Source organism: Diabrotica undecimpunctata, chromosome 6, assembly GCF_040954645.1.
Source record: "Diabrotica undecimpunctata isolate CICGRU chromosome 6, icDiaUnde3, whole genome shotgun sequence".
Classification (NCBI taxonomy): domain Eukaryota; kingdom Metazoa; phylum Arthropoda; class Insecta; order Coleoptera; family Chrysomelidae; genus Diabrotica; species Diabrotica undecimpunctata.
Genome location: NC_092808.1, coordinates 148812273 through 148956451, shown reverse-complemented (window position 1 = coordinate 148956451; position 144179 = coordinate 148812273). Strand labels below are relative to the sequence as shown.

Below are 144179 nucleotides of genomic sequence, written 5' to 3'. Positions count from 1 at the left end.
CCTACCCTGGATCGTTCCTTGTGTAATTATTTGAAGTATGTACGTCGTATCTCTCACCATGCACGTCATGCCCTAGGTGTATCAGCTTTCGTGTTTGATGGTTTTCAGTATTTTCATTATTTTGTTAAATTTTCTCACGAGTTCGTTGTTTGTTACATGCACAATCCATGATTTCTTTAGGATTCTTCTATATCTACAGTAAGAATACTTCTAGCTTCTTAGTAGTCTCTGCTTGAAGGGTCCACGATTTATCAAAAGTTGACATATATATTTTAGTTAACATCCAATCATCTCTGGATTAGAGCAGTCAATTTAAAGGGAGCTTCTTGGCTTTCTACACCTCTATAAAATCCCAATATGGTTCCTTCATTGTCCATATCAAGTTTTTGATAATTTGGTTTGTGAATGATCTTTAAGAGCATTTTAAGTGTGAGAGATACCAGACACCGATGTTCAAGAAAGGAGATAAAGAAGACCCCAACAATTATAGAGGTATAAATCTACTGAACACCGCAATTAAGCTTACCACCAAAGTCCCAACCAACAAAATCAATAAACTAACAACTTTATTAGATGAACAACAAGGATTCAGATCCGGAAGATCCTGCGGCCTGCTGACCCAGGGCTTTTTTGTTTCGTTTTTGTAAGTGACATACCTGGAATTTAAATTCTTCTTTCTTTTTCCTTTTTTAAGCAATTCTGCTTGTTTAACTCCAACTTTTGCGCGGTAGTCAGATACTTCTTCTGCCGGTTTATCTCTTGCTATTTTGTCGACTCGGGTCTTTTTCATTCTGCTTATATGGTTATTCTATTCCTTTTTTCTTTTAAAACATTCTTCTAAAAATTCTTTTAAAAAATTCAAATTTAAATTCTTGTAGTAAATTATATTGATAATTTTTAATTATTAGGCAATTCATCGCGTTTATATATCGAAATATGGCTCCTACAAATTAAACTTTTTTTAAAAGCTCTATAACATAATACTTACCCCGGTATATTTCTTATTGTTATACTGTGTATATGATAACTTTTTGTTTGTAAACTAAAATGTTTTTCCTCAAGTCAGATATCAAATATCATTCTTTTGTTAACTCCCTATACTTCCAAACCATCATTTCCCCCGATGAGAGAGCATCCCGCATTTCCCTAAAATTGAGCAGTTACTTGAGAATCCATACGCCGTCGAGGCGAAATTATCGTGGGACTTGTCACTCAACTGTAACTTTTCCAATATTATTGAATTATCCAGGAGGAGATGATTCAAAGGGATTCCCAGATAGTGCAATAATTGACTGGATCGTGGCTGTCAAGCTGTCGTCTAATTAGATCAGAAGTCATTTGGGTTTCGGGCGTGCATTTCTATTGAAGCTGTTGCGGCGGAAGCATGTGACTAGAATTGTCATCTTTTCGGGATGTATTACGATTCAAATAAAGTTCGTTTTTGGAAAACAAGTATATCTATAAACTAAATCTAATAGAATTATAAAACGCAAAACCATAGTTACAGCATAGAATACATGTAATTCAGAATGTAGTCAACAATAGTTATTTTTTTATTATACTAACAAATGACTTTCATAATATCAACTTTAATAATATCGTACATAATGACGAGCTCAGAACCTACTAAGGCAAATCGTGTACACGAACTGTGAAAAACTATATAACAAATTGAAAATGTGCCACTTTAAGCATTTTAGAAGAAAAGAAATAGCAACTGCCTGTAAAGACGTTTCTTAGAAAAAGTTAAAAATCGGTTGCCTGTAAAGTCGGTTTTAGGGCGAAGATTTTACGTGACAACGTCTTTTTCTCGGTAGAATATTTATTGATATGAATATTATTAAATTGCACAATAGTTGTTTGCAGTTGAAACGCGCTGTTTCTTCTCAATCGACTAAATTACGATTGATTGCAGAGTGATTTAAACTAATAATTTACTTAACACTATCAACATTTGTCAATAGTATGACATAGCCTATAAACTCAGTTTCTCAACTTTTGTGTCAATCTAACAATTAATCAATCAATCATAGTTTACGATAATGAAATATTAGTGTACAATTATTTACCTTTATTGTTGTAGTTGTTGTAAATGACGAATCTAAGCACTCCACATTTTCACTACAGACACAGCTGACGATACTTTAACCACACGTGTGAACTTGTATTATGACGCTTTCTCGGTTTTCCAACGCCAAGAACGCTCGAGAAAGACAGAGACACAAGCACGCACCGATTCAACGCGCCTAATTCTCTAGTGCTGCGCGCGCAGCGGACCGATCATGTTTGAGTGGAAGAGAGACGCAAGGCATTCGCCGGTCCGGCGGGCCTCTCTCTCGTTCGGTGACTCATCGTAACAGACGTGAGCGGGCGTTACACTTTTTCATGAGTGACTCCGAGCCACAACCTAATTTAAGACGTTGTCACGTCAAAAAAAATTTGGAGATTTCATCATCAGACTAGTGAGACAGTGAGTCACTGTTTGTAATCGCGAAACATTGCGATGTTCGCAATGCGAAATAATTTTTTGTCATTTGGACCAACTTCTACATTACCTATAGAGCATTGTCACCATTCTTTTTTGTACTGTAAAATCTACAGTGACGTGGTGTGTTATCAATTGGCATGTGATCAGCAGACGTCAATCTGGGTTCTTGTGGAACGCATTTTATTAATTTAATAGCAGGAGATTCCAAACTTATACTCTCTCTCTCTCGCTCTCTCCCCCCCCCCTCTCTCTCTCTCTCTTTCTTTCTTTTTTTTGACCAGTTTCGTCTCCAATTAGTTTCTGTAACACAGCTAACCTAAAATCTTTTAGTGAGAGCATAAACCTATGGGAATTCCCATTCCCTGCCAGTGGTTTTTCCAATTTTGAAGGGCTGCCTCAATATATAAATTCAACAGTAAGGGTGACATACAGCATCCATGTCTTAGTACTTTAGTTGCTTTTATTGGCGCTGATAATCTATTTCCGATTCTTCTTCTTCTGGGACACGTAATGAGGAGACAGCGATATGAACTGCTGAGGCTGTTAATACAGGGAAAGATAAGAGGAGGAAGGAGTATATAAAGAAGGAGAGTGTCATGGTTGAAGAATTTAAGGGACTGGCTTAAATGCAGTTCTATAGAACTCTTCAGAGCAGCAGTAGATAGAGTAAAGATAGTGATGATGATATCCAACTTCCGATCGGGAGACGGCACTTAAAGAAAAAGAAGAGTCGACATCTCATACTACCTCCGAGGTCCATAACCAGCCTTTAACTAAATTTCTTCTTACCTAAAATAAAATACACTGTGAGTCCTAGTCCCTTTAACCGAAGCTACATATATAAACCCCTCCGGGCAGACACTTTTAAAATAAAATTATTTCAACTCATGCAATATTTTTACTTAGTAAAATCTGTAATATAAATAACTTATTATTTACCAACCACGTAAAAAAGAACCATCCAACCAACCAACCAATTTATGCATCAACTTCTCTGTGACTGTTTGTTGATCCACGCTTCGTCAATGAAAAACAGGCGTGAATAGACTGTTGTTAAATTTCGTGTTTAATAGTTATGGGCAACACATTATCCCGGTAGATTTAATGTGGAACATTCGGGACGTTCAGTAAAAATTCGTTTATTGGTAGTTTTGCAGCGATAGCACTGGGATGCGAAGGTTTAATCGATGTTTAAATGAATAAATAATTTATTTTCACATAAACCTTGATTTGGAAAAGATCCCAATTTGAAATCTAATACAAAATGTTCTACGTGGATTAAAATTTTATTTGACTGGGCTATCAGTAATAATTTAAATGATAAAAAACAATATTTTCTACAAAATATCAACATTCAGAATTTGTTGAGTATTTGTTGAATTGTTGGTAGACAACCCGTATAAGTAATAAATGTATCGTATTGTTAGTATGAGAGAAATAGAGCAATTCGCATAACCGCCCCCAAGACATCAACTCAAAACAACCGTACAGCATACGTACGAGTAAAGTTCGAAACTATAATTGCCAACTGCCAGTTGTACGTCTCGTACAAATGAACTAATGATGAGATAAGCAACGAGAGTGGAGCGAAAGTGATCCTTCGTAGGAGCGTAACATCCGATTAATGAGTCCTGCCTATAAATCAGCACCTCCTGCTTGTAGCAGCCGTTAAACCGCTGAGCCATCTTGGCTGTCAAACACACGGCTGCCTATGATATGTAGCCGTTCGTGTCGGCGGGCCTTCTTGCGCCGTCTTAGATGCTAAATCTCAGTGATTCATACGGTGCCGTTATAATTACTGAGTCTTGTGAAGGTGACAACCGCTTTAAACTATGACGCAGGGGTGAAACGGAATACAATAAGGTGTTTTTATCTACACAAACTTTAATGAGTTGCTCTGATATATATCTCTATTACAACTTCAAACTACAGTAATATACTATTTACATTTTCACTTAAGCAAATGTTGGGGGGATAACTTAATTAACACGCACCCACTTGGTTTATGAAGCAGACATAATTGTTCTCGCTCATAAGTGTTTACAAGTTCGGCTCTTGAAAAATAACTCCAAATTAGTCCAATTATACGAACTTGTAAATTATTTGAATAGTAAATAGGACGTAATTGAAAATTAGAACATACCAACCTAAATAAATACTAAACATTTGAATTGTTCGAAAATTAACTACATATTTGTGTATTTTCTGTGAAATTATTATAATTATTCAAATTTATTCTTCTAATATCTCCACATTCAAATTAAAATAATATCATTTAGTTAAAATCAATTTTTACATAATTTAGCAAAAAATAAACAGAAGAATAAGGCTGGCGTGGTCATCATTCGAAAGACGGCCTTAGTTCTTTCTTCTCAGTCTGTTATCCTGCGTAAAGATATGATGCCATGTAACAATAAAACACTGAAAACTCTGTTTTCAAAACTTCCACAAAATTTATTTTAAATTCTTATCACTAAAGCTGTTTCGGCTGATTGCCTTTCTCAAGTGATCTGTTTTTGGCATGGGTTTACACTTTATAGTCTCTAATGAAATAGGTTGAGGAGGGGAGAACTGTTTGTCTCAAGCTGGTAATTCAGAATTATATCTGTGTTTTTTAATTTGTTGATTTTCATAGATTCTAACAAAGATAGCTTAAGGCCTTTATTTTGAATGTGTAGAATTTTAAATTCGTCATTAAAAGAATGATTATGATCTAGAAGGTGAAGTGCGTATGTAAAATCTTTCTATTATTGAAAGCCCTTTTATGTTCTGCTATTCGTTTATTAAAATTTCTACCTGTTTGACCAATGTAAGTTTTTAGGCAGTCGCCACATTTAAGTTTGTACACACCACTCTGTAAGTGTTTTTTATGTTGGCTCTTGTTGTTTTTAATATATTTGCCTAGGTTGTTATTTGTTCTGAAAGCTGGTGTTATTCCTTTCTTTTTTATGTGTTTGGCTATTTTTGTTGATATTTTGCCTGTATATGTAATCGAGCAGAAGGTACTGGGTTTTTTCTCTGGTGGTGGAAATACTAAGTTCAGGGCTTTCTTGTGTAGTTTTTGATTTAACATTTTATTAATTCTTTGTTCGTTGTATCCATTGTTTACTGCTATTTGCTTAATAATATTTAATTCTGTCTCAAAATTGTATTTTGACATAGGAATTGCTGTTAATCTATGTAACATACTATGATAGGCTGCCAGTTAATGTTGTGTGGGATGGGATGATGAATTGTGAATAGTCGTGTCAGTATGGGTAGGTTTATGAAATATGGAGAAGTCATGTTTGTTTTTAAGTCTGGTAATTTTTAAATCTAAAAAATTTATGGATTGATTTTGTTCTGCTTCTATTGTAAATTCAATATGACTATGAAGAGAATTAATATACGATAAAAATTGGTCGAGTTGCCTGTTAGTTCCTGTGAAACATACCACTACGTCGTCTACGTATCTCCACCAATCTAAAAACTGTTTGAATATGGGATGTTTTGAAATCTTTGTCTCTAGATGATCCATAAAAATATCTGATAGCAATGGGCTTAGAGGATTTCCCATTATAAGTCCTGCACTGTTATTTGTATATAATTCATTATTAAATTCAAAGTAGTCTTGGTTTATGCAAACTTCAAGAAGATGTAAAATTTCAGATGTAATGATTGGATTTGTATTATTTTGGTCTAAAAGGTTTTTTACTAGAATAAAAGTTTTTGTAGGATGGATACTAGGAAAAAGACTGTAAACAATGGATACAACGAACAAACAATTAATAAAATGTTAAATCAAAAACTACACAAGAAAGCCCTGAACTTAGTATTTCCATCACCAGAGAAAAAACCCAGTACCTTCTGCTCGATTACATATACAGGCAAAATATCAACAAAAATAGCCAAACACATAAAAAAGAAAGGAATAACACCAGCTTTCAGAACAAATAACAACCTAGGCAACAAATATATTAAAAACAACAAGAGCCAACATAAAAAACACTTACACAGTGGTGTGTACAAATTTAAATGTGGCGACTGCCCAAAAACTTACATTGGTCAAACAGGTAGAAATTTTAATAAACAAATAGCAGAACATAAAAGGGCTTTCAATAATAGAAAAACAGATTTAACATACGCACTTCACCTTCTAGATCATAATCATTCTTTTAATGACGAATTTAAAATTCTACACATTCAAACTAAAGGCCTTAAGCTATCTTTGTTAGAATCTATGGAAATCAACAAATTAAAAAACACAGATATAATTCTGAATGACCAGCTTGAGACAAACAGTTCTCCCCTCCTCAACCTATTTCATTAGAGACTATAAAGTGTAAACCCATGCCAAAAACAGATCACTTGAGAAAGGCAATCAGCCGAAACAGCTGTAGTGATAAGAATTTAAAATAAATTTTGTGGAAGTTTTGAAAACAGAGTTTTCAGTGTTTTATTGTTACATAAAATGAATTTCCATCAAGTAACGGTCGAGTCCATCAATTATATGATGCCATTATGATGTTTGATTGACTGTCATTAACCATTCAACTCCATTTTGAGTTTTATGAGATGCTTTCAAAGGGAGAGATCTGTGAATATTTTAATTTTATCGACCACTTTGAAGAAGATCTGCATCTTGGTCTTCTGTCTTTAACTCTACCTTCAACGATCAGCCTTTCCTTCAAGTGATGTGGCCAAAGTACCTCAGAGCATTTCTGTTAATTTTTGTAATGAGTCCTGTATTAATATTTATTTCTTGAAGGGCATATTTATTTGTACAATGTTCTATCCATAAAATTCGTAATTACCTCTTGTATTTCCATATCTCAAAAACATTGATTCTGTTTGCATCTTGATAAACCACGGTTCAGGGTATTTCCTAAATTCCTCGCGTGTTACAAATTACTACTACTACTACTACTAAGAATTCCCACAGTTTTCACTGTCTTCCTTCACTCAACCGTTTTCTCCAATTTTCCCTGTCATTCCAGTCTCCATCTCGCAGGGTTCTTTTCTCCATAGCCTCGTCGATTTCATCTCTGAATGACCTTCGGGGTCTTCCTCTCTTTCTTCTTCCAATCGGGCTCCATTCTGTGATTTTGTTTATCCAGCGTCCTCTGTCCGCTCTTCTGACGTGGCCGTACCAGGATAGTCTCTTCTCCTCTATATAGTCGATTATGTCTGATTGCACTCCCATTCTCCGCTTAATCTCTGCGTTTTCAATTCTGTCTCTTTTTGTAAGTCTACAGCTTCTCCTCAGGAACTCCATTTCTACTGCTCTTATTCTACCTCTATTTCTCTTGTTTATTGTCCAGTTTTCGGACCCATCTGTCAGGATACTTCTTGTCAGGGTGTTATATATTCTCTTTTTCGTCTTTATCGTAATGTTCTTATCCCACAACACTGAGTTTAGTTGTCTTATACAGTTTCTTGTTTGTCTCAGTCTGTTGTTTATATCTTCTTCTGTTGTTCCTTGGTTCGATATTATGGTTCCTAAATACTTGAATTTATCTGTTCCATTTATTTGTCTTCCCTCGTCTATCTCTAGGTTTCTCATATCCTTGTTTTCTGTTGTTAGGTATTCGGTTTTCTCTAAGTTTATTTCCATTCCGTTGTTTTTATATTCTTCTTCTAGTTTTCTGAGCATAAAGCTGAGATCTTCTTCATCTTGTGCGATGACTACTTGATCGTCGGCAAAACTTAAGGTGTATAGGTATTCGTCTTTTACTGGTATGCCCATTCCTTCGCACTTTCTCCTCCATGGTTTGAGTGTCTTTTCCAAGAATATTTTAAACAGAGTAGGGGACGTAGCACAGCCTTGTAGTAGTCCTTTTGTCGTCTTAAATGGATTGTAGGTTTTATTTCCACATTTAATAGCTACTGTGTTTTCTTTATATAGTGCTTTAACTGCTTTTATTAGTGTTTGTCGGATTCCGAGATCATTCATTGCTTCCCATAATTTGACTCTAGGTATTGAGTCATATGCTTTCTTGAGATCAACAAAGGCCAGATGGACCGATCTACCTTTTGCCATTTTCTTCTCTATCAGTTGTTCTAATGTGTACGTATGATCTAGGCATGATTTTCCTACTGTGAACCCTGCTTGGTCTTCTCCAATTTTTCCTATTATTTCAGTTTCTAGTTTTTCTTTAATAATTTTCCCGTAAAGTCTACCTACCGACGATATTATACTAATTCCTCTATAGTTTTCACATTTTTTCCTGTTTCCTTTCTTATGTATGGATGTGATGTATGCTTGTGTCCATTCCGCAGGTATTTCTTCTCCATTTTTTCCGCAGGTATTTCTTCTCTACAAATTACTAATATTTCGTATATCGCAGTATACTCGACATACTTTCGTATATTAGTGTCGTATATCCTCAAAAAGAAGAAAGTTGTATTGCTTGTTTCAAGTCTGCATTATGACCATACAGTTCAACATTATAATTCAAAAATTTTGACGTTGTATAACAATACAAAAGGTGGGGTTGGCTTCATCTGTGCTCCTCCTATGATGCTTCGCGAAAAACAAGACGTTGGCCCATGGTAATTTTTAAAACGATACTAACTTAAAACGATAACTATATCACACATTATTTCACTAGTGATTCGTACAAGTAATAACACTACTAAAAACAAAATCCTTAGCAGGACTATTCGTTTTCAAAAATTCCTAGGGACCACCAAGGGTTAAAAATAAAAAAAAAAGATAAAGAACAGCGAACCACACTAAAAACAACCAAAATCGATTACCTGGGTCACATCATGCTGAACAGCGAAATATATGGATTGCTGCAACTAATTTTACAGGAAAAAATAGAAGGAAAACGAGGACCAAGAATGCGAAGCATTTCCTGGCTGAAAAATGTATCTAAATATAAAAAGGTTCAATAAAAGTATACTCCCTGCCTTCACATATGGTGCTAAAATTTCGACATTTATAAAAGAAATTGTAAAAAAATAGCAAAAGAGAAAGATCTATGAAAAGAGAAAGGGGCGTTCTAACATAAGTAGCAGAAATTTATTGGAAATTTGCTAAATATACTCTTGGGACCAATAATGAGGTGATAATGAGATGCGATAGAAATAACTACCATCACATCGAAGACCTTAACTTCACAGATGAAATAGAAAGAGGAGCTAGAAAACTAAGGAAAAAAGGGGAGATTGGGCTTTGAAGAAGTGAAATGCAAAGAAAGCACCAGGACGAGACAGCATCACTAAAAGCCCTCAAAAAACTGCCGGCGAAAGCAATAGTGTACATCACAAACATACTCAACGGTATGCTATGCTTGAGATACTTCCCAGACACATGGAATAAGGCTCACGCCATAAAAATAAAAAAACCGGGGAAACTGGATCTTTTTCACAGAAATACAGGTCAATAAGCCGAATATCTTCAATAAGTAAGATCGCCGAGAGAGTCATCCTGACGAGACTTAAGGAACAATCAGAAGCAATAGCGACTATACCAGAAGCGCAGCTTGGGTTCAGAACAGACCATTATTGCAAACTACAGGTTCTACGGTTAGCTGAGCACATAACATAAGGGTTCAATGAAAAAATTTATACAGCTGTAGCCTTTCTAGATGTCAGCATGGACTTTGACCGAGTCTGGCGCAAAGGTCTGCTATATAAAATGCACGAGTATGGATACAGTGAAGCGATGACATGTCTTTCTGCCTTATACCTGGCCAACAGGAGGTTCAAGGTTCGCATAAGTTAGGCTCGCATAGGGTCTACCCTATCCAAAGTCGGAACCCTGGAAGCGGGAGTACCACAAGGAGCAGTGCCGGTTTATCTGTATACTATCTACACCGCAGATACACCGACTGAACCGAGATCGTTATTGAGTCTGTATTCTGACGATACTGTCATAGCAGCCAGCAGCAGAGATCTGGATATAGCCACCAATCATTTACAAAACGCTTTAAACACACTACAAAGATGGTGTGTAAAGTAGAAAATCGCATTAAACTCCGAGAAATCACAGGTTGTTATGTACCAGCAAAAAAAAATTAGACGAAACGGAGAGATAAGGATAGCTCAGACGCTAATAGAATGGACCAACCAGGCAAAATATGTTGAAGTGATACTAGACAAGACATCTATATTCACAGAACACGTAAAACAAACGGTCTATGGACGAAAAGGCAAACGAAATCTTTAACAGCCTAAGAAATCATCTGAATAGTAAAATAAGAGAGTTGACAAGCTACGACGAAAATGTAAGGACGGTACATAGACGGATAAAATACCAAATCGCAGGATATAAGGAAATATAGATAAACACAAAATATAGAATCAAGATAGGCACCCGGTAGTTATATACAATTTATATTAAGCAATATGGAAGGTACACCCAAAAGAATATACTCTGACAGTATACACGATCCTGGGCAGAGGAATGGTGATGCTCACCAAAATAAAAAAATATTACCTTCTGTCAAGACATTACCCATAACCCGTCAAGTGAATATTTGATTCTTTTGTGAGGCACTAAATTCATCAACAGAGTATAAAAGACTTATCAGGCCTTTTTTACAGACTCCTAAGGCAAATCGAAAAGACCTTAGTCGGGAAAACGCGAAAACTGAGCATCGAGGCTATGTGCGGTAAACCTGATGGATTAATAGCTCTCTGTTCGAAACACACACCTTTTTTTAGTGACTGAAGTCCCGTAGTCATGTTAGAGTAACTTCTGTAGAGCCAGTAAAGGAAATAGGGAGAAAAGCCGATATGTGTGCTACCCATACAGATAGGTGGTCTAACCACAGTCAAGAGAAACAGAGGGTGTTCCATTACCCAGGGCACCCGAAGTAACGTTCAGATCATAAGCCTCCCTACGTAGGGGTGGAGAAAATGCCTGGGGGTCAGATAGGTACCACTTCAATAACGAAGTGTGACCGGTTTGATCTTCAGACAAGTGAAAGCCATAGTACAATGGTATACACATGTTCCTTATGGACAGGATTGATCATTGTGTATGTGTATGACGAGATAGAATAACTTGAAGAACAATTTTTAATTGGACCAAGAAGTGTTTTTATAGCCAGTAATTATAGTTATAGTTGCAGTTATCTATTCATGTTAAAATACAATAAAGTACTTACATATGTCAAACAATAGTATAAAATATTGCTTCACAAATATCAGTAAAAAGTAACCTAATCCGTAACATATTATAGACATAAGGTATAATATAAAATATTGCATATATAAGTTAAGACAAACATTACACAAATATTACACTTTGGGTTCTCCGGTATAAGCACAATAGGATTCATCAAGTCCCAACCCAGTTACAAACATTATAGTTAAAATTTAAAAATGCATCTCTGCTGTAAAATGCCTGAGTGATAAGAAAATTCTTGATTGTTTTTTTTTTAATTGTAAATTTGGTGATTTATTAATTGCAAAAGGCAGCTTGTTGTAAATTATTATACCATAAGAAGGCAAACACGATATATACCTCTTATACACCATAAGAGTTTACATGAAGATGTACATATAAATGTACATCCTCATGTCTTTGATGACGATCTACATATCACATACATCAACGATAGTTGTGTCAATGGCAGCAAAAATATAATTTCACCTAAACACAAGAAAACTCAACTTTTGTACCAAATAGTTCAAGGAACATATAATTCGTGCAATGCACATTTAATACTTGCATTTTTGATATACCGAAAAGTAATTTTTGTATAATAAAATATTCTGTAACTTAAAAATCTATTTTTTCATATAAAAAAGTAATTTAGTAAAAAGTAATATTTTGTTATCTGTCAACAGAGATAAAATGTCAAATGTTTTTCCCGTCATAGAGGGGAATAAAAATAATTTTAAAACAAAAAGAGAAATCAAACGATTTCTACTTAGCGAAACCGAATTCAAATCTTAACCACTGTGTTTCCTAAAATTTGCGAAACAAAAATCTACTACCGTCATTTTGAAAAATAATTTTATTGAACACATAGGTAATTGCAGCTTTCAATTTTCTTTGAATATTATTTCTCCTTCCTTAAAAAAAACTAGCAAAAAACGCTTAATTTTCTGTTGCTCTAGTGTCCTCGCATTTTAAATTTTATGCTAGGTAATAAGGTTTATTACAGCTAAAGAACCTCCTTTATATAATTCGCAGGTGCTGTTCAATTTAAGTATCACACATTGCATAATTCATAGCAAATATACATGCAAATATCAAATTTCCATGAAGAGACATTAGCAATTCTCGATCTATCGTATTAGCTGACAGAACTACCAACTAATGACTATTAATTCCTACTAGGTGAGTGAAACGTAATGTTAACAATTACAATGAATAAATATTTATAGCAGCCATTAATACTGGGTAGGTCTCTTTCCGTTATTTCTTATGTTACAGACCAAAACGAATTTCGACCAAATTCGTTCAGGTAGTCTACAAGCTTATAAATAAAAAATGGGATTGTAGCAAGAATGTACGCAAAAAACAAATACAATATAATTAAATGCAATTAAAAACAACGGGTATAAAATATTTTAATATCTAGACAATATAGAAAAAAAATTATGCAACCTAATATTATGGCTTTGATGGAAAAAAGTGCCAGGAAAACGAATATATTCAACTGCAATATTCTGTAATAATAACTGACCGATATTTAACAATTATAATAGTTATTTATTGTACATGACGATAAAATTGTACTTTATCTTCGAGAGCGTTTTTTTAGCGTCGAGACGTCAGTCGAGACGCTAATTATGCTCGAGAAGATAATGCGATTTTATCGTCGTGTGCAATACAACATTTTTTTCTATAGCAAGACTTCAAGTTCAGGTGAAAACTAGAATTTCAAAGAAAATTGTAATTTTTAGCACAAAAATCGCAATTGTGTTGCTCCGTTGCTAGGGATATGAATTACTCTGTCAACTTCTTCTTCTTCTTCAGGTACCATCTCCGCTATGGAGGTTGGCAATCATCATAGCTATTTTAATTTTTGAGGCAGTAGCTCTAAAAAGTTGTTTTGAGCTGCATCCAAACCATTCTCTCAGGTTCTTGAGCCATGAAATTCGTCTTCTTCCGATGCTTCTTCTGCCATCTATCTTTCCTTGCATTATGAGTCGCAGGATGCCATACTTCTCGCCCCGCATCACATGTCCGAGATACTGTAGCTTTCTTTCTTTAATTGTAAGTTCAACTTCCTTCTCTTTACCTATTCTTCTCAGTACTTTATTATTCGTAACTCTATCTACCCAGGTTCTCTCGGCAGAACCTGTAACTCCTAGAGAGCGCGTCCCCAGGTGGCGGATAGGGGAATGCCCGACCCGGTTTACCGGTGGGTAAGAGGGAAATAAAATACCTCCCGTGGACCAACAGGTAATTCACCGAATGATTGCCGGTATAAGCAATCCCCTGCTTACCGACCAACGGCTTCGGGCAAATGAGTCGATAATTAGTAGGACACTCTTTTATCCTGGAGCTGAGAAATCGACTTCAAAGGCGGAAGAACCAATAAATTGGTCAACGGCAGAAGAATGCAGAAGGCAACGGGAAACCACTGCAATGAAGACTCATGGAGTATCCCTAGAAATCGTCATGGCTTATAGAAATGACTCTGTCAACAAATAATGTCAAACTAATGTTACGTTTTGGTTTTTGCGGAGAATATTGTTGGGTTTAATTTTAATTTGATCTAGTAAAAGTTAAACGTTTAGATGGATGGAAATCGCCATCTGTTGCAGAATCTTACATTGAAGAGTCAATAAGCAATAAGATTGCTGTATCCAAGTGTATACTTGGCGGACCAGAAAATCAATCCAGTACCTCGAATCAAGTGTTTAAGCAAACGAGTACAAGTTGTGATGCTCCAAAAATAGATATTTCTAATAATGTTAATGGTAAAATTTCAAATGTTTTTAATCGTTAATGTGTTTGAATTTGTAAATTTTATTGAATAAAAAAAAGTTAAAACATTTTATCTACTCTTGCTGTTAAAGTGTCACTTTATCTACCCTTGCGGTTAAAGTGATACTTTATCTACTCAAAACAGTTGTTACAGCAACACTTTAACATTAGCTATGGAAAAAAAAGTTTATTGTTACCATTTAAGCCAATACTATTTACAAAATAAAAAAAAAATTGGTGCTATGGTAACCACTTTTCCTGAGAAAACAGGACAATAATAAATAAAACGTGAACGCATATTAACTTCTAGTGACAGAATACAGGTAAAGAAACGTCTATAGCCGATTTATGTCAATAGATACTATAATATAACAAATGTTTCTTTCCTAAAAATATTGATAAAGCAATAGCAGTCGAGCAGAATCTTGACTGACTTATTTAACATAAAATATTATGTAAATGCTATTCGGTAGCTGCTAACATTGAGCCTGTAACTCAATCCAAATACATTGTATCCTTCGTATCTATACCATTTATATGTCGATCTAGAAACCTTTATATCAAATTAATGAACCTGACTTATGGTGTATCGATAGATCGTAGTCAAATTCGCTTTTTGTTATACAGGGTCTTCTGAATTTTGATAGTTGGTAGCGACCACATTGTTGAACCTAAATCCTCGAAATTTTTTAGTCTATTTTGACAGATTACTTTGGATAGGTACAGCGTTAAAAATTACGTGCAAATGATAACAGTCCTGTTACACACTATCACAGCGATACACCATTTCATTGGTCAAATTTAGCCTGATTTATGCACCACAGTATTGATTTTTTTTTATTTTAAACTTAAAGAGTTAACGAAAGAAGCGCTTAATTTAAAACTCTATATTAGAGCATGACAGGCCCATAAGTCTATTTTCACATATTTATAAACTATTTACAAAAATAATTACGAAACGACTAGAAAATAAATTGGAATTTTATCAGCCCATAGAACAGGCGGGTTTTAGAAAAGGCTATGGAACAAACGATCACCTACTGGTAATAAAAAATCTTATAGAAAAATGCACTGAATATAATAAACCACTAGCTTTAATATTTGTCGACTATGAAAAGGCATTCGACACCGTAAATCAACAAAAAATGTTGGAAGCCTTGACAGAATGCCGAATTGACTATCGGTATATAAATATAATTAAACATATATACCAAAACGCAACAGCCAGTGTTAGAGTGGGTGATCGTCAAACCCAGAAATTCCCGATACAACGTGGAGTACGCCAGGGGGACACCATATTCGCCGAAACTGTTCACTACGCTTTTGGAATATATATGTAAAAGGGCAAAACTGACCGACAAGGGCATAAACATAAACGGAGAAAAGCTAAGCCATCTAAGGTTTGCAGATGATATTGTACTAATAGCTGATAGGATAGATGAGGCCAAAGAACTTTTAAATCAGCTCTACCTTTCCTCGCTAGAAGGGGGATTGAAAATAAATATATCTAAAACCCAGATGATGACAAATCTTGTAGTCAGCGAAGATATATGCGTAGGAACAAGATCCATAGACCAGGTAATGGCCTATAAATACCTAGGTCATGAGATTCGCATAGGAAAAGATAACCAAACCGTTGAGCTTCTCCGTCGTATAAGACTGACTTGGCAGCCTTCGGCAAGCTGAACCATATTTTCAAATCGTCTGATATACCAATATGCCTTAAAAGAAAAACGTTTAATCAGTGTGTTTTGCCAGTGTTAACTTACGGTGCCGAAACGTTGACCATGACAAGGAGAACAGTTCAAAAGATCCGTGTGTGTCAAAGGGCGATGGAGCGTGCTATGTTGGGCGTTTCACTACGAGACAAGATCCCAAATCGCCAGCTACGACAAAGAACAGGAGTGGCTGATGCAGTAGAGAGAGTAGCAACACTGAAATGGAACTGGGCAGGTCACGTGGCTCGAATGACAGATAATAGATGGACAAAGCGGATACTGGAATGGAGACCAAGAGATGATGCCTACCGAAGCAGAGGTCGTCCACCAACACGTTGGACTGACGATCTAAAACGTTGTCATAGGAATTGGATGCAAGAGGCACAAGATCGAAATAGATGGAAAATTATGAGGGAGATCTATGTCCAGCAGCGGATAAGCGAAGATTGAATGATGATTAGAGCATGAGATTTACTTATAGACATGAATTTACTACATTTAAGATAAAATTAAATCAAAAATGTATTATGTTTACTGTTAAACTTATTAAATTTACTGAAAGAAAACAATATTGCCAATAGATTGGTCAAATGTAATAATTAATTGTACCAGTGTACAAAAACGGAAATACAAGAGATGTCAGAACTATAGAGGCAAATTCCTTTTATGTGTAGCAGTAAAAATATACGAAATAAGATTGGACAGAAAAATCAGAATAGAACATGGACTACAAGACGTACAAAGTGAATTTAAAAAAGGACATACCACACAAGACCCTATATTCACCATGCCATAGGTAATAGACAAAGCCTTAAAGAGGAAAACTAGGTGAAAGTAGTTGAAATTGTACCGGCGCCAATATTGTACCACCACATTTGTCGATTTTATTTTATCGAACTTTTTGTATTTTATAGTGTGTCAGTATAGTTTTATAGTTCAATACGAAAGGTTACAGCATCTGTAAAGGTATCTGCAAACCAGTTTGATTCATAAGTATAAGAAACGTATGTATTTAGGTGTATAAAACTAAGTTGTTTCCCTTTGCCGGACCATTTTTAGGTTAGGAATCGTAGTTTATTTACATAAAGTGCAGGTTTCCCATATTGTACCACGTTGAGTTTCCTATATTATACAGGTACAATTTTAAAAACCTTTGGTATTTAAGACCTACTTATTTTCAAAAATAAATAAACTTTTTGTATTTTATAGTGTGTCAGTATAGTTTTATAGTTCAATACGAAAGGTTACAGCATCTGTAAAGGTATCTGCAAACCAGTTTGATTCATAAATATAAGAAACGCATGTATGTAGGTGTATAAAACTAAGTTGTTTCCCTCTGCCGGACCATTTTTAGGTTAGGAATCGTAGTTTATTTACATAAAGTGCAGGTTTCCCATATTGTACCACGTTGAGTTTCCTATATTGTACAGGTACAATTTTAAAAACCTTTGGTATTTAAGACCTACTTATTTTCAAAAATAAATAAATAAATAATCAAAAAAGGAAAATATGGAACTTGGAATGTGGATGACATGAGCCGGACACTTCAAACCTTAAGGGGACTAATGTCAAAGCAAATGAAGAAACTAAGGCTTTTGACTGAGGCAGTCTGGTACCAACAGCAGTGGAGAAGAAGCTAGTTGATAACATTTTAAAATTGGAGACGTTGATGTTTGGCCTTACGACTAATGATATTCGACGGCGTGCATTTCAAATCGTCGAGAGAAATTAAATACCACACTATTTTAATAAAGAATCCCAAAAAGAAGTGATTTTATGCTTTCATAGCTCTTCATAACGACATAATCTCACCTAGAGAACCTCAAGCAACGTCCATGATTCGCGCAAACGGATTCAATAAAAGAAACGTTTACGTCTTCTTCGACCTTCTGACATTTAACATTGACAAAAGGGGTGTCAGCACTATGCAGAACAAATGTCAAAAGGTTCTCCACAAAAAGGTAAACGGCAAGTTGGATCAGTGTCCAGTGGAGAACGTGCAGTCAACACGGCAGTTATTTGCTGTTCGAGTACTTCAGAATTTTACGTTTCACCTAGGCTTATATGTAAGCGTATGCGAATGAAGAATGATTTGAGGAATGGTGCTCCACCAGAGAGTATGGTTAGTCCAACAGTAGAAAAAAAGTTCTTTTGGTATTGAATGGGTTGATAACGCACTCCAAGAATCTTAAAGCAATTTTACATGCTAGAGAGCACGGTCTAATAATGCTGTAATTTCCTGGGCATACCCACCCATCGCGTGCAGCCTTTGGATAGATCATCGTTTAAACCTTTCAAAGACTACTACACTTAAAGTTGAAAAGTGGCTTCCGAACTAGTGGATTATTAAGGCAGTAAAACTCGGGAAGACGGTGAAACTAAAGAGTCTAACGAGATAAACAAGGAAACACTTAGTTTTACAACAGGAGCTAATGTAGAGTACGAAATAATTTGGCCTGAACTACCTAATCCTAAAGAGAGTTTAGCTACCACTACTGCACCCACTAGGCCTACTAAAAAAACTCGTAAAGCAAGATTTTAATTTTGTTTTACAATGCCGAAGCCTCATCCAAAATCCAAGAATAGAACAGCACAAAAGGCAATGATTTTGATGGAAAGTCCCTAGAAATGTCTTATCCAAGAAACTAAGGTGCTCCAAAAATAAAACTAGGCAGTTCAAATCAACCTGACGTTGTTATAGAGATGTGTGTTTATGCGTGATTCTGTTCAGTTTACGAGGAAAAAAGAATTGAAGACATGATCCAATGCACCAAATGCCGTTCATGGAGCTACTAACTTTGTGCAGGAGTCCAACCTGGAACCCAAACTTTTCCTTACTTTGAATATAAATATTATGTAATTTCAAACTATATAATTTCTGATATTGAAAAATAAATTGTAATAAACAAAAATGTAATAAACATAAACTTATTATGCAAGGCAAAATCCGAGGAAAGCGAAATGTGGGAAGACGAAGAATATCCTGGCTTAAGAACTTAAGGAAATGGTTTGAATGCAGTAGTGCAGAACTTTTTAGAGCGGCAGTCAACAGAGTCCGCATAGCCATGATGATTTCTAATCTTCGATAGAAGATGGAACTTAAAGCAGAAGAAGAAGAAGAATAAACAAAACAGGATTAATGGTATTCACACTTAAATTTATTTTACTATATACTAATCCCTCTATATAGGTTACTACGGGTACAATTAAGGAAGCTCATGGTACAATAAAAGCAACTAGTTTTCTAAATTGACCACTTGCAACCTACCAGGAAAACATACTTTTTTAACAGTAAAATCAATGATATCAAGTTACAAAAATTATCATGGCTGTGTAAGTGTTTATTATTTATCCTAATACATCGCTCAGTTAAATATGACGTATATTATTCAAAATAAAATTAGAAATATGTTAAGTGGTACAATATTGCCAACTCTCCCCTACATGAGAGAGCCCGAAAAAGAAACAAGTAAGCAAAAAATTGAGAACGTTCACATAATGAGCAGAAGACTGTATTTTAATAAAAAAAACACCAGAGTAGGATACAAGCAGCAGAGATGAAATACCTTAGAATGATAGGGGCATAAATGGTATGACTCAGAAATAGAGAAATAAGAAACATACTTAAAATTAAACCATTGTTTAACAGAATAAATAAAAAAAAATAATAAGGTTCGGTTATATAACATAAACGGACAAGTGAAAAGGGTGTGACAGGGTAAACTAAAAGAAATAAACAGAAGGGGCAAACCCAGTGATATACTGGAACAGCGACATAGCAGAGATATTATAAAATAAGGGTAAATTTTGAACAAATGGTGAAGAACGAAAAAGAATATTAATTAAAAGCTAGCTCCTCTTTTGAAAGCTAACGGTAGAAGAGAAAACATTATGTATGTATGTGCTATTAAAAACAAACCGTAAAAAAATCGCAATTAAATAGCACATGTTTTTTACACTTGGACAAATTCAGAAAATTCAATCCAATTCTTACAACGACGCCGAAACCAGAACATCATACTCTAAGTCTTGAAGATAAGACCATCTTACTTAAGTAGAAAACTAAATAAAATTCTACACAAAGTCAATTTAGCTATAATTGGAAAAAGCAAACAATTATATAGGTTTATTTTATTTTCAATACGACAAGAAATTGTAGCTAGAATAAAAAGAAATTGTTTACCGTTTTACACACATCAAGAGAGGCTGTACAAAAGGTATCATCCCACCGTATTGTACCAGTATTTTAATTAGTTGGTGTAAATAAAGTGTAACTTTTTTGTACTAATTGAGTTTTAAGTACTTCCTTTATATTTTACGATTCGTCAAAATCTATAAAAAAATGTCCCACCTATTACCAATAATGTGAAGGATGATTCACCAAGAATGTACTAGATATGGGCGTTTTGAAAGTTGAAAAATGTTATTTTACTTTGTTTTATTACCGATTTACACACATTGCTAAATTTCAAGTACCAAAAGAAATCTATTGGAGAGGCGGTACTAAAGGTATCATCCCACTGTATTGTAACAGTATTCTAATTAGTTGGTGTAAAGAAAGTGGAACTTTTTTGTACTAATTGATTTTTAAGTACTTTCTTTATATCTATAAGGAATGTCCCACCTATTACCAATAATGTAAAGAATGATTTATCAAGAATGTAATCGATAAATTTGTATATTTGTACTTGTAATAATTATTTTTGAATTTGTAAAGGATATAAAAAGGCACGAATAAACCAACACTTTTTTAATTAATTTTTCCTTAGTTATAATTTTTAGTTTTAATAGCACTAGTCAACAGCCATTTTGTGTCTAATTTGAAAAACACATTTCCATATGTATTTTATTATGTAGAATCTGAAATATTCTTTTAGAAATGATGTGAGATATTTTGAGATATTAAAAAAAAACAGTTTTTAAATATATAATTTTCTTATTTTTTTTTCAATTTTTTATTCATGGAAAAATCTAGTGACAAGATATGGACAAGAATATATTGGATTTTAGGGCCGTGAGTCCAGGAGACGAAGCTTAAAATAGAACAAAACCTCGCAAATTTTTTGGAAAAGACGATTTGGTATAAAAATTTTGGGTCAAGTTGCACTTATCCTCTACTTCAAAACCTATATTGGACCATACTGGACCAAACTAAGAAAAAACAGAAACTAAATATTAAGCTACAAACGCTTTTGCAAACTAAAAACAACTAGAAAATTGACAAACTTCAACTTTTTTGACAAATAACCAATGGCGGAAGTTAGAATTTTATTAATTAAATGCCAAACTAGAATTTTAGTAATTGATGGATTCGACCGTTACTTGATGGAAATTCATTTTATGTAACAATAAAACACTGAAAACTTTGTTTTCAAAACTTCCACAATAAACCACACATAAAAAAGAAAGGAATAACACCAGCTTTCAGAACAAATAACAACCTAGGCAAATATATTAAAAACAACAAGACCCAACATAAAAAACACTTACACAGTGGTGTGTACAAACTTAAATGTGGCGAATGCCCAAAAACTTACATTGGTCAAACAGGTAGAAATTTTAATAAACGAATAGCAGAACATAAAAGGGATTTCAATAATAGAAAAACAGATTCTACCTACGCACTTCACCTTCTAGATCATAATCATTCTTTTAATGACGAATTTAAAATTCTCCACATTCAAAATAAAGGCCTTAAGCTATCTTTGTTAGAATCTATGGAAATCAACAAATTAAAAAACACAGATATAATTCTGAATGACCAGCTTGAGACAAACAGTTCTCCCCTCCTCAACCTATTCCATTAGAGACTATAACGTGTAAACCCATGCCAAAAACAGATCACTAGAGAAAGGCAATCAGCCGAAACAGCTGTAGTGATAAAAATTTAAAATAAATTTTGTGGAAGTTTTGAAAACAAAGTTTTCAGTGTTTTATTGTTACATAGAATTTTAGTATTTATTTAATTTATTCTTCAAAATCATCTTAAATCCAAACAAAATTAGTATGATTAAATAGGTAGGTATATTAAAATAATTGTAGATTCGCATTTAAAATATTCTAACTTTCGCCTCTGATTAATTGTCAAAAAAGGTGACGTTGACGTAAAACCATTAGAAAATTAAAAAACGTCAATTTTTTGACAAGTAACCAGAGGCGGAGGTTTTAATATTTATTAATTAAATGCGAAACTACAATTTTATTACTTAGGTATTTAATTTATCATCAAAATAAGCTTAAACTCAAACAAAATTATTGATTCAAACGAGGTATCACTTGCCATAAGGTTCCATTTAAAATTATCTGTCACAGTGGCGCTGTAACGTCACCTGTCAATATTACGTCATTTATTATGACTACTTGAGAAGCCTACATCTGTTTATTACCTCTTTCCAAATTTCACTATTATAACAATAAGCGTTTAAAAGATAAGAGGTGGAAATGGACTTTTAACTAGAACTGTATACAATATAATATGTAATTTTCGAAAAACAAATAGATACTTAATAAAGAAATTGTTTAATATAATAATTTAAAAATGTATAATGTATATGCATAAGAAACATGCAAGTGGTTGCGAAAACAATAAAAATCGTTGATTGAATATTATGGGAGAGATTCACTAATGCTCGCACAGTTGTTGTTTTTATGAAGCAGGATGACAGGGAAACAAATGTGACGAGAATGATTTCGTGTTTTTTGTATATTCTGCTGCCTTTTATTTCTAGCGGGCCATCACTCATTTCGATGCTATTGAGATTTTTGTTCATTATAATACACCCTCCTGGTCTCACCCCTATCTTTGTTCAGAGCCGTTTCGGCAACTATGAGTACTTATTTCTTTACGTGGATATTCTTAAAGTATAATCCATTTAGAAAATATCGAATATTTTATGTTATTTATTTAATTTATTTATTTTTGGTAACATTCCAAATAATGCATAAGATGTGTTTGTGCATAGTAGGTACAGCTACACCGTATGGACTCTTGAAAATATCTAGTATTGCAAGTGCAAGGAAACCAAAAACACAAATTCTTCAAGAACTAGGCTATGATGATCCAGACCGACGAATTGAGTTTTGTGAATTCATGAATGAAAGAATTCGCGTTGAATCGAGATTGTTAAAAAATATTTGTTTTGTAGTATTTTAAAATTTCTTGGTATATATTGAAATCCCCTCGTATTTGCTGAAATACCGAAGAATATGTTTAGTGTATTTCGTTTTCTATCGTATGTATTAAAACACCAAAGGTTCTTCAATCCTCTTTGCGTCGCCGAGTTGATATAAAAACATTTTAAGTTTGTTTATATCACGGACGAATATTCTTTAGGAATTTTCTTTGATCGAAAGCCACTCGATATTGCGATTCAAATAAACATCCATTTAGATCGCTGAGAAGGTTTTGCCGGAAAGATAATTGCGACATTCTCGTTGAGGCGTTGTCAACACGGTTGACTTCAGCGTTTGTCCAAATTTTACGTCAAATTTGTAATGTTTCTTGTTTTTCGTCACTTTTCATGGAAAATATGTAGTGTAGTGTGGCAGTTAATGGTTTAGTTACAGTATTAAGTGAGGTTTTTAAAGATATCCACATGTTTCAGTTTCCTGTTTTTTAAGAAGACCAGTTTAAAGTTTGTATCTAGTGGTCCAATTTCAACCGCAAATTTGTATGTCCCCAAGAAGCCATTTCAGAATATACCTTTTCATAGTATGGAGATGAATTTGTTCATGTGACAGAAAGTGTAAGCCCAGTTCTACCCCCAGAAATCCCACTGAAGTCTAGTTCTAACCTAACCCTTTCAGACGCAGTGGGAAATATAATTCCCACCATATAATATTAAGTCTACAGGCAGTGTACATTGATTTTCCCATCGTTTGAGGCTGCTGCCACCTAGTAGTGATATCAGTAAACCTATAAAAAATTACTTTAAAGCTGAGGTACAAATATTTGCATTACCGTTCATACTTATTTTTGAATGTACGCTGTTTTCACGATTTTATTACGGTTCTAGTTCTAGTGGTGAATAAATAATTGTTTATGAAAATTAAGGTGGGTGCTAAGAATTGAAATATTATTTTTCTATTCTTTTGACTTTTATACAGACATTCATATAAAAACAATGATAATTAAAACGATTTTAACGTATGCTAAATCTATAATTGTAAGTGGGTTATATGCTTCCTACGACCCATCCATTGTTCATTTGTATTGGGATCTAGATAAACCCAGAGAGGCTGAGGCTGCATTAGCTTATTTATATTATTTACCTGACAATGAGGAATATTCAGAAGAAGGAGCAAATGAAGGTGCTTTCGAAGAACTTGAAAATTTGGAAGACAAATGTTCAGATTCTTTTGGTGTAAATACAGCCTGTTTGGAATCTTGACATGCTCAATATTCAGGTAATTTTTCTCTCCCTACATCTCCGTTACATTTTCAATCACCTGTATCGGAAGATAGTGAAGATGAAGAAAATTAGGAGAAATGGGATCAAAATAAGATTTCTTTGACAGCCTTGCACTTGATTTTTCCCAAGATGTCAATTCTGCATACGATTTTAATATTGAACACAAAGAAATCGATTATTTCACCAAAATTTTTGATTTAGATATTCTTGATACGATAGTTTATCTGACTAATCTATATGAAAAGCAAAATTGGCCTAGAAGGGCTAATAAGACAAATCAACTCGGTTTATCTAATAATTGGAGTAATGATTATAATGGGAATACACTCACTTCCTCAGCTTTGAAGTTACTGGTCCACTGATTCATACTTAGGCGTATCAGCAGTTTCGCAAGTATTTAAATCTGAGATATACAAAAAACTAATTTAAAATTTACACCTAAACAACATCGAAAATGCAGTGCCAGAAAAACCTTGATATGACAAACTGCATAAGGTAAGACCACTTGTGGAAAAACTAAACAGTACAATCTAATCTACGTATAACCATTGTTATCTATACCTTACTTAGTTGTTAGCTACAATACACACCCATGAAACCTGTGAAACGAGGCTATAAAGTATGGTGTTTGGCAGACTCAATTACAGGCTGTATAAAAAAAATTCCATATTTACACTGGAAAGTCAGCAGACGTAGACGGAGCAAAAAACCTATGTAAAAAGGTTGTTATAAACCTTGCGAACTGTCTAAAAAACAATGGATGTTTGATACCCTTTCCTAAATTTCTTTACATCCTTTCCTCTTATGAAAAAGTCATTGAGTGATAAGGATAAGATTTATGCTGTTGTTAAGGTGAGATTACACAGAAAGGGATTACCAGATATGTATAAAAGTAAAACGAAGATGTGCCTTGGAGAATTTATGTTTAGTACAAAAAAAGGTAGCTATAAAGTGGATGGATAATAAACCAGTCAACATCTTGAGCAACTGTTTCTCTCCACGAGATACAGATTTTGTCAGTCGTGAAAATAAAGATGGTTCCACAACTGCTGCTACTAAGCAAAATGAGAAAAGTACTCGGTATATCTGCACCTTTTGTAATCTTCTATTATGCATAACACCCTGTTTTATAGTGTATTTTTATGTATGAGAGAGTAATAAAACAATAAATTATGTATGCAAATCCCTACACTGTTGATACGGGTGACTCAATGAAAAACAGATATTTTTGTCAACAAGTTTACAGAAGTATATAGGAAAACAATTTTAAATTGAGTATGACCACCAGGTATAAAGGTTGAAGCAGAATAGAATACAATAGTTGTGAGGGTTACTAATCCCTAAATAAGGTTGCCAGTGTCGGAGTGATGGAGGTTAACAGGTACTAATGAATTTGCAAGAAATGTAAGATGTTTATTTTATTGGTTATATATAACCAATAAAAGTTTAATAAGTACCTACCTATTTGCAAAATAAAGTTTAATTCTTTAGATAAAATAAAACGTTTTATTTTATCTGAAATGAGTGCATTCCACGAAGTAAGGGTTTCAACAATCAAACATTTAATTCTTTAATTCCAGAAATCTACGACAGTAATTGACTAGATAATTACCTTCTAAACTTATTCTACAGAAAATGTGATAGTGGGTTTTTCCATTTTGTATATAGGAAGGTCCAAGTGGCGTATTCAAAATTCTTAACAGTTCACTAAAAGTAGGTACTTCAGTTGCAAGGTGCAGTTTATTGTGTATACTAGTGTTATGGAAAATTTGGAAGTGCCGTGTAAACGCCGAAAAATTGGTCCTCTAACAGTTAATGAAAAAACATTGATATTTAATTGTTTTAAATCATTTACAGACAAACGTTTATGTGAAAGTGTTGATGAGACCGTTGAGTTAGTTAGCAGTACACTTGGTGTTGGGAAATCTACGATTTACAGAGTTATTAAAGAAGAGAAATGTGGTAGTTTTCAAATGCCACGTAATGCTCCAGGGAAACCAAAATTTCAAATAGAATATCATTTTAAAGAAGGACTTCGACGGAAAGTGCATGAATTCTTCTTTAGACAAGAATTTCCAACATTGGATAAAGTTCTTGTCTCAGTTCGAGATGATAAGGATTACCCAGAAATGAGTCGAAGTACGTTATGGAAACTTTTAAAAGAAATAGGCTTCCGCTGGAAAAAGAATCCCAGAAAGTCTATTTTATTAGAAAGAAGCGATAATTTCATATGGAGAAGACATTTTCTAAGAACCATAAAGGAAATGAGAAACCAAAAAAGAAAAATATTTTATCTTGATGAAACATGGATCAACGAGGGTCATACACCAAATAAATTTTGGCAGGATGAAACTGTTACAAGTCAAAGGCACGCTTTTGTAAATAACTTATCTACTGGTTTAAACCCACCATCAGGAAAGGGACGCAGGCTGATAATAGTACACATTGGCAGTTCAGACGGTTTTGTTGAAGGTGGTTTATTAACTTTTGAATCAACTCGTACCGGTGACTACCATGAAGACATGAACGCTGATGTCTTTCAAGAATGGTTCGAACAAATGATAGATCTTCTTCCTAAGAACTGTGTAATAGTAATGGATAATGCAAGTTATCACTCCAGACTTATAGAAGGACTGCCCACAACCAAGTGGTTAAAAAAAGACTTGCAGAATTGGCTGAGTTCAAAAAATATTACGTACCATCCCGGATCTATAAGAAAGGAACTTTATTCGTTGTGTGCCCTTCATAAAGAAAAATTTAAAAAATACGAAATTAATGAAATTGCCAAAAATCGTGGAATGACAGTACTTAGATCCCCACCATATCATTGTGAATTAAACCCGATTGAACTGGTATGGGCACAGATATAGAGTGAAGTTTCAAGAAAAAATACCACTTTTAAAATTCATGATGTTAAACAGTTGTTTTTGGAGGCCGTAAATAATGTAAAACCTGAAAACTGGGAAAAGGCAGTAAATCACACTATTAAAGAAGAGGAAAAAATGTGGAAGCTGGACAATATTACTGATAAAATGATCGAGCCAGTTATTATAAATCTTGGTTCTGAAAGTTCATCTTCTGAATCTGATTTGGATTTGTAACAAGTAGCTGTAAGTTTTATATTAATATTTTTATTCATCTATTTAATATACCTTAGACGGTTTTAAAAACTCTTTTTCTCTTTTGTAATTTTTAAAAATTAAAAAAAATGTGAATTTTTTAAAACCCTTTTTAATGTAGGCCAGTCAGTTCTAATATAGTGTGTGATAAAAGAGGTCACTTTTGTTTACATACACATAACACTTTATAACACTGAAATAATTCATTTATTTTTTACAATTATTCAAAGTAATTTTTCAATTAATCTTGAGCACACCCATGGAGTGGTCGGAGCTACCAGTTAAAATTATGCTAATTACTCTCTCGTTCATAAAAATAAATTATAAGAAGTTCTGAATAAAGTAAAATTAGTTTGAAATGTTTCTTTTTATGAATTTACATTTTTTGCGTATGGACACTGGGAAGTATTATTCCCACCACCCTAATAAAATAGGGGAAGTGGCAACATTTTTGTTGGTAGTAGTTATATAATTGTTAACCAGTCAAAGAAAATTGTTTAAAACTATTTAATTTGCTCACGCCCATGAAAGGGTTAAAAAAAGCCCACGGGGTCATAGGAAAATTCTTGTAGTTGTTGAAATAACTGATATTTTTATTATCTTTGCAGTTGGATATAGTCAAAAAATGAGTACATTCTAATTTTGCAGGATTAACCACTCACTAATTTATTATTGTCATAAAATATGTTCTACATCAAACCGAACAAACACCGGACCTGTCTCTCTCAGGATTGCATGAATACAAATGAATCCCTTTTTTGACCTACAATGCCAGGTTCGATATATCATTACTGGTATACATTATCACGAAATTTGGTTGTACGTGAGTTATAGAGGTAAATGGAGATGCAGGCAAAAAACGTGTAGATATGGAAATGTGGAAATATCCAACGTTAGTTATGAAATGAATTAGCCAGTGATTTATGTGTGGCCGAGATCACTCATTGTTCTTTGGTGGCCGCCCAAAAAACTTCTACTAGCTGATTTATCAGTTGAGTGTGTGGCAAATGTAAAAATGGGAAGTGTTTATGTGAATAACACTATATAAAAAGTCAAATTTATTGTTGTTTAGATCGAAAGCCATTACCAAAATAGCTTATGATAAGTATTAAACTTACGGCGAGAAAAATACCGAATTAATTGGTTTAGAGAAAATGCCAGAAAACTCTTTTTAGTTGCTGATCATTTCAATTCTAGAGTAAAATTTGAACCGTCCTGTAAAAATTTCGACATGTAGTAATATAACCTAACCTAATTTTCTTACCAATGAAAGTACATCGAAATGAACTTAATATAGTACAGTCGTCAGAGATGAAAATGCCATCGAACCTCTAAAAATCTTAGGAACAAGCTAAATTTTCAACCAATTACTACTTACAACAAAAAGATTCGCTAAAATTGCTAGGAGCTACTTTTGACAGAAAGTTGAATTGGAAAGAATATATCAATAATCTAACATGTAAATGTTACAGAAGATTAAATTTACTAAAAATTCTAGCACACAAGGTTCAGACAGGAGTACATTGTTAATTATATACAGAACTATTATACGATCACAGCTAGACTACGCGGCTATAGCTTACGATTCAGCATCAAAATCAGTACTTAAAAAGCTCGACACTATTCACAACAGTTCTTCCTCTTCTTCTTAGCCTTCTGTCGTCCATATTTGGACATAGGCCTCTCCCAACTACTTCCATCGGTCTTTATCCTGAGCAACATATTTGCAATTTGTTTCGGCTATTCTTTTAATATCATCAACCCATCTCATCTGTGGTCTTTCTCTTGGTCGTTTACTTTCGTAAGGTCTCCGATGTTGTATTGTAGTATTCCAACGTTGGTCTTTTTGTCTAGCAGTGTGGCCCGCGAAGCTAAATTTAAGTTTGACACTTTTTGTTGCTATGTCCTCTACTTTTGTTTTTGATCTTACCCAGTCGTTCCCCTTTTTATCTGACATAGGCATACCTAACATTGCTCTTTCCATTGTTCTTTCTATTGTGGCTAGTTTGTTCATGTTTGCCTTATCATTATTATTATTATATACAGCATGTCATTAGAATTGAAAAAGAAATGTGGATAGCTGACAACCTACAAGAAGATATCCTACCGGTGATTATCACAGCCAATACCGGCAGTTCCAGTGAGGACGATTTTTCCGAAATGGAGTAGAGACCAGACACTGTTATTGTAAGTCTTATCTTTATTCATTAGGGAGCGTTTCATCTTCTTCTTCCTATGCCGTCCCCATTAACGGAGGTTGGCGACCACATTTCTGCAAGCTTCTCTGTCTTTTGCAACGTGGAATAATTCGTCTACAGTCATGTTTGTCCAGTCTCGAATATTTTTGTTTAGGTAGTGTTTAGTTTAAATTTTTATTCTTTTATTAGCGTAATTTTATTCTTTGGTGTATACACACTTTTCTTTGTAATAATTTTTGAGACTGTTAATAGTAATAATTGATCCAAGTTAGTATATATCCTGTCGGTATATAAATTAACAATTTAAATTTGTAGCCACTACGGAGCTACGAATTTTTTTGTAGCAGTTTCCCTAGTTGACTCCGTTCTGTTGCTACACCCTGTATAATTTACTAAAAAAGAAAATTTCAAAGAAAATAGTTTTATTAAATTTTATGTAATTTGCAAAATCTTGAAGTTGTAAATAATGTTACATTTACTTCTAATAGGATTGCATGATTTAATGTTATCGTACAGGAGGGCCAACGCGGTCCTGTATCACACCTGCAGACTATGAACGTGTCTAGTGGCCTAAGCGGCAACGTCGCTTCTCATAAGCACTGTACTGAAATCCTCTCGTGAATTTGTCTGTAGATATTAGGTGATATTTATAATCAGTTTGTAGTTAACTTAATTTTTCTTGGAGAAAAACATAGATTATACCCTTACTTTACTACTAAATCCAACGGCATCACTGAAACAGACGACATTACTCTTTCACATTGCGTCGTCGCTATAAATCTAAGGTTAAACGGAACGGTTCTTAGCACGTACTCATTATTAAATAGGTTTATTATAGATTTTCGCGTGATTAATGTCCTTTTGGTCTTATCATTAATTTCACTTTCACCTTTTCCCGTTCGCTGTACGAGCGCACGGTTTAATTATTAAGTAACGTTTATTTTAGAGAGAATTTATTAACTTTCGGTTTGTTTGGCTGTGGGGATTTGCCGATAGAAAGTTATGAAAGATAAATATAATTTTGCTAACGAAAAAAGTTTTAATTCGTTCAGAACTGACGTTGAGTATTTGGTATTTCGATCGGGAAGGCATTTGGGTACTATATTTTTAAGTAGATATGAAATATGTATTTGAACGTTTGGAAAATATTTATTTATATATGTTTTATATACACACAAAGTATATCGTGTTTTCTCTATCGCCTGAGTTCTTCAGCGAAATTCCTATTTAAAGATGTGCTACACATGGTCTATTCCCTATTTAAAATTGTGGGTTTGTGGTACTGAACGGGAGGGTGCTGACAAATGATTGATGTCTACATCGTTAAGAGATGAATTTTTTAAAATAAAAGCTTTTAATGCTAACCTATTTCAGAATTTTCACAAAACGCAATAAATATTGCCAAATATCATAGTGGAACTTTTTGAGAGGCCAACCAATATATTATTGTAATTGAAATTTACTTTAGGTTTAAGTACAGTTTCTGTGCTGATTTTCTTAAATATAATAAAATTGAAAAAACAAATTAAATTACTTAATTTTATCAATCAAAACAATCAAATTAAATTATTGGGAGGCCTATCAAATCGGTAGCTCTTACATTTTTTGACTTTTCATTTTAGTCGGGTTCATGATACTAACACTTTTCGACGTTAGAAACACACCTATATTGTTTAGACAACAGTAAGTGCTTGTAATTTAATATTAACTTTATTGAATTGCAATAAAGTTTAAATTGACTCTACATTTAGTTAGAAAATATTTGTATGGAAAAAAGAAAAGGGCTGTTTTAGGGTTTTCCCGGAAATTTTTCGAATTTTTCTCGCCGTAAAAACCATCCTTAGACATCAAGGAACTTTACAAAAAAAAAGAATTGTTAAGATTGGTCCATGCGTTGTTGAGTTATGCGCTCACCAACACATTTTGCGATTCATTTTTATATTATAGATATAAATCAAACCGAATAAAAATTTTCTATCCTGACAAAACAACTTTATCAATTTAATTATTTTCTGTATCGTTTCAAAACTTTATGTCTCCGTAATATTGTTGTCAAATTTTAAAAAACCGTTTAACCAATTTCTTATATACAGGGATAAGTGCCTTAAGAACCGGCAAAATAACGCAAAAGATAGAAAACATAATACGTTGTGAAATAAAAAGAGATGCAAGTAGTAGAGGTGAGAAATTATCGATATAAACCTATAATTTACTTTACATTACATTAGATCTATCGAAAGTTTCCCACCTTTAGACGTTAGCTTATGAGCTGGTTGACTTCAGTCATAGTAATACGTATCACGTAATATAAGTAAAAACAGTTCAAGTACGAGTATGTTTTTATCCAAAATTAAAGTATTGATCAATAATAAACTGTGATTTGAGACGTCGCATACACTCTTCTCAATACAGAATTATCATAGCTTGTTATTCTGTATTTATCAAATTACTACTAATTAAACTGTTTACTTACATTTGCTTTATTGCCTTCAATCAGTTTTTACTTTATGCGAAATTTAAAAAATGTTAATGTTCGACGTCATACTTGTAATATTATGACTGTCATTATTAAGTCAACTAGCTCATAAGCCGTTATTTTTTGCCATTTTAAGCCATTTTGCGTTATTTTGCCGGTTCTTAAGGCACTCATCACTGTATATAACAAGCGAGTCTTCTACAGCTGGCGCCGCTTCTCGCATCCTAATTTCCAGCGTTTTCTGTCGAAGCAATCTTCAGTTGTTAGATCTCTGGCGGTCATTGCATCGTCGACATCGTTTATCCAGGATCGTCTTGCCGTTGGCGGAGTCCATTCTTCTACTACCAATTTCTTTTAATTCTAAAATTGACCTGGATACTCTCTCCGCCAATTCGCTAGCTAACTCCTTCCTTGGATCTGTTCCCAAAAAACGAATCTCGATCTTACTTCCTAACCAAAATTTTTATCTCCTTTGGATACTAAATTCTCTTAGCCCAAACTTCTTCCGATGCAATGATATTTTAATACTACTTACAAATGATGTTAATATTAACTCCTGCACTGCAGCTATTCAGCATACATCGAATTGCCACTGATACTTTTCAAAACACTTTTGAAAACAAAATTTACCTACTTTTAATTCACACAACTGAATTTTCTTCTGCCGTTTAAATTCACCGGCACTTTTCTTCAGATTTTTACGAACAGGAACACACTGTCTTTTTCTTTAATTTCAAAATTTCATCAAACGTACAACTTCTGGATTCAGTTGAATATATGTAAAATTTTGTTTATTGTTTGAAACAAATACAAAAAGACAGAAAAACACAATTTTTTTGTATATTGTTTGAAGGTTAAGTTTTCCAATTATTATAATTTATGTTACTTTTAAATACTAAAACATTTCCGTGCCTTTTATATACCAACAATTCATCTACCTCTATCAGAATTTTCAATTTCCTCTTAATTAGCCGATGTTTGCTCGGCTCTAAGCTAAAACCACAGTAATCAATGCTTATCGAGTGAATGAAATCATTAGTATGTATTATTCTCCGGACATGTAACAATGAGTAAGTGCTCGTAGGTACACCACTGAATTTTACTTGAAGTTGACGAACAGCGAGCGGTTTTGTCCGCTGTCTAAAGGATTAGGTTGTCAGTGGAAAGGAAGCAACCTTTAGTAGGGTTTTAGTGAAATCGGGTTACCATTAATTAAAGATTAAGCAAGTAATTCTGAGAAGGTTAATTTTACACAACGATCGATCGGAGCTATCGACAATGCAATCGTATTTTTCCAATCTGAAATGTATCGATTTAAGTTTTAAATAGTACATACAATTTTGCGAGTAGTAGACAAGTAGTTTAACAAAATAATTAAAAGAACACTAAAATAACGTATAAAAATTGGATTCTCTAAAAAAATTAATATTTTGACTACAAAAGCTCTAATATTAATAACCATATTCATGCATCTTGTATTATGACTTCCTTTCACGCTCTAGATAATTTTTTTGACAATTTTTAGGACAAGCTAAATGTAGAAGCTTTTGAAATATTAACGAATCGTGTTGTTTGCACTGGGTCTTCTTCTTCTTGATGTGCCTATCCGTTACGAATGTTGGCGATAATCATGGCAATCTTTATCTTATCTGCAGCAGCGCAGAAAAGCTGCACAGATGTTGTATTGAACCAGATTCTAAGGTTCTTTAACCAAGATGTTCTTCTTCTTCCTGGACCTCGTTTTCCAAATATTTTTCCTTGCAGGATGGCTTGAAGAAGAGCATATGTCCAAAGAACTGTAACTTTCGAGATTTGATAGTGGTCTTATTCATTCTTCTGAGGACCTCTGTCGGTTCATATTCATTCTTCTGAGGACCTCCTCGTTTGTGACTCGGTCAGTTCACGGAATCTTAAGCATTCTCTGATATAGCCACATCTCAAATGCTTCCAGTTTTCTGCACATATCTTCGTTCAAGGTCCACAATTCAACACAATAAAAAAGGACAGAGAAGACGTAGCATCGCAACATTCTTACTTTTGTATCAAGAGAGAGGTTGTGACTCTTGAAGAAGACCCCATCCGATTGAAGGTGGATCTAGCTTTTCCGATGCGTGCTCTAATCTCCTGTTTGTTGGTCCATTCTTCATTTATTATGGTGTCGAGGTAGTTGCAGTACGTCACTCTTTCTACAGGGGATTGGTTGAAGTAGAGTTGACCTTCTGTTATTCTTTTCTTGCTAATTATCATAAGCTTTGTCTTCTTAACGTTTATATTGAGTCCATATTGTTGACTGTAATACGTGATTTTGTTCATAAGAACTTGTAGGTCTTCTAAGTTGTCCGCAAATACTATGGTGTCATCTGCATATCTGATGTTGTTTAGCCGGTAACCATTTAGTAGAATACCTTTTTCAGTTTCGTGCAAAGCTTCGATAAATATTCTTTCAGAGTACAGATTGAAGATTAGAGGAGACAAAATACAGCCTTGCCTCACTTCACGCATGATTTTCACATAGTCAGTGTGTTCACCTTCAACACTGAGATTTGCTGTCTGATTTCAATAGAGACTTCTAATTATTTTTAGATCTTGGTTGTTAATTCCTGTTTCTTTAAGTATTTGCATCATCTTGGCGTGCTGTGCTCGATCAAACGCTTTCTCGTAATCAAACAGACATGCATATACGTCGCAGTTGACATCTCTGCATCTCTGGAATAAGACTTATACTGAGAACAAAGCCTCTCTAGTACCAACACCATTTGTGAACCCGAGCTGGTTGGGGAAAATTTGACTTTCACACAGAGAAACAATTTTAGGAAATGACTCATGAGGCTTATAGTACGGTAATCTTCGCATTTTTTGGCTCTTGGTTTTTTTGGAAGTGCAATAAATTCAGATTTTAGCCATTCTATTGGTATTTCTCCAGAGTTGTATATGTTGTTGAATATCTTTGCGATTATTGCTATTGATTCGTTGTCCATTAGTTTGAGTAGTTCTGCTTCTATATTAACAGGGCCTGCCGCTTTGCCATCCTTTAACTGTGTTATTGCGGAGTAAACTCCCTGCTGTAATATTCTTGGTCCATCATTTACCTCTTCTTCTAGCTCAAAGGTGTTATCTCTTTGGTCTTCAAATAGTTTTTCTAGATATTCTTTCTACGTTCTTATTTTACTCTGTTTGTCCAAGATGATGTTTCCGTCAGAATCAGTCATATTTTCTTTCTGCCTTCGTTTTAGTCCCCCTGTGAGTTCTTTTACTTTCCTGTGTACATTGTGACTATCGTACTTTGACTGCAGAGTCTTAATTTCTCCGCATCTTTCCCTTGCTTCTTTTTCTTTCGCTTCTCTGATTTTTGTTCTTATTAATATATTTATGGTTTTATATTTGTCTAGGTCATTTTTGGCTTCTCTTCTCTCGTCCATTAGTTTCAGGATCTCATCTGTCATCCATGATTTTTTCTTCATTAATCTGTCTTTAAGTGTTTATCCTTTACATTTTGCACTATTTCTGTAATATGTTTCTGGGTCGGTTGCATATAAACAAAGAGAGAACCAAAACTATTATAAGTGAAGAAAAGGAATATAATGTAATGAGGAAATTTGGATGTTTGATATATTCTGACAGCAGAGAGGATTTTTATCTGTTGCTGAAGTTAGAAGAAAGAACGTCGAATCCTGAAAAGTGATTTAGTGCCGGTAGTTGTGATCTGTATAAAAGTAATTTTTTTTATGAGTAAGATTTTAAAAAACGTTGTAGCAATTCTGTTCTACGAATACTGATTGGGAAAAGTTGCAGTAGTTAAGTTTTAAGGTATTTGTCGTTAAAAAAACATAAAATGACATAAAGAGCCCCAAAATCTATTTTGTATATCTAGCGAATATTGCTGACATATCACTATTAGTATATCTCTGTAGCTCATCTGTTATAAGCTCATTGTGAAGATAAATAGCAGAGAAAATAGCACAGTTCATCAATCACTGGGCCATTTACCGATTCTCCATATGTGATTACACATTAATTGGAGAGCAGGTTCATCCATATTATGTAAAAGCTCGGCTGTGATGTCATCGCAACCAGATGATTGATTTCTGTTAAGGTGTTTTATGGCGGCATCAACTTTACACCTTAGGATATCTAGTTTGAGGTTTATTGGTGTGATTTCTTTTGCTGTAATATGATTAATGTTAGACATTTGCTCTGTGAAATATTTTTTTCAAGTTTTCAGAGCATCGTCCTTGTCACTTACCGTATTACCTGTTTTATCTCTTATAGCATAGTTTCTCAGTTTAAAAAGATCTCCTGTTTTATTTTCATGTACGTGAATTTCTATTTCCTGGTAGATGTTAGAAACACATTCATCTGTATCTTTGCGACATCTTTGTTAAATTTCTCTGGACAAGGTTTGATATTCATGTAAATCATAACTGCCAATTTTAAGTTGCCTACTTTGTTCTATAATTTCCCATATTTGGTGTTCGTCTACCTGTATTATTCCCTTTAGTAATGGACTGCAACCGAAGAAGAAGATTTTCAACGATTTTATATGTTTATGTATAAAATATTGCAATAACTGATTAATTATTTAAAGTAGTAAACAAATAAATGTAAATTATGATGATTATAGCTAACAAAACAATTGGCATAACTCATAAATTATTATTAGTTCAGAAAAAACGTACTTACAAAATCCTCTTACCTAGAGGTAATGGCTCTGGAGATATTTCGAAGTCGTGTGCACCGTTCAAGAGGCGTAACAAATTAGATAACTTTTAATCATCAAATGTAATTTTAGATTCAAGCTGATCAAAATCACATATAAAAGCAAGAGACGACAACTTCAGCTTAACACATTAACACCCAAATTATGTATTATTTTTTTAAATTTCAAAATGTTAGAGTTTTTAGGAAGAACTTTACCAAGAGCTTTGTGTCTTGTATAGGACACTTCTATAATATATTTTTCCGCAAAGTTTCTGTTGCTTGGTATTCCCAGTTGTGTAAATGAAATAATAAATCTCTGAAGGTAAATACATTATTAAAACACTTCAGTGGCTTGCAGATTCAGAAATCTAACAATCTAACATTTCAAATCAATCTCACTTTTGGCGATTGTTTCGCCTGTATAAAAAACAAAATTATAGTCGTATACGCTACTTTCACCAAAAATCCCAAAAGTTACAAATTTTGTATTTAATTTCGTCGAAAAAGGTCGAAAAAAAATTAAATTTTTAATGATCTAAAAATAGGACGCTAGCCTATAACGCTAGCCTACTTAATGTGATTAGATATGCAGACGATACAGTAATTCTGTCAGATAATATCGAAGGTCTCCAAATTCTGCTTGCTCGTATTCACGAACTAGGAGAGGAAATTGGCATTAAAATAAACTCAAACAAAACCAAATTTTTAGTGTTTAGTCGTGACCCACATCCAGATGCAAAGCTTCAATTAAACGGAGTCCAAGTTGAGAAAGTTCACAAAACGACATATTTGGGAACTGTGATAACGGACCAACTAGATCCAGACATAGAAATAAAACCTAGAATAGCAATGACTAAAACTACTTTTATGAAAATGAAGTCATTCTTTTGTAATAATCATCTCTCAGTTTGGAACTAAGACAAAGAATGGTTGAGTGCTATGTTTGGTCCGTACTTTTGTATAGTGCAGAAGTGTGGACGCTAAAAGTATCGATCATAAACAAAATTGAAGTATTGAAAATGTGGGTTCATAGACGCATGCTGAAGATACCTTGGACAGCAAGGAAAACTAATGAAGAAGTACTATGGAGCGTCAACAAAGATAGAGAACTCCTAAAGACTGTTAAACATCGAAAAATGTCTTATCTGGGACATATAGTAAGGGAAAGTCGATATAAAGGATTACAACTGATCCTTAAAGGAAAAATAGAGAACCGTAAAGGTGTAAGAAGAAAACAAGTTTCTTGGATAAAAAACATTCGTGAATGGACTCAGATATCAAATGCAGGACAATTATTCCATATTGCAGAAGATCGAGGTCATACTTTGAAATTAAACTTGCATATTCTAGGTTTGTCGCTACATATATCTGCTTTAATTATACATTAGATTTTCCGAATTTGAGTGAAATGCCTTACATGAGTAGAATACAAATCAAAAGTGTCATTTATCACATTTAAATTCAGCAGTGCAATTTGGCGGAATGAATTTTGTAAGACATGTGGATGCACTTTAGAGTGATTCTACTGTTTTAGTTTAAAACTTGAATATTTTATCCGAAATGCCACTCAAACGTCCGATGGTTAATTGATCCCGTTAAATATGTATACGTTAAGTTGCATTTTGTCAAGCTTGCACCAGAATTGGTGACTGCCTGTCGATTGGGGGTTGCTTTTTGGCAGCTTAGCCCCTAAAGAATATAATGAATGTTTATTTAATTTAGTTTAAATTTTGTATTACATTAGACGGTGTTCGGTATTTATTTTTTTTCTCTTAAATCCATATGTGTATTATTTGTTTCAGTCGGAATACATTTCCAATTTTTTGTTCAGTTTACTTTTTTATTCAGGACAGTTTGTAGTTTAATTGTTGTTATAACATTATTAATAACAATAGCTGTAACATCAAGAATCGACAAATCGCTAATGTGGTTTAAAATATCAATAATAAATAAATATACTTTATGGCTTTTACTTACATCTGTAAAACCTAAAAGCTCTCATAAATATTACCAGTAACGCGGATCGAACAACAATTGATAATTGTGAATGATATATAAGTAGTTTCATCTACTTCTAACGAAAGCAAATGGTTTCCTGAATATGAGATTCAACAATGTTATTTAAAATGTAACTAATTAATTCTATTAATTCATTCTGAATTGTTTTAGATATGCCGCTAAATGTCTTCGAATCGGAAATTCAATTAGAAAATTTAATAAATTCCTGTAAATAGGATAATTAAAAATAAAAGACGTGGATAAGGCGAAAAATATAAACTGGGCGGCTAAGTGTGATGAACTGGGCAGATTTATAGGTGGAACAAAAGTGGCACAAGCTTGGAAAACATTAAAGTAGTTTATGAAAAATGAGAAAAATGAAGACAACATTTGACTGGACAAATGAATGGAAAGAATATTATACGAAACTGCTGAAAGAGGATAGAGTAGAGTACAGATGGGAAAAGATAAGGAAATTAATAGACAACAGAGATTAAAGACAGGAAATCCCTATAATAACATTATCTGAATTGACGGAAACCTTAAAAAAAGTTAAAAACGGAAAAGCCGCAGGGCCTGGAGACATTCCCATAGAGCTGGTTAAATATGGGCCGACTGCACTTTTAGAATTAATAGTAGACCTTTTCAATAAATGTATGTGTGGAGACCAGGAAATTCCTAAAAATTGGAATAAATCTTATATAAGCTCCATATATAAGAGAGGGAATAAAAGAGACTGTTCCAATTATAGAGGTATTAGTGTGACGAGCTCTGTGGGCCGGTTGTACGGCAGAATATTAAAGACGAGGGTTGAAAGACAGATACAAGATATTAAAGACCAAAGCGGCTTTCGTACCGGGAGATCCTGCCTTGATAATATATTTATCCTACGACAAATAATTGAAAAGCGTGTCGAAAGAAGTAGAGAGACCCATTTGGTATTTATAGACCTTGAGAAAGCATATGATAGTGTCCCGTTAAAGAAAATGGTTGAGGTCCTCGAAAGGTCCGAATTGGATTCGACGTATATCCGAGCGATATATAAATTGTACGAAAATGCAGTTAGTTGTGTAAAAATTGAAACCAGAACCTCAAATGAATTTAAAGTCACTAAAGGCCTAAAGCAAGGATGCTGATTGCCACCGACACTCTTTAAAATATACGTCCAAGAAACATTGAGGAATTGGAGAAATAAATGTAGATTTATGGGCATCGAAGTGGGACAAGAAACTCTGTATACATTGTTGTTTGCAGATGATCAGGTGGTGGTTGCAACCGATGAGGAAGATATAAATTATATGAATCGAAAATTATTTGAGGAATATGCCAAATGGGGGCTTACTGTAAACATAAGCAAAACAGAATATTTAAAAATTGGAGGAAATACCACAGATCTGAGGCTTGAAAACGCAGTCATAAAAGGCTGCAACCAGTATAAATATCTAGGAAGCATCATATCAGCAGATGGCAGAGTTAAGATAGATGTACAAAACCGAATAACCCAAGGGAAAAAATGCATCCGAATACTGAATTCATTACTGTGGTCTAATAAAATAAAGATGCATACCAAACTTCGCGTATACAGAGCAATTGTAGAACCAATTACCACATATGGTGCCGAATGTTGGACGATGACAAAGAATGAACGAGATAAAGTAGACGTTGTGGAAATGCATTATCTTAGAAGGTCATGTCGAGTATCGAGAATGGAAAGAATCAGGAATGAGGAAATACGAAACCGTACAGGAATTAGAGATACTCTTTCAGATAGAATACAAGGAAGGCAATTACAATGGTATGGTCACGTGATGAGAATGAAGGAGGAGCGGTGGCCTAAGAAAGCCTTAATGTATGTTCCGCCAGAAAGAAGGAAAAGGGGAAGACCACCAAATTCCTGGAGAAGAGAAATTACAAAAACAATGCAATCTAGATGCTTAGAAGAAAGAGATTGGAGAGATAGGAAGAGATGGAGGCTGAAATGCGGGAAGCGGCAATCGCCGTAGGACCCCCGTTATATGATGATGAATAAATTCCTTTAAATTATGAAACACTTCATCCCGCTCTTGCAAGGCACCTAAAACTTTGCGGCCAATAAAAATGAAGCATCGGCAGATTCACATTTGCCGTTTCTACCATTTGAATGCGTACGGGGAGAAATGTATCGTTTGTTGCTTATCGACTAATATTCCGTTGATTGTTACATGTATATCGTCAAAATTGCCGAAGGGTCTATAAGAATTCACACACACAGTCGGACGCCTGACTCTGATTATTAATTTGAAAAGTTTATGAGCAGGATACACTTAACGCTCGGATTCTTTTAAAAAGCATGAATAAAATTTAGTCCATATAATCTCACAGATATTTTTTTTTATTTTACAGAAATAAATGATATTAACTTATTACCTGCAATAAATCATTATTGAAATACTGATTAAATTAAATAATAAAAAAATCTATAACATCTATAAATGTGTGGGTTAGCACTGCCGATCCTGCAGACCCTGACCGGCCGCCACTGTTATTAAGATTTTTAAATGAAAATTATAAGAACAAGTTGAATTTTGCCAAAAATGTCAATTTTAGGACGCTAAAAAAGATGCAAAAGGTTTACCACTTTTACCTTCGGGTTTTCCTCTAAAACCCACCACGTAGAGGGGAGAAAACAAAAAAAAAATCGAGTTACCAAAAATTTGTATAGTTTATAAGCATTTCTCGTGTAAAATATGAGTTCTAGTTATAAAGTTTCTATAACTAGAACCTAGTCTTCAAAACATATAGTATGAAATTTTAGTTTTAAGTTTTGGCAATAAATGTGGGGCATTTGAAATATACTTAAAAAACGCTGAATTTAAACTTTCATATTAAAAACGATCTAAAACATTTAAAACTGCTCTTTTTTAATTACACCAGTACGTTTTTTAAAAGTAATTAACTTCTGCTATAAATTACACCCAAAAACGTCTCCTTTGGGGTATGTCCCATGACGTGCAATCATTTGTAATGTAAAAGTTTAAATTCTGCATTTTTAGTCATATTTCAAATTTCTCATATTTGTTGCTAAAAATCAAAATCGAATTTTCATGTTATAGGTTTTGAAAACTGGTCTCCAACAATGTAATTTTCACTACGACCTACATTCTATTTTGTGATATGTCGAACAAATTCTACTTATACAGGGTGGTCCTTAAGTAATTGTACAAAGAGAAACAATAGATTCTGCACTTTAAAATATTACGATTAAAGCCAACTTGCTTTTATAAAATATTGATATTAAGAAAGATACAGGGTGTTAAAGTGGAAATTTAAAATTATATTTTTCGCTATAATTTTTACGTTTGTAGATATTTTTGGACAAAAATTTACAGTTATATGCTTTTAAGTAGGATAGATTATAATTTTATACTTACTTTTATGTAACTAATAGAAAGCGCCACATATGCCACAAGTGTAGCATAAATTTGCGCCTAACTATTTTGCTCTTTAAGTTAGCTCTATTTGTGTTAAAAAATATTGAAGATACGTTATTTTTACAAAGAAAAGGTGTACTAGTTAGTAACCTGAAAATTAACCGTTTTCGAGATAAATGCATTTTATAAGTCAGCTGCACAATAATTCTTAGTTGGATATTTGTGCGGTCAAACACTGAATACCTGTAGATAAGCATAATTAATAGTTTATTCTTATTAAAACAACTCAAAGATGATAATAATGTAACATCACAAAATGCTTTTTTATATGTGCTAAATGTTTTATTGAAGAAAAGATTTTTTATCTTCTTCTTTATTTGCCGTGTCCGTATTCAGACGTTGGCCGTCATCATGTTTACAATTAACCTTTGCTATCGCTTCTTAAGTTTTTATAGTGGCGTTATATTACTTTTTCTCTATTGTAAAATGCTAAAAACCTAAAATATGTGGCTTATGCAAGATGGTACACAACCACATTCTAGAGAGAAGGTAGTTAGAACATACTTAAATACTTTTAGTATTTAAGAACTAATACATACTTTAAATACTTTTTTGAACGTTGGATTGGTCGTGGTAGTCATATTCCTTGGCAATGTCGTGAGATATTGATATAATTATTTAATTCATAAAAAATGCGAAAAGAATACTTATTGTTCATTACGTAAATTGTTTACCCATTTTTATTAGGACACATAGAAACTAGAGCACAGGTATTGAATAACACATATGTGTCCTGTTTCATAATACTTTTGCTACAAATCTAACCTGAAAGACTCAGCATTTTTACAAAAACATCATCGTTGTCCTAATAACCGATATTGTTATAAATATTGTAGACACAAATTAATAAACGTAATCATATAAATAAGTAATGTCATTGATATATTCATCCATTATACATTATAGCCACCACGTAGCCCCGAATTTATTCCGCTTGATTTTGGTGTATGGGACGCATTAACACAACGTGTCTATAAGAATACCATAAACATCCGAAATCAACTGTGGAAAGAAATAGATAGTCTTTAGAACCAATGATGCTATTTAATATGAGACGATCTTTTATGGAATATATTGACAAATGAATTAAAGAAAATGGTGGACATATCGAACACTTACTTTGACAAAAAGTTATATTATTTAGTTTACCTATTTCTTAATTTGGTTTGTAAACAAAATGTTTTGATTATGACTTTAGTTTAACATAAAACGTAAAATGTTTGATGTAAAATTCTATTATTCTGTTATTCTGTCAAATCCTATTATTAATTATCCTGCTGATATATTTATTTTATTTAATATTTCGTTACCTATTAACTTTAGTTAAAGGTATTTTATACCAAAATTCAGAACTATTAATGTTTTTGTCTATTTTTTCTTCGTTGCCTGGAGTAATTGCCTTAGATCAGAATTATGCAGCTGAATTTTAAAATGCGATTATCTTGAAAACTGTTAAGTTTAGAAGTTATTAACAAGTATACCTTTTTTTTGTTAAAATAATGTATCTTTAATATTTTCTATCCCAAATATAGGCAACTTAAAGAGCAAAAAAGTTAAGAGCAAATTTATACTACATATGTGGCATAAGTGGCGCCCTCTATCAGTTACATCAAAGTATGCATCAAATTATAATTTTTTATATTTAAAAGTACCCAGTTAATATAATAATAAATTTTTACACATAAATGTTTACCAATATAAAAGTTATAGCGAAAAATAAAATTTTAATTTTGCACTTAAACACCCTGTATCTTTCTTAATATTAACATTTTATTAAAGCAATTTGGCTTGAATCGTAATATTTTATAGTGTAGAATCTACTGTTTCTTTTTGTACAATTACTTAAGGACCACCCTGTATAAGTATATTTTAAAAAACGTTTGGTAGCAAGAATACCTTTTTATAAACGTAGAGTGGCACACTGTCAAGAAAAGTTTGGCACATGTGAATTAACGCATTAATATGTCAAAAAATTTGGCTGTGGTTATCTATTTTTTCTATTATTCGTCTCCCCATAAAAAATATTTCATTAACTATGTCTTAATATAATGTTGACTTTTTTTATTTGGACTAGGTTAATAAATCGTTCCTTTAAGGAAAATAAATTCTATTATGTAGTTAAAAATTTCCCTTTTTTTAATTTTCACTTTCTACCTGATTTTTTAATCATAACTTTGTATGCCAAACGGATATTCATTCAGGCTGCAATAAATCATTTACGTCGTATGCCTCCTGTCGGCTGGAATTTGTTGACCCTCCATTGTATTTACCTTACAAGAAAGAATCCAGCACTTTTACCCCTCTTTCATAAACTTTTCTCGCCATTCTTTATTCCCTTTTCATAACTTTGGTTCCCATTAAAGTTATGCAACATGCAAACACCTTCAGATGTTAGATTTCCCTCGCACATTTTTTACAGAGTGTCCTCGATTTATAGAATTTGATAATATAGACAAACACCAAACATGGAAAATTATAGAATAAATCAGAATTCAACAAAGTTGTCGCAAAGATGTAGATGAATATGTTTCTTACATCTACCAGGAAGTAGAAATACACGTACACGTACATGAAAATGAAACAAGAGATTCTTTTAAACTGTACGATAAATCACACCAATAAACCTCGAACCAGATATCCTAAGGTCTAAAGTTGATGAAGCCAAAAAACATCTTGACAGAAATAAATGATCTGGTTGCGATTACATCACAGCCAAGCTTTTACATAATATGGATGAACCTGCTCAACAATTAATATGGATACTGCGTAATCCCATGTTATGGAGAATCAGTAAATGGCCAAGGGATTGACGTACTGGGCTAGTTACTCTGCTATTTATCTCCACAATGGGCTTAAATCAGAGAAGTTACAGCAAAGTTTCACTAAAGCACTGCACAAAACTTGGTCCAAATAGAGATAGACTAATAGTAATATGTCAGCAATATTCATTACGTATACTGTAGCATGATCTATTTCCCTTAAGCATTGAATATTTAAATATATAAAAGTGTATAAGAATTTATTTGAAACGCACCTGGTTAATACGTCACAGAGACCTGAAGTTTGTTTACCCAGGTGTATATACCGAGTCATATAAAGAAAATATTAACTGCGTAGTGTGTACTTGCGTTTTAATTTTAATAAGTTTCCACAAAAATTTGAAGATCTAGCACTTTAAGGTCCATTATCGAATCAAAAGCTTAGTTAAAGAGAGATCCGATTGGATGCGAGTTAGAAACTAGCACGGAAAGAGACGAGTTTGACCGGGGAGTGGGCAGTCGAGGTAGAGTATGGCGGTAAAAGCGGAAAGAACAGCTTAGGAGTCTGAATAAGGAAACATGGTTCTCGAAGAGTTTTAAAAACCGACAAATTTTCATTTAATTCCCTGAGTCTTGATTAAAAAAAGGTGATTTAAGGTCAAAAGGCTATGTGGTAGTTGGTAAAGTGAAATAATCACCGGTTTGTTGCTATATTCCATATCAAGGGAATTTGATAACAGCGTTTCTGAGATATAAGGGGACCTACATGGTTTTGAGTAAAAAATAAGCAGCCGAGTTAAGAGAATACATATTGTTATCATCCAGGATAAGCCGAGGCACAGTTTGATGTTTGACCTCTTCCAAGATTTGTCCAGCTTCCATTTTGTGTCTCCCATTGGTCGGATCCAGATCGTTTAAAGTTTGTATGGGATAGTGTTTTTTTGTATTCAAATCTAAGGAAGGAAAAGCCTTTCTTCCCAAATAATAACAGGATTTTTTTAAATCTTCTTATATAGTGTTATCCAGGACATCTCTGTAAGTATTTTTTTTTATTTTTCATAGTTAGTCCTACTAGTCCTAACCAAATAAAGGAATCCTTATCCACGACTCAGCTCTCCAACCAAAACATAAGTAGCCGTTCGCAAACGTTTCAATTTAATTGCTTACCCTATCTCCAAGCCCAGTAATTGTTCAGTCCCTCTATTTACCCCCTAAAAAGCAAAATATAAATGTTACAATACAAAATAGATTTAGGTTTCTTTATGCCATTTAATCTTTTTGTCGTTATTGAAAAAAAAAGAGAGGTGTGCAACTGTGCACTATTTTATACGGATGTTCTCAGTTTCAGTTTTATACAGTATATTTTAAGTGATAGTGATTTTTTAATTTAATAAAACTAAAATAATATTAATCAGGAAAAGAAATTTAAAAAATCTTAGTAGAGAAGAATTTCTAATTAGACAAAATTTTTTCTTTATATTAGCGAAATGCAAATTGATTCATTTTAATTACATACTCAGCAACCGTACATAAAGAAATTAAGACACAAGCATTGATCCATCACCTGTACTCTTTATAAAAAGAAGTCTTTTTGTCAGAAATGAAAAACGCTCGAAGATCCAATAGATAGCTTTTATACAGACATCGTCTTTCTTGCGTCTTTTTTTCAATTTTATTGCTTTCGATGTGAATTTCAATGAACAGTGGCGTACTTCCCTTAAAGAAATACTATTATATAATTAGTACACGTGTCTATATGTAGATGTTAATTAAAGGATAATAAAGGATTATTTCTAAAAATAAACACCGATAAAAATGTAGAAAAAATATATGGCTTGAAGATAAATGCTGGAAAAACTAAATGCATGGCAATAAGAAAAAACGCAGTTTTAAGAATACAACTGCAAGTAGATAGTGCTCCAATAGATCAAGTGAAAACATTTAAATACTTGGGAATGATGATGAATGACCAATGGGATCCTCAACAAGAAATAAAATGTCGTACCGAACAAGCAAGACAAGCTTTTATCAAATTTAAACCGCTACTATGTAACCACAATCTTTTCTTCAATCTCCGGTACAGGATGGTTAAATGCTATATATGGTCCTATTTTTATACGGCATGGAAACATGAACGTTAAGAGTACCTTACATTAATAAGTTAGAGACCTGTCGAAATGTGGACGTTGCGAAGAATGTTCCGCATACCATGGACAGATGGGGTGAGAAACGAGAAAGTCTTAAGAAAGGCAAATACTGAAAGAGAACTACTCAATATGATCAAGGTACAAAAAATTGGATACCTCGGCCATATTCTGAGAGGAAAGAAATACGCAATCCCTCAACTAATCATCCAGGGAAATACTGAAGGCAAGAGAGGAGTAGGTCGCAAACAAATGTCATGGCTACGGAACATAAAGGACTTCTTCTTCTTCAAGTGCCGTCTCCATCAATGGAGGTTAGCGGTTATGGTGGCAAACGTTTGTCTATCTTCAGCTGTTCTTAAGAGTTCCTCAAATCCAAGTCCTGTCCAGTTTCTGATATTACGTAACCAGGACAATTTTTTTCTTCCAATTCCTCGCTTTCCTTCTATTTTGCCTTTTATTATCAACTGAGGGATGTAGTATTTCTCGTTGCGCAACAAATGCCCTAAATAACTGGTTTTTCTTCTTTTGACTGTTCTCAATAGTTCTTTTTCTAAATTGAGTCTCGCTAGTACTTCTTCATTTGTTTTTCGTGCTGTCCAAGGAATTTTTAAAATTCTACGGTACACCCACATTTCAAATGCCTCGATTCTATTCAGGCTCTTTATTTTTAAAGTCCATGTTTCGACTCCGTAGAGAAGAACAGACCAGATAAAACATTTTACAAGTTTTAATCTCAATTTAATATTTATATGTGTATCGCAGAATAGAACGCGCATCTTAAAGAAACTATCCCTAGCTTGAGCAATTCTCGCTTTAATTTCTTGTTCTGGGTCCAGCTTGCAATTAATCCAACAGCCAAGGTATTTGTATTGGTTTACCTGTTCTAAAATATTCCCATTTATTTTTATAGGTAAGGGGATATTCTGTTTTCTTTGGATCACCATTACTTTTGTTTTTTTTTCGTTGATCTTCATTCCAAACTCTCGACAAGCATCCTTAAGGTGGTCTATAACCCTCTGTAAGTTTGTGTCTGTATCAGCCAGTAGGACAGTGTCATCTGCATATCTTATGCTAGATATTGGTTCTCCATTAATTTTTATTCCTGTGGAAAGGTTTTCCAAGGCTTGCTTGAATAGTAGTTCCGAGTAAAGATTGAACAGCATAGGGGATAGTATGCATCCTTGCCTTACTCCTTTATTTATACTAATATTTCTAGATGTATGATCGTCGATCCTAATCTTGGCACTCTGCCTCCAATATAAGTTCTTAATTAATCGGAGATCTTTGCTATCCAAGTTGATGCTCTGCAAGGAATTTAACATTTTATTATGGTTTACGCGATCAAATGCCTTTTCAAAGCCTACAAAACATAGAAAGACATCCTTTTGTTGGTCGTAACACTTCTGCAGCAGTACTTGTAATGAAAACAAGGCCTCTCTGGTCCCCATTCCGGCTCTGAATCCAAATTGATCGTATCCAACTTCTTTTTCACACCTTTTGTATACCCTATTGTGAAGTATTTTTAATAGAATTTTAAGCATTTGGTTCATAAGACTTATTAATCTAAAATCTGCGCATCGCCTGGAGTTAGCTTGTTTTGGAATGGGAATAAAAATAGATTCTAACCATTCCTCTGGTATTTCCCCAGTATCGTAGATTGTATTAAACAAAATTACTAACAAATCAATGTTATTACTTTCGATCAATTTAAGTATTTCAGGATAAACTTCATCAGGTCCAGGGCTTTTATTGGTCTTTAATTGTTTAATGGCATATTCCACTTCGACTTTTAGAATTGGTGGGCTTTCAGTGACATTATTTATTGTAATGTCTATTCTTTCATCTCGGAACAGCTGTTGTATAAATTTTTCCCATTCTTCTATTTTATCTTTGGTGTTATGAATTAACTCTCCGTTGTTATTTACCAGTGGGCAATGTTGTTTTTTGTGGATGAATGAAAATTCTTTCACCTTCTTGTACATATTAAAGTAATCATGTCTATGTTCTAATTCTTCTATTTCTTTACATTTTTCTTCGAGCCATTTCTCTTTTGATTCTTTTATTTTCCTTCTTATTTCTGTATTTAATCGTTTGTAATCGCTTGTGTTCTTATTTTTGTATTTCCTCCTTTCGTCTATCATCTTTAGAATAGCTGGTGTCATCCAGTCTTTTTTTGCCATTAATCGTGTATTTGGAATTTCTTCCCTTGCAGAATTGACGAGGATGGATTTTATTTGTTGCCAAGTTGTATTTATATTTTGGATATTTATTTGGGTTCGGTCTATTTCTGAGAGTTTTTCATTTAGTTTTACAGTGGTTTTATCTTTAATCTGTACATCTTTTAGTAGTTCCATATTAGGTTTGTTCTTCGGCTTTGCATTTTTTATTACTTTAATTCTTGTGCGAATATTTGCTACTACAGGGTTGTGGTCGGAATTTGCATCAGCACTAGGATATGTTTTTGTACTTGTAATGGAGTTACGAAATCGTTGGTTGATTAAAACATAATCTATTTGATTTCTTATTATTCTTTCTTTTGTGTGTAGCGGGGAAGTCCAGGTGTATAACCTGCGTTGAGGTAACTTAAACCAAGTGTTTGTTGCTATCATATTGTGTTGCTGGCAAAACTCTAATAGTCTCTCTCCTCTTTTATTTCGTTCTCCTAGTCCGTATTCTCCTACGATATTTTGGAATTTCCCTCTTCCTATTTTAGCATTAAAATCTCCTAGGACGATGTTAATATCTTCTTTCTTTGTCAATTTCATGAGCTTTTGTAGATCTTCATACCATTCTTCTAGTATGTCATCTGACTTATCTGCGGTTGGTGCATAGACCTGAATAATATTCACATTAAAAGGAGAACTCCTTATTTGCAACAGCATTGCTCTGTCAGAGAGTGGTATAAAGTTTGAAACTGCGTTACTCAATTCATCGTTTATTATTACACCTACTCCATTGAAATGTTTTGGATCATTGTTGCCTGAATAATAGAGTGTTTTGTTCATAATTTTTGTTGTTCCTGAGTTAGGCCATCTAACTTCACTCAGACCTAAAATATCTATATTCAATCTGTTCATTTCTTGGCACACGTTTGCTAGCTTTCCAGCCTCATAAAGGCTTCTGATGTTCCAGGTCGCTACTTTGACGTCATTGTTTGTTTTAGTTTTGTATTTGTTTTTGTTCCTCCCGGGGATTCTTAGCACCCCCTGAACATTTAAGTTCTGCCGGGCACTGGGGGCCATCGATTTAGTTCCATTTACCATCATAACTTTCTTGGGAAAATTAATGAGGTGGTTTCCCATTGCCTTCCTCATGTTTTCTGTCGGGGTTTTCTCCCTTATCCGGAGTGTTCCAGTTTTAAGGCGCCGGAAGCTCGCCTTTCGCCCTTTCCCGTTAGCGTTACCCAGGAAGTACCACGTGGAGGTGGGAATCGGACTTGCTAACAGACGTAATGTTTAACTATTCATCCAGGTTTTATTACCACATACCTTCCGGTAAGACATGTGATCCCAGAGGTCTATCGTTAGCCATTCACTTCCCCTGAATAAAGGACTAAATAGGCATAAATAACACATGCATTTGCATGCCGCAAAAGTCAGACGTCTGGCCTTAAGATAATTCGCCAACGCACTATAGGTGTACGGCACTATGAGAAGAAGAAGAAGAAGAAAGGATTCATCATTATCAGCCTCTCCCAATCCACTGCTGGACATAGGCCTCCCCTGTTTGTCTCCAAAGTGTTCTCTCTTGTGCTTGCTGTATCCAGCTTTTTGTTGTCTTTCGTCTTGCCATCTTGTTGGTGGTCTTCCTCTGCTACGTTTATTGGCTCTTAGTCTCCATTCAACTAGTTTGCGAGTCTATCTTAAGTCCTTCATTCTGGCAACGTTTCCAGTCCATTTCCATTTTAAGTTACAGCTTCTTTCAATGACGTCTATGACTTTGGTCTTTATTAGAAACGAAGATCTACGAGCTAAGACCAAAGACCAAGTCCAAGAAGAAAGAATTATTAAAATAAAATACTCTTATTATTATACATAAACAGGGATACCAAAACCTCTTCTTTTTGACGTGACAACGTCTTAAATTAGGTTGTGGCTCGGAGTCATTCAAGAAAAAGTGTAACGCCCGCTCACGTCTGTTACAGTGAGTCACCGAACGAGAGAGAGGCCCGCCGGACCGGCGAATGCCTTGCGTCTCTCTCCCACTCAAACATGATCGGTCCGCTGCGCGCGGCACTAGAGAATTAGGCACGTTGAATCGGTGCGTGCTTGGCGTTGGAAAACCGAGAAAGCGTCATAATACAAGTTCACACGTGTGGTTAAAGTATCGTCAGCTGTGTCTGTAGTGAAAATGTGGAGTGCTTAGATTCGTCATTTACAACAACTACAACAATAAAGGTAAATAATTGTACACTAATATTTCATTATCGTAAACTATGATTGATTGATTAATTGTTAGATTGACACAAAAGTTGAGAAACTGAGTTTATAGGTTATGTCATACTATTGACAAATGTTGATAGTGTTAAGTAAATTATTACTTTAAATCACTCTGCAATCAATCGTAATTCAGTCGATTGAGAAGAAACAGCGCGTATTGCTAGTCAAACATTTAAAATAACAAATTATAACTTCTAACCTGTCAAAACCGGGCGACCAAACAAACGAACTAAACCGACCAATCACCACGCGCGGAGTTAGAATTTAACTGTGTTTAGCAAGAATTTCAAATTCCAATTTTAGTAAATGTTTTAATTTTCAACTTTACCATTTACAATTACAAATTTTAATTAATTTCAAATTTATTTAGCAAAATTTTGAACCTTCGATCTGAATAAGTGTTTTGATTTTCAAATTGATTCTTTAAAATTAAAAATATTAAAATATATATAATCAGAAGTGAACGTCACATAACATTATCTGTACTTATTATTATTTAATATGTAGGCAAATACATGTGACCATACTTGGTAGACACAATTGGAAATAGTAATTTTTTATAACTAAAAAAAATAAATATATAAAATAATGGTAGCAAACAATAACTTCAATGATCGATATCTCCGCAACTAATTGATATATCGAAAAAATTTTCAAATAAATTATAGTTAAAATTTGTGCAATTCTTATTATCATTCAATTCCTTGTTCCTATTGTGCAATTTATTAATATTCATATCAATAAATATTCTACCGAGAAAAAGACGTTGTCACGTAAAATCTTCGCCCGTAAAACCGACTTTACAGGCAACCGATTTTTTTTTCTTCTTTTTATGTAGAGATAAGTATGTATATTTTTTAATGTGGCTCCAGTTATTTGTCGTTCCATCGTTTTCGTAATCTTCCTATTGGAGAATCGTCTCTTGCCGATTGTCATTCGGCTTATATAATCGTTCCATTCTACTCTTCTATTTCTCATCCACTCCTTAATGTTCTCCACCATCCATTTTACCATAAATTTTTCTAAGTGTTTTTATCTCTGGTGTTTCTAACATCCTTTTTATCCTTTTTTGTGTTAGATCGTGTTTCTGCCGCGTATGTCATTATTGGTCTGATGACTGTTTTGTAAATTCTGCCTTACATTTTTATCCCGATATTTTTGTTTCTCCATTTTATTTAATTCAGAAAACCTACGGCTCTATTTGCTCTATTTACTTTATCTTCCACTTCTGTTTTGAGCTTTCCGATAATACACAAGGAAACTAAGTTTCTGTAGCTGGCTGTATACCATGTATCACAAAAAATTTGTTAAAATCCTTTATAAAAGGTATATGATTAAAAAACCCAATCGGGCTATGTCATGAAGACAAAACGTTTTTGGAATCCATATTCCATCATCAGTGTCTAGGTGTACATATTTTGAGCCACTAAATACCTGGGTAAAAACCCGTTAAAAGTTATAGGTTACAATTTAGTTTACATTATTCAAACTTATATATTAGGATGTTGCTATCATCAAGTCGTCGTAGACACTTTGTCTCAGGACCAGCAACTTCATGTGAAGTCGTACGTTGCCATGTTATCAAATCCAGTGGTAACTTTAACATCCTAATATATAAGTTTGAATAATGTAAACTAATTGAATTGAATCAATTAAATTACCTTCAATTGTGACTTATTCCCATTAAAATAGTAATTACTAATAATATTGGTCATATTTCTTTAAAGTCTGTTTTATCTCGTGAAAATAAATATTAACGTTCAATCAGTAAGCTTATCTTCTTCATTAGTCTGGCTTTTTTCTGAGAGTGACTAAGCAAGAGAAATAAAAAAGTGAGTATAATGGAACTTATAGCAACATCTAAAGAGTAATCAATTTAATTACACACTTTTTTATTTTTTGTTAATTATAAAGTAAAGTTCGCGTAAAGACACGCTTTATATTTCACAGAAATGCCAATGCTGTAAAACCAAAACAAAAAGGGTCTTTGATGTACAGCACGCCACTGAGTGCCACCCTTCCAATTATCGAGACTGTCACTTAGGAACACAAAGCTTGCGGAATCCAACCTACTCAAGAGTGAATTTACTAATGGGGGAACTTTAGAGAAGCGAGAAAATGATACCGGAGCACATGTGCATCAAAATCACAGCCAACTTTATACTTTTAGCTACACTTACTTCATTCAATCATTCGAACCAACTCGTCTGTGATAACTTTCTCGGGATGGATGCCTTTTAAATTCTAGAAAAGAAAGACCAAAAATGCAAAGGGGTGTTGACTTTTGAACAAGTTAGTTACTTGAATTGTTAAGTATTAAGTGAATGTTGGTTTAGCTTAAGTTCGGAGAGATTGTGAAAACTTTTAAATGTTAAGAAGAGAAGCAGTTTGCTTCGTACTTACTAATTATAGATGTTGGAAGTTAGCGATATTTAAATATAGTTTTATGTAAATTTAAATTGCATTTGGGAACTAACTAGAGCGTCTAAAGCAGAAATACCTTAACTTTTTATGTCTAACTGAGATAACTTAATACTAAAATTTAAAACCTTGTTAAAAATTTCATATAATATACTCTATATAGACCAGAGCCGAAGCTTTTGAACATGGTAAAAAGTATAAAAAATAGTAACAGGATGGAACCTATTGTAAAGGAAAAGAAATATATAGCAGTGGAAAAAAAAGAATACTCATTATGCCGACGGACTCTAGCGATGAACAGAAAAATGAGTTTTAAAATAAATAGAGAAACAAAAAATAAGAACACGTACCTAAACATTGCGACATGTATTGTACAAGAAGCATATGAGGAAGGAGCATTAATTTACGTGATAGGAGAACTTAAGAAATATAAAATCCACATTATAGCAATACAGGAAACACATTTGACTGGAATTGACATTGAAAAGATTAGTCCATACATGTTTTATACAAGTGCAGGCGATAATAGGAATTTTGGAGTAGGTTTTCTGATACATGAAGACGTGGAGCAGGTAAACCGATTTATAACAGAATATCTGCAATTAGATTTAAAGGAAAAAATATGATATTGCTGGTAAATATACATGCTCCTACAGAAGAAAAAGTGAAAGATGAATTTTATGAAGAATTAGAGTCATTGTCTGAAGAAATGTGCAAGGGAAAATTAACAACCGATCTAAATTGTATGCTAAAACAAATCCTGATTAATTGCTGTAAATACAACATTTCAACGCAGATACTTTTTATTTATTACAAATTCGCCTACATTACAATGGACAGAAACAATGAACATGAACAATGAAATTAATAGAAACGCTAAAAGAATTCCAAGTGCCAGAAAAAATAGCAAGATTGGTAAAAATGACAATAAGAAAAACCATTTGTTCTGCAAAATACAATGGTACAGTCTTAGAAGAATTTGAAATGGAAAAAGGTGTTCGCCAAGGAAACCCGTTGTCTACGTTGCTATTCAATATAGTTTTAGAAAAAATTGTAGGAGTAAGTGGGAAAAATAGGTCAGCCACTATTTTCTATAAAGAGCGCCAGTGCTAAGCGTATGCTGATGATGTGGTTCTCATTGCAAAAAATAGAAAAGAACTGGCAAGTATAGCAAAAAGACTGATTTGGGAAAGCTCTAAAATGGGACTGAAAGTTAATATTAATAAACCCAAGTACAGGGAAATCTCGAGCAAAAAAGAAAACAACACTAGGGGCTCCTTTAAATTAGGGGTGGAAGATGGATCCATTGTAGAATTCGAGGAGGTATATATAGAAAAGAAATTTAATCTTTGCAGATAAGTTAAATAGTAATTATGTTGTTAAAGTATTATGTTGTTGAAAATAGCTATGGTAATAATAATAACAACATTAAACTTAATGTGGCTTGTAGATCAGCCCTAACAACTAATAATCTTTATTCTAAGATAAAAGATAAGACTCCCATAGATAGGCTTAGTAACATTGTCTACAACATTCCATGTCTCTCTTGCAACAATTCCTACATCGGTCAAACATCTCAATTATTGAAATCACGTATTACACTACACAAAAGTGATTCTCGACTTCACACTGACCGTTGTGCATTAGCCAAACATGTCCATTCCACTGGTCATCTCATGGATTATACGAACACTACAATTCTCCACCGTGAGAACAATAAATCTAAAAGAGAGTTAGTTCATTGAAATGTCTTATATTTTCCTTAACGATTTCTCCATTAATGTTAAGAGTGACATTAAGAATCTAAGCGATATATACCACTTCTTACTTAAATCAGATACCAAGAACAATATAACATCACAGATAACTAACTTGACTGATATATCCATTAACAACTAACCTACTTTTATAATTAATTTTCATTAAAAAAAATAACATTCCCTTGCTTTTCTTAGATACATCTCAATAAGATATAATAATACATGAACAATAGAATATAATTAAATAAAGAAAATCAAAATAATATTTTCCTATACTGGGATTTAATTTCATTCGTTTTTACCAATGAACCTTAACGACATACAGATTCATAAGAACTACTGAATTTGTCCGCGCTTGCGTTCTGGCTAAAACAGAACCTCACTTTTAAACTTTCTAAAAATCAAAAATTTAGTTATTGCCGACAATTCAAAGAATTACCTCCTTTTAAATGTAGTTACATTGGGTTTTTCGATTAACCTTGGGTAAACCTTTGCATGTTAAGTTCAAAGCTACCTTACATTTCAAACCTTAAAAAAACTTTTTTTGCACATAGTAACAAAAAACACCACTATGTTACTAGCAAAGTTTTTTAATATTCTAACTCTACAATTCTACGTTACGGTAAGATCAATAATGTTTTAATAGATAATATATGGTAGCTAATTATAATTTATTCTCTTTCAGCCCTAAAGAAGCGAAATTAATTCTCTTTGGCGAAAACGTTCGGCGAAACAATTGATACTCATTAGAGTCTTTCTTGCAGCTTTCCCCAATATCTAAGAGTTTACTATATATATATATATATATATATATATATATATATATATATATATATATATATATATATATATATATATGGGTCACACTATATATATATAGTGTGACCCATTTAGATTGGAAACACCTCTATAAAATTTGAAGTTGTTAACCGATTTTAACCAAATTTTTTTTTAATGTCATGTAATAAAAGGTCTATTGCGGGACAAAATATGAAATATTTAGTTAAATTTTCAGGGCAGTCTACGATACTTTTTTTTCGTCGAAAATGGAGAATTTGTATTAGCGAGATTTTTATTAAAAAAAATTCTACGCCACTGGATTTAGAATGGCTTCAAATAGCTACGAGAAAATTTCATTAAGATATATTTATTAATAACAAACTTATGACAACTTAAAATTTTAAAACTCACTAAGAAAAAAACACTCTGTATTAACGTTAAAAAAAAACGGGTGTGGCAGTCCAGTGGGACTGCCGGTGGAAGTTACACTTCTATACACGCATTCGCCGTTACAAATTTATTTAGGAGTCAATCTGCACAATCATTACATATGTAATTCTATAGGTAAGACATAGCAGAAAGAGAAACAGAATTAATAACTAACTAACAATGAAGCATTGAATCAATATTTTGATGAAAATGTATATTTTTTTTACACATACTCTGCAGTAAATTCATTGTTTATTTTGTTAATATTAATATAATATTTTTTATTAATAATAATTTTTGTTTATTATTAATATAATAATACAATACAAATTAAACTACAATATTCATAAGTATTTAAAAATGACAATAATATACATAAAAAATACACTACAATAAAGTGCAACCTAAGTCCATATAATAATACAAATTAAAATGCAATATCCATAAGTATTTAAAAATGACAATAATGTAATAATATTAATAAAAAAGTCCTCCCCGACTGGGAATCGAACCCCGGTCTCCCGTGTGACAGGCGGGGATACTCACTACTGTACTACGGAGGACATGACACAAATCTATTTCAAAATTGACAGTTCTGGATCATATAGTGATTTATTGAGATTATTATTTTGAAATACAAAAGACTAATATAATTATGAACATTTAATAAGTAATACAAAACATATCTCATAAATAATAATATTAATAAATATTTTATTATATGTATAATATTATATGTATATATATCTTTATATAATATATATATATATATATATATATATATATATATATATATATATATATAATATTAAATTATATTATAAAAGGAACATTTTTATATTCGAGAGAGGAAGAGAGAGAAGATATATCTTCTGTCTCTCTCTCTTACTCATTATCTTAAGGTGGGTACACATATGCGAGCCGAACTGTTTGCGAACTGCTCGTGAGCTGTTCGCGAAGAGTTCGTCGAAAATATGTTTATGTTCAGGCTATCCAATACCCTAACTATCTAATAACAAACCAAGAATTAATTTACTTCGTTATTCTAAACATTTCGGTATTTTGTTTACATTATCTGTTATTAATTTCTCTCGCTACTTAGATAAGCCGCGCTCGTTCAGCAATTTTGTTTAACAGAATGATATCATCGCACACTTGGCAGAAACAATTTATAGACACAATTTATAGTTCTGCGAACATTCTTTGTGTTCGTCCCAAAAACCGACATGCTGTGGTTCCTGACGAGCAACGAACGAACAGCTCGCTAGCGGTTCGTCCCGTCGTACAAATTAACGAATATAGCGTTCACAAACGGTTCGCGAACAGTTCTGCTAGCATATGTGTACCCGCCTTTACATATGTAATGATTTCACAGATTCACTCCCATACAAATTTCCAACGTGGAGCGCGCGTATAGAAGTATAACTTCAAAATACACTCTGTATTAACAGAAACATGGAAACATAATTTTAGTTTAAATCCTAGTTGCCTCTACCAATCCACCATCTAATTGGATACATTTGTCGTAGCGTTTATGAATATTTCTAATTACATTTCTTAGGTGTTCGGGAGTAATTTCTGCACATGCCTGTCTGTGTGTGACCCATTTAGATTGGGTCACACACAGATAAAAATTTAATATGATTATATTTTTGATTAAATTTTTTTAATTAAATTTTTTGAAATTGGTAAAAATAAAGAAAAAAAACAATTGCTTTTACTGTACCAATACTGCGGTAGGAGCTGTGATTTCAGGCTCTACAAATTTAACTCATCCCCATTGCAAACAATCCATCATTTATATATTTGAATTTAGTAAAATGGTCTTTAATATCATTCAGAATTTTAACGAAAATCACCTTATATTCAACAATTTAATAAAAGTAGTCTTTTAAATGTCAGATTCTGGATTTCCTGAAATTCCAACCTCCATTTTTAGCAAAAAATACACAGAATAAACCAATATAATCCAATCTGACGTACGCCCGTCAAAATAAGAAAAGAAACTTCCGCAAACAATGTTAAGCTGCACTGACAAGTGTCCGCACAGATCCAGATCAACTTTCTGCAAAGAAGCGTGAAAACTCGTAGAATATTTTCCGTAGCATTTCGTCGGGAAATTTCCATGAATTTGGTCTAGTCTCGACGGGAGATTTGCAAATTGTTTTGTCAGTTTTGTGATATGTGGCTTGCCGGTTTCGGGCTATTTCGCAGTTATTGGAACACGCTATTTTTTTAATAAGGAAAAACCGGCTATATTACGAGAGACAATTTTCTGTTTGTTCTGTAATTGAACGGGCAAGTGGATGAAGGGGTTACAAAAAGTGATATTTGAGTAAATTAGATTTATGTAAGATTTGTTGACATTTTTAGAAGAAATCAGATTATTATTTTTGAGTTGAGTTTTTAGAACAAATTGTGGATTAAAGGTACATGACCCCATCTTCCATGGACTAGTTTGGCTGTATGTACCTAAATAAAACAATGTTGGGATTAAATACTTTAATGAAAGTATAATAATAAAAAATTTAAACCCAAATCTATAATATATTCTAAACAAAACAAGCAAAAACTGTAACGGATGTAAAGCTAAACATAGTTTATTTTGTACGAAGTCTCTGTTGTTTGGTATTTTCAACATCAAGGCCAATAATATTTTCATAGAAACCCCGATGTTTCTCTGGGATGAAGGGCAACTGCTCACGAATGTTTCAGCTATATTTTAGCTATGTTTCCTGTTTTGTTTCTAATTCTGAGGAATTCAATATTTGTTAGGGGCACATAGGTTTCGGATGAAGGATATTTAAAGAGCAATACTTTCTTAATAGGAATGTACTCGTCGTACAATTCTTCATATAAGTAGCTACCAAACTCTTCAAACTCATCCCTAAAAGGAAATTTTCCATTTAGAATATTCTTTTTTTAATAATCCCATTTTCTTTGCCAAACCATCAACATCTCGAAAGTATAGTTTCATATCATTTACAACGGCAATCAATTCTTTGTACACGCTCTTCTAAGAATTTGTCTATATTGCTAAGGGGTAAAAATGCTTTCTTAAAACTTTCTCAACTCTTCCAAAATACCTATCCAAGTCCAAAGAGGTGTGCCACACCTCAGGAAATTTATGATCTATAAGATGGAACACACTCTTTAAAATCAATAGTTGGTAGAAACAGATCATCTGGAGTCGCATGAATCTTACCAGACCATAAAGTGTTTCTTTGTAGTAATATTTTCAGTATTCACGAAATGCCACAAAGAGCTAACAACTTCTGAACTTCCTCTACCAGCAACGTCTTTAGTCCAGGTTTTTATTGTAGATTTATGGCCTTCAGTAGTAACGACATGTATGCCTTAATTATAGAAGATGCAGCACGAAGTCCAACTGAAATAAACAATCTCTACGGCTCAGAAATAACAAACGAAGAACTAACTATGGCCATTAAGCGGAATTAAGATGGGAGATCACCAGGACCTGATGAGGTGCATGGTGCAATTTTAAAGCTATTAGAGGCACACCAAATCATAGCTCTTACAAAACTACGAAACTGGCTACTATCAATATTCATTCCACTTCCTAAAAAACCAAACTCTAAAAAATGTGAAGAACATAGATTAATTAGTTTGATGAGCCATGTATTTAAAGTATCATAATCTTCCTATCATTCACTCGCGCATACACAACAAATTAGAAGAACACCTGAGTAAAGTTCAATTTGGATTCAGAACAGGAGTAGGAACGAGGGAAGCACTTTTTAGTTTGCAAGTTCTAATACAGAAAGCCAGGAATGTCAACTGCGATGTGTATGCATGTTTCATTGATTTCGAAAAGGCATTTGATAAAGTCCCACATGGGAAACTAATCGATATCCTAAAAACATCAGGACTCGATGGTAAAGATATAATAAGATTGATCTCAAACTTATTTCTCCAACTAAAAGCAACAGTACGATTAGAAAATGAACTGTCCGAGATCTTCACAGTTGAAAAAAAAGTTAAACTGGGTTGCATATTGTCACCGGCATTATTTAACATATGCTCTGAAATTATCTTTAGAGAGGCCTTGGACGAATCAGAAGATGGGATTGCTGTAAATCTCCAACTTATAAACAATAATAGATATGCAGACGATACAGTGTTGTTGGCAGATAGAACATAGCTCCAAAGGATGATTGATAACGTTGTAGAAGCATGTTACAAATACAGCCTAAAACTAAATTGCAAGAAGACAAAAATAATGATCATTAGTAAGAACACCAACATAAACGCCCAAATTACAATAGGCGATACACCGTTAGAAAGAGTGGAAAACATATGCTATTTGGGCTGCAATATTAAGGATACTTGAGATCACAGCTATGAAATAAAAACTCAATAGCCTTAATAAGATTCTCTGCAACTTACGTGTAACTTTTAGGACATTATGATAATAATGGTTATATATGGTCAGTTCCAGGCGATTAACGATTGGGGCAGCTATTTAAATCCTATATATTTCATCACTGGTTATAATAGCCTCAAAAATTGGACAATACTAATACTCTACAGTTAAAATCTTCGCCGATTAGAAGCTGATCGAAATAATTTTCCCGAATTTACGACAGTTACTTTACAAATAATAGTAGATTCTTCAGAAGAAAAAACCAGTTTGCAGAATAGCCACCACGGTGTTTTTTCTAAAAATACTCAATTGTATACACTCTTATAGAACATGCAGATACCACTGCTGGCTCTGCCCATGGACTTCTTTAAAGCATCAACACTTATAACGTTATAGGATGACGAATCCAATCGACGAATTATTACACTTATTAAAGAGCCATGTTTTACTAAGACACAAATTTTACATTTGGGTGATTCCTGCTCTACCACGTTTGGTTTTTCCTGTTGTATTTATTCTATAGTACAACATTGCATTCTAACTGTGGCTTTTAGTATAGGTATATTATTTATGTATCTATTCGTTTTCTTTTCTTAGAACTATTTCTAACACTGTAAATTTTTGTCCACTTAGAATTGACTAAATTATGTAAATCAGATATTTGAGGTAATTACACTTTGCGATAGCGAATTTGATGAAATTCTTATAATTTTAATTTTTAAAATCAAAGTTATAATACATTATCTAGTTAAACCCAGAAAATTTAGAAAGAACAAATTAAAAAAACGAAGTTATTTGTGTGAAAACGCTTAAAAGAGCAGGATTAATCCTGTCGAAAGGAGCACAATCCCGTTTTAATATGGAGTTGATTACGCAAACAGAACATGGGGCAAATATAAGTCATCCTAAGCAAAATTGCCTTGGGAGGTGCTTGCTAATTTCTCATAATGTTAGGTTCTTGTAACACGTGCGTCTAAGCTGTTCGCAGGATTATAATTCCTGCTCAAAACTCAAATTAAAAATAACAGACAACCGTTACGTGCCACTGTTTCCTTTTTTATGAAAAGTACTTTTAAGCCTTTCCTTATCGTTAATTTATAAATTTTAATTAGAGGGGCTCTTTTTTAAGGCTCTTATGTTTTGTTGGTTTTTTAGGTGCCGCGGTAATAAACACTTCTTTATAGGGGGAAATAATGTAATAATTTAGAAGTATTAATGCGTGAATCGAAGTAGGTAATAGACTTCGTTTAATATATAAAATATATGAGATTTGTTGCTATTATTGTTAGATTAAATATATAAATAAATATTTGATATATATATATATATATATATATATATATATATATATATATATATATATATATATATATATATACTATTATGATCTATTTTAACTCTATTGATGTTTATCAATAACTGTGAATCTCTCGTAGGTAGGTTCTTTCTTAGGTAACGCTAGAATTTTAAATTTAAACTAACCTAAAACTTTAAATTATTTAGTAATAAATCTTACATTAAAAATATTAATAATATTATTTATTAATTATATTAATATGTAAGTAATATTTTTTGTATTATTAATTAAACGTATGGATATCTATATACAGTCCCTGGCCAAATTATTGGACGCACTCCTGTTTTTTAATAATTTGATGTTTTATTTGAGTTTATATGCAGTTCTTTTACATACAAACTTACATGAAATGGATTTTTATTCAGGAAATTTATTATATATTTTGTATTTGTCATAAATGGCAACACTGTCTTAATCAATTCTTGCCGGAACGTAAACAAGTCTAAACCTGCTTCCATCGCGTTCGAAGGTTCGCTTCAGTTGCGAACGTGTCTCTGTGGCTTTATGTGCTCTGTTTATTTATTAAACAGTTTTATATTACGCAGTTATTTGTTTATTTCGTGCGCAGAGTTTAAGTAATCTGTTTGTACGCTTTCATCATGGGTAAAAAACGTGATCTTTCACCACGTAAAAAAGCTGAGATAAAGGCCCTAGTCAATACTGAAATATTTTCAAACCGCGAAATATCACGAAGGTTAAAGGTTTCTGAAGCTAGTGTACGACGCATAAAGAAGAAGATTGAATTAGGGAAAGAATTGAGCCCAACGAAAGAAAAAATGCGACAGAAAGCCTATTTTCACTTTAAGGTCAGAAAGATCTTTAAAGAAAATTTGTCTGGAAAACAGATTTGCTACCACAGAATTAATAAAATCGCAACTCAAAGATGTCAGTGTAAATGCTTCTGAACGTACTGTGCGAAGAAAATTAAAAGATTTGGGTTTTATGGCCTGCCGCCCCTCTAGGAAGCCCAAGTTAACACCTGCAATGAAAGCAAAGCATCTGAATTAGACCAAACAGTTGCGTGATAAAGATGTGGACTTATCTATTTGTGGACTATATTTCATATTTCTTTCACAAATAATGCATTTAACCATTTAACCAACATAAAGACCAGCACATATTTTTTTCTCTATTGTTGACAGGTCTGCTTCAGTGATGAAAGCACATTTGAAATTTTGTAAAACAAAGCTCAGTTTGTGCGTCGTCGTCATGGAGAAAAGTTTTATCCTGACTGTGTTGTTCAGACTGTGAAGCACCCTACAAAAGTAATGATTTGGTCAGTCATTAGCGGCAAGGGTACTGGACGTCTGTACGTGGTAAAAGGAATGATGCGGCAAGACCAGTACAAAGATGTCTTGCAAAGGCGGTTGATTCCGCAGCTCCAAGACCTTTGGTTTCCAAATGGGGAACCATTCATTTTTGCGCAAGATGGAGCTCCCTGCCATACAGCACGGTCTGTCAAAGCTTTTTTGGCAGAACAAAATATCTCTTTGTTGGATTGACCGGGTAATAGTCCCGATATGAACCCCATAGAAAACGTTTGGGAGTTGATGAAAAGAGAAGTAAGTGGCTAAAGACATGATTACAAACAAAACGCAGCTCTTAGAAAGAATAATTTACGTGTGCAATCATCATCCTCAAATGCAAGAGACAGTACAGGCTTGCATTGATAGTATGCCGCACAGAATTAAAGCTCTAATAGCGGCTAAAGGTGGCTCAACAAAATATTAACACTTAATTGTCGTTATTTCTGTTTTCTTTCAAGAGTCAATAAATACATATTTGTTTATTAATAATGATGTTTTATTGGTAATAAAATATAGACAATTAAATGGACAACCAAATAACATACATTGTTTCTGGTATATAGAAAAAACCTATTTAGTATCAGCTCATAATTAACATTTTTTATAAAATCTAAAATCTTATAGTGCGTCTAATAATTTGGCCAGGGACTATATATATATATATATATATATATATATATATATATATATATATATATATATATATATATATATATATATATATATATATATATATATATCTAGTATGGATCTCTTGAACAAACAACAAAATATAAATAACAAAATATGTAAAGTAATATTTTTAATATTTAAAGAGTGCATTTACAAAAAGCTTTCACGTTAATTTATTTCCATTTCATCACCTTTTTTTCTTGACAGTTATCTACCTAATATCGTAAAATTAAATATCCTTTTCGAAAAATAAGTAGCTACACTTCAAATAATTCCCGTTTTTCAACAAAGTGATGAAAAGGGACCCTCGTTTACAGGATTTTATCGAAATTGTTTCCCATTTCCAGTCAACGTACTTTTTAAGTCACTTCTCGATGCCGCATTTTTATTCAAGTGTTGTAATTCGACCTTACTTTTACTTTAGATTATTTAGAGGACCGACATTTAAAAGAACTTATTTACTTAAAAAAAACTCAAGTAATTTTAAAAACGTAATTGTAATAATTGAAAATGAGCAAAAGTACTTTTGTGATTTCTCTTTGATATTGAAATGAACGGTCGTAATTCTTTTACACCTTTTACGTATCTTTTCAAGCTTATATTTTCAGTTTACTTAAATCGCAATCGAGTTCACTTTATCTTTCTTCGTATAGAGGTCGCTCTACAAGCTTACACTGGTGTATTGTGTTATGATAACTACAATGTGGATAGATCTCTTCTTTGTAATTTGAGTTCTCGAGTTCTTGATTTCTTCCAATATTCCTAACAATGTTTCTCCATTGGTCTCTATTTTCAGTTGCTCTGAGAGCTTCGCAGAATATGTTTCCAGCTGAATTCTTAATTGGTCGGACCATTTAGTTGGTGATCGTCATCTTGATCTTCTCCCCAGAACGTTTCCAGAAACAATAAACCTCTAAACAATTGACACCTCTGCGAACCAGTCCTATAGGCTGTCCAAGGTGTGCGCAGCATTCTTCTTCAGCACCATATCTAAAGGTATCAATTTTTTTCACACTCGCTTCCGAGAAAAGTACAAGTCTTTGCCCCTTATAGAAATATTTAGAATACAAGGGAATTCACCAGTCTCATCCTGATATTTTGAGAGATAAATCTGTCTTTCCAAACTTTAGTTAGGCAACTCATCGCATTGTTTGTCATACCAATACGTCTCCGAACTTCTGCTTCACAGTTACCATCGTTAGTTATTCTAGACCCGATATAGATAAAGCTGTTCACCAATTGGTATTCCTGTAATATGTTAGTCAGTTGAATAGTGTGGAATTTGTCGACCACCATAATTTTTGTCTTGCCTTTATTAATTTTCAGACAGACTTTATGGCGTTCGTACTCAACTCTTCGCAGGAGATTAAACATTTCTTTCTGATTTCCTGCTATAAGTGTAGTGTCATCAGCAAATCTTAAATTGGAGGTTTTGCTACCAGCCACTATTACTTCACCGGCCCATCCATCTAAAGCCATCCTCAAGACATGTTCACCATAAATGTTGAATAAGTCAGGTGACAAGACACATCCTTGCCTAACACCTCTCTTGGTCTTGAATTGGTTTGAGAACTTCTGATCTAGTCGTACTGTTACTATATTGGACTGGTACAGATTTTTAATAAGTGCACCTTACACAATAAAATGCCTTTTGGTAGTCAATGAAGCATATAATCAAAGGTACTTGAAATTCTCTAGACTTTTCAATGAGATTTGTTCCCTTCTACCTTCGCCCTTTATAAACCCCACTTGTTCCCGAGGTATTTGGTATTGTAGATAGGTTTTTAATCTGCGTTTGATAATATGTAACAAGATTTTACTAGCATGTGTTATTAGTGACAGTGTGCGGTAGTTTTTACACCTGCTAGTAGTTCCTTTTTTGTGTAGCGGGATAAAAATTAAGGTACACCAATCAGAGAGCCATTAATTTTCTGCTGGCACTTCGGTATTTTTATATAGCTCACGACAGTAGTTTCGCGATGTTTCCAATATTTCGTCAGTATCAGTTTTTAGATTACCTTCCTTATCTATTACAGATAACGTTTAAGATTTAAATTCTCTGGTAAGAAGTTTGGTCTTCTGAAATAAATCCGTCGTTTCATTACGACAGCCATGTTCCTCTATCTCTCTGCATATTTGGGACATGAAATCAGCTTTATCTTTGCGGCACAGTTTTCTGATTTCTTTCGGTAACGCTCTGTATTCATCGTTTGTTCCGCATCTAGTTTTATGTTCTTTTCTGAGTTGAATCACAGTCCAAGTATTATCGGATATCCACGGCTTACGGCCCGTGGAAACCGCTGCCCCACAATCTTTTGCAGCCTCTTTGAGATAGATCCAAGTGCTCCCGGGATCACTATCTACTTGGTCAAAAGGACATGATTTTTCTTTGGGTCTTCTTTTGGGGACTTTAAAACGAAGTTGAACATTCAATACTAGAAATTAATGATTTATTCAAAAGTCTGCGCCATGATATGTTTTACAGTTGATAACAAACGACTTTCATCTTGACTTTCATTAGGATGTAATCTCCGTAGATGATGTTGAAAGAACGTGTTTGTAATTGTAAAATGTTGTTCTTCACAGAAATTTACTAATTTCTAAGCGTTCTATTTGATTATGTTGATTAAAGCTGCAATCTTCCCTTTATAAGATCTTCGTAACAATTTTCTATCTCTTACGATTTTGTACCGCTTGCATATCTATAAGATTAATGGGAATGTCGGATTTTAGAACAAAATGCATAGACAGAACAGTGAAAGCCACTTGACTAAAATACTAGAAAACGGTAAAATGGTTAATATTAATGATGATGATAAGAATATCAAGAGTATCATTTAATACTGAGAAGGTATGAATATAACAACAAGAAGATTTTTGTACTTTAGAAAAGATTAATAACTCCAACGTTAAGCAAATTGTTAATCCAAATCCAAACAGCGCTTTTTAAACGAATGACTATCACAGATAACTAATTAAAAATTAATTCGGGAAGTCACAAGTGCAGTTTGCTCTGCATATTATACTTGCTCCACTTCCCTGGTCCTAACTAAACAAGTTGCAAGGCCCTGTCGGATTATGTCTCGTGTTTGTTGGCTTAACAAGTTGTTTGTTGCGGATACCCACGCCGAGTACCCGCTTGCTTTGGTCAATATTAGTGAATATTTCACGGCTAAATGTAGTTTAAAAGTTTTAATAGACCAACAAAGAAAACGGATTAATTGTTAGCGTATTAGGATGTCTAAAACAATCAGATTAGTATACAGTGCAGCAAGTCGGAAGAGTTGTAATTTTACAGTTAACGGAGTTGTTTGTAAAATTTAACTTAATCAGGACATTCCAGTAACTACAGTTTTATTTGGGATTAAACTTTTTAATGAGATATGCATATACATACAGGATAAAGAAAAATAAACACATCGAATATTGTCAACACATTTTTTTATATAAAATCAATCCAAAACAAAGTACAATTAAATTTTTATTTTATTGTTTTATATTTCTGCTTAATATTTTATTTATTTCTCACTCTATATATTAACATAATAATTTAATAAAATATGGAAACAGATTTAAGCAAAACGCCGCAAATGCGAGATTTGTGAATGGCAACATTGGCAATACTGTATTGCGTCAGGGTTTTGCTAGTCAGTTAACGACCCAATTGGAAGCGTTTAGTATAGTTTTGTGCGACTTTCAGTGTTTATTACTGGCTTCAGGTAGTTGTTACGAAGATGATATTGTTTAATTGTCGGAGAGGAATACATCAGTGTCGATTCAACGAAAATGGCACCAAGAAACCCAAAACGTTTTGACTGGTCGCCAGGAAAGAGAGCCAAAGCAATTATCTTTCGAGAAGAAGGTTACACATATCAAGAAATAGCAAATAAATCGGATGGTGCCTCACAAAATCAGATGTAATGAAAGTTTGTAAACTTTATCATATTACCCGAACGAAATCAGCAATAAGAACAGCAAGAAAACCGAAAGTTAGTCAATACGATGAGCGTTGAATATGCCGACTTTCTTTAGAAGATCGTCGCAGATCTTCAAAATAAATTAGTGCCATTGTCAAATCAACTGGTTTACAAATATCGGACAGCACTATCAGAAGAAAGTGGTATGACAATGGATTGCGAGCACGAACTCCTAGAAAGAAGCCGTTCCTGAACAAAAAACAGAGACAAAAACGCATTGATTGTAGTGTTGCCCAAATGCAAGAACAAGACGAGACTTGAACAGTTTTGGTCTTGGTCTTGCGCCAATACACCTGATCTTGGTCTTGGTCTTGGTATTGCGCTCCCGGTCTTGGTTTTGGTCTTACAGTAAGAGTTTTGCAAGTCTCGCAGTTACTCATTAGCCTATTGCTATTTATTAAACGTTACTTTAGTAGATATTAGAACAACGTAACAGAGAAGAAGCTGGTTCCTAAAAAAATTGATACGACTTTTAGTTAGATTTGATCATTTTGAGCGGTGTATTTGATTGGTCTGACATTATATTATATTTATTATGACAGACAAATACAAAATAAACAAACAAATAACAAACAATTGATTACAATTGTTAATTCATAAAAATTTTAATAATTAATTATTAAGGTCTAAATTTTAAATATTATTTTGAATTCCTGCATTTAATAAAGAGTATATAAATGATATATATGACTCAGGTCTTCCAGTCACGAGTTCTGGCATCTTTCAACTGATCTTTTGCCCTGCAGTTCACCTTCCAATATAATTTGAAGTAATTAGTATAGGGTCTGATCTTAAAAAAAATGTTTTCATGTTCATGAGTATTTTCCTCGCTTTTGGGGTTTTTGATAGGATTTCTTTTTTTGAGTTACACTTTCTGTTAATCCTCCTTCCCAGTCCTAATCCCTGTTGAGATACGGTGACACCATCAGGCCTTTACAGTTTTTTCACGATTTCCCTGCATCCTTCTCTGTCCTGGACTAGTTGTTCGGCTTCATGTAACCGTTGGTTATTCAATATTTTTGTTTGATCTAACCAACGACTTGGAGATCTTCCCCTAGGTCTCTTTCTTTTAACTCTACCCTCGACTATCAGTTTTTACATCGTACCTGTTCTTCTAACAATGTGTCCAAAATACTGAAAATATCTTTGTTGTATTTGTTTAAGCAATATATCCTTTACTTTAAGTTGTTATAATATCGATACATTAGTACGATGATCAATCCAGGATATTCTTAATCTCTTATGTTTGGTTCTCTCTCTTCAGTGAGCTCGACGTGATTTGCATTCTGGGGATCATCTTTATATAGACTTTGACAATATTTTCCCCATATCTCTGCAATCCCTTTCTCGTCATTTATAATATGTTGGTTTTTATCCATTATTGTTTGTGTGATTGGTTTAAATTCCCTGGATAGATATCGGACTTTGTTATATAGCTCATGGAATTCATAGCGGTTTGCATGTCTCTTTAGTTGTTCGCATTCTTCATTTATATGTTTATTTTTATCATCCCTACATGCTCTTTTATTTAACATTGCTAATTCGTTTTGTTGCTGTCGTTTTGATATATGAGAGATTTGTTTCTCGTTCGTTCTTCGAGAAGTTACAGCGTCCTGTCTGTTAACCAGTGTTTTCTCTTGATAATTTCATTTTTCGTTTTTGGTTCTTTCTAAAGAGATTTCTATGTCATTTCTGAAACCTTTCCACATTTCTTCTGGGTTGTCTTTTGTGTTCAACACACTTTTTTCCGTTAATGCATCTTTAATGTTTTCGCATTTGAAATCTCCAGCCTGTTTTGATTTTGGTGCGGCATTGTTCTTTTTAGCTTCATCTTGAAGCAAGCCCATAGCAATTTATGATCGGATCCACATTTAGCTCTTGATATTGTTTTTGCGTTTTTAAAACATGTCTTCCATCTGTTTTTAATTAATATGTAGTCGATTTGCTTCTTGTAATCTCCATTTGGGCTGGTCCACGTCGATAAACGACGGGCATGATGTTTGAACATTGTGTTTACAATGGCCAAACTATTTTTGGTTGCAAAATCTATTAAATGTTCGCCTCGGCTGTTTCTAATACCTAACCTTTGAAAATACTAGAGTTTTAGTTTTGGAAATATTTAGATGTAAACCAAACGTTTCGCTATGACAAACTACCGCGTTTATCTTTGACAATGGTCGTTATCATATTTGTTTTCAGCGACCTCGGAACCCCCGAGTAACAAAATTGTACTAATTCCTTTAGATATTTTCCAAGTTGCAAATTTTTCATTTTCTTTGCACTTTGGAAATGCATTTTCGTTCTACACAAACTGCAATTTTTATTTTAAACAAATAGTAGATTTCGTGTTTTTAGTACTTCATTGCCTCGACTATTACGTAGAACCCAACACATTACGATAACAATTCTTGCGTACGCCATAAAATGCTAACTAATTGATTATTCTGGAAAATATAATCGTTGTAATTTCCTAAAACAACTAATGGGCTAACATTACTTTAATTTAAAATTACTTTAAATAAATTAGTTACATTTTTTTAAACTAAAACATAAAATTTTCACGTAATGACGAAAACTTATTATTTGTATGTAATAAAATAATATTTTTAAGACACCTAACCTATTCGCCTACACTTCTCCCTAGTTATATACATCCCACTTTTTGCCCAGCTTAAAAACTTTTACGCCCACTCGATCTGACTGATGACTTCTAACCTTCTACGACGTTTAAGATCCTATGGATGCCCAAGTTTTTCTTTCTTTCGTTAAAAGATTTTCCGAACGCCGAAATTATTTCTCTTTGTGTTTTATAAAACGGTTGGTTTTGTTGTCTTTTGTTTGTTTTTGACTGGCTTTGATTTTTCTCTAGTCACGTAATAAATGAAACATTTTACTTCAAACTGTTTAAAACAGCAAGAGGACGATACGTGCCAAAAAGAGATAACCATTTTTCAGAAAAAAAAAAATAATGGAAAAGATAAGTAATTATTTAATGTATGAGATTTTATAAACGCAAATTACTAGCTACTATTTCGATAGCACACTAAAACCATAGTTTTTCTCTAAGAAAAACCTTACACAGATCCTGAATGTTGCTTAGATAAAATAGATTTACCATTAGAGAATGTATTTGTTTCAAAAAACGTTTCTTGATTCTTGAAAATACCTGGCGTTCTACATATGAAAGTGGAGGAAAAAGTCAGTCAGACTATACAGGGTTGGGATAAAGTATGGAACCAATTCAATATCTTTAAAACAAAAAAGAAAACACTATTCATGAAACTTCGTATGCAAGTACTGTGCGAAGATGCAGGTGTGCTTCTGTATTCTAAGCCAAGAATTTTTAATAAAACTGCCAATTGTAATGCGCAGTTATTAATAAGTAAACGGCTATTTGCGTCAATGGTAAATTACAAAGCTAAAATAGTAGGCTTTGAAAAAATGATATTTTTCGTATTATTACACCGTAATTGGTAGGCTTTGAAAATGATAGTTTTCATATTAACTTTTTTAATCGGTCTGTGTGACTTGTTTTTAGTGTTAAAAATAAATTTTTCTGTAGAAGAGTTAACAGATATGATCTGGATATTACGAGACATTTCGGGAAATAGCTTACTTGCATCCAGAATATATCACGAGCGATATCCTGAAGGGAGGAAGACAAACGCAAGAGCTTTTGAAAAATTAATGGATCGTTTTGTAGGCACTAGGTTCTATATGAAAAAAATGAGAGAACCAAAACTGCTTTAAGTAAAGAAAAGGAATATGACGTACTGATAGCTATAACTGAAGATCCCCACACCAGTACTCGTGAAATTTTACGTCAAAATGACATTAGTCAAACTTCTTTGTCAAAAATCCTATCGCATACAGTTACATCAAGAATTGACAATCAATGATTATCAACGCAGATTAGCTTTTTGTCAATGATCTCAGCAGAAAGTGCAAAGACACCAATTTTTTTCGATTATGTACTTTTTGGAGATGAGGCTACATTTCATAAAAACAAAACGGTGAATCGGTATAATTTTCATTACTATGCATCAAGCAATCCCTATTTTGTTAACAATCATAGTCAAACTAGGTGGTCTATAAATGTTTGGGGTGGTATTGTTGGCGATTATCTGATTAGCTCACATCTTTTTGACGGTCGTGTGAATGGTGCCATATATCTGGATTTTCTAGATAATCATTTGCCAATACTACTATAACATGTTCCGCTTAATATTCGACAAAGAATGTGGTTTTTACACGACGGTGCTCTAGTTCACAATCTAATTATTCACAATCATCTAAATAATAGGACCGGATGTTTGGTCACCGCGATCATCGGAATTCTCCAAAATTGAATTTTTTCATGTGGGGCTATATAAAAGACCTTTTATATCAGAAGCCTCCAACAATGCCAGATGATATGAAAAAAAAAGAATAAGAGAAGATTTTATAAAACTGACCTACAAATGTTAAGAAATGTGGCTCGGACATTTGAATATCCGTTACAAACATGTATAGACGTGGAAGGTGGATGATATATATATATATATATATATATATATATATATATATATATATATATATATATATATATATATATATATATATATATACACAACGCAAAAGTCTAAGGATATTTTAATAATTTGACAATACCAATGACAGAAATTTCATGACCATATAAATTTGCTTGTACTATAATTGTTATTGCAGACACTTACTTATTATCAAAAAAAAAAAATTGTAAAACTGATAGCAATACGTGTTTTATAATGTTTTTTATAAGGGACAACAAAATCGACATTTTTATGTTTTGTTTATTTTTAATTTTAGTTACTTTATACCATTCTTGCTTAATAGATGAGTTAAAGATATTGTCTTTTTAACATGCAACGACAACATTTAACATTGGACGAGATGAATAGAGCCGTGGGCCTCCTTCAAGCTGGTATGCGACAAATTCAAGTTGCTGATCAGCTGGGTGTCTCCCAAAACGTCGTAAGTCGTTTGTGGCGTCGGTTTAGAGACACTGGAAGTCCATCCGAGTAACATCCAGGACGTGGTCGCTCTACAACCGTCGCTCAAGACCGATATTTAATTTTAAATGCCAGAAGGCAGCCAACAATCACAGCACCCGAGCTGGTTAATGAATTACAGCTTGCACATAATGTAACAATTAGCAGCAGTACTGTGAGGAATCGTCTCCATGAAGCCAATCTTCGTAGTCGGCGACCACTGAGATGTCCACCTCTATCTAGAGGCAATCGCGCTGCAAGATTAACCTGGTGTCAAGAGTTTCAGAATTGGACTGACAATGACTGGGCCACAGTTTTGTTTAGTGATGAGTCTAGATATGGATTTCATCCAGATTCTCGTCGGACAAGAGTTTGGAGACGACCCGGAGATGGAGAACGATTACGACATCTTCAAGAAGTGTATGCATACAGAGGTGGTACATTAATGGTATGGGGCGGAATAATGATTGACGGAAGAACTGACCTCGTTTTCTCACGTGGCTTCCTCACAAGTCAGCAATATTTGGACACTATTCTTGAACCTGTTGTGCGTCCGTTTGCTGCAGCTGTTGGAGAAAATTTTTACTTTATGCATGATAATGCTCGACCACATGTTGCGCATATTGTAACAAACTGGTTGGATAACGAGGGTATTGATGTATTGCCGTGGCCAGCACAATCACCGGACTTGAATCCCATTGAGCATGAATGGGACATGCTTCAACGAAGAATTACTCCACATATGGGCAATATCTACAATGAGTTTCAATTAATAGAGCTTCTGAGAGAACAATGGACACAACTACTTCAAGTAGACATCAACAATGTGATTCGGAGCATGAACACTAGATGTATAGCTGTGATAAACCAACGTTGTGGCCATACTTTATTTTAAGTTTACATTTTTTTCATATTTTTGACATTTTATGGTGGTATGTGAAACATGGGTGATTTTTAATATATTTTTTTGCTCCAATTTTCTGTTTTTTTTTGCAATTTATGGTTTTTGACATATTAAACAACAATTTAAACTACAAATTTTGTATTACTTTTTTTAAGTTGATTACAGATAAACATCTATTTATAAAAATATCCCTAGACTTTTGCGTTGTGTGTATATATATATATATATATATATATATATATATATACTATATATATATATATATAAATATATATATATATATATATATATATATATATATATATATATATATATATATATATAGAACAACTATGTGGTACCCCAGGAACGCTAAGAGACCAAAGAGGCGCCCGAATCTCAGATGGGATTATGATATTAGAAAATTAACAGGAACAACGTGGTCTCGAATAGCACAAGATAGAAAAATATGGGCGCAAATGAGCGCAAATTATTAGAACAACGTATAACTAACACATCGTCGAATAATAATAAGAACATAGAATAATATTGAAATAAGGGAGGCTACACCGTAATTGGAAACGGTTGATAAAGCTGCACATGATGATGATGATGATATATATATATATATATATATATATATATATATATATATATATATATATATATATATATATATATATATATATATATATATATATATATATAAGACTACTTGTTAATGTATAAAACGTTATTAACAGACAATAACAGGTTATTTATCGTCAATATAAAGGTCAATTACCGAGGATACTGATAACTAATTATATGTTTATATCAATATTTATATACAACAAAAATTTTATTAAAATATTTACCTTCAGGATAAAATGAATAAAAAAACAACAATATTTAACATAAAAAAATTCTGTAGTGATAACAAAAAGGAAAGGAAAGTGTCAAATACATATTTTACAGACATACAGGTCGGCCAGATGAAAACAAAATAGAGGCATTATCAGGAACTGCGACATTTTTGAAAACACAGAAACATGTCGATTTTATATTAAAAGGGACATATTTTTTCGCTATTTGAACTTTGTACGGAAACTTTGCCGTAATCTCCAATAACTGTTTGGAGAAAGCCTATTAAATTCCTTTTACAAAAGACTAAAATGTATGCCAGTAAGCAACAAAATAATTAGATTAGCCAAAAAGACGAAAAAAGTTGTGATAAACAAGAGCCAAAAAAAATTTTCAAGAAAAGCTACAAATATAGGAAAAGATCCGTCCCTTAAACATATTCAGGCAATAACAACTAGAGAAGACTATATGCAAGCAATATAATTTACTTTTTGTTAATTTTTTTTTATTCGAAAATACCATTTTGTATACCTGGTACTTACAAAGTAAGTTATATGGTTGAAAATATTAGTACGAATTGTTTTTAATAAATTTCATTTTATTTTAGGCTAAGGAAGAGCCACTTTTAACATTACAACAAAAGAAAAATAGACTAAGATGGTCAAAAGAGACAGAAAAATCCCAATACACTTAAAACGAAAAACCTATGACACTTGTATACTACCAGTTGCAACTTATGGATTTTTAAACTATGGCAGTAACAAGAAAAATGGCAGAACAATTAAGAGTAACTAAACGGGCCATGGAGGAGCCCATGTTAAATATAAGCCTCAGAGACAAAATTCCTAACACCAAAATATTTCGAAGAACTAAAGTAACCAACATCATGGAAAAAATAGCGACATTGAGATGACAATAGGTAGCACATGTAGCAAGACAAGACACCAATAGATGGTCTCATAAAGTGACATTCTGGAGACCTCGAGAAACAAAAAGAAGCGTAAGAAGACCCAAAAAGAGATGGATAGACGATATAACAGCTGTAGCTGGAAAGCAGTGGATGAGAATTGCAAAAGATAGAAAAGCGTGGAAGCAATTGGAGGAGGCCTATGTCCAACAATGGATAAATAAAGTCTGAAGAAGAAGGAGGTCAAACGAGCATAAAGATTGGACTTGGTCGCAATGGGATTCAATGCAATGAAGTGATGAGTCCAGATTTGAAGTCTGTGTTGGAGACAGTACGAGTCTCGCCATTCGCAGGAAAAATGCAGCTTTCCATCCCCACTGTCTGAAGAGAAAACTTAAATTTCCTGCATCTCCCATGATCTGGAGCAGCATGTCGTCTAAAGGTGTGAGAAAGTTCCATTTTATAGATAAGATTGTAAACACGTACAAATACTTGAATTTCTTTTACCGATTATGGAATACCGTTTCAAATCACCGGAAGATTTTGTCTTCCAAAAGGACGGCGTAGGTTAGTTAAAAAATCTTTGAGAAAACATCCTGTCAGGCCAGTCAACGAATTAAAGGAAAAATTGCAAGAAATATAAGATTCGTTTACATTGGAATTTTATCAGAACTTGGAAAATAGTATGCCTCGAAGAATTGTAGATGTCATTAAAAATAAAGGGGATGTAACTCAGTGGTAAACTTTCACATTTTTTTTTGGTAATATTACATATTCTATGCGTTTTTATTTATTACCTATTATTCTGTTTAATCAATAGTTTTCATTACGTTTTCAATTATTTTCTATAATTAGGAAATTCTTGCATTAAAACTTCTAAAATTTACGCTGCGCTTTTATTTTTGTTCTATAAAATTTAATTTTCTTATCAATATAACGTTGGGTCTAACATCTAACTTAAATGGGAAGGTGCTCGTAGATACTGAATTTAATTGTTTTATTTTAGAAAAAAATGTTCCCATATATTGTGATAAAAATACTTGCATATATATGCGCACATTTCCTTAATTTTTTTGTGCATATTTACTCATCTTTAATAATAACTACATTATAATAAACCTGAAAGATATACGTGCAATGAGAAATAAATCCATTGAACAGCTATTTGTGGGTTTAAGAGAGGAAAGCACCATTGATATTGAATTGCTAAATACAAACAAATCCTTTTTTTACTACAGATTTCCTGCATTCGTCACCATATAATAATACGCTCATATTTCTTATCTTACAAAATAAAACAATCTTTTATTTATTACAGTCGAATTCTAAACTCAATATAAACAATATTGTTATTGTCTGGAGATTATTTTGGTTGTATGTATGTGTAAGGTTTGATAGACTTGATAATATTTTTTTATGACAGTGTTCGTATTTTGATCATTTAAGAACACATAGTTATTTTTTCAGTGTTACCAAGTTTATTATACACTTATTATTTTATTAAGTATTGACTTGAAAAAGCATGTACGTGTATCAATCAGTTTTTAAAATATTAGTGAAAAACGTGGCAATGAATTTACCAAAACTACTACCCAAGGATAACATCTACATCTTAAGATGTACACAGCAGCATCTGCAGAAATATAGACACTTACTACAATGGAAACCAGACGCTTCTATCATGGAGTGTGGATTTGGTACTGGCGAAAACTCAGTAAAAAGTTTGATTCCTCTTCTTCCACAAGATTATATAGAATTTGTTGGTTCTGATATATCCAAACACAGGTTACAGACAGCCAAAAGAAATATTTATATTCCCAGATTTGCTACTGTGGAATTGGACATAATTACAAAACATATTCCTCGAGAGTTACAGAATAGGTTCGACCATATCTTTGGTTTCTTTGTTATTGATGTTCTTCACAATCCTAGGTGAGTTTTTATTGTATATATTATGAGGTATGTATGAATTATGAGGTAAGAAGAATTAAAGCAGTCGCACTGACATGTGTCAGTGCAGTCAAGCTTTAGCAGCTAAACAGATGCCAGATGAATTGACCCATTAAGTACTGAATTTTAAAATTGAGAAAATTGTTGCAGTTTTTAATTTTTTCTATAATAGGGGTGTCCAAATATTGTATAATAATAATAAATACCCGTCTGGTAATAACAATATTACACCATGTACTATATATAACAGTAGTCCCCTATACTACTAAACAAATATTTGAAAAAATGTATTTTTATTGTTAGTTTTACAAAAATTATAAAAATATGAAAATTTTTGCACCTGTAGTGCGTTGGCGAATTATCTTAAGGCCAGACGTCTGTCTTTTGCGGCATTTAAAGATCGCCAGTGTTATTTATGCCTGTCCAGTTCTTTATATTCCGTAGCCACGATATTTGTTTGCGTCCTACTCCCCTCTTGCTTTCAACCTTTGTTGCGGAATCTTTTGTTTATCAAGATGTAATCAATTTGGTTTCGTATCATATGACCTGGAAGATCTCCTGGTGCTCGTCATGTATACAATCTTCTTGGTGGGAGTTGATACCACGTAGTGGATATGATGAAATCGTGGTCATTACAAAAATTCAATTAATAACTCTCCTCGCTTATTTTTGTTACCCAAACCGAAAAAATCGCCCATTATGATGTTGATATCGTTTTTCTTTGTGACCTTTAATGCTTCCTTTATGTCTTTATAGAAATCTAAAACTTCAGTTTCCGGTTTGCCTCCCAGATGTGGGTGCGTAAACTTGGATTAGATTTATATTAATAGGTTGACCGGCTAACTTCACTATGATTACTCTGTTTGTAACAGGTATGCAATCTAAAACAGACATCGCAATTCTATTATTGTTTACCAACCTTTAATTTTGTTTGTGAAAGTCATTAAAGCACTGAATACACAACCCTACATTGTCTTTGCCGCATTGTGTTCTCGCAGCGTTCGGTTGTGTGTGACTGCCAGCAGAACGTCTTTTTTTATTATTCTGAACATATTTAACACAGTGATCACTGTGATCGTACCTAATATCGACAGCAATCTTGCTGTCAGGTTACCATGTGGATGGTCGTCCAGCAGCTCTAGATAGGTTTTGAAACCTTTTTAAATACACTTGGGCTATGTCTCTTCAAAAATTCAATTGGGGTGCACCTGGGTGATGTTTTCTATATATTATCATGAATTTTGGATAGATGTATCTAGTAGCCAAGTAAAGATCGGCCACCACCATTTTTTGCATCTAATTCCAACTCTATAAAAATTTGTATTCGCATCCATTTGATCGGTATCCCCCATAAATGCATTGTATTTTCCAAAACAATTAGGTCTAGGAATCCCCATTTTTTTTTCAGTCGATGAGTCATGGCTTGCATTCGATACTGGAAAAACTCCATGAACAGTGCTACAGTACCTACAGGTTCTTTTTGCTTTAAATGTGTTAATGCAACGATACAGAGACGTGAATGCAGATGTATATGCATGTTTTATTGACTATCGAAAGGCATTTGACTGCGTTAACCATCAAAAAGTACTAACAAAAAGAAGTACCGGTTCGCTCTACACTATTGAATACTATTTCTGCAGAAGCTTGCAGTTGCCCTGATAAATTGTCTAGTCCACAACCAGATTCATCTCCGGAGCCTTCGTCTGATTCTTCTTGGTTTTCCGGTGGTTCTATATAAAAAGGATCAACTGTTTCATTATCAAAATCCTCCCAAAATTTTTCTGACTCAATGAGATCTGCATTCTCTTGGACTGTCAATCTGTAACAAAAAATTTGAACAGACAAAAACAAAAAATGATAAACACAAAAAAAAAACTCTCAACATACAATCACAACAACAAATAATTTTCAAATGTATTTTTTTTTTCGCTTGCAACTAAACTACATACTAACAGACCTAAAAACGTTTTCTAAGGTTCTGAAAGTCCCGCTTTAGCGCTGTAAGTCACGATGAGAAGATGGTTGTTTAGTGTATCGTATATGGCACCCTCGTGTCGTGAACGACGCTGTTGAAGCATTAAATTTTATTTTTGAATTTAAGACTATTTCGACTTTTCTGTTCCAAAATGGGAAGTATTCACGACAGTTTGCTCCCACATACAAAAGTTAGAATTATAAAGCAAAAAGAGAAAAAAAAACAGCATAAATTATTAAATGTATTTTTTAGTGATGTCTCAGTAACCAAATCTGAAATAGGTATTATAAGACCGTTTCTGCCTTAAAACAGTAATGTTAACTTAAACTAAACACAAGCGATGTTTTGACTGGACTATAATATCATATCTATATACACTAATTATTTTAACATGTTGTTTCAAACCAGTTTTGTTAATTGCACTTCCAATTTTATTGACAGTATAAAACTCTTTGCAACAAATCAATACTTAAGTAACTAAATCAACCGAATAAAAAATAAACCATATCCAAAATAGAAATGCAATTACCGAAGCACTGGTCTAGGAGTTGTGGAATAGTTTTGGAAATTACAAACGAGCATCTTCAAAAGTACGCACATCTATTAAAGTGGAGAAACAATGCATCGATTTTAGAATGTGGAATAGCTACGGGGGAAAATTCGGTAAAAAGCATTATTCCAATTCTTCCACAAGATTACAAGGAATTTGTTGCTACTGATAAATCAAAAAATATGCTGGAATTTGCTAAGAACGTTATCAATATACCAAGATCTACTGTTTGTGAATTTGATGTAAACGTACGACATCCGCCACTAAACATGGAAAATAGGTTCGATCATATTTTTGGATTTTTTCTTATTCATATGGTGGATAATCCAAGGTAAGAATAGTTTTTGTTTTGCAAAAAAAAGTTTTTTTACTATTTTTATTCGAAATAAGCCAGTGCAGGGTCAAAAATAAGGTACGATAGTTCGGCAGCCTATCTTAATCCCTTTTTGCACCTTAAGGTGTCGTTGTGCATTCTGACTGTATTGTAAGAACCTGTACCTTTGGACATTTCACAAAATATTACTGTTGGATTTTTTATAAACAAATTTTAGTGCTAAAAAAATCTATTTGTGCAACCTATTTATCAGACTGTTTTGAATTATTTTGAATTCTGTGTAATTTAGAAGTTGCACCATTTTTAAATCAACATGCATTTGTTTAAACACTGTCTTATAGTCCAAAGGGACAGCACCTACGTCTACCTTTGGACTGGTTTATAGGTACCTTTGCACAGAGTTTGTTCCATTGTAAGTGTAAAAAATTAATTACAAAGATGTGTTATATGTTTTTTTTAATTTTGTTTTTCCTTTGTAATGACTGCCTGATGTGGGAACCTGTGGGGACTGACTTTGTGGGAACTAAACTCACTTGCCAATAATAATCATTAAAATAGGTAAAATTAACTACAATATTGTTTATTACCAATATTAATAACAATAATAATAAAATATTTTTTATATAACAATAAAACACTGAAATTTTAAAACTTCCACAAAATTTATTATAACATTTTATCACTACAGCTGTTTCGGCAGAGTGCCTTTCTCAATAGTCTTTAACGAAATAAGTTGAGGAGGGGAGAACTGTTTGTCTCAAGTTGGTTATTCAGAGTTTTAGATATTATTGTTTATTTGGCTAATAATGAATGTATAAATATAATGATTAACCTGCTGTATAATTATGTTGTAAATAACATTATAATAGTGTACTTACTGATTATTTAAATTTATAAATTATCATCATCGTCACTAAATTCACTACCGCTATCATTATGTAAATCTATAATCACTGGATTAATTTCACTATTTGCCCGCATCCACCACTCTTTTATTAACTTTTCATATTGATTTATAGTTTTGACTCGTATTTCTGGAGTTGCAGTTTTAAGAGCTTCTTGTCACATTTCTTTAACTTCATCGTTACTCTATCCACTGCATCCAACGTGATTATCATGATACGTTTTACATATACCCCAGATGTTTTTGATGGAATTAAACTGGCAGTGATGCGGCGGTAACCGTACTACTTGATGTCCATAACTTGATACCATTTGGTCAACCAGATAAACTGTTGGTTTTTCATTACGTTTCGAAATTTCCAGTAACTGATTTGAAGGCGTATGAAACCAAGGGAACTATACGTTCCCTTGGTTTCTCTTAATTCTACAATAGGATGAACCGACAAATTACGTCGTCTTTTCAGTTTCTTTTTATTTAATATGTACCACAGCATAACACACTCTTCTACATCCATAATCCAAAAATATAACCGCACTGCACTGCTACTATTTTCATACTGACGAGCATGCCCGTGAATCCGATACAGTAGCCATCGAAAATTCTGTATCTCGCATACAGTATCTCGCATACAGTATCCTCGTCTGAAAACCCTCTTAGTGTCGCCATCGTGTCGCCGTTGCCTTTGTATCGCTTTGACTGCGTTAGCCCATAGCGTACGATACGCGCACCTATGGGATATATGGCAATTATAATATTCAACTCTAAACTTTGACTTGACCAACTACTTCGAGAATTTCAATACGACTTGAGATTTTCGATATTAATTCGCAACAGATTTTAGGACAAAGGGATGGTATATATCATTATCTAGTAACTTATTTATTTTGATAAACATTTGGCACTAGACTATATGAAGGCAATATGCATTATCAGCTAAGGCTTGCGCACAAAAGTGATGTGCGATTAAAAGCGATAAAAACAGTTGTTGAGGAAGGGTCTTTTTAAGAAAAAAAAGACAAGTAATATAACAAAATTGAAGGGAGCGATCAAAAATACGCGGAAATTCGATCATTTAGCTACTAGATTTTAAGGTTATGAGTCAATAAAGTGGGAAAATATTAGAAAAACACAATTTTTTCCTAATTTAAGAATTTGTAAGTTAAAAATAATTATTTTAGCAATGGTGATTTATAGCGCGTAAGAAAATAGATGGAAAAGCATACATCTAACTATCTGATTTTGAGGTAAGGTAAAAAAAGTGCGAAAAGGATAAAAAACGTGATATTTTCGAATTTTATCTTTATGAAAGAGTTAAATGGGGACTTTTACAATAAATTTTGATAATGTGGAAGAAAAAAAATGTTGAATTACCAACTAACTTTTGAGGTTATGTGCAAATAAATGAGTAAAAAAACAGTTTTTTTTGATTTTTCGATGCTTTCCGCACAAAAATTGAAAATTCTGCCTTGGCCATTTAAAAGAACAAAAAAAAACCATAAAAAATTACTATTTAAAAGTTAGCCAAAAATTATTAACATAACCTAAGAAATTATTGAAAATTTCAAAGATTTTTCCTGAGCTCAATTTTTAATATAAAAATTTGAAAGCTATTTTGTATTCGAAAGATACATCTTCATCAATTTTTTCAGATTTTTTAAAGCAAAATTGCGTCAAAAAAAAATAAGTCAAAAAAAGCTTCTATTTTAGATTTAAGAGGTTCTATAGGCTCTGGGAAGCTAAAAATTTGTATGAAGTCATGTTTTTATATGCTTTATTGAAAGCACAAGTCGCGATGCTAATCGGTGCGGGGGCACTTTAGATTATCTTATCCCGCTATAGACTTTAGCGTGTTCTTCTCCTTTTCAGAGATCATTCTTTGACGACTGGACTATTTGGTACTATTTGGGATATTTTGGAGAAAACTAAAGTTATCTGATACTGGTGCAGACTTTTTGGTGATACCTAATGAATAGTTTAGTTCTGCTATTGTAAATGACGTTATTAAGGAAAATAAATTTCATGTTATTGAAATATTTTTAATTTGTACTTTGTACAATTTAATTACAGTTTAGTATAATTTTATTTTCATTAAGAAAATTACGTAAGCTTGTTAGCTTGTTTAAATGATTCGACCTTATATGATATTAATATTTATAAAATTAACATTTTAGTAACACTAGAAGTTAACTACTAATTCGTATGTGTTATTAAGGTAAAAATTGCATTAACCTTGAACTTATGAATAAAAAATACAGTGCAGATGTGTGTTTCGAGGTTATACCTTGCAAAAACATATACGGATTAATATAAGATAAATTAATTGAAATTGGGCAAAAAAATATAATCCTACATCAGTCACTGATGTAATCCTCTAACGTGATAAACTGGTTTCAAGCTTTTTTAACAAATTGTTGACATTTTGTAGAATCGTTTGCCTTTAGTCTCGAATTATGCATTTGCTTTCACAATAGTCTTATCATTTGATCCAAACATCTTTCCCTGAAGTATTATTTTGATTTATAAAAGCAGACAGTCGCTGAACATTATTGACAGCTTATGGTCAATATTTTGCAATTTATGGCTTTGTTTGTACTAATAACGTATAGTGATCACTATTGATAGTTATTTCTTTCTCAACTTCTTATATTTTTACAAAAGCGCTATTTTGACTGGACTAAAATATACAGAGCTTTTCAGATAAAATTATCCACCTTAAATAACTTTTAAACTTTTAATTTTTAATCCCATTAAGGGTGGTTTGGTAGTAAAAAAATATTATGGTGGTAACAAATTAGTGAAAAATGGGTGAACAAATATTACGTAGGTTAAATTGGATTCCGCTCATTTGTCCCCGCTAGCTTAAGGGTTCTTTATTTTAGCTTGATGATACCCGCCTAGTGATTAAGATATCTTGTACATGTGTTTATATATGTTTAAATATGACAATTTTCTCATATTTCGCCGCTAGGCACACCGGTTTCGTTTCGAGGTACCCCTACCATGGTTAAGCACGGAGCGTATAACCAAATTGGGTATTTTGGAGATCTTCTTTGCATTTGAGTCTAATTCTGTTGTGGAGTATTCGTAGGAAAATCTAGATTGTGTATATATACAGATAGTCAACTATCTGTTAGAAATAGGGGTTCTTAAAAACCCTAAAATCTTGGGATAGACATCTGAGAGAATCCCGAGAGGTACTTGTTAAGTGCATAAATGTTGAATATTAATAGTTATCTAAAATTTACTGTATTCTTTTTTTCAGGCAAGCGTTTAGAAACTTCCACACGATGCTTAAACCAGGAGGTTCAGTCTTTCTTAATTTTTTTGAACGTATTCCAGTAGACGGGATGTTCCACAATTTAAGATCTCACCCAAAATGGGGAAAGTACCGTCAGGAAGATGCCATCTCAGTATATTATTATACTCAAAATCCTAAAGAGGAATATAGAAAAGATATAGAAGCAGCTGGGTTTAAAAACTATGTTTACAATGACGAAATTCACCATCACGTGTTTAAGTCGGAAGAGGAATGTAGAGGTAATTTTCTTCTTTGTGTGCAGAGTTTGTTTTCAAGTCTTGTCCATTCATTGATCAATCCATTGTGTAATCCAACTACCCAAATATCTAAAGTATTGCTATCCAGAATTTTGTTATCTATTTTAGTATTGAGTCTTCGATATAAATTTTTCCGACCACCATCCATTTTGTTTTCTTTGCGTTGATTGTTAAGCCCTTTTCAGCGCATTAGTGACCCATTAAACTGATAAGTCGATAGTCGCTACACTGTTCCTTCTTTTTCTCTTTCACAACGTCTGCTATTGAGCAGAGCACATTGATATTCCCAATGGGCTCTGTTCAATAAGAGCAGAGCCCATTGAGAATAGACTATTACATCACGAAGACATTAATTCCATAAATAATATAAAAATAAATTAATAAATAATTTATATTGTTTCTTTCTAGATCTTCATACATCTGTAAATCCAATTCTGCATAACATACCCAAAGAAGAGTATGACGAATATATAGAGGATTACATAAAAGAAAAAGAAAACACTCCAATTTTTCGCATAACTTACGAAAACGGAAAACGAACAATTTCAGCAGAATACAAGATGTTTGTGTTTCACGCAACCAAAAATGTTTAATCCTTACGTAAAATAAAATTGTTAAAATGCACTATTAGTAGTCTTTTTTAATTGTTGCCAGTTGCCAACCGTAGTCCGTTTGAAGAGGTTTACTCTCCGGACACTGGAACTCATTTAAGCATGGGTGTATGTTACCTGAAGTAAAATCTAATTAAAATATTAAACATCACATAATATTATAAACATCATGTACAATCTTTGGTAACATTTTTCAATTTAAAGGGTTTTTACCCAAATATTTTGGTGGCTCAGGCATGTTAACCTGCATTTTAAACCTGATGATGGAACAGTTGTTCCGAAAACGTTCGTGCTTGTAATGTTGCCCTTTTAAGGGTTTTTATAAAATAAAATATACCCACATACAAAGAATAACCTCTTTTCTTTTTTAATGGCAAATGATTCCATATAAAACCATATACGAACCATAACAACTGTATAATGGGACAAATTAAAAAATATAACAAATTCAGGTGTTTGGCTGGTAATTTGTCATACTAGTTCATTATCGTGTTTTTATTGCTTAGTTACCAACTACATGATAGCATACTTTATGGCCCGCACAGGCAAAAAAAAATATTATTAACTTCTTAATAACATTTATTATTGAAGTTACAAAATATGGAATAAAATTATTCGAACTACATAACATTATTTAGTATAATTCACATAAAACTGGCAATTCTGGGAAGATCCAATGTTCATTCATTATATGCTTCACCCTAACGACGGTACTGCTCATTCTACTATGATAAATTTTCTGAATTTTTAAAAATACGATAGCACAGATTAGGAATACGATAGCAAACTAGTATGACATAAAAGTTTTTATGCACCGTGGACATTAATAGATGTGTACGAGGTCTGGCTATTAAATAACGAGACTGCTTATGAAAAAGAGATTTATTTTAAAAATTATTTTACAATCGAATACTCTCCTTCAATATATTCCCCTTCCCTCGCCACACACCGTTCCATTCGTTTTTTCTATTGGTCGAAGCAATGCTGAAAGTCTTCTTTCGTTAGAGCTCTTAGGAGCTCCGCCGTTTTTCGCTTCACCTCTTCCATCGACTCGAACCGGAATCCTTTTAAGGCAGACTTGATCTTCGGAAACAGGAAAAAGTCACAAGGTGCTAAATCAGGCGATTACGGCGGGTGTTCGAGCACTGGAATGCATCTAGCAGCTAAATAACGCTTCAGAGACAGCGCGTTATGGGCAGGTGCGTTGTCCTAGTGCAAGATCCACGGCTTGTTTTTTCACAACTCCGGCGGTTTCTTACGACTCGCTCTTGCAGCGTTGCCAAAACTTTCAAATAGTAACTTTGGTTTACAGTTTGACCCTCTGGAACCCATTCAGTCATCACGATGCCGTTAATGTCGAAAAAAAAAAACGATTAGCATGGCTTTAAATTTTGATTTCGACATCCTTGCTTTTTTCATTCGTGGCGATGCAGGAGTTTTCCAGTGCCACGGAATGTGGTTTAGTTTCAACATCGTATTTGAATATCCAGGATTCATCGCAAGTGATGATGTTTTCCATTAATTCAGGCTCTTCATGTCACCTCTCAAGAAAATTTGAGCAGATCTGTTGACGGACGAGCTTTTGGTCAGGGGTCAAATTCGTCATGTAAAATTTTCTTTATCAGCGTTTACAGTCTTAGCAATCATCCGAATGCTCATACGACGATCTCCGTGCATAATTTCATTTATTTTGCTCACTGTTTGCGGAGTTGAAATAGAGACAGGTCGGCCTGGACGTTGGTCATCTTCGGCGCTCTCTCGGCCTTCAGAAAACCGTTTATATCATTCGAAAACACGCGTACGAGATAGAGAATTCTCACCATAGGCCTCTTTCAACAAATTATAGTACTCAGTAGGAGTTTTTTTTTAATTTAACGAGAAATTTCACATTAATCCGTTGCTCATGTTTTTCGTCACACATTGTTATCGGCACGAGAAAAAACACGTTCTTTTCTAACCTCTACAGAAAGAGTAGACACTTCTAGCTATCCAATGCTGCATTCTTTTCCCACTCTTCCCCTCTAGGACGCCTTCTGCGCGCGCAGTCGCTACAATCTTGGCAAGGTCAACCAGTTTTAACAAAGAAAATATCCAAGCTTTTTTCAATAATCTTAAAACAGTAATGTCACGCTATAAGTTTTCCCCTGCCAATATCTATAATTTAGATGAAACCGGGAATTCTTCAGTCCATGCCCCACCTAAGATAACAGCCTTTAAAGGTGTAAAGAAACTCGGTAGTATGACATCCGGAGAAAAAGGGATCAATGTAACTTTGATTGCTGCGGTTAATGCCATCAGTAACCATGTGCCGCCCATGTTGATATTCCCTCGCGTGTTTTTCAAGGACCATATGTTACATGGTGCACCACTGGGTTTAATTAAAGGCGCAAATCCATCAGGATGGTCAAACGAGAAGCTTTTTTTACACTACTTGCAGCATTTTATAGCCCACGTTAAGCCGAGAATGCAAGAAAAAGTGCTACTAATACTCGATAATTACGAGTCCCATATTGCAGTTTTTGTGATTGATTTGGCGAAGGAAAATAATATTGTGCTATTAACGTTGCCGCCACACACCTCGTAGATAACTCAACTCAACTCATTTTATGACGTAGCTAAACTCGTAGGCAAGGCATTTGCAAAAGCATTTACCCCTGCAAACATTGAAAAAACAGGGATATGGCCTGTTAATGAAAATATATTTGGCGACCACGAATATCTGTCGTCCTATGTAACAGATCGCCCAAATCCAGAATCAGAAGAAAATCCTAATACGGCATCTTACTTATCAAGCCTTCAACTATCCGCAAATCCATCAACATTAAACTTGACACCGGCACTTCCACTGCAGTATAATGACAACAAGGCAAATGACGCCGACTTCAAAAGCCCGTTTGTAGTGCGCCTATTCCCCAAAGCCGTAGCTCGAAAGACTTCTCACAAGGGACGAAAGCGTGGTAAAACAAGAATTTTGACAGACACCCCGGAGAAAGAGGAACTATTGCAAAGTAAGGTGAAAAAACCGAAGTCAGTCAAAAGGAAGGTTCTCTGCGATAGTTGATCAGATGAATCTGATGAAAAGATGAAAAATATAACAAAAGATTCAAGTAACGAGGATTTAGAAACTTTTCTGGCAAACGAAAATGAAAATTATTCATTAGAGCAACAGGAAAGTGAAGAAATACTGAGCTCTTCCAAGTTAAAGAAGGTGATTTTGTTCTCGTAAAATTGGCCAGTAAAAAGAATATTGCACACTATGTTACCAAGATAGTTGAGGTTTTAGATGACGAATAAATGGTCAAATATTTAAAAACAGTTATTGAAAACAATAAATTTGTCTATTCAGATGAGGAAGTCTCTTGTGTCCTCAAAGGCAACATATTAAAAAAACTGCTTCGCAACCGCAATTGATGACCGTTTTTTGGTTCTTAATTCTACACGAAATCGTTCATTGACATCGATGCACCTCAGAAACGAGCTATTAAATGTTAGACAAGTTAATGTGAGTTCATAAACAGTTAGACGAAGATCAAAAGAAGCAAACTTAAAGCCTAGACGCCCCACCAAATTTCCTCGCCTTCTCCAAAATCAGAAAGCTCGTCGTTTGGAATTTACAAGAACACATATTTAGTGATATATCGACAACTGGAAAAACGATCTTTTCACTGATATGACCGGAATCCTATTAGAAAAGCCAGATGGTCAAATCTACCTCTACAGAAGAGTTGGAGAACGATTCGCCAGCTGCAGTCTCGCCCAGACTGTTAGTTTTGGAGTTAATGACATAATTCTTTGGGAAGGTATTAGTTGGGAGGTACCTACCGCACTTGTGAAAGTGATTGGACGGATGACTGGTGATTCTTAAGTTTAAAACATCCTGCAAGATCATGTTTTGTCGTATGTTAGTTACATTGGACATGAAAGATTCACGTTAATGCACGATAATGCTCGACTACATGCTGCTGCCATAGTGAGGAATTATGTTGATGAGTCTTAAATTCGAAGATTGGATTGGCCACAGGTAAGCCCGGATTTAAATCCAATAGAGGAAACGCAGCATACGACAAAGAAATCCCGTTCCAAATACGATAGAGCAGCTTCGGCTTGCTGCACAGGATGAATGGAATGCAATTTCCCAAGGATATGTTAAAAAATAAACTTGCAAGCATACTGAGAAAGATGCAAGCAGTAATAAGAGCTAGAGGGGGGAATACTCGTTACTGATCATGTCCTTCTTTCAGTTAAAATGACTTGTTTAAGCAATTTAAATTATCATTTAAGTTTAGAGTAAAATAATCTTATTTACCTAATAGGTATTAAACATTTATTTTTTTCGCAATTTTCTCCGCATAAAAACTTAAAATTGTTCATTATAGATTGTTAAAATAAACTCTATTTTACAATAAACGACTTGATTGACCAGAATTTATTTTGAAACAAACAAAAATTAGAAAATTCCAAAATATTCGATATTTTTGTCCATGAGTTTATTATTGGACCAAGATTTTGCGCTTACTTCTTTAAAACGCCAATGTATTTTTTTTTACAAAAGCGCTATTTTAACTGGACTACAGTAAATCTACACATATGAACCAATTATTTTAAAATTTTTTCTTCGGCACACGTTTGTTAATTAAATTTTTAATTGCATTAATAATATAAAACTTCGCATTGTAAATCAATACCATAGCAGTCAATTAATTGTAACAAAGTGAACCACATATAGAATAAACCATATATAAAACAGAAATGCATTTACCGAAACACTGGTCTAGAAGTAGTAAAAGAATTTTGGAAATTACAAACGAGCATCTTCAAAAGTACGCGTATTTATTAAAGTGGAGAAACAATGCATCGATTTTAGAATGTGGAATCGCTACGGGGGAAAACTCACTAAAAAGTATTGTTCCCATTCTTCCACAAGATTACAAGGAATTTGTTGCTACTGATAAATCAAAAATTATGCTCGAGTATGCTAAGAACGTTATCAATATTCCAAGATCTACTGTTTGTGAATTTGATGTAAACGTACGACATCCGCCACTAAACATGGAAAATAGATTTGATCACATTTTTGGATTTTTCCTTATTCATATGACTGATAACCCAAGGTAAGAGTGTGTTTTGGTGTTACTGAAGACTTAATTTTTCATTATTTTCTTTTATTTTTACTTTTAAAAGATAACTTTTGTAGTATATATTTATTTTATACTGTTAAGTTTTAAATTCCTTGCTTCAGCAAACTTTTGCCGCTGTTTCAGTGTTTGTTCTAATATGCTTAATATTTCCTATCAGTCTTCCCAAGTTTTCTTTAACCGATTCCATCCATTTTCATCGTGGTCATCCTTTTTTCCTTTTTGTGCCAGTTTCAAGATTTATTAATGCGTTGGGGACTCTTCTTTGCTGCATTCTAGCTACGTATCTGAGCCATCTTAGTCATTGAACTTTCACAATATTTAAAATTTTTTGTTGTCCATTTATTTGCATTATTTCATTATTTGTTCCTCTTCTCCAGATATGTATATCTTTTATACCTCCATTTCTACTGTGTAACTTTTGCTTTCATCTATCTAGCTTCAGTTCTATGATTTTGCTTAAGATCCACGTCTTGCTAGCATATAGCACCGTTGGTCGGATAACCGTTGTATATATTCTTCTTTTTGCTTCTTTGGATATTTTCTTTAACCTCAGTATCTTATTTACAGTTTCAGCAATTTTACTACCTTTGGTCTTTCTATTCTCGATTTTTTGAGTCTCTTGGTTTCTATTTGTTAACGTTAGTTCCAAATAATCCAACTGTCCGACTATCTTAAAGTTTTATTTCCCATATTTTTTATCTGGAGCAGATACTTTTCAAAACTGTCCTAAATGGTCATTATTTCCTTTCATCTTCATTCCTCTTCTTCTAGTGCCGCCTCCACTAATGAAGGTTGGCTATAACCATTGCAAATTCGTCTCTATCTTCTGCTTTTCGTAAGAGCGTCTATGTGTTTAACCCGGTCCAGTCGCGAATGTTTTTCAGTCAGGATATTTGTCGTCTACCAGGACCCCTTTTTCCTTCGATTTTACCCTTCATAATCAGTGCAACAACCAGTACTTATCATTTCTATCTCTTCTCTTCTTCTTTTTTTCTTCTAAGTATGTGCCCCAAATATGCTGTCTTTCGCCTTTTAATGGTGGTCAAAAGTTCTCTGTCTCTTCCCATTCTGTGCAACTCCATTTCGTTCGTAATATGATCGGTCCATGGTATCTTCAAAATTCTCCTAAAAAGACACACCTCAAAAGCTTTCAGTTTTTTTATTAAGTTAACATTAACAGTCCAGACTTCGACACCATAAAGAAGAATAGAGTGGATATAACATTTTACCATCCGAAATCGGATTTGCAGATTGAGTCTTTGGTTACTGACAAATTTCTTCATTTTCAAAAAGACTGTACTTGATTGCTCTATTCTTGAGCGAATTTCTTTTTCGTTTCTTTCATTTTGTCAACTTGCTCAATATCTTCATTTTTTATATGGATCCCTGTAATGATTTTGCCCCTCTTACTGATAACCATGGTTTTTGTTTTCTTTATGTTTATTGTTATACCAAACTGTTCTTCAGTATCACAAATTGTGTTTAGTAACGTCTGCAGGTCTGTCTCACTTTCAGCGATAATGACTGTATCGTCAGCATAACGGATGTTATTTATATTTTCACCATTTATCTTGATCCCTTCTGTACAGTTTTCAAGTGCTTGCGTAAATACCCCTTCGGAATATATATTAAATAGTAATGGTGAAAGTACACAGCCCTGTCTCACTTCTCTACTTATCTGTTGCGCATCCGTGCTATTTCCATCTAATGTAACCACAGCCTGTTGGTTCCAATATAGATTTCTCACTATGTTATCTTCATCTATCTTCATCTATCTTCATCTATCTTCATCTTCATATACTTGGTTTCCCCATCATTTGCTTTCAGCCCATACTCCCTGGCTGTCCTTTTGAGTCTTTTAATTCTGTTAATCACTTATTATTAGGGCAAGATCGACCGCGTATACTACGCATTGTGTGTATATGGCTTTCCCTTAGAATTATTTGCAGTATTAGAATAAAAAATACAGTAGACAGGGGGTTACCTTGTCGAAGGCCTCTAGTGAGTTTACAGCAGTCAGAGACATGACCTTCTATCGTATTATTTTATCCGAAAACTCAAAATATTTTAATGTATCGCTCAAAATTTGGTCTATTACTGATCTATTTGCTCTAAAACCAGTTTGATATTTACACAGGTTTTCTTAAATTTTACGTATCAATTCTGTGATTTCTTTCTGTAAGCTTTGACCACGTTTCTTTGGGAAATCTGCTATGCTGCCATTTTCACCGAGTGCTTTAATAGTTTCTAAAAACCTTATTATGTCTATTAATTTTCCTTTTGTTGGTATCTCATTATTGTTATTTTGGTTTATTTTTTCTTCTAGTTGCTGCTGTATTTGAAGATATTTATCTTTATCAGTGTTTCGTACAGTTTTAAAATATGTGCTCCATCTACTCAGTTTTGCGTCTATTAAATTTTTCTTTTAGCTACAACCTTCTTTGTTCTGCATGTTCTTTTTTTGGCTCTCTGCTTTTTTCAGCATATAGTTTCCTATTATTCAAATGATTTTTCCTTATGCTATTTATTCTGACTATTCCTCTCCTCAATCGCTCTCTTACAATCATTATCATACCAATATTTTTGTCTTCTTTGAGCGGGTTTTGGTAGTGCTAACTCAGCTGCTTGTTGAATCATTTCTCTGACTCGTTCCCACCTAGTGTATATTTCTTGTGCTACTTCCCATCCTAATAGTTTCCTCTCTACTTGTTCTTGGAATTTTTTTCCAATTTCTTCGTTCTGCAATGGTATAACACGTTTGACATCGTTTCATTTGCTGGCTATTCCTTCTAGTATATGTGGCCATCATTTGTTCCATTTTTACTTTTATCATGAATTTTCACCCGCTCCTCTATAACTATGTTCTATGTTCAAAAGCAAATTCAATCAATCTTGTAACATTTAGATTGCTGTCTTTGTGTTTGCTCTTTCCTCCAGTTATTTGTCTGAAAGCATCCTACCAACTCTGGCGTTAAAATTTCCTACAATTATTTTCACATCATACAATAATATTTTTAGCAGCTTCGATTTTATTAATGTTGAAAGGGAGTATAATCCTCTATTTCCCGTAGCTATCCTTGCTGAGACCTCTGATTCTATGTGGTTGTCAGCTGTGATTATCGCCTCCAGGTATTTAAACTCCTTTACTAATTCAAAGTTGTGATCATTAGTACTGATGTTCTGCCTAACTCTTGGTCTTGGACTTTTGGTTACTACCATGTATTTCGTCTTTTCTTCATTTATTTGAAGACCCAGACTACCTGTTTCCTCCTCAAGCTGTGAAAATACCTCTCTAATGTCTCTTGTTGAATGCGTGACTGCATCTATATCATCAGCAAAGGCCAGCAACAGTTTTGATCCTTGATCAGCAAATCCTCCTGTTAGCTCAGACGATATTTAACTTATTGCATATTCTAAAGCAGATTTTATCAAATTTACATAAATTAGTTATGCTAGCTGACCAATAGCAGTAATCTCTAATAGATCTTATGTAGGCTCAAAAAAAATTGAATGCAATGTTTTAGTCTGCACCTCACGATCTGTTACTCACCATTTTAAGAAAATTAATACCTTTTTCGCAGCGACCAATTTTATTGTATAATTAATATTTTGAGTCCAAAACAATTTTCTGTTAAGTACGACACCAAGATATCTAAATTCCGAAACAATTGGAATATCATTGCCATGTAAGGTTACAGCGTGATCTTTAATAGGGTGTTTTCTTGAAAAAAATACTACGGCACATTTTGGGTACGAAATATTGAATCCATTTAACCAAGTCCAATTATCCAAGTTGTACATAATGTTTGAGTTCAGTAGTGGTTTCACTGTACGTTTTCTTATGTGATTAGATGACAATATCATCAGCATATTTTGAGCAAACAGTATTGGGAGACCATAATTTGTGCAAATCGTATATGTACAAATTAAAAAGAAGTGGACTTAAAAGAGCTCCCTGTGGAATACCTTTTGATGTAATCTTGGGTCCAATAATATTGTGACCTATTCTTATCGATACACTTCTGTCTTTGTATAGATTTAATAGTAAATGTGCTATTGATTTTGGAATGCAAAGAAACACCAGTTTATCACAGAGTATATTTAAATTAATATTGTCATAATATGCACTTTTTATGTCGATAAGCAATGCACCTGTTGTCATGGAATTAGAAAAACCAATTTGAAAATCTGTAGTCAGTCGAACTACTGCATCCGTGGTTCCATAGCCTTGTTTATATCCATATTGTGTTGCTGGTAGAATATTATGCCGCCTCAACCAAATTTCCATTCTCAATTTTAGAATTCTTTCAAATGTTTTAAAAATGCATGGCAATAATGTTATTGGTCTATATGATTCCGGATTATCTTTGTCTTTTCGCGGTTTTAGAATTAATATAACAAACCAATCATTAAATTTGTAAGGGGGTATTCCAGTTTGCAAAATACAGTTCTAAATATGTAGTACTAGTCTTTTAGCCATTACACCCATTTTTTGTAACATAATATAAGAAATCTGATCTTGATAGCATATTTCAGTTCGTATGATGTTATTTCTTTTAATAAATAATGTATGATACTGATTTGGAAACATCCATAAACTATCTTTTAATTTTCAGGCAAGCGTTTAGAAACTTTCATACGATGCTTAAACCAGGAGGTTCAATCTTTCTGAATTTTTATGAACGGCTTCCAGTAGATATGATGTTTCATAATTTAAGATCTCATCCAAAATGGGGAAAATACCGTCAGGAAGATGCTGTTTCAATATATTATTATACACAAAATCCGAAAGAGGAATACAGAAAAGATATAGAAGCAGCTGGGTTTAAAAACTATGTTTACAATAACGAAATTAACCGTCATGTGTTTGAGTCTGAAGAAGAATTTAGAGGTAATGTATAAGCAATAATAGATCATTAGTAGCACGCATTAGTTAAGTTTGACCCTTTTTCATGATAGAGAAGAAACATCTTCAAAAAACACCGTAATATTCAATTGACAAATTAGAATAAATGTAGATTTCGTCAAGTGAAGGTGCGCTGTTATACTTCCTTAATTACTTAACAATGAAAAGAACCTGCATCTTAGGAGGATTATTACAGAACCCTCTCATCCGTCACAATGTCCACCTTCTTTACGCTAATTTACAATTCCATCGTAAGTTCGTTCTATTGTTTAACATAAAACACTGTTTTAAATTCTTAAAGAATGTTGAATCCAGAAAAAGTTTTATTATTAGGTCAACATCATTTTTACAATACATGAATTTCCATCAAGTAAACATCAATTCCATAATCCGTATAAAAATAAATGATTAAATTGTTAATATTGTTTCTTTCTAGATCTTTATACATCTGTAAATCCAATTCTGCATTACATACCCAAAGAAGAATATAGTGAATACATTGAGGATTATATACAATATACTCCAAATTTTTTTATAACTTACGAAGATGGAAAACGAATAATTTCAACCGATTATAAGATGTTTGTGTTTCACGCAACCAAACCTATTTAAGCCAGAAATAAAACTAAAATCATTGTTTTGTTATTATTGTTTTTTTTTTTTTCATTTTTTTTTAAGTCATTAAGAATATAATTAACGAGGATAGGAGAAATAGGGGAACCTATAGGTGTTCCAAATACTTGTACATACTATTAATCATCAAAAACTAAGAAATTAGTATCAAACACTAATTGCAATAATTTTGCAATCACATCCTAAGAAACAGGTGACTTAGGTTAGATTGCTTAATTGCTGACCGATTAAGGTTATTGGATTTTCAAAATTCCTTTTATTAGGCGCTACGTGGATGACCTTATCTTAGCATTACCACTGGACAAGACATGATCCATATTGTCAGTGTTATCATTTTAATCCTAATTTACAATTCACTTGTTAATTAAAAGATTCCACCACTATTGGCGTACATTTTTTGGATATGCGTGTCTTTAGGAGGTTAGATAACACCTAAGTTACAAATTGGTACAGGAAACCTATTACTTCCAACAGGTTTTTCAGCTATCATTCTTGTTATTCATTCAAATATAAAATTAACCTCATCCAAACCCTTACTTTTAGTTAACAAAGGTTAAAACATGCGAATAATCGAAGGGAATTCTTTCTTTTACTTAGAAGTGTTCTTGTCGAAAACTCATACCTTATTTCCTTAATTAATCAGTATCTTTTTTTAAGAAGTAACGGTTCCGCCATAAATAATTTACCCAATGGAAACCAATTAAGGTTAATTTCAAATAACACTGTTGATAATACAGTTCTGCAGACTAAAAGATATGGATACAACACTTCGATTTCGTCAATATCCCATTATTCCTCGTTGCCATACTTCCCTTAAGTTACACACAAAATAACTAAATTATTTAGAAAAACACCAACCAGTCAAATTAGCAATAAAAAACGCTAAAACTGTCAGGAACTTATTTTCCAAAACTAAGACACCACTTGAAGAAATTAACGTTGTTTACCGGGTGTCTCTGTGCCCAATGTAATTCTTGTTATATAGATCGGACTGGGCGGTCACTTAGAGGTAGATTACCGTTCCACCGTAGTAATATTAACTTATCTAAGCACACTTGTTCTCAGCCATCACTTCTAAACATAATTTCCATTATGAAGAGGTTAAAATTCTTAGCCATGAAAGAAATTTTACTAAAAGACAGTTTTTGTAAATGTGTTACATAATTAAACATCCCAATGCTCTTAACAGGAAAACTCACATTAGTAACTTAAGTCAAATTGATCATAATAATTTTTAAAAATAAATTTCACTAGTGAACCTCAGATTAACCACTATGATATATTCCTTTAAATCGGTAGTACTCTGTTTAAGCAATTCGTGTGTCCTGACAAGTTAATGCAAAGTTGAGATTCAATAATGATAGAGGTATATATGAAACCTTGCTTACTTCATTGATGTCAACTTGCACTAACTTTGGCAACATCCTGGTATGTTAACGTATCTGAAATTACTTCTTTGTTAGTTGGAGCTTTTAAATAATATACCTATTGAATATATACTTGTCTTTCTCTTTAACCTGTTGGCACTGGTGAATCATTGGTAATATTACGCTGTCATTTACTTCTTTGCAACAATTTTATTAAATAATGCTACTCAAAGTTAGCATTGGGTAGCGGGTAGGAACTCCCTTGGACAGTCCTACCAGGGAAAGTGAATCAGTCCCTGCCCTCCGCAGATTCCAAGAGTTTCCTGACCCAGGAAACTAGTACCTGCTTAGGGTGCCTTGTCCAGGGTCACGGATGAAGACCACAATGGTATCCACGGAGGAGAAGAACATCTTCGGTACGGTGTGTATTGCGGAAGAGGCACCCTCGATTTTAGGATTAGTATAAAATTAAATGTAGCGTCTGATCCAAAGTGGACGACTACAAACAGCGTCTGACCCAGAATGGGCGGCTGATAACTAACAGGAAAAGAAATAGCAAAAAAGGATCTAAAAAAGAAGAACTATATATCAACAGAAACAAAGAAAATTATGAATAAAAGAAGGAAGCTGAACGAAGAAGGCAAAAGAAAATCTATAGAATATGTAAAAATCAATAAAACAATAAGCAGAATGATAAAAGAAAATAAGAGAAAAGAACAAAAAATAAAAATAGAAGAAGTCATACAGAACAACAAAAATATGAAAAGCTTAAGAACAGAATTAGGCTTCCACTTCTCGGTCCCTTCCAGACTGCCACATCCCGTTTTATTATTTTTAAATATGCAGTAGTATGTCAAATCTACAAGATACAGTATTTCAGAGGCTCTCAATATTTTAGAATAATTGGGCATATCTGAAATTTTCATATATTAATTATCTCAAGTTTCTCTACAACTTTCATTACTAATATTGTTCTGAAGCTATTTTCTTATGGCATATTAAAGTAATTACTATTTAAATGGGAATAAGTCACAATTAAAGGTTCAAATACGTTTATTGACCTTTCAATTTTTACTTTGGAAATCATTTATTTCCGATTTCCGAAGTGGAAATTGAAACGTCAATAAACGTAGTTACTTTAATCTTTAATTGTAGCTTATTTCCAGTACTAATTGTACTTACAAATAATTACCCGATATATCTAAAATTAGTTTTTGTCAATTTCGTCGCCAATTTGTTGTTACTACAAAATATATTTTTTTTAAATCATACTATCGTATTTTTGTCTCTTTTTTCGTTAAGTATATCTTTAATATATACCGTTTTATCCAGAAGATAACTATGTTAATAATATTCTTAATGTAAATTAATATTATTAATATTGCGATAAACACATAATAGTCCATGAAAGAAAATAAAACAAAATAGGTCTTGCTATTGATTTTCCGCAAAGTAAAAAGGATTTGAATGTCGTTTTGGGCATTCGTAATAATCTCTAGAAACTTAGTGATCGTATCTAATCATAAAGAAATAAACAACTATATTTGGGCATGAAAAATACATTCTAAAAGTACATTTCCAGTTATTCAGGGTTTTTGTCCAATTTTGTTATTTAAAAATTTTTGAGGCCACTGAAACCATAAAAAAAACCCTATTGGATAATGATACTTTCATAAATCCCTATTAAGTCTCCATACAATATTAGTTAAAAAGTCTAGCGGATTTGACCTGTAATAGTTTCTAAAAATGATGTTCTTGTGAAAATTAGGTTCATATTATATCCATAAGAGTATGTGTCAAGTGGTCGCCCAGTGCTACATTATATTCCGTTGGGCATATCATTGCCATTCCAATTCCATTCCATACCGTTGGAATGGCAATGATATGCCCAACGGAATATAATGTAGTACTAGGCGACCACTTGACACATACTCTTATGGATATAATATGAACCTAATTTTCACAAGAACATCATTTTGGAATTGGGCAGGTCACATAGCGAGACTGAAAGACACAAGATGGACCAGAAAACTAATTGACTGGCGCCCACGAGAAGACAAACGCAGCAGAGGACGACCACCAACACGATGGATAGACGACATTAGACGAATATCCAAGAAATGGCAACAAGAAGCACAGAACCGTCAAGAGTGGCGAAAAATGGGAGAGACCTATGTCCAGCAGTGGACAGAAGAGGTTGCATGATGATGATGATATCATTGTCATATAACCAGCAGATATTCTTTGCTATGAGAGCGTTGGAGGAAAGTCGCATAGATCATCAGTATTCCAAACTGATCGCAAATATATACAATAATAGAACCATGACTGTAAGGCTACATAAAGATACACAATGTATAAAAATTAAAATAAGAATCAGGCAAGGAGACACATCTCCCAAACTCCTTAAGGCAGTTCTGAAACATGTTTTCAAAAAATTGAAGTGAGAAGCCAAAGGAATCAACGTCGAGATGATCTGCTCTCCCACCTACGATTTGCAAACGACATTGTTCTGATAGCAGATTACCTAAAAAAGATTATAACTATGCTTAATGAGTTAGTTGCCGCCTGTATTGAGGTTGGTTTAAACATAAATGGAAAGACACAATACATGTAAAATCTGAAATGAAAGTTCAAAAGTCGACTCCAACGAAATAGGATTCGTTCATAAATATAAATACTTAGGTCATAAAAGACAACCAAACTGCTAAACTGCAGAGAAGAATCACTTTAGCATGGGCCGCATATTGGGCTCTATTAGACATATTTATTTAAAAAAGAAGAGGTCCGATCAATGTGTGCTTCTAGTTATAAGTCTTACACTTTCTCTAACCCAGGCTACAGCAACCAAAGTCAGAGTAGCCCAAAGACGAGTAAAACGCTCGCTACTTGGACTGACTCTCAGAGACAGAGTTAGAAACGAAGAAATAAGGACAGACGTTACAGATGTCATGGAGCGCATAACATGGTTCAAAAGAAACTGGGCGAGCCATATGGCCAGAATGGACGAGGGCATGGGCATAAAAATTACAGTGTGGAGGCCACAAGTCGACAGTAGACTAGCCAGAATCGTTGGGGATTGACTGCAGAAACCTCAAGACCGACATAACTGGAAGAAATTAGGGGAAAACTGACTATGTTCAACTTGCAGAAGTATGGCTAATGATGATTTTTTGCTACAAAAAAATTAGCGAAGCCCTGTTGGTGATTATTCTTCTTCTGCTTCTTCCTCTTAACAAGCAGTTCTGCTTGATCATTGGCGGAATAGTACCTCTATGTACACTGTACGTTACATTTTCTTCTAATGTCTTCACTTCTCTTTCGATATCTCAGTGTATTACCTGTAATTCTCCTCAGTGCTCTCATCTCTGCCGGTTTCAGTAGCCTTTGCGTTGTGGCTGTGTTGGGTCTTGTTTCTGAGGCATAATGTTATTATTGGTCCTACATTTGTTTTATAAACTCTTGACTTCATATCTCAGTGTTAATGTGTTTTTTTCGCCATATACTGTTATTAAGGCATCCCGCCAGTGTATTTGCTTTTTGTACTTAATCTCTCACTTCTTTGTCCAGGTCTCCATAGCTGGGCAGTGCAATTCCCAGGTATTTTATTTCCATCACTTGCTCAATACGGATGCCATCAATTTCTATTTTACATCTGGTTGGTTCTTTGCAGACAAATATTGTTTTAGTTTTCTTAACTATTCTAGTCATTTAAAGAAGTGACCGTTCTTAATAGATTCTCGACAAACTCTGACCATAGGATGGTTAGAGCTACCATTAAGATATCTACTCACTTAGATAGAAATCATATAATAAAAAAGGAATACTCTCACTGGACACGCCCCCAAGACGAAACAGCATTTGGAGACTACATTAACAACACTCTTGATCACAACATAATACCAAACGATGTCGGTGAGTTGAACAAACAAATAGTTGATACACTTAAACTGGCACAAACACGTTTTTGCCCAAACGGGATCAAAAGATCACTTTAAAAACACAACTCAAAATAACAGAAAGAATACAGTTACAAAGTGAAAGGGACATTGACCCACAAACCATTCGGTCACTCAATAAAGATATATCGAAAGCTGTGAGAAGAGATATTATGAAATTTAAACATGAAAAATCGTACAGACTATAGAGCAAAACAGGAGCATAAAGGTAATGAGACGAAAAATGGCGACAAGTAAAAAAGAAATTTTCCAGCTTAGGAATAAAGAGGGTGAAGTACCAATAGACAGACAGAAAATACTTGAAATAGTCGAAGAGTTTTACACTATATTATACACAAACCAAATTAACAATAACGTAAATGAAGACGGTAGATAAAAGGATCAAAACCAGGGATCTAAGGACATTCCAGAAATTACTCAAGATGAGATACAATAGGCACTCAAAAAAATGAAAAACAACAAGGCGCCAGGAGATGATGGAATAGTTACAGAAGCTATAAAACTATATCAGCCAAGAAAACAGGCTGGTTTTCGCCCCAACTACGGTACAAATGACCACCTACAGTGCATAAAAGTCTTGATTAAAAAATCAATTGAATACAATAGACCTCTAGTTCTAACATTTATAGACTTAAAGCGTTTGATAATATAGAACCACCCGCACTTCTAAAGGCATTGTAAGAGTGTCGAATTGATCATAGGTACACCAATAATATAGAAAATATAATGGTATAACAACTATAAATCTGCGCGGTTCTACCAATAAGATACATATCAGAAGAGGTATACGACAGGGAGATACTATGTGGCCTAAGTTGTTCATTATTGTAATTATTGAACATGCTTTGAAGTCACTGGAATGGGAAAGTAAAGGAATAAATATTGATGGTGAGATGCTTAGTCATCTACGATTCGCAGATGATATTGTTCTGATTTCATATGACCTAAAGGCTGCCAGTGATATGTTAAATGAATTCAGGGATGAAGCACGTAAAGTAGGTCTAAATATTAACTACCAAAAGACAAAAATAATGACTAATTTAGTTCCGAGCCATCCTCTAAGGCTAGAAGACGTCGAAATTGAAATTGTTGACAGCTACCTATACCTTGGACATACGGTAAAAATTAGTAGAGATAATCAAATTGGTGAGCTGCTAAGAAGAATAACACTGGAATGGGCAGTATATGGAAGACTGCGTGATATTTTTAAAGGTGATATACCTATCAGCTTAAAAAGAAGAGCCTTTAATCAGTGTGTCCTGCCTGTCCTTACATAAGGCGCAGAGACACTTACCCTAACAAGGACATCTACACGAAAACTACAAGTGACGCAACATAGAATGGATCATTGTTAGGCATAACGTTGCGAGATAGGGTAAGAAACGAAGAAATCCGTAGAAAAAGTGGTGTAGAAGACATTATAAAACACATAGCCAAAATTAAATGGAGGTGGGCAGGACACGTCGCTAGAATGAAGGATAATAGGTGGACCAAAAAAATCTTGGAGTGGAGACCGAGAGCGGATAGACGAAACCCTGGAAGACCACCCACAAGATGGACTGACGACATAAAGAGGATTTGTACCAACTGGATTGCAGCAGCGCAAGATAGATCTGAATTGAGGTTTTTCGAGGAGGCCTATGTTCAGCAGTGGACGACTATGGGCTGATAATGATGATGATGATCCCCTTCCTTTGTTAATGCTTGTAATGATTTCATCCACGGTTAAATTGAAGATCATGGGGCTCAATGAATCCCCTTGTCTTATTCCGCTACCTATTTCTATAGGTTCTGTAAGTTGTCTATCTATTTTGACTTCCATTTGGTTGTTTTGGGAGTGTTTTCGATAGTTTTTATAATGTTTAGGAAAACTTTTCTATTATACAGAAGATTGATTACATCTTTGAGTCTTTGATTTGATTGTGTCAAACGCTTTTTTTAGGTCAATCAGACACAGAAATGCTGGTATATTATACTCAGTGACTTCTCACTAATTTACTTTACAACAAATATTGCATCTGTAGACGATCTTCCACTACGAAAACCCTGTTTTTCATCTGCTTATCTTATCCTCTGATTTATTAGCACTTGTAAATTTTAGTTTGTAAGTTTTAGGCTAGTATTTAACAAGTTTATCCCTCTGAAGTTTTCTGGCTGCTTTTTATCTCCTTTTTTAAATAGTAGGATTAGTTCGCTCGTTCTCAATTCTTAAAGTATTATAATGTGTTTTATAATTTTATTAATTAATGTTGGTAGTTGTTCTGTCATTGCTGCTCCACAATATTTCAGTAATTCGTTTGGTATTTCGTCTTTACCTGCAGCTTTTTTGTTCGTATGTTTTTTTATTGGTGTTTATTATTATGAATTTTTGACTTTTTTGTATTTCAGTATTTTTTTTTTAATATTTATTTAGTCTATTACAGTACTGTTTCTATCTTTAAAGAGTTATGCAAAAATTTCTGCCCTTCCACGGTACTTTACACTTTGGTGACGTTGGTATTCGATATACAGTTGCTATGCATTGCCCTCTCTCCTGTGCGTAATTGGTTCCCTGTAATAAGTCTGACGTTAGAAATCGAGAACTTCCTTAAGTTTTTTCGCCATCCCCTTTTTTTTCAACAAGGAGTTGATGTGTTAAATCTTCAAAAGTAGTTTATGTGTAAAAATTACATTTTTACAAATATAACGCTATTTTTACTGAACTAAAACAAATGCATGCATACTATTTATTATTTTTCCGACACGCCTTGGTTATTTAAATTTTGAATTTTATTTACGGTGTAAAACTCCGTATTTAAGTCAATACTTATTAACTTAGTAAACCAAATATAGAATACACCATATCCAAAAGAGAAATGCATTTACCGAAACAATGGTCTAAGAGTAGTGGTAGAATTTTGGAAATTACCAACGAACATCTTCAAAAGTACGCATATTTATTAAAATGGAGAAACAATGCATCGATTTTAGAATGTGGAATCGCTTCAGGTGAAAATTCACTAAAAAGTATTGTTCCAATTCTTCCCCAAGATTACAAGGAATTTGTTGCTACTGATAAATCACAAATTATGGTCGAGTATGCCAAAAATATTATCAAAATACCAAGATCTACTGTTTGTGAACTTGATGTAAATGTAAGACATCCACCAATATACATGGAAAATAGATTTGATCATATTTTTGGATTTTTCCTTATTCATATGACCGATAATCCAAGGTAAGGGTGTGTTCTGATACAGTGTGTGCAAAATCTCTGGTTTTCTTTTGTTTCGGCTAAATTATAAAGCTATTTATACAAAAATATTTAAAATAAAACTAGACGTATATCAAAGACGTCTTTAATTTAACAATATTTTCGATTATACAGTTAGTATACGAGTCAGTCAGAACAATATTCTGAACCAAGTTGTATTCCTTTTTAACACTTTAACTGTCTGTCTTTTGATCTGACATGTCTACAAACACTTTTACGTTATTGTACTCGGTAATGGCTGTAGATTTCTTTTAGGACCTTTCCTATGCGGTACCTCATATCGTCTCTATGTTTTGTAGACAGAAAAAGTACGTCTTTTATGTCATGCTACTTCATAACTACAATATTATGTTTGTTTGATTTGACAATGACCTCCCCTTTCTTAAGTTTGGCTTCTACATCATCTTTGGGAAGATTTTTCGGTTTTTTCTCAACATTCCTATATCATGAATCTAGTTTTCAAGATTTCAGCGATCTGATGTATGCCAGTTGTGCGTAACAAGGGTCCTAACCTGATCCAATAAGTTTTTAATTATATTTCCAGAACTACCCTTTCAGCAACCGGTTTTCCATTAATTTTTTCTTTTTCGCAATATATTTTAATTGTATAGGTAAAGTCTTCTAAAAAACAGCTTTATTTCAAATTTATGACGTTTTCCGTTCACGTACTGTCGAAAAGATAACTTGCCTCTAAATGTAATCATCGTTTTATCAATGCAAACAGTTGATTCATTGACAAAACATTGAATTTTATAAAGTCTGTCATTTTTAAGACACTCAAGTCATTTTTTGCTAGATAAAACATGCGAAAGGGCAATGCGAACCGCAGAGCATGTATTTGGTAATATCATTTTTATATAAAGAAATTTTGCGCCGGTAATCAGCTAATAATGGCTTTGACTATATTCCCACCCAAAGAAAGCTATTAACACACGCATTTTATTATAAATAGTCTCTTTCCAATAATTAAAACGTGGCTTTTTCCTAATAATTGTTTCCTTTACTATTCCAGTCAGAATTTGTTGCTCTGAATACCTATTTGTTTCGAGCACAATCATATCTATAATAACTTTGGAGACAAACAAATCAAACAATAACCGTTTATTCTTCTCAGTCATTTCGTTTTTTAAATTTTCACGAATACCAAAGTCCAAAGGACAATCCAAAATTGCAAAACATTCGGACATAGGTCATCAGTTTGAATCTTGTAAAGAATTTTCTTCTAGCTTAACAGTATCTGCCAAAAAATGATCATCTTGATTCAAAGAACTGTCTAATTCGTCCTCCATTACTTGAGATGACTAAACACAATATGGCCCTACAGAAGTATTGAGTTTTACGTTTACTACAAAAGAATATCACTCAATATACTCAATCAAGGTTTTCTGACAACTGAAATGATATATTTATAATAGATAGAACAAACGTAAATTCATTTGTGTGAAACCAGCTTAATAGTAAAAAAATCGGATTATACAAATTAAAATTTTATATAAGATTTTAGTGAACCTTTTCTTAAATTTTTTTTCCATTTTTTCCCTGCAGGTTCATTGTCGGATTCACTCGTCAACGATATTCAAATATTCTATATCCTTATAATCAAAAAAATCATCACTCATATTCAGTTTTCCAAACACCTCTAACTCAACGGCAACCTTTTCTGCTTCTAATTTCAACTATAAAAAATGGAGTTGTTTGTTATTGTGCGTCATATTAACTTTTTTCAATCGTGAAGTCGACTATACACTCCCTTCGGAAGTAAATAACTAACTTGTGACTCTCCTACTGTAAAGATAACAGACATTTGACCTTCATCGTCCATCTGGGGCGTACCCATGGCCTGCAACTAGACATTAGTAACAATTTCACAATCGCGGGCCGCGTGAATCATCTAAGGACATAGTAATTTTTACAAAAATAACCAAAAAACAAATCTGATTTAATGAGTTTTACTGAAAACAAACATAAATAGAGTAAATAAGAAGAAAAAAATATTTTGGTCCCGAAGAATATTTCTGACTATTCTTCGTCTTCATTGGGGTGCAGCCAAGTTAGAAAAGTAGCATGTAAACTTGGAAAAGGATCATTACAGGAACAATGCGACCAATTTGTGGCAATAATATTAGAAGTCTCTGAGGTTTCCAGAGCAATAACTAACTTATCCACGGAGGAAGCTACATCTACCTCAGGAAATGAGGAAAGCAAAACGTTTAGAACATTTAAAACAACAAGAAAAGGTTAATGTGAGTTTATAGTAAAATTAAACCTTTGTTAAAATTTCCACAGTTTTTAAAGTATTCCCAGTCTTCCGCTCTTTTTAGCTCTTTATTTCCTACTCATCCATCTTGCAGATCTCTTCTTTCTATTGCCTTTATCTCCAAACTATCTTACTACAACCTATGGTGAAGCAGTATGGAAAGGAAAAAGAGATTGTGTATGTATATGTGTAGGTGTGTGTCATGTGTATATGTCAAATATTAATGGTTGTCCAAAAATTATTGTTTTCTTCTTTACAGGCAAGCGTTTAGAAACTTTTATACCATGCTTAAACCAGGAGGTTCAGTCTTTCTTAATTTTTTCGAACGCCTTCCAGTTGATGGGATGTTCCACAATTTAAGATCTCATCCAAAATGGGGAAAATACCGTCAGGAAGATGCCATCTCAGTATATTATTATACTAAAAATCCTAAAGAGGAATATAGAAAAGATATAGAAGCAGCTGGGTTTAAAAACTATGTTTACAATAACGAGTTTCACCGTCACGTGTTAGAGTCCGAAGATGAATGTCGAGGTAACATGTAAATAATAATAAACTTAATCATAAGTAGCACCCATTAGTTATGCCTTTTTTTAGAAGGTAAGAAATTTTTTAATAGATACCATGCAACTGTGATAAATAGTTGTGGTTCTTTAATTACATTAATAAAATCCACCAGAAAGGTGAAGTTGGTTACGCCAATTTTTATCACAATTTTCTTTCTGCATAATAAGTTCCAGTGCTTCTTTCTTTACCTAGAACATTAACTGTGATCCTATTGTCCAAGTGTATGTTATCTTTCTCTTTCCCAACTTCTTCTTCAAGTTCCACCTTGTATCGAAGGTTGAAAATCATCATTGCTACCTGCATTTAAATCATTCTTTCTGGTTATTTTTCTCCTTTTCTTCTTCTTTTTATCTAGACATGACTGTCCGTTTTTCAATGTGCCTCCAGTAAGTTTATATGGTCTTCACACTAATCATCTTCCTATTGGGGAACCGTCTTTTGCCGTCTTTGCTGCTCTATTTGTTATATGCTTATATGCTTATATGATCATTCCATTCTACTCTTCTATTTCTGACCCAGTTCTTGATGTTTTCTACCTGACACCTACGTCGTATATCTGTACTTCTAGCTCTGCCTCATAGTATTTTTCTATCAATTTTTCTAATTGTTTTCATCTCAACTGTTTTTAACATCCTTTTTGTCCTCTCTGCCCTAATGTTCGTAGAATTCTTCTGTAACACCAAAATTTAAAGCCACAAAGAAGAGTACACATTTTATGCACACATATATTACAAATACATACAAGTATTTGAAGGTATCTCTGCTCTCAATTATAATATCATTACTAGTTTGATGTTTGCATCTGAATTTAGTCTTAAAATTCAACCTCACCCGTATTCATGACAGCATTCGTTAGGACGTTGGATTACGTTCTGTAAATCATTGTTTTTATTCCTCATTATAAGTGTATTGTCTGCAAAACGTAGGCTTCCGAGGTCTTCCAAGCCCCTAGATCCTACTACGTTGATCACTAACCAATGCATTACTGCTACTGCGAACAGAGGACGGTTCATTTATACCGTCGATGGTGACGTGGTTTGGATGGAGGTTGGCGTGGGTGTTAGCGTGGAAATTGGCGCGGGGATGAAGTGGAATATTTTGTTGTTCAATTAGGCATTTCCAGGTGTAGCTCTCCAGTTTTTCATTTGCTTTAAGGTTTGTCTTATTTGGGCCACACTGACTTGTTGTATTTCGTTTTGGTCTATTGAACCTTTTCTTCTTAAGTTACTCTAATTTATTTTGTAATGTGGTCTAGCTTCCATTAATAGAGATTTAGAATATTCCTACCACTCTGATATACTTATAGGGTTTATTATTTATGTATCTTCTTGACCTTTTTTGAGGTTTGTCATAAACTTTTTTGCTTCAGATACCCCAGTTCCGCCCATATATCTGTTTATTTCTTCACATTTTTTGTCTGACGTTTGGTTTTTTCTTTTGGTGGCAGTTTTTTTAACTTCCCTCTACCAGTAAGTGTATGATCTCCAGTCTTCTGGATTTTTTGCTTGTAGCCAGATTCGACAGGTTTTCTTTTTGGCACCTACCAACTCTCTTATTTCTTGTGACCACCACCAATGCAATATTTGGAAATTAAAATTACTATTAAAATATAAGTTATTGATCATTATTTTCTTCTAGATCTTCATATATCCGTTAATCCTGTTTTACATAATATACCCAAAAAAGAATATGATGAGTATATAGAGGATTACATAAAAGAAAAAGAAAATACTCAAAATTTTGTCATTAATTACAAAGATGGAAAACGAATAATTGCAACTGACTATAATATGTTGGTCTTTCATGGAACCAAAACCGTTTAGTCCAAATTTAAGATAAAAATGATGGATTTTTTAATAAAATGTATTATTATGGATAATAAAAACATTTTCAATATTTTTATTTATTTTATTACTACCTAACTCATTTAAACAGTTTAATTGCACGTAGCTCGTATAACTAAGTATTAAAACAAAGTTTTTGTTAACTTTTGGTAATGAGATACTTTATTAATGTTATCTTACATAGACGTTTTTTTTATAACTTTTTTTTTGCGTTTTTATAGTTTGTGAAAAAATGTTTCAAAACATAGTTATGTGCTAATAAAACACCTATTAATTGCAATCTAAAACTAACACATTATTCTTTTTCATAAAAGGCGTAGTGTTAAATTTTTTTCGCGTCCAAAAATTTTAGGATGCGATAACTATGTAGGTTGCGGTCACCAGTTATAGTAGACCTTTGGATTAAAATACGAATTTCAACCACGATTGTATTACTTATGCCTTTTTGTGTAGTAAAAATGACGTATGAGATAAGCAAAAAGAAAAACAATTTAGAGTTATACCGGATTTGTTTTTCTGATACTACAGGTGGTCCTCTCAAGCAAAGGCCGCTACTAAAAGTCCAAAACGTAATTTCGTACATTTTTTCTAAGGCCGCTCTGATAAAACCAAGGAAGCACAAACTCCCTTAGTAGGCCAGGGAAATAAGCAAAAAAAGTACCCTGTTTTTGACACTCGTCCGGCCAGGAAAACGACATTTGTTTTTAGTAGTATGGACCTCTGTAACAAAAACCTATATGTTTCCTGCAGTCGATTTTTTGGACTTAATTAGTTATTAACAAATTAAGGTCAAAAAACGGAAAAATTTTGCTTTTTTCGTCTATCGGCAAAAAATGAAGCATTTTAAACAAATTTTACAAGAGAAGAAACTTTTAGGTCATATAAAAACCTTCAAAATGGCGTTTACTAAATGTTTCTATCCTTATTTGTTGCTTAGGAAATTGCAAAATAGGTCAAAAATTTCGGTTTTTTATAAATGTTAATAACTTTTTTGAAAATAAACTTATAACATTTATATTTCACAGAATACGGTGTGTATGAGTGCTTAAAATATTGTTAAAAGTGATCGGTCAAATAGTTTAAGAGTTATTTTATTTGTTTATCCCAAATTAATTTTTTTTTTTTGCAACAATTTAAGTCAGAAAATTATATAGTTTTAGTAATTGTAATGATAGTTTCTTGAAGAAAAAGACTTGTTCTATTATTAACATTAAAAAAAATTAAGAAAATTAATTTTAAATATTGCAAAATAATTTTGCAAAAGCATGTCGATTTTTTGCTTATAAACAATTAGAATAACTTTTTAGCCATTGCCTGTAAGAACATTAATTTGTCCTTAAATAATTTGGGACAAAGTTAGCCTCTTTTTTTATTTAATTCATAGCAGCTTTGTTTATACCAATTAAGAAATCTCAGTAGATCTGTTATAGTAAGAATTACAAAAAAAAGTTATTAACAAAAATTGTTGGGATAAACAAATAAAATAACTTTTAAACTATTTGACTGATCACTTTGAAATTTTAACCATATTTTAACCACTACATGACACAGCATTCCATGAAATATAACTGTTATAAGTTTATTTTCAAAAAAGTTATTAACATTTATAAAAAACCGAAATTTTTGACTTATTTTGCAACTTTCCAAGCAACAAATAAAGATAGAAACATTTAGAAAACGCCATTTTAAAGGTTTTTATATAACTTATAAGTTTCTTCTCTTCTAAAATTTGTCTAAAATGCTTCACTTTTTGCTGATGGACGAAAAAAGCAAAAATTTTCCGTTTCTTGACCTTAATTTGTTAATAACTGATTAAGTCCAAAAAATCGACTGTAGGAAACATATAGGTTTTTGTTACAGAGGACCATACTACTCAAAACAACTGTCGTTTGCCTGGCCGGACGAGTGTCATGAAAAAATGCTTATTTCCCTGGGCTATAGATGCTTTTCATTGTTTTATAAGTCCAGAGTCTCTGTCAAAAATTGTAGGACATTCACACGCTGAAATTTTTGTTAGGGCACAAAAATGTAGAGTCGAAAAACTTACAAACTCGAAAGTGAATATTGACGAATTGCATGCACTCCTAGGAATAAATATTTATTTTTGCTGCTGCCCAAATTGATAATCATTTAGCGACAAGACAAATGTTTAATGACAAAGTTTCTGGTGCTATGTATAAAGCATATATGGGTCGGAAAAGATTTGAATTTTTTATAAAATGTTTACGTTTTAATGATAAAATGTCTAGACCAGACAGAATATAAACAAACCTATTAGCAGCCATTGGTAAAATATGGGATGATTTTATACAGAACTGCAAAACGTCCTCTAAGCCCGGATCAAAGCTAACAATGAATGAGCAGCTGCTACCTTTTAGGGGAAGATGTCCTTTTCGAATGTATATCCCAAGCAAGCCAGCCAAATATAGACTGAAAATAGTAATGTAGATACCAAATTATGTATTCGATGCAAAATTGTATTTAGGAAAGAGAACTAAAGCCAATGGACTGCCTCTAGGAGAATATTATGTAAAACAATTAAGGGTGTGTACGGAAGTAAGCGTAACATAACCATCTATAATTGGTTTACCTCAGACCCGTTAGCATCAGAGATATAGTAAACCTCAAAAATCGTGAAATTGGTTATTCCTTATTTTGTTTCGATGGTGAAAAAACAATGGTATCCCATAAGACAAAAGTAAATAAGTCTGTGCTTCTTCTGTCGACAATCCACAACGGTCCAGTAGAATGTGATCCAACTGGAAAGCCAGATATCATTAAATTTCATAATGCAACCAAGTACGGAGTACTTGATTTGACCAAATATGCGAAAACATAGACATCTCCAGAAAAACAAATTTATAATTAATAAATAAGCTTGGATAATTTATAATCATAACCAACAACGACAGCAGAAAAAAACCATCAAACCATGAGATAAATTGTTTAAAAGTTACTTTTCTTTTTTTTTTAATTTAAAAATAATTTTTCTAAAACTACTGCTATCCTTACGATAGTTTCATTTTTGGCCACCCCTGCAAAATAAAATTTGTGTAATAACAGTTGTTAGTTTTACCATTTATGACTGTAAATTTTATATAATGAAACATAAAAAAATAATAAGGAATTTAAAAAAATTTAATTACTTCTAATAAAAACGTTGCAAAATACTTGCCTAAAATATGAGATAAAAGTTATACAAATAAAAAAATACAGTTTTTTTCCGTCTTTACTATAAATAAGCTTACCCAAAATCATTTGAAATTATTGTACTTTGTCAGTTGAAATAATGGCGTTTGTGTTTCCTAAACTATGGGCGGAAAATTGTACATTTTTATTGCAAGCCACTCAAGCTCATCTAAAAAAGTACGGACCTCTGATCAACTGGAAAGAAAATGCGTCCATAATGGAATGTGGATTTGGAACTGGGCATAGTTCGCAGCAAACGTTGGGCGATATCCTTCCAAAGGATTACAAGGAATTTGTCGCGACTGATATATCGCCGGATATGGTGGAATATGCTAAAAAGAACGTAAATATACCCAGGGCAAAGTTTTTACAGTTCGACGTTGGTGCAAAGCATGTGCCTGTCGATTTTGAAGAGAGATTTGATCACATTTTTGGAATTTCTCTGATGCATCTTGTTAGTAGTCCAAGGTAAATAATTGTTTGATAACGATCAGATCACTTTTATTTTTTTTTACTATATCTTTTGTATGCAATTCCTTTTCATGTAATATTTACTTCTATCTATTAGGATTATCTCAATTTCTCACAGATTATAACCTATTTTTCAGGTTAGTTATTCAACAAATTATTTGTCCTTTCATTCTTTACATTATTGTTACATTATACTTAAATTCGATTAACAGTACTTGGATGATTAAGTTTTATGGAACATATTTATACGAGACTATTGATTTTGTCCATCACAATATGACGGAAGATCCAATCAATTTTCACGTCAATTAATGTTGCGATCACTTATCTCTTATCACTTATCTAAAAATTTAAAATTTATTTCGGAACACACCAATATTTAATTAATTTAATTAAATAAATCACAATATTGTTTAAATATATCTGTTGATTATATAATTTGTGGTAACAAGAATAAATGAAATTATAAAATTAATTAAAATCCTTATATAGTTATAAGTTAAATATTACATGGTCATTATACTACAAAAGTTTTATTTTATTCACGCAAAAACACTTTCATATTTTAAATATATTCATTCACATTCCACCAATATCAACTTTCATATCTATTTTCAAGAACTCAACTTTCCACATGTATCTAGTTTCTATTTTCCAGGCACCAAGTGTTGAAGAATCATAAAGGGCCATATATTAAAATCTCTATTTCACAACACTACTACACACATGTATAGTTGGTTGCCTAACTATAACCATATAATCTTCTCTCCACATTTCATCTCATATACATTATTTTAAAACAACAACATTGATGGTTGATACTGTTATATTAATTTATTTTACTTTAACAATTTTAAATAACGTTGGCTTTTGTCTTAAGTAGACACATACAGTTATATTGACTGATCTGTTACGACTTCCGTCCTAACTTGTCAACATTGTCATTTCAATCAGTTGCTTCCATAAAGTCCTCGTAGACACACCGTCTCAAGACTAGCAACTTCAACGTGGAGTCATATGTCGCCATGTTACCTAATCCAACGGTAACTTTAACATCCTAATAATTTATAAGAAATACTGTCAAACAAATGTAACTAATTATTTGTTAACGGGTTTTTCCCCATATATTTAGTGGCTACATTCATGTACTCCCAGTAAGTATTAACCACACTTTACCTTAACCTTGGTCAAAATTTAAACTTAATGTTCTTTTTAATTAAGTGGTTACATATATTCTAGGACACTGATGATGGAATGATGGATTCCGAAAACGTTTTGTCTAACATAGCCCGTTTGGGTTTTTAAATATATACCTTTTACAAAGGATTTTAATTAATTTTTTAATATATGGTATACAGCCAACTACAAGAACGTAGATTCCTTGTAGAAATTAAATTATGTTAAGGAAAATTTAATAACGAATAAAAAATAATACATGTTTATGATTCTTCTCAGGTTTTTCCATAACACTAAAATATTATATACCTAAGGTTAGGTTAGGTTAAAATATCAAACATATTCGACTTCAAAAAGTTCTTCTTCAAGTGCCATCTCCGCGGCGGAGGTCGGCAATCATCATAGCTATTCGGACTTTTGAGACGGCTGCTCTGAAAAGTTCATTTGATGTACATCTGTACCACTCTCTCAGGTTGCACAGCCATGACATTCTACGCCTCCCTATGCTTCTCTTTCCTTGAATCTTTCCCTGCATAATCATTTGGAGCAAGATGTATTTCTCTCCACGTGTAATATGTCCGAGATATTCCAATTTTCTTGTTTTAATTATATTTAAAACTTCTATTTCTTTATTCTTCCTTCTCAGAACCTTTTTGTTTGTGATGTGTTCTGTCCACGATATTTTCAGAATTCTTCTATACACCCACAGCTCGAATGATTCCAGTTTTTTTATTGATGTCGCATTCAAGGTCCAAGATTCCATTCCATAGATTCCATTTAAAAAGTTCAGTAATGTCTTAATTTATTCTTCTTTAATCTATTCTTCTAATTTATTCTTCTTTAATTTATTGTTCTTTAATATTCTAATTTAATCTTCTCTTTCCTTGAATCTTTCCCTGCATAATCAGTTGGAGCAAGGTGTATTTCTCTCCACGTGTAATATCTCCGAGATATTCCAATTTTCTTGTTTTAATTATATTTAAAACTTCCATTTCTTTATTCTGCCTTCTCAGAACCTCTTTGTTTGTGATGTGTTCTGTCCACGATATTTTCAGATTTCTTCTATACACCCACAGCTCGAACGATTCCAGTTTTTTCATTGATGTCGCATTCAAGGTCCAAGATTCCATTCCAAGATTCCATTCAAAAAATTCAGTAATGTCTTAATTTACCAATTCATCTTCAAAATTGTTTTAATTTTGATCTCTCGCTAGGTTATACTCGTAGAATGTTGCTGTAGATAAGAACAGATGAATCTTTTCAATCTTACAGCCACTTCTACTGGATAAAATAGTACCTAAACCTTCCATTCAATACATAAAATGTTATGTTCATATTTGGATTTCATATGAAATTCATTATAGAAATTGGATTGTTTAGTGGTCTTCTTAAAAATGCCTTTACTTTATAATCATAATCTCCTTGTAAGAAGCCATTTCTATTATCTCCATTTATAAACTTCTTATTAAGAATACGACTTATTAATTTCTACCTGGTAGGTACCTAGAAAAACATATCCGAAGAGTATCAAGAATTTCTCAGAATTTAAAATCAATATTCCATATGTTATATAAAAGATATTTTGAAAATTTCCTACTGCACTCTGAATATTTTGTATACTTACTTTGAGTCATTTTTATTCCTCCAAGTATTCCTCTATCTACTTTTTTATCAGTTAGATTGTTATCTACATTTAATTGTAGATGAAAGCTGCAAATTACATAACATTTCATTTTAATTTACTTTATTTCTAGACAAGGTTTTAAAAATATCAAGAAAATGTTAAAACCTGGCGGATCAGTTTTTCTCACGTTTTTCAAACATACACCAGTTGACTATTCGTTTCACAAAATGAGACATCATCCGAAATTTAGAAAATATAACCAAGAACGAATGGTCTCCACTTATTACTACACGGAAAGTCCAAGGGAAGAGTACAGAAAGGATATAGAAGCAGCAGGATTCAAGGATTATATTTATACTGTCGAAAAAGCGTCGTATATATTTCCGAATATTAAAGAAAGCGAAGGTAAGTTTTTTACAAAAATATGTTTTGCAAAAAAATATCTTTTTGTAATGAAAGATAAATCTGATGTGGTTTTTTAATGGGGTGGGTTTCCCTTGTCTTCTGAATTTTTCTGTTGTTGACCAATTTATTGGTTCTTCTGCCGTTGGAGTCGATTTTTTCAGCTCCAGGAGCAAAGATTTCCACGTCCATTTTCGGTTTGCTGGTTTCTTGAAGTGTGTGTTCATGGCATATAAATTTTGTTGTTCTAAGAAGTTATATAATTTTTCTGCCCTTTCAGTTCGTGTGCCATAACTATGCATCTCTAGTTTAGTTTCAGTATTTTCTTCTTTTTTATTTAATTTTGGGTTGAAATCTCCCATAATGATGGTACACTTTGTATCATTTTCTTCTAATGCTATTATCAAATCTTCGTAGAACATTTCAACTACATCTTCCTGATGTGTTGTTGTGGAAGCATACACTTGTATAACCTTGATCTTGGTTTTATTATCTAGGTCTATTATAATATAAGCTACTCTATCAGAAACGCTTTTATATGTAGACATGTATGGCGTGAGATACTTTTTGACAAGAAATCCTACTTCACCATATGTTTCGTCTATTTTCCTTGTATCATCATTATCATAATTTTGGCTTTACAACCCTGTGTGGGCCCTAGCCTCCCCAAGAATTTTTTTCCAGTCGTCCCTATCCATCGCCTTCCTCCGCCAAGCATGTATTTCCATATTTCTCATATCTTGATCTATGTTATCTAGGAATCTTATTGTTCTCCCCTTCTTTTCACTTCTGACAGTCCTACAATATCCCATTGTATCTTTAATAGTTCTTCAAATTCGTAGACCTTTTCATCTTTAGCCATAGATTGGATGTTGTATGTGGCTAGTAGTAACTGTTTTTGTTTGTTCGTATCTATTTTGGCGCGTTTTGTTGAGTTTGGGCCTCCTCCATAATCCGTGAGGCTGACCGGCTTTCCGGTGTGGGATTCTAAGCTGCTAGCTCTACCCAAATATCGTCCCATTTTGTTTCAGGTTCAACATGTTGTGTTTTGAGGGGTATATTGGCATTAAATACCATGCTGGTGAGTGTTCGCAGTATCACGGCAGGTTAAATCAGTATTTTATTTTCGCCTGCGACTTTGTGGTACTTCACAAAGTATATATATATATATATATATATATATATATATATATATATATATATATATATATATATATATATATATACTTACGTTACATAAATTTAATTATTATTTTCAGATATAAATCTTGCTGCAAATTTGACAATTCAAGATATACCTGAGGAAGAATTGGAGGAATATAAAAAAATATATCTGGAACAAAGAAAAGGAGATCCAATGTATCGTTTTGAGCGTGTTGATGGAGAGAAAATGATTACTATAAGTCATGAAATGAATATATTTATGGCAACAAAAGAATAATAATTGAATAAACTAACAATTTTTAAAATTTTTTCTCATTATCATAATCTTTATTAAATCACGAACTGGAAATCCAAAGATTTCTAATTTGACGAAACCAAAATCCAGATTTTTGTTTTAATCGGTGCCTTCTAAGAATTGCAAGGTAAACAGACGTTGATAAAGATGTAATTAGAAAAAATGGGGAATCTAAAATTGCATTCCACTCCTTAACTAAGCAAAAATCCTTGGCGAATTGGTTTCTCGTACTCATAACGAGTAAATCGAAATAAAAAAAAGACAGTTAAGATTTGATTTCACGTATAGTGCCTCTGTATATTCGCTTATACCTATTTCATCCAAAAAAGGGATTTTGGAGCAGATATTTACAGAAGTCCTGAACGTGAAAACAATCTTTCCTGTCAAAACGGAAGCAACCACAATTTATCATCGCGTCATGGATATAACATTAAAAAAAATGCTATTTTTGTCATCAAGGGTGTTTTAAAAGTCCATCATCGGGAGGAGTCCCACGTAGACTGGTCCAGGCCAATGAGACACCTTCATATTTTAATTCCATTTCCATTTCTTCTATTTACTTTTATTTCCATTTTATCTAATATCTTCCAATACTTCTTCCTAGGTACATGGGGAGTAGATGGTAAGAAAACACACTATTTGTCGTAGGCAACCATGTCTCAGCAAGAGGAGTCTATTTTTCGGGCTACAAGCCATAACAAGAAAAGATGAAAGTAAAGTAGCACTGGCTACAAATAACAGAACCTCGATAGAAGCCCTCCAGGGCATAAAGCCCTCTAGTGGATAGTGCTTGGACAGGCAACGGGTTCGTTGTATACTAAGGCTAAAGCAAGCAATTTAATTAAACCCAGCCTATGAGATATGTTCACCCCTTAGAATTACGTTTGGGTGTAACAATTCATTGGAGCGAGGTGTAAAACAGGAGTCACTCCACCCGCTCCAATGCTCCAGACCATCTCTTTCCCTCCTATATCATTCAGAGGCGTGATAGGGGTACAATTATGAGCGTTCTTTATGTGAGAGTTCTGGGTAATAGAACTCCAACATGGTTTCCCAACCTATTTAAATTCAGACCAGCGTGACTTGCTTTATTCCTGTTTTCCTCTTGTGACCTATCATCCGCGAAACTGAAATTGCTTGCTTGGGCCTCAAGCCTCTGCTCCGGGCTGCGTTCAGTTCGGAGACTCGGTGCTCAAGGAGTTGGGCCCTACGTGCCTGGGTTTGGGTTTTGTGGTTTACGCTAGTTTTTTGTTTGCTTGCACCGGTTTTTGTTAGTGTTTTTTAATTTTTTTACCGTTTTTTAGGTTTTTTATAATTTTTTGTGGGATATCCTAAAAGTAATAGATTATAAAATTACTGGGGCCTACATAGTGTTATTGGATTTGTCTGCATTGGTAGAGCTACAAGCTGTCGTCTTTCTTTATTTTACCATCTTTGTGGGATTTGTTTCTCCAGGGTTTGTTTGTTTTATTCTCTATCATTTTTTATTGGGTACTTTTTACTTTGTTCTCTCTGTAAGGTTTATTTTTCTCTATAGGGTTTATTTTTGTCTTACTCTCTCTCTCTCTCTCTCTCTCTCTCTCTCTCTGGATACCTTTTTTATTTTATTCCACTCTTTAGGGAATAGGAATCGTTCGGCGACGTGTATTGGAACGTTAACTGCTTTTCTTAAGCTGCTGTTATGGGCCGCTTGTATCTTTTTCTTTGTGGTGTTACATATGTGTCCCCATGCAAGAGATGCTACGTTAGCATCGGTAATGTGATACTATTTATTAACCTCATTTTTGTTTTTTTCCTCAGTTTACTTTTTCTATCTGCGAGACCTCTTATGACGCTTTTTGTATTGTAGCATCTACTTGTCTTGTAAATGTGAGTCCTTTGTCCATTATGATATGATAATTATGAGTAGTACCTCGGATGCAGTCAGGATGATCCGCAGTTCAGTATTTCATTTTGTGGTCAGACGAAGCAACCTTTAAGCTAAACGATACGGTCAATCGGCATAACTGCGTGTGCTGGAACAACCAGAATACTCACGTCTTCATTGAAGAAGAATTAAACCTGCCTGGGATGTGTGTGTGTGTAGGCGGGAGGTCTCGTGTGTCCGTACTTTTTTGAAATTAACGTGACGATCCAAAGTTATCTGGAAGTGCTTGAAGATTTATGTAGGCTAATGGACAATGATCCAACACTTGCGAACATTGAGTATTTCATACAGGAAGTAGCTGCTCCGCACGACGCGGTATGTGTGCATGAGTATTTTAATGTTTATTTTGGATAATGGATAGGCAGACGAGTAACCCTTTTTTGATTCCTTTTTGTAATTTCTTTGAATAAATTCATTTTTTTTTTCTTAAAGCAAATTTGTTGCCTGACTCAAGAGGACAAATAATTTTGAGCTAGTGAAGTGAAAATAGTTATTTAAAAAGCAGATCATTGTGTAAGTTTAATATACCTAAATGTAATGTAATATCTATGTAAAGTGTAAATATTACTGTAAGTTAGTGCCTACAGAAAAATTACTAAACGAAAATTACTTTCGACTTAAAACAAATCATGAGCGATTTCCATCGCACCTTGCTAAGCTGGGCATTATACAGTCATCGGCCTGTGGTTGTGGTCAGAACTCTTACGAAGATCTCAACCATATATTCTTCTAAACTAATTAAAATGAAATATTTTCTTCCATTAAATCTACCACACATTTTATTAACTGCTAATAGAAATACTTTAGAACTTCTAGTAAATTTTATTAAAGAAGTAAAAATAGAAATTTAAAGCAGCATAACCCACAACTTTGTATTCATATTATAAGAAAAGTTCTGCATACAACTTTCTGTGGCAAATGGATTTGATTCCGTGCCATTATCCTTCCACACACACACTAAATGAAACGATAACTATTAAACTGTAATAATTTAAGTTTAAATATAATTGCTTGTTGATATTCTTGATCAAATTTTAGTATAAAGTAACCCCTGCTTGTTGCTGGAGGTACTTTATCATTTGCTTTCTAATCTTAAGTTTGCCCCTTACTGGCAATGTTAATGATAAATTCCTTTGCTTTGGTATTAAACTTGTGTAACATTTGTTTTTATTCATATTTATTCTGTGCTATCAGCACTGCGTCATCTACATAGCATATTATCTTTATTTCCTTTTTCCCACTTGCCATCCTTTTTTATTTTCACTTGTTTCACAACGTAGTTCTATATGATATTAAATATAAGGAGTCTTAATGAATCCTCTTGTCTAATTCCAGTGGCAATGTCCAATTGTTCAGTCGTTTATGTTGGACCTTTTACTTCAGTTCTGTTTCTTCTCTATTTGTTTTGGCTTTTTTTATAGCGGGGGTATTGCATCTTATAGCCTCACTCTGCTAAAGGCCTTTTTTAAGTCTACAAACCATAATTATTATTTTTTAGATTTCTCTGCTATTCGAAAATGTTTCAAGGAGAAATATGTTTTCAAAATAATATATTGTTTGTATAAACAAAATTACCTAGCGTTTTTTTTTTACATTTCAGCGATAGCATATAAGATCATATTCTTTATCAACGCCAATACGAAGTTTTTCTCTGAAAAAGGCCGTTAAATAAAATAAAACCCGCTTTTCGCGCTTAAACCGCCAAAACTGGATAACCCAGAATAACCCCAAGAAAATACGATAAACTTAAAAAACAACCAGACCTTTCAGCAAAAAAACACGGACATAAATTCATCACTTGAACGACACATTTTACGACTTGTTATACGACCGAATCTGTTTTATGGAATAAAGTAGACGGAAATCGGCCGCAGGCCGCTCATACTCATAATATTGTGGTATTATATATTCACGAAGGGTGGAAGAGATTGTCCTCCCTTTAGATTTTACATACGTCTCACACTGTTTTTCAGGGACGTCGATCAAGGCTTTGTTTTCTCATAAAGTTGAACTTTAAATATTTTTTTGTATATTTAAATAAAAAAATCTCGAGTTATGTTTGTCCTAGAGATGTTGAATGCAAATGAAAAACTTGAGGTTTACCAGAATGAAACGTTATAAACTACTTAATCCACTACAGTGGTAATAAAAGTTATCGTTTCTGCAGCGTGTAATTAATAATAAATAAATAACTGAAAACAACAGCATTAACTTTTGAGCGAACGGGTCTAAGAGTTTGTTATTTTTTTATTAAAAGGTAGATTATTTAACCCTTTACTGGTCCGGCATCGTCTGACAGACGATTCAATATTTTATTTCTTTGTTATTGACAATTGGCACCGCCCACACGCAAGTCGTTCTATCTAATCCTTTAGCTATTAGAGCTTGGCCAGTGGTTGTATTTGAGACAATTTTCTCTCAGTTTCTAAAAAGTTGTGGCAACAGTTAGTTCGAGAGTAGTTGAGACGACGCCGGACTGTTTGTGTTACTTTTTCGGGTGTCGTGAACTTTAAGAAATTATGGCCGGGCCATCAAAACGGGTGCGTTTCGGCGATGACGATTATGAGAAAATTCTTTTGAAGTGGTACAATGTGAAATGTGATAGTGACAGTGATGTAGACGCTATTTCGGAATACCATAACATTAAATCCAAACACGGAATTTTTTGGAACTGACGAGCCTGCAGATTGTCATGAATAAGCAGTTATTGATAGTAACAAAAACTATGTTTATGGTAAAAATCGACACAAATGGTGAACGTCAGAAGTTATTCCTTCATCAAAAATACGTAATGACAATATTGTAATAGAATATTTTAATAAAAGCATCCATTCTAAAAACAAAGGCAAAAATGCTGAGAGAGGCTGCGATACCCTTGTCTTTTGAAAAATGTTGTTCAGCAATAACATTCTAGAACATATTGAGCAGAAGACAAACACAAAATTAAAAACAAATGTGAAAAAAATTCTGTTAATTCTATCCATCATCATAGAGAAATGGATGTTATTGCGTTAAGAGCGTTTTTGGAACTTCTTGAAAATGGTAGGGTACATTGTCAATTCTAGTCATAAATATATATGTTTATAATATGTATTATAAATATGTTTATTTGTAACAGATGGAACTGGAAGAGAAATCTTTAAGGCAGTCATAAGCAAAGAAAGATTTTCCGTTCTTCTACTTGCTATTATATTCGAAAATCTTGAAGACAGCGAGGAACGCAAAAAAGATGATCCAATTCCAGCTATTTCATTTATATTCAATACTTTCATAGAAAATTGTCAAAGTGTATATGGACTTGGTCAATATGCTACAATTGATGAAATGTTTGTAAGTTTTCGAGGTAAATGCCAGTTGATATTGTATATGCCTAACAAACCGGCTAAATACAAACTCAAAATACAGTATCTTATGGATGAACGTAATGGTTATTTGTATATTGCTTATATCTACAGAGGAAAAGACTCAGATTAATTTGGTATCAGTGAGAAGTACAAAAAGCTTACACAAGCTGTATTATGCTAAGCTGAACCGCTTTTTGGTAGCAACCGAAATATCACAACTGATAATTGGTATTATTCTAGTCAATTGGTTGATATTTTGCGCAAGAAAACTTTGACTTATGTGAGCACATTGAAAAAAATCTTTTCTATACTACAGAAACAGATCTTAGGTGTCAACAATTTATAGATTTAAAGAAGAATGTATCTTAATTTCTTATGAAGGAAAAGTGGGGAAGGCTATAGTACTTATATCTTCAATGCATAATAGACGATATAGTGATCTCTCTAGTAACAAACTAGAAATTATTTCTTATTATTCACCTCAAGCCGTCGAACCTGAAGATCGCCCTTGACCATTTTTCCCCGTATTCGATATTTCTATAGCAAATTCATATATTGTACATCAGGACTACAAAAACAATCCAGTAATAAAAGAGAAAAGTGTTTTTGCTTTGGAGTTGGCTACGCAGCAAGTGCAAGATCACATGAAAAGGCGAATGACAATGACGAACATTACTAGTCAAGTTTAACTGATGCTGGAAACAAACATTTTCAATCGATTTTTATTTTACCTTGTTTCTTGTTTAGTGCGTAGTTTGAACATTTATCCTAGCAGTACATTTTGTTTTATTTACTTTACAAAACTAAGTCCTTTTTCACAAATATTTGTATGGATTTCAGTTGTATTTAATATTTTTTTCTTAACCCAAATCTAATACGTTCGTTTTTATATCAATATATCAGGGTATGTTTTTAACATATATATTTTTAATGAAAACAAAAATATTTTTGTTGCTTTTTTTTCTTTCTTGGAGGCAGTAGTCTCGCAGACTACGCCAGACTAGTTATGTTGCTGCTACAGCACCGGACGAGTTAAGAGTTAACTATAGCATCATTAAAATTAATGCTCTTACGTAAGATAGAAGAGATGAGAAGAAAATATTATTCTACGATACACTAGAAACGATTTACTGACATTGTTACAATACCGACAAAACAATTACCTTGAAAAATTTCAACGCAAAGGTTGGTCAAGGCGATAATGTTATTATTCAATTTTCGTTTGTTCACTGCTGGACATAGATCTTCGTCATAATATTTTATTTCGATCTTGCTCCTATTGCATACGATTCCAATGGAAACGTTTCAGATCAGTCCAAACGCGTTGATGGACTACCTCTTCTTCGTAGGCATGGTCTACGCTTGGTTTTCATTCCAGTATCCGCTTTGTCTATCTGTTATCTGTCAGCCGAACCACGTGACCTGCCTAGTTCCGCTTCAGTTTTACTATTCTCTGTTCAGTATCCGCCACGTCTGATTTTTGTCGTAGCTGGCGGTTTGGGTTCTTGTTTCGCAGTGACACGTCCAACACACTACGCTCTTTAGTTCTTTGAGCCACACGGATCTTTTGCAATAGTCTCGTTGTTCACTGGTCATGGTCAGTGTTTCTGCTTCGTATGTCAACACTTACAAAATACACAGAATAAAAGTTTTTCTTCTAAGACAACTTGGTATTGGGACGATTTAATAATGTGGTTCAACTTGCCAAAGGCTGCCCAAGTCAGTCTTATACGACGGAGTAGCTCAATGGTTTTGTAATTTTTTTCTATGCATACCTCGTAACCTTGGTATTTATAGACCATTACCTGGTCTATGATTTGTCATCATCTGGGTTTTAGAGTTATTTATTTTCAATCCTTGAGCTAAGCTATTCAAATGTCACGATTTATCAGTACCCATAAAAATCAGGTTACTACTTCTTTGGCCTCATTTACCCTATCAGCTATTATCAAAATATCATCTGCAAACCTCAGGTGGTTAATAATAATAGATAGAGAAATAATATACCGCTCGGCTATTGATCAGCATATTCTCTATAACGTCTTCTTCTTTTTTATCTTTTTTTACGTAGAAGTAACTCAAGACAAATCGTTATACCTATGTCTGTCATGCGTGTGTCATATGCTCCGCATCATTTCATTTAATATTTTATATGTTGTAAGGCCTTCATCTTCAATGCCTTGTACATCCATTACTATTTTCATCCATAGTGCGCTATCTCGTTTGATAGTTGGATGACTTGACAGTCGACGCAAAATTGACATTTGACATAACAGTCAAAAATACGAAGAATTGACAGTCCACCAGAATAAGAAGATTTGACCATTGACATGACAGCTACCGGTTGCTAATAAGAAAAAGCATTGATAGTCGACGCAAAAAGGAATAGTTGATAATTAAAATAACAGCTAACGGCTGCTGATAGAAAGGAGAATTAACAGTCGATTCAAATAGGAGTATTTGACAATTGAAATGACAGCTAATGGCTGCTTATAAGAAGTACGAAACAGATCGAAAAGCAAAGAAGAAGACTTGACAGTCAACACAAAGAAGAAGATTTAAACATTTAAATGACGGCTGCCGGTTGCTAATAAGAAGGAGCTAACATATCATTTGTGACGTCGGTGGAAGGGACTTTGTTGTCGACGAGACTTTGTTTCCATTGATCTGTGGCTTTGTTCTGATATTAGCTAAGGAGAAGAAGAATTGACAGTTGACAAATAGTTCCGGTCTTAACTAAGGTTCATGCTCGGTCGGTAATGTAGATTCAACGCTTAGCGATAGTGACTTCAAAATAGACTGTGACCGTGTGTGTCAAGTGTCCCATACTCTGCTTGTCATTTTACGCTTGTCTTGAAGAACTTGTTATTTCAAAACAATTTTTACTGTCAACAGTTGGTTGTTATCTCTTATGGCGTAAGGTCTCTTTTTTGACCTAGGAAATTATACGTTTCCTTAAAAAATATAATCCCTTATCATCGACCTAGTGTCTTAAAAATTCCAACGTTCGTTGCTCTAATTATGTAATTTAATGGTCGTCTGACCTCATTATGTACCTCAAACTACTCTATGAATGTAAGCGTTAACCGCATTTTCAATTTAACAGTCAAAAATTTACTCTTTTGTTTTCATTTTTAAGTCGTTATACTTATTTGAAGGTTTTTCACTGATGATGATCTGATAGGATCGAAAACGTTCGGAAAATTTCGGAAAAAGATCTTCTTTTTTAAAGTACTTATGGACTCATGTAACCCAAAGTAAAATTACTTAAATCGCAAAAAATATTTAGAAAACATCAACAGGTAACAGCGGATGGGGAACCGATGAACATCAATAAAAAAAAAGTAAACATACACCAATATTAAACAAATACCAGACAAATAATAATTTAATAAAATTAGACCTTCTGGCCCTTCTTTGGATCCGTCCCGTCATCAGTCTGGATGTTCATGGGGAGAACGACATTGCATATTTGAATTTTGAATATTATCAGTACGGCATGAGTCAGAAACAGGATCATTCTGATTTATGGGTAATATCAGAATAATTTTTAAATGCAAAATTTAAAGTTGGTATGCAGGTACATACATTTTGGAATACTTTCGTTTCTGCATTATGACAAAGTTGTAATTTAAATAGTAAATCAAAATAATTCGTGTTTAAAATGAAGATTTTTTGTTATTTTATACATTTTAGGATAACTATATAGGCTAGGTGAGTAAATTAACTATATAAGCTAGAAAGTGTAACATTTGGTTCTCATTTTTAAGAAAGACATTGATTTAAAAATCAAAATTAAATCATTTAATACCATCGCAGTTTTAACAGTAACCCATAATATTTATTTTAAAAAGTATTGTAAATTGAATATTCCAAGTGAAAGGACTCTAAAGAAAACCATGTCAACTCGTTGTACTCCTCTTATTCCCCTTATTCCACTTATTTGTAAGAAAGATATATCGCTCATTTAATGAATGGTGTTCTAACTAAGCGATCAGATTTTACCAAAATCCTATATAATTTCATTCAAGCAATTAAAAAACCAACTCTGCAACAATAGCACTTTTTGTATAAGAAGAAATATTAAAATTTGTTCTTCCTGCAGCTGTTCCTAGCCATAAATTATTGCTTTTTTTATCCGATTATTACAGTCAACAATATGGCAAGTCGTTCAGAGATTTGCTGACTACGTCTCTCCAGAAAAGGGTTACACAATCGGTCCGGAACTTACTTAGGATCAAATTTCAAAAATAAGAATGGATATTCAAAGAAATTATTTAATAAAGCAAAGAAACAACCGGGAGAAATACAAGAAAAAACCGAAATAAATCGCGAAAAAGTGGATGGAGGATAAATATTATATACAGTAAATCTGGATAAAATAATCCAAGTGTTACAAGAACTCTAAAACGTTATTCAAACGCCTACAGAAATACTCAAACAAAATGAAGATAGGTACTATCAAATTTTGTCTCCAGGAAAAGTATTTAGATTACGAAATTAATCACATGAGTTCCTATCAAGCTGGTCCTGATTTGGTATAATCTAGAATGGAATAAATCAAAGGTTCTACGGTCTTTTTTGGCTGTATAGTCCAACGACTAAAGAACGCGTTAAAGGAAGAGGGTTTTGACCCAGTTTTGACTTTGTGTCTCTGGAAATCAAAGTTTCTAACGAGATTTTTTCTCTGGAAAGCAAAGTTTCTGCTAACATCTCTAAAGTAACTTCTGAGATGTCTGCCCTCGACGATAGAATATCTTCGTTAAAACCAAGTTGCTGCCGATATTCTTGCCTTCAAAGGAAAGATCAAATTCTTCTTTTTTTTCTTCTTTTTATATAGATATGTCTCTGTCTTTTTTTCAATGTGCCTTCAGTAAGTAATCGTTTCATCGTTTTCGTGGTCTTCCTACTTATCGTCTTCTTATTTGGGAAACCGTCTCTTGCCGTCTTTACTACTCTCTTTCTTGTCATTCGACTTATATGAATGTTCCATTCTACTCTTCGATTTCTTACCCAGTTCTTAATTTTCTCCACCTTGCATCTACGTCGTATATTTGTACTTCTAGCTCTGTCCCATAGTGTCTTACCATCAATTTGTTTAAGTGTTTTCATCCCTGCTCTTCCTAACATCCTTTTTGTCCTCTCTGTGTCAGGTCTTGTTTCTGCCGCGTATGCCATTATTGGTCTGATGACTGTTTTGAAAATTCTTCCTTTCATTTCTTTCCCGATATTTTTATTTTTACATATTGTTTTCTCCATAGTTCTCCATATTGACAGCAAATTTACTAAGATGTAAATTGGAGCTGGAAGGTCAGATAATAGAACAAGTGATGGAGTTTAAATATCTAGGCATCACATTATTAAAGAAAAGATGAAAGAGATAAAAAAGAAAATAAAAAAACCAGGAACAGCAGAGAGAGGAATCAAACGAATTACAACAGAAACAAAAGATTACCAGACGAAATGTAAGTTGGAAACACGGCCGAAATTTGAAGGAAGCTAAGGAGGCTCTGTTCGTGTTAAAGTCCCAACTTTCGACGGAAAATCATTATGGAACAATTATATAAAATAGTTCGAATCAGCTGCAAGAGCGAATTTATGGTTAAAAAAAGGAAAGGCTGTAAACCTGACTATTACTATTCGAGAAGATGCCTTAGATGTGCTTCAGAATATAGCCGTAAAGGAGAAAGATGATTTCGAATGACTTAAGAAGAGACTAAAAATCCAAGACGACAAAATAGAAATAAGGCAATATCTAATTCAAGAATATCAATTAAATATTGGCCGCTTATTACGATGTGCTTATCCAACAGCTCCCGAAGACATGATGGAAAAGTTGCCTGTCAAACATTTATTGATGGTTTTCGTAATCATAAAATGCCGACAACACTACGATTAGCTTGTCACAAGACGCTGGTGTATGTCTTGTCCGCTTACCTCAAATACGAATCAGCTACGCAGGCCTCTGGTGATACAGTAAATTTAGGACTGTAAAAGAAAAAGAGGATGAAGATAAACTTGACCAGCTTATTAATATAATGAAAGGCATCACATCCAAGAAAACGAAGTCCATAAACTGCTGTAAGTGAGGTGAAAAGGGACACGCACGAAGCTCAAGTAAACACCCTAAGTACAACACAAATCAAGTAACTCGCCAGCAGGAAATATCTAGGCTGGCAGCTTTGACCAGGAACTGTTCCAAAGACCATTCATCTAGTATTAATAACTTTTTTGAAATGTTGTGAAGATAGTGAATATGTAGATGGAGAAATAAATGGTGCAAATCAAATGTTGTTGGTACATACCGGAGCGACCAGGACTATCAACCGATAGTTATAAACAGTCGTAAAAATATTTTACCAACAAGGTTGCGACTTTGGACCTCCACAGGTGAAAATGTCAACGTCCATGGAAAAATCTAGATACAATTAGGCATTGGAGCAGAAAAATTCGTCCATTCTGTTATAGTTGCTGACATCGAAGAGGACGCTATTTAGGGACGAGATTAGAAATGAAACGTAATGAATTTGCATGAATTTCAATTGAATTCTAAGAATAAGGTAATCAAAGTTAGTAATGAGGTAGTATTTCTTTATCCACATGGTGTGTAAGCAGCTGTTAAAGAAGATACAGTTGTGCTTGCGAGAAGTAAAGTGATCATAGTAGCGCGGCTACAGAGAATTGTGGAAGAAGGAACAACTGCTGATAGAATCTTGGAACCATGACGAAGAGATTTGCCGAGGAATCATAATTGGGAAGGAATTAGTGACCTGTGCTAAAGAAATTCCTGTGGGACTCATAAATGTCAATAAATGCCAACGTGTTTGTGAAAAATAAATTAGTGTAAGATTGTATATAAATTAAATAAATAAAGATTCTAATAAACTAAGTGTTAGAACATTTTTTAACAATAAATTAAAAGGTAATAAAACCATTAAATGCTTATCTAGCAAACAAAATAAATAGGAACAAGAAAAAAAGTACAAGGATAAAATCTAAAGGACATATTTAAAAGTGTTTTAATTTATGACAATTTTTTAATGTTGATTACAAAATTCAAACTCAAATTTATTTAAAAACTTTAAAGACACATTTTCCTATAACTTATAAAATCATCCAACAATTACCGTAAGCTGTTAGAGTAAAATCGCTGTCGTCGAAATGTTAATACTCGACATAATTATTTTCGTTTTAACTTTGCGTTAATATTCAGAAGATGAGATTTACAATTCCAATACAAACCAGCTATCTCAAGAACGGAGAATATTTAATCAACTCGCAAGGTAATAAATTCACTTCAAACACATTTTTATCTCCACCGAAGTTTTAGAAATCCTTAAGAGTTTTAAAAAATACCCAACTTTTCAATGCGTAACGAGATGTTAAGTATCCACAAATTATTTTATCGGAAAATTGTTGAAAAAGGATAAAGTAAAATTTATTCTTACAGCATAGGCGTAGTAAAAGTCACACTTTAAATGTTTATTTTGGTAATAATTTTTAGAGTGGTTAAATATCACAATTGTAGAAAGTAACTCATGTTTTAATTATTTTTTAAGGCCAGTAAAATTGAACGTTCATCCTATGGAAAAAGATATTTTTGTTCCGACAAAAAGAGAAAATTTAATTATTATTTAATAAATATAAGGTTGAATGCTCGAATAAATGAACTTTGATCAGATAAAAGGCATATATCAAGCACAGTTTAATTTAATCTTGCCCAAGTACTTTCGATCCCTAGATCATCTTCAGAGGCACCTGAAATAAGCCAAGAAACGTTTTTTTATAACTAAAGAAATTGATTAACTTCGATAAAAACTCGAAGTTTATGGTTGATAAAGAGTTTTTATGTGATTAACGTTTATAGACTTACTTCGTCAATTGCGGCCTATCCGACAAGAACAAAATGTCATAAACATATAAATGTACATCACACTACACTACAAAAGGACAAACAAACATTTTAAAATTATTTAAGAAAGGGTACATTACTTGCAGAAGCCGGAGAGAGAATGGCTCCCGATCTAACGGAAATGTTGGGGTGACATGTGACAAATGACAGCTTGGATGAGCAGTCACAATCATAGATATGTGATCTGCACCTTTTAAAAATTCTATGAAACCAAGTATTGACCAAAAGTCCAACTGACACTACTATAGAAGGTCACTGATGAAATATAAAATTATATAAAATATTTTTTAAGTAGATTGAACAATCCAGATCTCACACTCAAACCTATCTGTAATAATTAAGGTGTTAGTTGGGAGCAACTGAAGTCGACGTAAAGTAAGAATGCAAGAAAAGGACTAAACAATATATTAGACTGTGGGTAGTTGACTGCAATAAAATGGTCTACCAAGGACTATCTGTAATGTAGAAAGGAAAAGATCTGACTATGTAATTAAAATACTAAAAATTAAAAATCAAAATTGAAAGTAAAGTATATAAATGGGGTGTAATCCAAGTAGTTCAGTTGAACCCACAGTCAATGGTATACTTATAAAATTAATATGGATGTGCTCAGTGCAGGAAGTCTAAACAGTCGAGCTGGGTCCCCTACGAAGTGAAGCTGTAATAAAGTTTTTAAAAATAGGTTTAAATTTAGTACAATTTAAATTAATCTGAGTATTAAGACAGTGAGAGTTTTCATTTTTTTCCCTTGTAATCTCCAAATCTTCCAATAAATACAACTCCATATAGTTTTTCTTTCTACTAATGTCATGTAAGATAGATGAACCAGTGTTGATGTTAAAATTGTGTTTACTGGATAATAAGTGTTGACCAAAACTTGAAGAGTTTGGTCTTTTCAAATGTTCTGAAACTCTAGTGGATAACTTTCTAATGGTTCTACCTACATAAGAGACATCACAATCATCACATTTTAATTTGTAAATACCACTTTTGTCAAGTGTTTTCATCCTATCTTTGGTGTTGATTAAGATGTTGTAATCTAAGGTGTTGTGTGACTTAAAGGATTTTTTTCCACCTTGAGTGTTGTGTGACTTGAAGGAAATTTCCTTCAAGTCACACAACACCTTAGGTTCCTTCTTAATCAACACCAAAGATAGGATGAACACACTTGACGAAAGTGGTATTTACAAATAAAAATGTGATGATTGTGATGCCTCTTATGTAGGTAGAACCATTAGAAAGTTATCCACTAGAGTTTCAGATTTAAACCTATTTTTAAAAAATTTATTACAGCTTCACCTTGTAGGGAACCCAGCTCGACTGTTTAGACTTCCTGCACTGAGCACATCCATATTAATTTTATAGTTATACCATTGACTGTGGGTTCAACTGAACTACCTGGATTACACCCCATTTATATACTTTGCTTTCAATTTTGATTTTCAATTTTTAGTATTTTAATTACATAGTCAGATCTCTTCCTTTCTACATTACAGATAGTGCTTGGTAGACCATTTTATTGTAGTCAACTACCCACAGTCTAATATATTGTTTAGTCCTTTTCTTGCATTCTTACTTTACGTCGACTTCAGTTGCTCTCAACTAACACCTTAATTATTACAGATAGGTTTGAGTGTGAGATCTGGATTGTTCAATCTACTTAAAAAATATTCTATATAATTTTATATTTCATCAGTGACCTCCTATAGTAGTGTCAGTTAGACTTTTGGTCAATACTTAGTTTCATAGAATTTTTAAAAGGTGCAGATCACATATCTATGATTGTGACTGCTCATCCAAGCTGTCATTTGTCACATGTCACCCCAACATTTCCGTTAGATCGGGAGCCATTTTGTCTCCGGCTTCTGCAAGTAATGTAGCCTTTCTTAAATAATTTTAAAGTGTTTGTTTGTCCTTTTGTAGTGTAGTGTGATGTACATTTATATGTTTATGACATTTTGTTCTTGTCGGATAGGCCGCAATTGACGAAGTACGTCTATAAACGTTAATCACATAAAAACTCTTTATCAACCATAAACTTCGAGTTTTTATCGAAGTTAATCAATTTCTTTAGTTATAAAAAAACGTTTCTTGGCTTATTTCAGATGCCCCTGAAGATGATCTAGGGATCGAAAGTACTTGGGCAAGATTAAATTAAACTGTGCTCGATATATGCCTTTTATCTGATCAAAGTTTATTATTTAATAAACAAAATCTGCTATATACTGCCTACCTAAACATGCCGTTAAAAAAAAATAGAATATTTCAACACTAGGGAACAAATTCATTGCAGGTGGGGATTATAATTCAACACATCTGATGTGGGGCTCTAGACTAACAATACCAAGAGGCAGAGAATTAGCTAAGGCAATTTTAGAAAATAACCTGCAACAAACCTCTACTGGTGAACCCACTTATTGGCCGTCTGACTTAAACAGAATACCTGATGCCGTTGAATTCTGCATCACAAAAGGCATCGATACCAAAAAATGTAAAGCTGAATCACGCTTCCATTTATCATCAGACCACTCACCGTTTATAATAACAATCTTCGAAAAAATCTTAAACAAAGTACATCAACCAACTTTGCATAACACCAAGACTACTTGGTCCCAGTTTAGAGAAAAACTTGACATCCTCATCTCAATAAATCTGTCCTTGAAAAATGAACTCCAACTAGAATTAGCTGTAGATAACCTAACAAAAAGCATACAAATTGCTGCATGGTATGCGACTCCCAGCAACGAAGTCAACATCAAAAAGGCCCCTGGATTTGACCCAATCTCTGGTAAGATTCTAAAAGATGTCTCGGATAAGTGCATAAAATTAATAATCTTTATATTTAATGCAATCCTACGGCTAAACTACTTCGCTAGTTCATGGAAAGTGGCACAAATCATAATGATCCTTAAACCCGGAAAAAGACCGGAAATGCATCTTCATACCGGTGTATAAGCCTTTTGCCTATGATTAGCAAAGTCTTTGAAAAAATGTGCGTAAAAAGGTTAAAAACGATAATAGACAAACATAAAATAATTCCAGAACATCAATTCGGTTTCCGAGGCAAACACGAAACCATAGAACAAGTGCATAGGCTAGTCAACCAAATAAAGGTGAAGCACGGTACGGAGCACACTAAGATATATCCTATTCACTTAGACATCCCGCAAGGCAGCGTTCTCGGCCCAATTCTATATCTTTTCTTCCCAGCGGACATTCCAACATCTAGTACAACTACTGTTGCAACGTATGCAGATGACACTGCTATCCTGGCATTCCACACAGATCCATCAACAGCATCAAGAAATCTTCAATCGAACCTAAATAGAATTCAGCAATGGATGAAAGTATGGCGCATCAAATCTAACGGAACTAAGTCAATACGTGTTACATTCACGCTACGTAGAGAAACATGCCCCCCTGTATATATGGATAATTGTCTAATTCCTCAATCCGAGGATACTAAATATCTTGGCATGCACTTGGATCGCCGTCTAACTTGGAAAAAACATATTTTTAACAAACGAAAACAGCTTGGACTTAAATTGAGAAATATGTATTGGGTCATTGGACGCAATTCAAAACTATCTTTGGATAACAAAATTTTACTCTACAAGTCCATCCTCAAGCCTCAAGCAATCAAAACAAGGTGCTGCATGCGATAGTCAATGCGCCATACTATATATCCAACAAGGTGATTCAACACGACATCCCCCTAGGATCTGTGAAAGAAGCCATACAACGTTTTAGTACTAAATACTGTAAACGAGTACTAGTGAATCCTTATATATTTGCTCGACAACTAAATGTACGGAACGTCTTTGAAGTGCGTAGACTAAAACGGCAATTGCCGTCCGACTTGTCCAACTGAACATAATAAGTGTATTCAAACTAATAAAATTTTAATTTGAGAATTGTAAAGAGGTTACTCACTGGAGTAACTCTCTACATGTCTACATTTTTTTACCATACCAAATGCTTAATGCCCAATGGGCAGATTGTTGTACTCAATAGATTTAATAAAAAAAATAAACAAATTAGAGGATTATTGCAGAATCTGTTTAATCTCTTAAAAATTTACATGAACCTTATTCTTCTGACTGTTCAAAGAATATGCGTTGATATAGAAGAGATCTCGTTTTATATGAAATTCAATTTCAATAATTTGACTGGTCTATTTCCAAACTGTTCAAATGTGTTGGCAAAGATTTGGGTTCTACCAAAAATGTAACGTTGTCAGCGTGTATGATTTAACTTGAAGTTATCTGCAATGTTGTAGTTAATATCTTTCTCTAACGGTAGATAATGTCTGCGATCAACAACGTCATCGCAAATTACGGCAATGTAACTGAAACAACGCCATTGTTCGAATAGCAAGTTTATTGTCTGTTATCTGCATGTCGGTTTCATAAGCGCACTGACAGGGGTTTTATAAAACAAAGAACTGTAATATTATTACTAGTGAAGGATCTTTCACGTTTACTTTTTGTAAATTGTGGGTAATTTATTTTATCTGGCTATGTGCAGGACACATAGCCAGAATGACAGATGGGCGATGGACAAAGAGGTTATTGGAATGAAGGCCAAGGGAAGACAAGAGAAGCGTCGGTCGACCACCTACAAGATGGACTGACGATTTAAGAAGACTCAATAAAAACTGGATAAGAGCGGAGCAAGATAGAGGGGGTTGGAAACACGAGGAAGAGGCCTATGTTCAGCAGTGGACTATTGAGGCTGGATGATGATGATGATGGGTAATTTATTTTAATTAAATTTGGTGACAAATAATAAATATGACTGACAGTAACACAGTGAACCGTGTATCAAAAAGAAACGTCACAATTTAACACGCAAAGAAAAAACTACAATTGGAAATGTATTTAAAGGACTTCGAACCAGAAAAATAAAAATATAAATGTAGGGATGTAGTTTTATTATGTAGAATTTTGACAAAAGTAGTGAATGTTGATAGAAGTTGATAGAAGCTAGTCTGTAAAACAGACGATGAACCAAACGATAATAATACTTCGAAGGTTGAGATAATAGGAAGGAAACAAATAAAATTATATGATACTACCAAACAGGCCATTCGTCATGCAGTATATAAATTTTATTTCAAAAAGGAATTACCAACTATAAAAAAATAATTCTTCTCATCAATTTAATAAAAATATTCCAAAAATATCAAAATATATTTTATTATGTACTTTACGTAAAATGAGTTCGAAACCCGTCGTTCTAGGTTTATTAAAATAGAATCTCAGTAAGTATAATATTCATTTCTACAACGCTCTTGAAATGGATTTACGCGTGCAACCAATTCATCATTTAAAAAATTCCAACTCTTTTATTACTTCCAATAAAGATATTGAAATTCGCCCGACAATTAAACCCAGTGGAAATAGTAACACCACTGACTTCTTTGGTTTGAAAGGGCAATTAAAAAGCCATAACGTTTATTTGCATAATTAGCCATAGCGGCGCTATCTGTGAGGGAAATTGCCCAACGAGCAAATTACGCTTTAAATACCCAAGAAATTGACATTTTATACCCGTTGTACCGTTAAAAGTATTCAGACAAAGACGGAGTTTCGAATAGTTTATAGAAAACGCTGCATTAAGACCTCTTTATCTTATTGCATCTGCTCTAAGTTATTGCTACTTTTCGGAACTGTCTCTCCTCTAAATTAAAAAACTCAAACTTCATTTGGTAAGGTATTTAGCCTGTCATTCAAGGTGATTTGTCAAGGTGATTTGTTTTTCAATAAATATTTAAAACTACTATCGAGAATTGAAAATAAAAATTAATCAAAAAGTATTCAGCAATTCAAGGATACAGCAGAGGTATGATCTGCAGATGAATTTGGAAATTGTCGTCCCTTTTGTATTATATCATTTTTTTGTAAAATTTTTGAATGTATTATTCTTCCAGTGATAATTCTGTTAATATTAACACTAGTGACCACTTAAATGTAAGTTTTGTCAATGATTTAGTATATCGGTTCGCTCGTAACTCTTTAATCTTTTTCTGACATCTCACTTGATACAATTTTCCTACTTCCTCGTTTAAGTGGGCTGATAAATGTTCAAAATCCTTTATTGTTAATCTGCGGATGTATTTTTTACAAGGCTTTGTTACTGATGTACCAAGGTGCGTGGAGATTCATTTGGAGTATCTTGGATAAAGAGAAAACAACAGCATAAAAAGAAATATCATTGATCCAAAGGAAGACTCAAATCAAAAATGGAACCATTTAAAAATATAATACTGAATACAACGAAACTGAATCTAAATAGAAGAACTACTGAAAAGACATGATGATTTCAATTTACATAGGAAGATGAAAAAACATTAACATCAGAAAAAACAATCACGGTATTATGGCAATGAACAAGGTAAAATTATCAATTATATTTCCTTTATATCCCTTTGTCTCAAATAATTTAAACGAAAAGAAAGGCCTCTTTAATTTTTCCCTACACGATAACTTAATTTTTATTCAAAAATAAATCAAATTTGACTATAAATTATATAGTAATAATACTACTACAGTCGTGCTATAAATTTTATATTTTATATAACCATTCCATCATCGGCGCTATCTTATTTTCTTCTTTTATGAGGGGGGTGGTCCAAATGTTCGAAACATACCTCGGTTCTAGAAGGTGTGCAGAACCGCCTTCCAACCTCGGTTATGCAGGACTCCTCCAGCGTGGCCACGATGATATCCGAGGCCGCGAGCTAGAGTTGTTCGGACACCATCACCGTCAATGCCAGAGACTCACCTGCTAAAAAAACAATCTTCTCAGAGGTGAATTACCGGCCGGATCGCCCTGATTGTGATGCAACATCTGCACGGTATTCAACCATTCTAGCACTTTCTCGTTACGACTGAATTCCTCCCCTCTCTATTTCTCCCTGTTTATGTTCAATCTCACCCCTTCTCATTATATCTTATCTTCTTGCTTGCTCCTGTGCACCCAGCCTCTATTCGAGTCGCCTTTATTGTTGTTCCTTTTTCTCCAAGGTTTTCCTTACATATCTCTGAACTGCTCTCCACCGATCTGACGACCTAAGCATCTCCTTCACCAGTTTCGTGACTGATTGCATCCTACTTCCTAGCTCTCTCTCAAGTAGGCTCCTCTCACCTATCCATCAATCGCATACCAATAGAGTGTGTGAGCTAGTGTCCGATATTTCACAATACAGACATTTGTCATTTTCTGCCTTTCCAAATCTGTGAAGGTATGCCCTGAAGCAATCATGTCCTGTGAGCATCTGCGTTAAAAAGTAATCTAAACGCCGGTGCCCGCAATCCGTCCATCTACTCAGATTAGGAATAAACGACTTCGTACACTGCACCACCCTTTTTATCTCGTTCTATTTTTCTTGCCACACCATTATGGACCTCTCGCTTTCTTCTTTTTTTAAACTTTCTGTTGCTTTGTCTTCATTTCTTCTCTTGTATATTTTTCCTCTTTCTTTCAATAGCACGTGCATCGGAATACACCCGGTGATAACTCCCAACGCCTCGGCAGAGACTGTTCTGTATCTACTCTTCCTATCTGCTTGCATGAGCTGCTGTACGCCTTTGTTAAAACTGCAGTACTCCAGACAGGCTCAGCGTAGAGGACGATCGATTGCACAACAGAATGAAGGGCCCTTCTCTTCTTAGTTTTGGACCCTCCGATGTTAGGCATGATTCCTCCCAACGCGACGGATCTCACCGCAGCTCTTTAAGTCACCGTTTTACGTGCTCCTCCACTTTCCTTTTTTAACTCAGAGTCACCCCTAAATACCTCACGCATTTCTTTGGAACCACTTTCTCTCCTACACATTCAAATCTTATCCCGTCCCTTTTTTTAGTCCCTTGAGAATTATAGTCTCGGTCCTACCAGCAGCCAGTTCTAGCTCATGCATTTTCATCCATTCTTCGACTTGATTGCATGTACGCTGTGCACCAAAGATAAAGTCCTCCCTGTCCCGCGGCACTACCAGCATAGCGAGGTCGTCCGCAAATGCGAAAGGGGTTACACCCTCTCCATATTGTTGGCTTTCAACCCTGTCATATGCCAAGTTTTACAGCGTGAGTCCTAGGACCGACCCCTGTGGCACTTCAGCCGTCATGTCAACCACTACTCTTTTTTCTACCACAATTTTCCTCTCTGACAAATAGTCGGAGACCAAATTCATCAAGTACCTCGGACATCTTGTCTCTCGTAGAGTCTTTATTACCTCTTTCCATTTTAATGTATTAAAAGCATTCTGGTCATCAAATAGCAGTAGGATTGCCCACCTCTGGTTACCCGCACCCCGCGTAACTCTTGGAAGACTTCCATCAGCGCATCCACCGTGCTCTTGTTCTTTCTGAAACCGTACTACCCGTGTGACAGCCCGCCTGACTCTTCAATCACTGTGTCTATTGGTCCTCTTAGGAGCCTCTCGTACAATTTACCTATGCTTGGCACAAGAAAAACAGGTTGATACTTGTCTTCCCCCTTTGGTAGTAGCAAGAGTCTCGAGATCTTTCAATTTGCTGGATATCGCTAAGTTTCAAGCAGTACATTAATGTAATCCAAAAAAGCCACGTCGGCTCGTTGAGTTCGTCTACGGTAAAAGGTACAGCTCGCTCAGCTTCGACTATCTAGATATACATGTTTTGTGCCACTAAATATGTGGGTAAAAACCCTTTAAATGTTATTTGATTGACTTTGAGTTACATATTTTACATATTTATATAAAAGTAACAATTTCAGAGGTAACTACAGCATTGGAAAAAATGAAGAGAAATAAAGCTGCAGGAGAAGATAATATTACCACAGATATGATATTAGAAGGAGGTAAGGAACTAATTGCAATTGTAACTAAGCTTCTGGACAGTTGTTTACATCAGGGCAAAGTCCCTAAGAGCTGGAACAACTCTAAAGTAATCTTATTACACAAGAAAGGTAATAGTCGAAAATTGGAAAACTACACACCCATCAGCCTACTGTCACACCTGTTTAAAATACTCACCAAAGTCATAACTACTCGACTAACAAGGAAATTAGACGAATACCAACCATATGAACAGGCAGGTTTTAGAAAAGGCTATTCAACTTCCGATCACCTGTTAACCACAAAAATATTAATGGAAAAATGTAACGAATACAAGTTTCCAGTTTTCCTAGCATTTGTAGACTACGAAAAAGCTTTCGATACCATAGAACACACGGCCGTAATAAACGCAATGCAAAATTGTAGAATAGACAGCAGATATATTAACTTAATAAAAGAAACTATGAACCAAGCTACAGCTACATACTACCTAAATGAAAATGAACACACGAACCCTGTACCATTAAACAGAGGAGTCAAACAGGGAGATACTTTATCACGCAAACTGTTCACCTTAGTTTTGGAGGACGTTTTTAAAAACCTAAATTAGAAATATAAAGGAATAAACGTCAATGGCCGCTACCTCAGTAATCTACGATTTGCAGATGACATAATCCTGATAGCTACTGACCTACAAGAAATGCAAACCATGCTTTTAGAACTACATACCGAATCTTCTAAAATAGGACTGAAAATGAATTTAAACAAAACAAAAGTCATGCACTCCGAAGACACCGTGACAATAATAAACGATAAAGTTATAGAAAAAGTTGAAGAATATATATACTTAGGACAAAAAATAATACTAAATAGGGAAATTCAAACTGAAGAAATAAAAAGAAGAAGAAAGTTAGCTTGGGCAGCATTCGGTAAACTGAACTATATACTCAGAAATCAACAAATTCAATTACATCTTAGATCTAAAGTTTTTGATGCATGCATTGTTCCGATATTAACTTATGCGGCACAAACATGGACAATCAAAAAAGAATATGAATATACTTAGAGTCACTCAACACGCGATGGAAAGAGCAATGCTAGGTATATCACTTAAGGACAGGAAAACAAACACATGAATAAGACAGAAAACCAAAGTCACCGATGTGGTGCAAAAATCATTAAAGTTGAAATGGGAATACGCTGGACATGTAGCTAGGAGCGATCAATTGGCACAGATCAATTTTAACCTGGAGACCATACCAACACAAAAGACCCAGAGGCAGACCTCCTATGAGATGGACAGATGATCTGAAAAGGACTGCCGGGAAAAATTGGCTACAAGTAGCGTACAATAAAAAACAATGGAAAGGAAGACTTGAAGAGGCTTATGTTCAGATGTGGACGTGAATGGCTAGACGAAGAAGAAGACATATTTGATAATTAAAACATATTATGTTTAAGTTACAAATTTAACTTGTACCTATTAAATCTCGATGACCTTACAAATCTAAGAAAGTAAGTAAATTGCATACTTTCATATTATTTATTACATTAACTATATATGACCACTCATCTTAAATCCAACACAATATTAAAATAAAACAAAAAACGGTTTAGCAATCTTTGATTTTTAAAGAACCTACCTAGGAAATATTTTATTTTTCAATTCTCCTGAAACCACCGAGAGAAATTTCTTAGAATTCATATAGTTCCAAATAATAATTTTCCACGAACATAAGTTGATTTCCAGTAAAAGGAAATGGCTCGGAAACTATCCTAAATCTATGTTAGGCCGAAATAAAAGCCTTTTCCCGAGGCGAATAATCGTATTTCAAAAATATGAATTCCGGAAACATACTTGACATGGAAGAAGTGAAATTTAATTTAGGGAAAAAATAAAAGCAGGACGTGCTAAGATTCGAACACTGGCCCTTCGAGCTGCTTTTATGGAGGTATAGTCCGGGACGCAGTGCAAACTGGATATCAGCTTTTTTTGGGAACACCTTAAGAATCACGAACGCACGTTTGTGGAAGTGGCCCAATATTTTGCAATTTTATTAAAGATTGCACTGTTGAAATAATATAGAAGTAAAGAAAACTGTGTACGGTAGTTAGCATAATACAGGGTGTACCAAGATGTTTTTAACAGTCTATAACTGAGAAAATAATAAATATTATTAACTAGAAATTCGGAAATATCGATTGGACCTACAATAATATTATTTAATATATACTATAGAAGCTCTAAACAGAAGTGGAAGATCAAGTGAATATACTAAACAGAGCCACAGGTTGCCCAAATGAAACAATATGGAGAAAAATGTCCGGAAAAAATGAAAAGTAGAACTTACGACATACGCGGCAGAAACACGACCTGACAAAGAGAGGACAAAAAGAATTTCAGAAACAGGAGATATGAAAACTTTTAGAAACATTGATGATGTGTAAGGGATAGTGATGCGCAACGTATAACCTCTCCGATTCAAATGTCAACCTCACCTGCTCGTGTAATGGTCTTGATCTTGACTATTCCGTACATCCTGCTGAGGTGCCGAGAGATTGCTGGTATAAGCAATCCCCCCCACTTACTAGCCAACGGCTTCGGGCGGATGAGCTAATAAGTGACAGGACACTCCTTTGACCTAGGATTGGGAAACTGGCCCTAAAGGCGGATGAGCTAAGACATTAGCCAAAGGCATAAGAATACAGAAGGCAATGGGAAACCACTATATTAAAGATCGTAAGATATGCCTAGTTGAATCATCATGGAATGAGAAGACAGAGTTCCCAGACGTGTACTGACCATGGGTATCGAAGACCAAGATCCGGCAGGAAACGAGTCAGGGCTTTTAGGTCGTCAACCAGCGAAATCCCTACCAGAAAAAGAAATAGACCAGAGGGAAAAAAGTTAGCTCAAATGAATGGGTTTTTTATCCAAAATTCAACGGTGTACTACAAGATAAATGGAGAAATATTAATGTAAGTTACATAAATACTATCCGTGCATCATAGATTTATTAAAATGGCACTTGAACGCGCATAATTACTTCTACAGCTCTTAGGAAATTTGTAGAAGATATGCTGTCTAAATGGAATCATATTTCAAAGGCCATTATCTGCAACTATCGTCATCAGTGGCATCATAGCTTTTTATATAGCCTTCTATGGAACAATCATCACCATGCTTACTGAATAATTATGCGTTTTCAATTTTTAAACTGCTTTTTGCTAACTCGTGAAAGCTTTTTCTATTGCATCTTAAGGAATTGAAATTGTATAGGACTTGAACCCTTTTACACCGTGGAAACTATAGATTAGCTATACTTTCTTTAGAACTCTTTTCTATATTAATTAAGATTTTAATGGGTTAAAAGTTGGCATGTTCGATAGTTAATAATTAAAACAATTAGAGAAACTATTTTCAGTATAATTATTTCTTTTTTAGAATATATGGTGATAACTAGACTTAGGCAAGTATGCAAGAAAAAACGAGAAAAATATCCATTTTTTTCATTAACATTTTGAC

The 144179-nt window shown here is 33.6% G+C and overlaps 5 protein-coding genes across 6 annotated transcripts; 4 read left to right on the top strand and 1 right to left on the bottom strand.

Moving 5' to 3' along the window:
* Positions 1-36255: 36255 nt before the first annotated feature.
* Positions 36256-66388, bottom strand: LOC140444669 (uncharacterized). The gene is made up of 4 exons (XM_072536429.1): positions 66103-66388; positions 49538-50340; positions 36540-36618; positions 36256-36452 (listed from the first exon to the last, which is right to left on the bottom strand). The coding sequence occupies exons 1-4, from the start codon at positions 66386-66388 to the stop codon at positions 36256-36258; spliced, it is 1365 nt and encodes a 454-aa protein (XP_072392530.1).
* Positions 66389-77894: 11506 nt separating this feature from the next.
* LOC140442900 (juvenile hormone acid O-methyltransferase-like) lies at positions 77895-86434 on the top strand. Of its 2 annotated transcripts, none has more exons than XM_072533858.1 (3): positions 77895-78460; positions 85504-85778; positions 86205-86434. In XM_072533858.1, the coding sequence occupies exons 1-3, from the start codon at positions 78051-78053 to the stop codon at positions 86387-86389; spliced, it is 870 nt and encodes a 289-aa protein (XP_072389959.1). In that variant the 5' UTR covers positions 77895-78050; the 3' UTR covers positions 86390-86434. The 2 variants fall into 2 exon arrangements, with proteins under 2 accessions (XP_072389959.1, XP_072389960.1); XM_072533859.1 differs by lacking the exon at positions 77895-78460 and adding an exon at positions 80890-81334 and having other exon boundaries at positions 86205-86432.
* Positions 86435-91122: 4688 nt separating this feature from the next.
* On the top strand, positions 91123-97063 carry LOC140442902 (juvenile hormone acid O-methyltransferase-like). Its single transcript, XM_072533860.1, has 3 exons — positions 91123-91518; positions 96162-96436; positions 96888-97063. The coding sequence occupies exons 1-3, from the start codon at positions 91157-91159 to the stop codon at positions 97061-97063; spliced, it is 813 nt and encodes a 270-aa protein (XP_072389961.1). The 5' UTR covers positions 91123-91156.
* An 8123-nt stretch (positions 97064-105186) lies between these two features.
* Positions 105187-110365, top strand: LOC140442899 (juvenile hormone acid O-methyltransferase-like). Its single transcript, XM_072533857.1, has 3 exons — positions 105187-105627; positions 108180-108454; positions 110126-110365. Exons 1-3 carry the CDS (start codon positions 105266-105268, stop codon positions 110308-110310), a joined length of 822 nt encoding a protein of 273 aa, XP_072389958.1. The 5' UTR covers positions 105187-105265; the 3' UTR covers positions 110311-110365.
* Positions 110366-113591: 3226 nt separating this feature from the next.
* On the top strand, positions 113592-118653 carry LOC140442898 (juvenile hormone acid O-methyltransferase-like). The gene is made up of 3 exons (XM_072533856.1): positions 113592-113988; positions 116922-117196; positions 118453-118653. The coding sequence occupies exons 1-3, from the start codon at positions 113621-113623 to the stop codon at positions 118632-118634; spliced, it is 825 nt and encodes a 274-aa protein (XP_072389957.1). The 5' UTR covers positions 113592-113620; the 3' UTR covers positions 118635-118653.
* Positions 118654-144179: the final 25526 nt, after the last annotated feature.

Coding starts and splice junctions, on each gene's coding strand:
- LOC140444669 (XM_072536429.1), bottom strand. CDS start 66,388: ATGGCTTTAGATGGATGGGCCGGTGAAGTAATAGTGGCTGGTAGCAAA. Junction 50,341..66,102: donor GTCTAGAATAACTAACGATG/GTAACTGTGAAG, acceptor TCTATTATTCAG/GCAACAATGATCCAAAACAT. Junction 36,619..49,537: donor TTCCAAATACACGATTAATG/GCAAAAAAAGAC, acceptor AACATCTACCAG/GAAATAGAAATTCACGTACA.
- LOC140442900 (XM_072533858.1), top strand. CDS start 78,051: ATGTACGTGTATCAATCAGTTTTTAAAATATTAGTGAAAAACGTGGCA. Junction 78,461..85,503: donor GATGTTCTTCACAATCCTAG/GTGAGTTTTTAT, acceptor TCTTTTTTTCAG/GCAAGCGTTTAGAAACTTCC. Junction 85,779..86,204: donor GTCGGAAGAGGAATGTAGAG/GTAATTTTCTTC, acceptor GTTTCTTTCTAG/ATCTTCATACATCTGTAAAT.
- LOC140442902 (XM_072533860.1), top strand. CDS start 91,157: ATGCATTTACCGAAACACTGGTCTAGAAGTAGTAAAAGAATTTTGGAA. Junction 91,519..96,161: donor CATATGACTGATAACCCAAG/GTAAGAGTGTGT, acceptor TTTAATTTTCAG/GCAAGCGTTTAGAAACTTTC. Junction 96,437..96,887: donor GTCTGAAGAAGAATTTAGAG/GTAATGTATAAG, acceptor GTTTCTTTCTAG/ATCTTTATACATCTGTAAAT.
- LOC140442899 (XM_072533857.1), top strand. CDS start 105,266: ATGCATTTACCGAAACAATGGTCTAAGAGTAGTGGTAGAATTTTGGAA. Junction 105,628..108,179: donor CATATGACCGATAATCCAAG/GTAAGGGTGTGT, acceptor TCTTCTTTACAG/GCAAGCGTTTAGAAACTTTT. Junction 108,455..110,125: donor GTCCGAAGATGAATGTCGAG/GTAACATGTAAA, acceptor ATTTTCTTCTAG/ATCTTCATATATCCGTTAAT.
- LOC140442898 (XM_072533856.1), top strand. CDS start 113,621: ATGGCGTTTGTGTTTCCTAAACTATGGGCGGAAAATTGTACATTTTTA. Junction 113,989..116,921: donor CATCTTGTTAGTAGTCCAAG/GTAAATAATTGT, acceptor CTTTATTTCTAG/ACAAGGTTTTAAAAATATCA. Junction 117,197..118,452: donor GAATATTAAAGAAAGCGAAG/GTAAGTTTTTTA, acceptor TATTATTTTCAG/ATATAAATCTTGCTGCAAAT.